Below are 139509 nucleotides of genomic sequence, written 5' to 3' on the forward strand. Positions count from 1 at the left end.
TTCTTGGAATTACGCATAATGGTGGAGAATTTACAGTATCGGATACAATGCTGTACACGACAATTAATACGTTGCATTGTAAAATAACTAATAACTAAATCGAAATGATGACGAAGTGGCAAACCCCTTTCTGATGCAATAAAACAACCAAAGCAATGCTTAACAACTTTTTCAATAGGCGAGTGAAGAGACAATTTAAAACCGGGGGTGTCAAGCCTATTATATTGCTGAATCCGAGTTTTCAGGTCAGCATTTCATCGGCTCTTCGCTAAATCGTGTCCTATCACTAATCAACTCCGATACAATAACTTTCTCCCATTCGCTCCCTTGCTTTTCATTCCATTCAGATTTACGAAGGGCTTTATGCTGGAACACAAAGGACTTTTTGTTTTTCCGATCCGAGGTATTCAGAAGGGCGAAAAAATCGCTCCGTACCACGACATCGTCTTGCCAGACAAAACGCAGCAAGAAAAATGTTTATGTCCTTGAAGAATTTTAAAAGCAGATGTAAAAACTCCCACATAATACTCTCATGTGAACTAAGATTAGATCTGCAATCGACACTTAAAATTGTGTTGTTATATTTTGTTACCAGTAAAGCAGGCACGCTCCCATAGATAAGTGCGTCATGATAAGATGGGGCCAAGATATGAGCAGGTACAAAAAGGCCGGTCAACCGAAATCTGCCAAAATACTGCGATTTGTCTACTAGACAACAATGTAAAGCCAGTCTTTGTTATAGTATTTAACAGTTCTTTCATGTTTATCTCTTACACCAATCGCGGTTAAAACGCCCTTTGTTTTCTAATTCTTTTTGCCTAAGGGGGCTCCTACGGTCTTTATAAAACGGAAAATATATGAGTATTATGTATTTAGGCCCTGACAGCTATTGGACTCCCGCATTTAACGGCTTTACTCAGAAATCGCTGCATTGGAAAGCAAAAGCCGAAGATGCGTTTTTTTCTTTTACTTGACTCCTCCTTTGACAGAAGAAATTAGTGGATTTGCCGAGCAGACAGGCGCTAAAAGTAATTTAAATGATTCGCTTGATCCGCCTAAGAAATAATATCTTATTCCGCGCCATCAGCCTTCTAAGGGCACTTCTCCATCAAAGCTCATTACGGACGGCCGCAGCTGGCGCGCCTGGAGCAAACGGCCCTTGCGCGATAACATCGCGGACGCCCTTATGCATTCAGCAGAATTTGAAAGAGATCTCAGATAACATTCTGGGACCGTGTTTTGGCATGACAGTCGCACGATAACGACCTAGCCCTACAATGACTGAGCAGGGCTCCAAAGGGCTCTTCATCCCGGCCATTCATTCCCTCATTCCTGTTTGATCTCTCTTCGGCGTCGTAGTCGGCTGCGTGTTCATCTTTTCAATGAAATTCGCGAACATAAGCTAATCGAATTGACCCCAAAAGGTCAAACTGTCAACTCAGATTAAGTGACAACTTCTGTCTCAAAATGTCTTCTTTACGTGCATGTTACCCCAATTGTCACAAATAGTTTTAACACTAACACGAGAGAAGATTATTTACTGGTCAATTTAATAACGTTATGGACAGACTGGAGAAATATAAGTTCAATAAAAAATCAACCAAGTGTTGACGCTGATGACAAATTACCGCATATACACCCGACAACACTGCAATGATTCTATATAAGACCCACGATATTTAAAGACATTTTCGGAAATGATGATTTGGATAGAATAAGATTGATCCCCGATGTTAACCAGTTAATCCGACTGATTGAAAATCATCTGATGAGGGATCAACCCGATCACACATATGTATGTCATAAATTCAAAAGTAATCAAGTCAGCTTAAACTACATAGTTGGAAATTAAACTCAAATATAGATATGCTCCAAATCTGCCCCCTCCCTATTCAATTTGTAAGAGATCGATCTCCGCTAGCAACGTAATGTGACTCCAAAACGTTCCGAACAAAACTTTTGAAAATTAATTTAGAAAACTCATTTTACTGCGAAATTTCCTGCATTAACAGGAGCTTAATATCAACTCCACGAAACTTTTTAAATTTAAATTGAACGTAATATTCTGAGAAAAAAGGGAACACAAAACTTTTTAATTTCGTAAGTTTGGAACGCTCCTGCATAAATTATTTGACAGGAAAAATTCCTCAGGAAAAGATGTAAGGCATATTCTTATACCTGAAGTTACTTGGAAAAGTTAAAATTAATAAGGTTTTAAGGGATCAATGTTTTAGAAAACCTTAGAGAGGGCCAGTCAAGATACGGTGGTCAGCTGATTGCTACAGCAGCACCCAACTTGACCGCTGTCTACTTTCAAACGCAAATCACTTTAATTAGTACTGGATAATTCAGTACGATTTTCACCTCATCACCAAAACTTAAGAAACATTCAAATATTAAATATACAGCAGCCGCATTAAGTTGACAGGGGATCAATTCCAGTGACGGAGCGACGAGACGGGTATAATTATCTGTTGGTTCTTGGCTAATGCAGAGGCGTACCGGGCCACACCCTTCCACGCGCTTTAGTGTCATTTTTAGGGCAGCAGTAGCAAGTCACGTAGTGCTTTTTCGAAAATTACTTAGTCAGTTTTTGGCTATAATTAAGAGCAAAGTGATGTGATGACTGGCCGGTTAGCCTCTTCGCCTATTAAGTCGTTAATACGTGCTTCCAAAACGAAACCGTAGGCCAGTGGCGCCACAAATTGGGGAAGGAGCTTTGCTTAGATTTTAGATATTAATTTGAATCAGATATCCAATGCATATTTGAAGGCAGAAGAGGCGAATTGACACTGTAAATTTAAACTGCAATAATTAGCTATTTATGACACCACATAGGAAACGTATAATTTTGCAAAAAGGACGATTTTAAGGGAAGAATGATGCAAGTTATAACAAATAGCGTGCCTTACTATAACCATTTAAAATAGCTGTTCATTTACCATGTTAAATAAAACATTTTTTTTCTAATGTTGATATTAAAAAAAAAGAAATATCCAAGAGGCTGCCCCCCCCCCCCCTTATCTGCCATCGGAAAATATAAGTTAAGACAGACAAATGTATACGAATTCCTGAAAAATTAATTTACAGGTTGCCCCCATATCTTTCAAGATGAATAAGCGATAAAAAATTTTATCACATACCGGGTGGCTCGAATCTCAGTTATTATTACTGATAAAGCATCGTATATTTTTCAAGTCAAATTTTTACTTACTTTTTTGATAATTTTTTAATACATGGTAAACTAAATGTAAAAATCTGTCCAGCAAATCGATCGTTTATTAATTCGGCTAGTGCCCCTATACAATTTTAATTTACTCTTCCCAAGCAATATAAGGAAATATCCAGCAAAACGTCCGAATAAATCAGACAGATAAAATCAGAAACGAAAAGTAGGGTTGTCCGCTTTAGACGGCAAACAAGGGTCAGCAGAACGCGGACAATCCAAAAATTGTACATTTTTGCAGTCAATTGGAAAGACTTTTAAAAGCCTAAACACACATAAACAGAAATTCTTAAGTAGGATTTACATAACCTTAAATAGACATTGACCATCACATGAGAGATTGTACCTCTCTTCATGTCCCCATGATAAATAGATTAACAGAGATGGAAACCTTTGACGTCACGATCAATAGGTATTTCGTAGACTTTGTAAATAATACTCATGAAAACGGATTATTAATACGGAAAAAATGTGCAGCCTGCACTGTGTTTCTCCCGAAGCACCGCAAACACGACGGTATACCAAAAACGAAATAAAACATATATATCCCCCATGGCCCCCCATTTTTCTGCACCCCTGTTTCCAGGACGGCATTTATGTGGACGAATAAATCAGGGGTGCTTCTGCTGAATTTATAGCCGAGATAAAGTCAGCCTGAATCGGGAGCTTTTTATAGTTTGGCTGGGCCGTGAAATGTAGATGCTCGCTACCCCCCAAATACCCCCAGTAAACTCCGTATCCCCCTCCTGGATTCAAGGGACGATATGATTTTAAAGCTGAATATCGCATAAATTTGTTATACTTCTTTCAGATTATGAATGCAAACCAGTGCAAACAGGCTCGATCCCAGAAGGAGAGAAAAAACGGGATGACACTATCTATAATCGCAATATTTAAAATTCCATCCGTGTAGAAATTAGTTTATTGGCCTTTATTGTTCGAGATTTGTTCCTCAGTTAGCGCTAATCCCGAGGGTATTCATGACCACACCATAATGAGACACTGTGGTGAAGATGGTTACCCAAGATAATCCAGCGCAATTTTTAAAATCACTTGGTATTTTATGACAGAGGAGACTGTTGCAGAACCTGCATGAAAGTACGACCAAACTCATTTAATGGAAATTTAATCAATACTAATTACACCCTTCCTGTTTTTTTTTTGCAAGTCATTTAATGTTACTCAACCTCCAATGGGTCAAAGATACCTCCCGAAAACGTTTCGGTTTCGATGGCGCCTCATCAATAAACTTGAGACAGGGTCGAAGAGGCATTTTTCATTTCTTTGAAATCTTTAAATACCGAAATATGCGTATGCTGCAACCAGTAGCGTAACAATTTCAAATTTTATAAATAGTGGACATACCAATGCAATAGCTAAACCTGCTCTTGTCTGTTCCTTTAGTGGTTAAAAGGAAAAAGAACATTTTTCAGCTTTCTCTGTTCAGAGCATTTCAGCCGGGTGCACGTTTTGTCAAATATAATCATCGGAGTTATCTAACAGATACATCTGTTTGCTCGTAGATAAGCCAGGATGAAGATGTCAAACGCATGGTTTCGTCTTTCAAAACATGTTGGCCAGACTCATAAAGGGTTTTTTTCAAACGTTTTTTTCCTACAATGCGGGCCACGGAGCATAAAATTTCAAATAAGACTGCTGTGATTGTTGGATATATTTCAGATTTTAGGTTTGTGCATAAAGTGTCAAGGTCGAGTTCATTGATAGTGGTTAAAGATCACAATTACATAAAAAAAAATGCATCAACTGTGTATTTATAGTGTATTGTCATGTTTTAATAATAAGTTCATGTAGTAAAATATGAATGCAGAGAGGCAAATGGCCACAGATAAAAATATTTTTTTTTAACGATGTATAGGAGTTCAAGTGTTAAATTTTCAATTCCTTGTTAGGAGCCTTTCCCCAGTAACAATCCATCTGAATTCTAAAATGGCTAAGGGAGGACCTGCACGGCCGAAATCCCTTAGTAGAACCTCCACGTCTGAAATCCCCCAATCGAACCTGTACGGCTGGGATCGTCTGGTCGGCCTTAGATGACCGAAGTCCGTGCGTCGTCTAAGCTTTATCTAGATTCGCAAATAATTTCCTCAGTTAGCACCTATTAAAACATGTAAACTGTTGAGTATTTGCTCAACATAAAAATTTGACATTTGCGAAATTTCATCACTCATTTGTCAAATTCGGTAACTGTCGCTCTCTTTTATAAAAGGTGAATCGGAAAGAATGAGCCAACACTAAACAGGAGATATTAGACACCAAAACATTACGATTGAGCTTAACATCGCTTATACTAATGCCTCTGGTTTAAAAGATACGTGTTCAAAATTTAAATTTTGTTCTGAAATTTCTCAATAATTAAAAAAGTTTTGATAGTATAAATCTGAAAAATGGTAATTTTATGTTTTTTGGCGTGAGAATTAGGAATTTTAAGCTTATTTTGATGTTACTTCTAGAGGGTGCGAGTTTCACTGTATTATTTGAGTCATTTAAAACATATTTCTTATCTGAAAAGCTATGCTTAAAACAAATCAAACATTTAAAAAAACGCTCAATTCTACAAAAAAAAATGTCCTCCTCTTCAGGTTAGTTCAAGTTAGTCTAAATCTATCAGTTTTTAAATTATTTGCATTTAAAAAGTTTAATGTATTTTGTTTTATTTTTTTTAATTTCCATTCCCTTCAACAGTTACGACAGAGAGTACAAGAAGCCACGAATATGTTTAAAAATAATAATGAAATTTTGTTTAACTTTTGTAAATATTTAAGAAAGTGTATTTTAAAATGCCTGGAGGTAGACGGGGGACACTTCCAACATTTGATTTGAAGTTTGTCATTGTCACTATTACTAACAATTGTAATTGTTTTTTATTGTAGCTTTGATTACTTCTACGTATTTTTTCATCGTTTGAGAATAAAAAAATCATAACAAAATACATTGAACCTTTTAAATGCAAATAATTTAAAAAACAATAGATTTAGACTATCTAGACAAGTGTACATTTTCTTTGTAGAATTGTGCGTTTTTTTTCATTTTCGACTTGTTTTAAGCATGGCTCAACAGATAAAAAAATTACTTAAATAATACGGTAAAACTAATGCCCTCTAGAAGTAACGTCAAAATAACTTTAAAATTCTCACACCAAAAAACACAAAACTACCAATTCTCGAATTTATACTATCAAAACTTTCTTAATTATTGAGATATTTTAGAACAAAATTTAAGCTTTGAACACACTATCTCTAAAACCAGTGATATTGGTATAAGCCGTGTTAAGCTCAATCACAATATTTCGGTGTCTAGTTTATCCAGTTTAGCGTTGGCCATTCTTTCTGACTCACCTTGTATATACAGGGGAAAATATCTGCACTCCATGGCCAGCCAACCAAAATTTTTATAAGTTAGAATAACGTATACCAGTATTTTATTTAACCAGCTCTGAAATAATTAGTGTTGAAAATATTGTGCATAATTTCACGGATCTTGTTCTGAATTGAGTCCTTTGTAGAAATGTTATAAGAACTCATTGGCTCTAAAGATGGCAAACTGGAAGTGACCATGTATCAAAAGCAAAAATATATTATGGGAAAATAAATGCAGGAAAAACTAAAACTGTGGGTGAAAAATATTGTATGATGACATCAAATTTGGAAATTTGCCAAGTAAACATTAACCAAAATTTGAGTGTGGTGTAATAATTTTTTATGTAATTATCTATTGGTGCAAAATGTGCATCGACATTAGTTTCGTCTTGGCTTTAGTCGAAAGCTGAACCCATCAACAAAGTCCATCAGTCGCATAAAAAGAGGAATAAATACACGTATTTTATTAGTCAGATTATAAAAGCAAATGACTTTTTAACCTCCGAGCGTCACATATACATATTATCCCCATTATATCTGGTGTGGGGAATGGGAAAATAAAAATTCCACGGCACGATAATATTTTTCTGCATATGAGTTATCTCGACCCGTCTCTAAAGTGTATGCCGTATACCGATGCCACCGCCGCGCCACCAAACGGCAGTCTCTTTTATCGGGCCGATATTATTTTCGCCCCTGTTTAGATAAGGCTCCCCGATGTTGGAAAAATAAATTGCCCTCCACGGAAAATAGCGAAACTTTTCCCAAGAATGAAAACGCCGCCGCTCTATTGTGGCCAAAAACACACTCCGCGACATAAATTTGTTTTTGTGATTTATTCTGGCAGAGATTGCGAATGAATATGTAATTAGCGATGTTTCATTTCGGCTTTTGTCTAACATTTTGTGAGTTTTCAGAAGGGACTACGAGTCTGAAACCTTATAAATCCTCAGATTAAATTCTCTAATTTTGACCCATACATGACAGGCGTACAAATGTTTGAAAGAGGGAGGCCCTGTAACCCCCCTCCCCCGAGGCAACTGGTAACAACATTGAATGTAAATAAGGAAAAATTAAATATGATCTGGTTTTGATCCGCGGTAAGGGTGTTTGGTCTTCAGTCATTCGGTTTTGAAGGGCATAAACCAGTCTCAGCCACTTTATTGTGAAGTTGTTAGCATTATATCAGCACCTACCGAATTTATTCCTGATTTATAGAATAAAAAAATATATTTTGCCTGTACAATGAAAAGAAGGAACTTTTATATGTGGCAAGTTTAGTTGAATCGCTCTATTTTTCTAGGACACTCTAAATCCCTATTCTAATGAATCAACCACCCAAACAAATAGATGAGGAGAACATTTAAGAAATATTCTCATTTTTAGATTAACTACCCTTTATAATTCAATAAACTTTCAAGCATCTGTCGCTGATAAACCTCTGCCAAACCTTTCATCGTCACTTTCGCCCCTCAAAATTTATGATCTGATATTGGTTACGTCCGAGTTATTTCGCCAGTCATTTACCGGCTAATAAAACCCAGTAATAGGAGATTCACTATCTAAATAACAATATAAGTCACATCTGTTAGTGTCGTCGATGTTTGGAGTTGCGTAATCGGAACCGCAAACACACCCTCGGGAATTTTACATCCCCTACTATCCTATTTGGGAAGGCCTTGTTAGACCAATAAAGCCTTGATCAGCCAGGTTTACAACAGGAATTGAGACATGAGGTTGCGAAACATTACGAAGCTTCTGATACCTAATAAATGAGGAATTTGTTGAGAAATTTAGACAACGTCCAGGTATGAAGTCCAAACGTTAATGGTCGGTGGCAGGACCCGACTTATAATTTTTGACAGCTAATTAATGTTCGTAAAAGGAGCAGAAGTTTGCTTTTTCTCCTCATCCGTATTGACATTTTAAAAAGTCGTTATTGAAACGTCAATTAATCTAAGATGCGATGTGACAATGGCGCGGGATGATGGATTTTCAGAAAGAGTGAACCAATTATTTTTTAAGATCCATCCACCTTCGGCTTATCTGATGCCTGAACGTAATCCTTAAACTTAACTACTGAATGCGTTTATAATGATTAAGTAGCGGTCCGATAATATTTCCTTGTCAAGCCACTGCTCGGTTTTATCTTTTTGATAAATTATATTAATTTCTATTTGCGTAAACGATAAGAAATGATATCCGATTCTTGCCGTCCGCATTATGCTTCAGTAAAGAGAAAACTTGTTCATTTAAGTACGCCCGTCCACCAAGTAAGACTCATCGATGAGTCGATCACTTTGATGATAAACAAAAACTGTCTTTGAGGGTTTTATTAATTTTCTGGAACGAACATTTGGGGACCACCTAGTCGAGACGGGGTCGGATTTAAAAATATAATTGCCGAAAGGTCTTTAAAGGGTTACAGATAATTTTAAGGTTAATTGGCCATAACTCATAACAGCGGCACACAGATTTCGGTGTTAAACGCAGGATGTCATTAACGATACGTAGTTATGCCAAATGGGGAAAAATAAAGAAACATAACACTGGTCCTGTTAAGCTTCTTCTGTTCGGGTAATGGTTTGTACTAAGTAATTGATGTTGTTTGTGGGCGCTTCACTGTTATACCTGATTTTACGGCAACCAAAAGTACATACGTGATGACTACGCCACGTATTAACCCGTAATTCGTCCCAAATTTAAAAGAAATACTTTTAAAATTTTTATTCCAAAAGCATAATCTCCCGAAGATTTTTGATTTTTCCGATAGATCAATCAAATATGAGAAAAAGACAGTAGTCGAAATTACACCATTCCTGAACACCTCGAACAATTCCCCAAACCATCTTAACTGCTTATCGAGATGATCGTAAATTACATCGAAACTTAGAAGTCACTGACGGAGGACAGTGTATAAACATTTTCGATCTCCCAAGAGTCCTGGAGGCCGTATCAGGGAATCACGACCCCCCTTTTAGCGACTGGCCGGGGCGCCGGGACGCCAGGGACGCACTTAATCTGTGCTTCTGGTCGCTTAGATAAGGCAATCGCCTGGGATCGCACCCTCGCCCTTTTGAATCGCACTATATTTAGGGTTGACACCATCAATTAAAGCTTTATCGGACACTAGTTATAAAATAATGTCGCAGATTTCGGGGAAGACGAATATTTTTAATGGGCTTAGGGATGAGACAACGATAATTAATTTGGTTGGGGAAAATTTAAACTCTGACTAATACTTCTACGTGGAGGTGTCCCTTATGTTTCATAAAGGACATGATAACTACTTAGTTCCGCAATAAGTCTCGAGCACCACTCAAAATCCAAATAGTGAGGGGTAATGAAATGTATATCGGCATTCGCGTGCCGTATCTCTTGCACAAAAACATTGGCAGCTGCCTGCACGGTGGTCTCATTGGCAATTTATTCGATCCTCTACACCGAAAACCCTTGAAACAATGTGTCGCCATTGTCTTTTCGTCCCGGCAGCGTGTGCAGCCGATTTATACCTTTTTGTTTTTAAAGTGTCGACCCCCCTGAATCGACCGACGAGTGGATCGGATTGATTTTCAATGTGTTTTTGTGGCAGCTCGTGTGTAGTTGGAGTAATCGGGGCTTACCTTTATTGGGAGTTTGGAAATCCTTTCCTCTAGATTTGAGACCATACAAAAGATCATGCATGAAGATGCAGTACCACACTTTAGTTGCGCGTCAGTTTCTGAACAATTACCCTAACTGTTCGATAGGGAGAGCACATGGTATGCATTGTCTCCTAGATCATCCTATTTGAATCCTTTAGATTATTTTTTGTGTTATTACAAGTTGTGTCAATTTCATGCTCCAATAACCCCTACTGGTTATTCCCAAAAAAAAATTAAAGAAAAAATGAATAATCCGCCTCAAAAGTATAAAATATATTTACAACAATAAATGCGTATTCGGAAGGGGAAGATTAATTTTTCATAATCCGCTGTGGGAACTTGATCAAAGTCAAGACCTTCCCCTTATTGTAATTGTATACCGAAACTAAACATACGTCCCTGACTAATTTTATTTAATCCTGTTATTTGGGGCATACGAATGGCTGTTCTTTGTACTTTTCTCCCGAATGGGCACGTGGCTATGTTCGTAAATGTGCGTACCTTATTCTCTTTCTAGTTAGTTCAGGTTAGTATTGGTTCAGGCTCCCCGAGTTCACGTAACAAAAATCTGGGTAACAATTCGTAGGTTTCAACATTTTCTCGTTTTCAAATCAGTAATGAAAACTATTATGTTCTTAGATGCGCTTTTTTATTTCCACACCACAATCAGCTTATATTGTTTCGCTTTGGAGAATTGTCAAGACAGGAACGCAATATCATGTTTCAGCACGAGGCCGGAAAACAACCCCCTTCCTTAACGGAACTAGCAGCGTGTGGTTTACCAAGTTTCAATCACTCATAATTACAAAATTCAGGGGTGTTTTTTTTTTATATTAGACCACTTTTATTTAGAACGCTTTGGAAATTATTTTATTCTTATTTAAGTAAATGCATCTAGGTTTTCGCATGCCCCTAGGGGCATGCCCAAACCCTTATGTCGCCTTATCAGGATAAATATTAGAAATTCAATTACATCCCCCGAGACGGAATCTTATCTGCGCAGGATAGATTGGCACAAACTGTGATTGCGGTTGGGGCAATCTGAGGGCCCATATCATCTTCCCCGACTCCAACGTTGCCAGCTCAATTTATGAATAACCTCTGTACTTAGTCGCTACACAAAAACCTGCAAAAATATGGGTTAGACTTGCATCGGAAAATGAAGCGTTTTTGCCATAAAATTAAAACCCTTCATAAAGTGACTTCAATGGATGATGACAATCAGACATTAAGATGTCTTTCATAAATATTCAGTTATCATAAGAAAATTCACATGAGTAGCGATTAGAACGTAATTGAGTCATCGCATTTTCAGCTCTAGAGGCTCTTGCTAACCAGGTTAAAAAGACATAATAAGAATTTCAATCATAAATGTCCAAAACCAAAGAACGCTTTTTGCAGCCATTGCTCAAATAAATTGAACGTTCGAGAGGGGTTTTGACTATCACTGGCAACGCTGTGAAAAAAGGGGATAGCAGAACGTCCCCCAAAATACACCAGGAGGGGAACGATTTCAGGATGTTTCAGCGCGGTGCTGAAATCTCATCGCATCGCATCTCTGGAATGGAGCCCGATATGACAAGATGGCCGAGATATGACGTCACATCGCCACCCCTCTAGTATTGATCATGAAATGAAACGGGCGGTAGAGGGAGGGGCGGCTGGATGCTGGAGAGATGGGGACGAGGCCTCCTTGGAAGACGCTTCGGGGAATTCTTTACTGGAGTGGACGAGTTTAGAGAGAAAATATTGAACCATAAATCATCGTAGCAGGGCATTATGTAAAAAAATCAATGAAATTGTTTTAGTCGTTTATTCAAGCTATTTCCTCCCTCAAAGCTGCAAAATTGTACGGGTAAATCTTTCAATTTCCATAACAAAATCATGCTCTGGGGTCTCCCACAGTAAAATTTCGTCACAGCTCATATTAATTTAGATACCCGCGCCAAACGATCGGGGAGGAGCATCGTGTCTAATTTTATGGTTTATTTTGAAAACGGCGTTTTACATGTGACGAATCTAAAATTGCTGGGGCCTTTTTAATTGTTTGCTGTGACATCTTCACACCATAAATTGATATTTTTACTCTTTTTTAACGGCGATTAATCTTGAGTTAACCAACATTAAACGAGGCGCTCGTGCCTGAAAGGGTGCCTTATTAAAACGGTTCCGACAGAGGTTCATATAGACATGCGTCCTATTATTTTTAATATGTATTAATCATTTTCTAATAAAGGATTCAAAAAGAACGTAGTTGATATTCCTTCCAGAAGCTAATATCCCAAATTTAACTACCTAATGCTCTAACAGCCCCCTATAAGTCACCCGGAATACTGTTATAATATACATCACGCGCTATTGAGGACTAAACAGCAGCGGCGTCTATATCGTTAAGATAAGGGCTTAATCCGATAAGCGATTACCATCCATCCCTTCGGATAAACAGGCAGGGCGAGTGATATGACGGAAGCCGTGACAATCTCTGTTTAGTGTTGATAAGGGCGATGTCTTATATCCCATTCCGAGGGTGGAACAAGGCAAGTGTCGAAGAAATGCAAATTTTAGGGTTGGCGGCTTAGATTGAATTTGTACTTTTTTGTCAGCACAAGTTGGTGAGAGAGTGGAGTCATATTTAGGTATTGTGTTATATGAGAAAAGAGGACAATAGATAAGTAGAGGAAGAATTTGTCTGAAGAATTTTAAATGTAAAATCTTGAATTAAATGTTTCTCTATGAAATGGTGAATAACACCAATACATTAAGAGTGAAGAGTTAATGATAGTTATTTAACAAACAAATCTATTAATGATCGCGATTAATAATCGGTACTGTTCATATAAAATGAGAATACAATTTTTGACACAATGTTTTTCTATTGGGCCAATTTTTCTTAAGTTTGAGAAGGAACCTCTGTAGAATAACTTATCTTGCCACGAGCGTAATCGAAACCAAAAATCACCCACACACAAAACCAAAATTCGTCGTTTGGTATAGCATTCGTGGCAATGCATATCCGAAGTAAATTATCAACTCTTGCGGGTATGGAGATTCGATTTATCACGAATTCAAAGTCGATTCGGTTACACGCAGGAAGTGTAAATTTAATCCAGGCATTAGTCTTTTTGCGCCCCGACCTCCCGAATCACGTGCCCTCCCCTGAAAAGTCACATAAATAGCAGATTAAGTGACCGACTTGTGGCGGTCACGTGGCGCGCCGTTTGCGAATAATGCGTCCCGGATTTGCACCCGTTCTTTGGTTTATGAGATACATTGATGCGGATTAGATTTTTGTGGAGGGTTGCAAAGAATGATAAATGCCATTTTCGAGACAATTTTTGCCAGAAAAGTTGCCGCGCAGCTTAAAGCTTTCCCGAACACAATGGCGATGAAAAGGAAAATCTCGAATTCGGTGAGTTTATACAGAGTATTCTAGAAATAATGGCACAAATGAGTATGAAGGTAACAAAATTAAGCGATCTAGATAAAGCAGCTTCCGATTTTGAATGAAATGAACCAGTCTCAAGCAATTTATAGTAAAGAAAAAAATTATTTTCATTTGACAGAATTTAAAAAATTACTTTGACATCCTATAGAATGAAAACACCTTATTGTACCATTTTTTTCTGGGACGCCCTGTATAAACGTATTAACAGTTGGTTTAAGAGCTCGTAACGTTACAAATTTGTCGTCATTACGGTGTCATGGCCGGTGATCTATCCTGCCCCTAAAACTCCAGTCCGAAAAAATTGTATTCAATTGAAAACAGCATTTTTATTTCAATGCGGACGAATATCTGTTATATGATGCCCCTGTCCTTTGAAATTCATCTCAAAACACCATTACAAAGGAATAAAAGAGTAAACTCTTTCAATTTCTTGCGACACTTTAAAAAGCCCTTTAGAAATCGCCCACGTAATGTGAAAGATGAATACGTGAAGGTGGAACTGTCTCAAAGAGAATTCGTTGACATCAATTTTACTAATCAAATTCAACAGCGCCGTACTAGTAAATATTCATATTTAATATTTCGCCAAACTAGTATAATGGGTTGAAATCAAGTCCGCCCCATTTATTCCAAATAAATATCGAACCCTCCCAGTAGGGTACCGGTAGCTGAAAATCCTCCCATATAAATCACTCCTTTATTGCCAAGAACCAGGTACGGTTCTATGGTGTTTTAGCCAACACTAGTCCATTAAAAAGTTGAAAAATTAACTAAGACCCTTGTGAAAACTCTGTTGTGGGCTTTGATCGATGTCATTAAGGGACAAAGGACTCTCGAACTGCCAACAAGGTTAAAATATGATGGTACGAAAAATGCGGTCCGTTAAAAAAGTGTTTCGTGCTTGAGGGTGGGTTTACTCATTCGAAGATTTGCGGGCTATAAAAGTCCCAATTTTAAAATATCCCTTTGCTTGTAAATTTCAATGAAACGCGTGTTAGCCACCCATTTAGCACCAGAATGCCCCAGCAGCGCTCTATACACTATTCGTGTGAACTTGCTCGCTAATCGTATTTATTAAACCCGATGCGAGTCAATTACTTGGGGGTTATTTACGCCGCGTACCCAATAAATTCTGCTTGATTTACTTTTGCCACCGGATTATTTACTGCCCGGAGTCACTCAAATCGTAAATTGGTGGTTTTTGTGGGTTATGGCCCGGTGCCAACATTGTAAACTAGCTTTTGAAAGATTTTTATTTTAGATAACCCCCAAAACCACCCTAAACGCTCATAGTTTAGTGATCACAAGGAAAATATGCCTTTATAGGGTCGCTTAAATCGTATGTTGACAGTTGACTCATTTGATCTGACTTCGTACCATTTACACTTTTATATTATTTTATTTTTAAAAAATACGAAATTTCTTGGTCCTGCTTTATCGTTCCTACAGCTACTAGAATTATGCACCTACTTGACTCGGCTTGATGTTCTATACTTGGCGTGACTTGATTTGAAGCCAAGGCAACCTTACCTTACTACAAATCAAATCAACCCAGGAATTCTTAGTTTTAGATTTATAAACAAGTTTATTATGACATAGTACTCTTCGATACACTGTATATGCAGGACCTAAAGTATCAAGATCATCGGAGCGAGAAAATCGGGGGATTAGGGAACATTAGCAGCCACCGGTGCGTATTGTGCGGTTACTGGTGTGAAAGCGAAATTGTATGAGTCTGATCTCTCCCCCAATGCCCTTACGCCCTACGTTAAACGGATTATATAAACTTGATCCCGGGCATATGCTTTTGTTAGAAGTAAATTCCCCATTCCCGCGGGTCAAAGTCAAGAAGTGTCGATTGTTGGTATATTAGAGCTTAAAAGGGCTGAGTCAGCCTGAAAGTGGCGAGAAAATGTCCTCGTATATTTCAGTTTTTACCCTTTTGAAAATATTAAATAATTTGAAATTAACATAAAAATAAAGTTTAAAAGCTCTTAATACGGCATGCACTGTCCGATCAAACGTGCCCCTCTGACTTTTTGGAGCTTTGTATCAAAAACTTTTACTTACGATTTGAGCTCTACTCAGATTTGTTGCTCGGTCATGGCGCATTTTCGGCGACCTGAACACAAACGCACGAGAGTCCCGGAACTATCATACCAAATCGAATTTTGAACGTGCGATTTTTACCTGTTTTTAGCTGTACACAAACTCATATAACTACGTATTACGTTTTTATGAATTTAAACTTTAACTCCGCACCAATTTTTACAAATATTTTCCATATTTTTACTGAAAATTTGATATTTTCCGCAGCAAACAGAGGAAAACTCGCAGGCGCAATTAATACTGACGCCAAAGCGTTATTGTTTTATTTTCAAAGGAAAATCGATGTAAGATGTCTCAGGGTGTCACATTCCTCTGTATCCAACTGAGAAAAAGAATGGCTTTGAAATTCTCTTTTCAGTGTTGTGGTTGGAAAAAGTTATATAAAAAAATAGTCTTTTTACCGGCCTTGGAGTAACTTTTTGGGGTAACGTATGCGAACATCTATTGGACGATTTTAGAGAAATATAGTTCTCAACTTAACCTTAAATTTTGTTTGTAACGCTTCAATTGGTGATTAGATTATGTGAAAAGCGTTTGCCCATAGGATCTTGGTTTGTTTGTTATACCTCCTTTAGTTACTAATTGAAACACTTTTTTAAAGATTCAATAAAAAAGTTCAAGGGGGTGTTCAGTCTCGCGTGTAGAACATGTGCAAAATATATCAAATTTAAACTAAGATCATTTCTCATTCATAAAAAAATTATCACTTTCTCAACTTGATATGGAAAGGAATATCTAAAACTAAATTATGTTAACGGACTTTTTTAAGTATTCAATTGCCACGCTCAAATGATGTTTCTACGCAAGCAGGGATTATCTACGATTTAATTTAAAGTTTAAATCGAACGACCCATAAAAAAATGCGCCATAATTTCTGTGTGTTTCACCAAAAAGTTTCTGGATCAAAACCACACACACACACACATACACAAGAAAGAACTACGCACTAAAATAACTGAAACATGTGCAAATAAAGTCAAGTTTCCTCACTTCTCTCACTGTAGCAGTTTTCTGGTTTCTTTATAACGTTTGAATTGTTACTTAGTTTTAAAAGAGTTAAATGAGAAATATTCGTATAAGAATAACCTGAACTTTCCTGCTAAATATCAACACTTAGTAAGTTGGAATTACTATTTGTAAGAAACAACAAATATACCTACTCATCCGATTTTTTTCCGCACTCGGCTACCTACTCTATTTAGACCAGTTAAGGATTTATAAGCTCAACAAAGCAGAGGAATACAAAAGGCCTGATCAAAAAGTGAGCCGAGGGGGAAATCAGAGGTCCGAAAGTTTCACACAGAGCCGCGCCACACTTCCGATCAATCAAAGTGACACGGAACGCATGCTAAGCCCGATTTTTGACGCCCCCCTTACACTTTTTTACATTTACAATTAGCCTTGTATTGTATGCATTTCAACTGGACTAGAACGATTCAATTTCGCTAAAGAGATGTTTTGATTCGGAAAACAAACTGGGGTGGCAACTGAGAACCTTAATTTAGTGACACCCTCCAAAATTCCATATATGTATCTCAATGAGTGCCACAGTCTATGGCAGGGACACCCATTCGAGTTGTTTTCAGATGAGAGTAGTTCTTCATGCGTTTCACACTTCAAACCTAATTGAAAAATCACCCAATAAGCAAAATGGGATAAGAATGCGGCAAAGACCTTTTTACACATATTAGTTACTGTAACAACTTTGTTACAATTCACTGGTGACATAAATAACTATTGCTTAAAGAACTCATGAGAATTGATCGATTTCTTGTCGAGTTGAGAATTTATAAGCACGCAGTGGCAAAGAATTAGTGTTGGGCCAAAGCGACGCTGTATGGGCGCTGCTCGAAGACGCCGGTCGACGTGGCCGTAGCGCGTCTTCAGGAAATGACGTCATAGTTTCATCTCCGGCCTATTTCCGCTGCAGGCGCGCTAATGTTCCTGCCGCTAACGTTTTCTGCTAAGCCCGAATGCAGCCAGAACTTTTCTTTTGGTTTTAAATGAACGAATTTCCATCCATAAATCTTCAGGAAAATAACGAACGCTTACTGTAGAAGTAGGGTTTCAAATTAGATCTACAGATGAGGCAGTGGCCGCATAAATCCTTACACAGATTCCCTCAATTCTAAACAGGCATTATCATTATGTATTAGCACATCGGGCGTAATGTATTCATGATGCCGATGAGGCACACGGGCGAGGTACCCTTATAAAGTCATTTGCTATTCGAGATTCATAGCCGTTTGATATGAGTTGATGTATTGGCAAGATCATTCCATAAACTACTCCCGAGTAAGTCATTATCCATCAGTCATGAACGGTTCTAAGCCAACGCTAGCCGGGAATAATGGATAAATTATGCAATCAGGCCCATGCCCGTATGCTAATTTGAGAAGTGTCTTTTGATTAATTGCGTTATGATTTCAGATTATCGGCTTACCGTTCGTCGGGTTAAGGCGGCTAAATAAATTTATGAAAGGCATCAGTTACTAATAAGTATGAGGAAAGTGCATATATTTATTTTTCTATTTGCGTGCAGAAAAATGCACTTTCTCGCACGCATTTACGGATACAAAGATGTATTCTACGGCATTAATACAGAAAAGTGGATCAAGTGCTATTTTCTCCTGACAAAAGGCACTTCCCGCACTGGTCACTTGAAGATGAACGTAACATCCATTCATCAAAGTACCGGAAATGATAATAAGCATAATTACAAAATAAATATTATAATATTTTTTGCGTTTACTAGTGTCTTTTTTTGGCAAAAATAAACGGAAAATATAACATTACGCACGAACCGTAAGCGAATGCAGTGAGTTATATGAATAGATTTTATTTGACTGAACTCATTTTGTCTGTGGTACTTTTTCTACAGCTATAACGAGTTGTGAAAAATAAAAGGAATTTGTTGTTTAAAACTTCGAAAGTTTTACATTGTTGCTGTGAATACTGGTACGAAGCCGTGGGAAATCAACTTATTTCCTTATCATTACACGTACAACCCGTAGGAAATTTATCTATAGAGAAATCGAGAATTTTTCGATATAATTTTTGAGTCGGTAACAGTGCAATATACTTATAGTGGTAGAAAAATTTTGTTGCAGTACCAAATGACGACACCTTGTTGGCGGCATAATATTCCAGGTTGTTCAGCTGGATAAGTACTGAGGGAGATAAAAAAAATAATTCGGAACTGTTATGATTATAATTGCACTACTGTGGTGCCACGCAAACCTAAAATTTATGGCTGAGTGGCCCTGTTGTCAGCAATCGCTTTTTATATTTTTATCGCATTTTTACACAAATATAACTATAATCGACTTTTCTCAAATCTCAAATGGTTTGCACATTACGGCCCTAAATTATGAAGAATGATAAATTTTATACTTCATTATTTGAAAAACTGCAAAGGTGATGTTAAACATAATTTAGAATTGCTTCGCTTTTTTTTGAGCACCATTTGAATGTAAAAATATTTTCCTAAATTTAGTCCTTTTGTAGTTTTCGAGCTATCGAGGCCTAATACTTTTTTGTAGAACCGTATCTACATGCCTAGCTTTATCTACAAGCATACATATGCCCTGATACTACTTACTGCTTAGCACTGCTCGTGGACTATTTCATTAAAATTGATTAGTCGAAGAATGTTACGCCATCTATTTCTGAGTACCTAATTTTCCATTGAGACAAATCCTTTAGAAACCTGTATAAATTATGAATGAATTAGGCTTATTGAAAATTGAGAGACGGTAAATTTGCCATGAAACAGTTTTATATGTCATAATTGTTCTAAGAATTAATGAATAATTTGGAATCAATATATTTTTTAAATCCTGGCAGTTTGCTAGTACGTTTCCAAACGCAAACAATAGATGTCAATGCAAACGGAAAACGAAAATGTCAGGTTGACGTTATTGAGGTTTCTGGTTTCTGTGACTCTCTACTTGACAACACGATATACGAAAAAAAAGGAAAATATTTTCATTTCAAAAATAATGAATTAATTTGTAGTATTTAGTGATTGTGCCAAATTATTTCCGAAAGAAACTCGAAAATGTCAGAAGCGACAAGAGGAGCATCACCTAATGACACCAGAGACAAAATTATCCGGGATATGACCTCAGATGTCCGTAATAATCAGGGCCAATACATGCCACTTGGATTTCCATCTCAGCAAAATGTTGCACACCCCATCGGTTGGAGTGCGCCCGCAGCCTCCAGTCCTTTCCTAAATTATGGTCTGCATTACCAAGAAGCCCCCTTAAATCAAGCCTACTTGCATCAAGGCAACTTGATGTTTGAGTCAGGAATGTTTCAAAAAAACATGAATCCGCCTGAATACAATGGGTACCCTAATATAAGACCCAATAGTGTTCCCCAAACACTGTATAACAACTATCCTCAAACAGTGATTACAGATAATATCATTCATGATCCGTTAGTTCAAAACTCGACCCATTCACAAGTTTTTGATAATTTGGTTGGCAATTGGAGTTTGCCAAATAATACTGGCACTTACAGTCCATTTGGTAACACTGACACCTTTAAGCCAACAAGCTTGTTTGAGTTTCAAGCTCAGAATGTTGAAATTCCAGAGAAAGAAAACAAGTTCAAACAGGCCGATTTTGTTGCAGATAAATTTAATTTTAATAATGATTTCAAGAAGACTAGGCCTTTAGCTGAAGTAAAACCTATGAGACCTAGTTATTCAGATGTTCTTACCAAACCAGTTCCTGCAACCAGCAATATAAAACCCATTAAAAGTGAGGTTAAGGATGTGAAAGTAAAAAATAAAGATTCTCGTAAGAATGGAAAGATTGATAAGACTGTTAAGGTTTCAAATACCCTGAATCGAAGCAACACTAATAATGATATTAAAGATCTCCCAATCGACAAACCATTCTCAACATCCAAGCCTGAAAGAAAACCTATTAAGGCTAGTCAGTTAAACAGAAAGTGGAACTCCTTGGACAACATTGCTGAACCATCAGTGAAGATTGAGGAACCTAAGAGAGTCAAGAAGCCAGAAGAAGTTTATAGCACAAAACCGTTAAATAAAGTAAAAAATAAAGCAAACAAAAACTTAAACAACTTCTCAGATGAAGTATCAGATGATGCTGGTAAAAATGAATCGGCAAGTGTCATTAAAAATTTGTCCAAAAAAACCAAGAGTTCAGTAAGGCCAAAGCAAAATGATAACTCTGGTACCTTTTCTGAAAGACCATCCTCAAAAAGGAACCAGAAAGCTAGGAGAAGAGATAATCACCATATAGTTGGTAAGTATAGGTCGAAAATCAATGTTTCTTTTATCATGGTGGTAATGTTTTCATTATCATCAACAATGGTAACATCCTATATATTCTGTATTCATCATTAGTTTTTAACTAATTTCTTTATTGCAATTTCAGAAGTTCTAGTTGAAAAAGCTAAATTATATGTGAAGGGATGGTGGAAAATGTTTACAGTTTTGACATTATGGCTGGTTCACTTGATCTCTGATGTCTGCAGTCTTAGTATTCATTTAGGTCATGATTTGTAAGTATTTGTTTCATAATCAAATGCTAAATATAAAAAAAGATTATGATAATTTCATACTAAACACTGGTGTAAACATAAACATTCTTGAAAGGATAAGGGTGTAATATAATATAAAATTTTTTTACAGTGCACTGAATTCATGGACCCAACTAAAATTTTTTTGGAAGTCATTTACTATTACCAGTGAAACAGTCTTGAAAAGATTTCGTGTGACTGCCTGGATTTGGAACAAATTTGAACAAAATTTTAAGAATAAAGACAGCAAGTCTAAATTTGAAGAAGAGACCAACAGCTTTCTTAATAATGGTTTGGACACTAATATTAGCATGCCTACTACTGGAGACGAAGCCATGAAACGGTATAGATCACATTTTCATTACTATTATAAAAGGCAATCATTAAGAAAAAAACCTTAAAGGACATCTTACGTTTAATCTTTACGGGCTACCACAAAGTTTTTTTTTAACGATCGTCTGTTATTTTTCTACTGTCTGGGGAATGTGTAATACCCTTATATTTTTTTCATCAGGTTGCTTGCCTGCAAAGGCAAAGACCCCTACAGTATATTAGGCGTAACCCCTAAGTGCAGCGATGACGATATTAAAAAATATTACAAAAGACAAGCATTTTTAGTGCATCCAGACAAAAATAATCAGCCCGGAGCTGAAGAAGCCTTCAAAATATTGGTGCATGCATTTGATATGATTGGAACTCCTGAAAGAAGAGCCATCTATGACAGAGGTGTGTTAATTTATAGAGAAGAATTTCTTGTTTTGGGAATTCTTTAGCTTGCTTTTTTTGTTTGCTCGTCATTGATGTTATGCCCTCCTGCTGAAGTTTGATCCACTCAAACTGTGTAACAACATATCAGAAAAAAACAAAAATTGTAATGTTATTTAAATATTTTGCCTGCCTAAATGGACAAGGTACATAAAGTATAAAGTTTTTGTCATAAATATTGACTCTGAGACACTGACATCAGTTTTCGTCTATATTTACTATAAAAAGGATTTTCCCCTTAAATATCTCCAAAAGCATCGAGATTGACCAAATTATGAAAAAATTAAAGCACATAAATGGTTTTATAAAGTTAAGTGGATCAAACTTTTTGTCTAAGAGTGTATAAATATTTTATAATAGCCCCTTGATTTTTAGGAGTAGCAGAATCGGCATTTGTGGTGCAAAATTTCAGCCAAATGGCTGAACTTTTGCAGCAACTTCAGCAGAAAATGGAAATGAATGCAAACACCATAAGATGCAGCGCATGTGGAGATCGACACAAACGAATCAAAATGGATCGACCGAGTTATGCAGCTCGAAATTGCAAAACTTGCAAGATCCATCATGCTGCTAGAGAAGGTAATTTCCTTAATTCCTTCTATGGGCTTCATCATTATTTTAAACATGTCTAGGTGATATATGGGCGGAAGCAAGATGCTTTGGTTTCCTTTGGCACTACTATGCCTGCATGGAAGGTTCAGTCTATGATATCAGTGATTGGGCTAGTTGCCAAAAAGAAACCTTAAAGCATCTGAAGCCTGACACACATCAGGTTCAATACAGGATCGCTTTGGGCAAACAAAATTCCAGTCAGCCCAGGCGGAGCAGCCAAACCGCTCGAATGGATAAGCCCGATTTGGAAAACTTGTTGAATTCTTTATACGGTCATGAAAGCGGTGGATCTTCGCGGCGAAAGAATAAAAACAGAAAATAGGTTTAGAAGCTTGGGTCAGCTTAAAGTTTCTGCTTCGAGTTCACAAAGTAAATTAAAAATTCATATTTCTTTTGTGTTCTTTTTTCGGGTTTATTAAGTAAATCCAATAATGCTTTATGGCTCGGATACTTCCGAGATTCTTTCTTTAACCATGAAAAATTACTCACCCAGTATAAGTTTTTTAACGTTTACTTACGTAACCAAAGAATTTTTTATTCTTTAACTGGAGATGGGCCAAATGAGGTAAAAAGGGTTTTTCTGATATAAATTGCGTCGTTCATAGGCTGACTGAAAGAGAAGTACATAAAACCCTTGCATGTTTAAAATATATTCTGCTAAAAAACCAATTCATTACAATGTTGGTTATTTTGTTGATTAGTTTTTCCCCTAAGATGTATTGTCTTTATCAATTTAATTATTTCATTTTACAATTGTTTATTGATGTTAACTTATGTAGCTAACGTAGATAATTTTACATTCAAAAGGGTATTAATAGGACGCAATTTCGAAAACTTATTTCTGTTATTTGCAATGTGACAATATGCCATACTTGAAATAAATGAAATATTCATATTAATATTCAACATAATTGAATTCAAACCGTGTACTTCGATTTTTTAGAAACGAGTTTCAGCCCAAGAATATACAACCGCCCTAACATACAACGTTTAAGATCTTTCTTGTATTATTACTAGAATCTTTAAGTGTGACCTACAAAGCAAAGAAAAGGCAACAAGTGTCTCCTGTTCGGCATTATGGAGTGTATGAATACGTAACTCGTTTCACACTCTGTTTTGCGTCACTTGTATTTACTTTCATTGATGTGCTGAATTATTATTACTTGATCTGTGCGATTCGAAAACAACTACATATTGAATAAATGTTCGAATGGTCATGTTAAATTATTATTGTTTTATTTTATTATGATTGATGATAACCTGGGTCCTATGTAATAGCAGAGTCCTTAATTATTAATGGATAATTGATAGAGTACAAGGAAACACCCTTTCACCTATGTTTATTAAACCTTTTTTTTTACCTTATCTAACACTAAAAGAACGTGACTAAGAAAGTCTTTAAAAATATTTTTTGGTTATTGTAGTGTGCTAATTCTATTTGAAATCTATAAGATCATAGGAATTTTGAAGGACTCCTCTGCACCTGAAACGCTTTTTGGATACAGTCTTAAATGGTAGAGCAACTTTTTTTATATTAAATTTACCCATAAAATTAGTTATTTTGGAGAAAATTACCTTGAAAAATCAATGTATCATGTTTCAAAAAGCTCTAAAATGTAAACTGTTCTTTTATACTTAATACATACATTCTCACTTACTACATCTGAATTAACCTAACTAAAAAAGTCTTCACTCTAAAGCCCCATCCAAAAAACACAGCTGTGGGATACTTTCTATAGCTAAATCAACATCTCGTTTCATTATAGTTTTTCTTTTATTTACAGGCATCTGTTGTCTGCACTCTTTTGCCATGAATTCTATGAACATTTCCTATAAATGATTATGAATTAAACCAATTCGAGTTTAAATATAGAGTAAACTAAACTTACAGTTGCTTTTGTCACTAAAAATATTGCATCTTGTTGAACTAACTGAACATCAGGATCTATTTTCATGATTTGCTTAATCCTTGCTAAAGGTAAACGTACATGTTTCACAGACTTGTTGGGACTTTCAGTCTCAGTTTCTGAAGCTGTATTGGAAGTTTCTATTTGATTCTCAGTCTGCAATGTTTCATCAGAGTTTTGTCCAACAGCATTCAGAGCACTTTCGTTTTCTGGTTGTTCTGGAATTTCTTCCATCAGTGCATTACCTGAACTTGATTCATCCATTGTATATTTGATAACGTACGATTTATATTAAAAAATAGACTGTAAAATTTAAATTTAAAAAATTTTCGAAACTTTAACCTTAATTTGCTCTTTAATTTGAGTGAATGGCGGGAAAATTAAACGCTAGATATGAGTCAGATAGCGCTGCGCATGATTCAAAATTTAATTTTGAAAAGTGAGCAACATGCCTTAAGGCAATGGCAATATGAGACTTTTATCTTAATTTAGATCAAGAGGAAAATCTGTAGACGTACATCAGGGTGAGTTTAAAGCAAAGCAAAAGAGAAAAAATACAATATAAGCACTCGATTTTCAAATATGCCGCCTTCGTGGATCCATCAATGCCATAAGTCAATAATGTCGCGTAAGTGCCGCCCTCAATGTAATATGGCAGAAAGCTGAAAACAAGGCTCTTTTGGTTTGGTTGGGATTTGGAAAACCATTTTTTGAAAATTTCTAAGTAACGCTACAAATTTTCTCCCATAAATAATTTCTTTGTTACCCCAAAAGCCCTTGTTCGCGTAGGTGTTTAACCCAGTTAAAGAAATAACGTAAAAACGACGATATCGACAGTATCCACTGGACTTGATTCTACAATGGCAGCCAGCGACTCCGCGGGTGACGATTCTTTGTATCCCATTGCGGTACTCATAGACGAACTTAAAAATGAAGATGTCCAGGTAATTTTGTGTATTAAAGTTTTGCCTAGTAATTAGATGAAAGCTCTTAGTCAAGTCCTGTAAATTTAACCACAGCCTATTAGCCTTAATACTCATGCACCCTGAAGCCCCCTTCTCAAGTATTGCTGATTTGAAATACATGCGGACTAGATATCAACCGAGTCACCAGATTTCTTAATAATGAGTATTAATCACTCTTTAACAATATGAGTTTTGTAATTAGTGCATTGTGATAACTTGAGTTCATAACTTAATAAACCACCCTTGTTCCTAGTGTACCTCTCAATGGGCTTCTCTTACAGAATCCACTATAAAATGTCTCAAATTTCATGTAAATCTGGAAAGTCAAAAATATTTGGCCTTCGTCCAAATCTCTATGTTTGATTTCTCCTTCAAGATGAATGCTTTTAGTTAAGTTCTGTAAATTCAACCACAACCTATTAACCTTAATGTCTCTGAACCCCCTGGAATCCCCCTGTTAAGCATTGCTGATTTTAAATTATGTGAACTGAATCACCAAAGTACTTAATAGATAGTATTAACCACTCAATTGCCAATGTGGGTGTTATGATTAGTTCAATATGATAACTTGATAATGTATTAAACCATTGAGAGTTACCTCATCTTATACCACCCTGTTCCTAGTGTATTTCACGATGAACCCCTCCCACAGAATTTACTAAAAATTTCATATAAATCCTGAAAGTTAAAAAATTTGAACTTTTTGTTTAAACATATATGTATGATTTCTCTTTCATGTGGGAGCTTTGTTCCAAAAATCACTACCTGAATTTGAAGTAAATTTATTTTATATTTTTGCTCAATCACTGTCGGTATTGTAAATCAATTTATTCAATATGTTTGAAGGATATTGTATGCAGATATTTAGGTACAGAAAAAAATGAGAAGTATTTTATTAAAAGTTCTGGAGAATGAACATATGACCAAAAATACTTATGCAATTTTTTCAAATTTGGTGCACAGAAATAGTAAATTATGCTCTGGTTACTCTTATCAACAGTCATTTAATATTTCTTGATTGTGACTTGACCATGCTTGCTGATGAGAATAAATAATACAAAATGAATCTTATAAGTGCTAATGTAAATCCTTTAAATTTCAATTCCTTACTTTATTTAGAAAGTTTTCCCTCACTTCCACACTTTTCATACCAATATAACTATTTTATAGCTGCGCTATATAATGTCCCCTTCTATGCTTATAGCTAAAATTATATTAATTTGTACATTTTTCTTCAAACTGTACCGTGCATATTAAAAAATTTCTCATCACGTAGGTCATAAAAATTTTTGTTAGCGAATCCGTATATCTTTGATATGTTCAGCGTAATCTCTAACATAAATGAACCAACCTAACCTCATTAAAAAAATACCACTCTGTTAACCTGTATTATTAGTTGGTTTTTATTAAAAATAGTCTTTTCCAAGACTCCACGGACTTGTGTGTTGCTTAGTTAAAGTTTTCTGGATGCAAAAAATAATGTTTACACTCAAACAAAAAGCCTTCATGATCGAGTCTTATTTTAAGAATGGCGCGTTCATAAACAGAGAATGAGCCTATAAATATCAACCTTGTTTTCAAGAGTTTCATAAAAAATTTCGCCACACTGCAATGCAGGAATCACAGTTTCGTAGCACTTTGAATTATGTTGTCAAATTATTTCGTGAAATTGGCAGTGTTCAAAGAAAACTAGGAAGTGATAGACCAACTAAATGAACCCCAGAAAAAAAGACTCAACCATAAAAACTATTTGTTTGAGTGTAAACAGCATTTCTTGCACTCAGAAAACTTTAACTAACCGACACAAGTCCGTGAAGTCTTAGAAAAGATTATTTTTTTTATAAAAACCAACTTGAATGAGGTTAGGTTAGTTCATTTATGTTCGAGATTACGCAGAACGTATCAAAGACATACGGATCCGCTGTCAAATAATTCCATGGCCTACTTGATCAGAAATTTTTTAATACACACGGTATTATTGTTGACCCTGTACTTACATTGACTTAATTTGTTGGTATTGACGTCTAAAAATATCTGTGTTTTCTGGGAGCTTAAATGTACTGAAGGGCAAATTAATGAATAGAACTTGATTGAGTTATTCTGATTAGCCATTTATGCATTTTGGAGCATATAGTATTCATATATTCTTAATGGTAGTAGTTAGCCGTAATACAGTAACCTATAAACTTCAATAAATAATTACATAAAACTCAGAGACATAAACAGTAAGTGAATACTATCAAATACTGTTATTTTGTTTTGGACTCTATCAATATTGAGAGGACTAGATCTATAAAACAACTGCCAACATTCCACTAAGATTAGACTTATTTTTTTAATGAAAAACAAAAAAAAATTTCATGTGATGTGCTGTCACCAAATATTTCTATAACATAGTAAATCGACTTTTACCAAAAAAGGTTTGATACTTTTTGCAGTATAATTATTTTAAAATTGGCATGTTTCAATTTTTTTCGTGATATTTCAGAAACCATGACATTTAAATCTACTTTCAAGGTAGATTTTTAATGGAAATTTAAATGCACAACATACTTTTTCTCGTTTAACTGACTGATTTTATATTCATCTGTCACAGTTTACTTTGAAGGAAAAAAGCCAACTTTATTCCCTTTTCAGCTTCGCCTAAACTCCATAAAAAAACTTTCAACAATCGCACTGGCGTTAGGAGTGGAACGAACGAGGACGGAACTGATACCTTTTTTGACTGAAACCATATATGATGAAGACGAGGTTCTACTAGCGCTTGCAGAACAGCTTGGTCAATTCATACCACTTGTTGGAGGGCCTGAATTTGCTTATTGTCTTTTGCCGCCATTGGAAAGTTTGGCAACAGTAGAAGAAACCGTAAGTTGTTAAGTTATGGATTTATAAGTTTATATGTAACATTCAATTTGCAACAGGTGGTTCGTGACAAGGCAGTAGAATCATTGAGAGCAATAGCTCAACAGCACAGTCCTTCCGACTTGGAGACGCATTTTGTGCCACTCGTCCAAAGGTTAAGTTCTGGGGATTGGTTCACATCGCGAACATCAGGATGTGGACTTTTTTCGGTAAGAACAGGAATACATTTTGTACAAGACAAGGATGTAGCAAGGAAATTTCATATACAACAAATAAACCCTTGTTATAGCAGATAGTAAATCACTACATTTTCGCAGGAATTGTTTTATAAATTTTACTGTAATGTACTAATTTTGTTCGATGACGTATAATTTTTCTTTAATGGTCTTCAACTTAATTTTTTTAATGCTCAATAATCTTTTTAAAGATCCTGATAATTTATTGAATTTAGGTGTGTTATCAAAGAGTTTCTGCAACCATGAAATCCGATTTGAGGTCGCACTTCAAAGCTCTTTGTCAAGATGATACTCCGATGGTAAGGAGAGCGGCTGCCACGAAACTGGGAGAATTCGCACAAGTTGTTGAACTTGAATATCTGAAGTCAGACTTGATTCCCATGTTTGTCAACTTAGCTCAGGATGAGCAGGTTTGTGCAGCACTACCAGTGTAAGATACGAGGTTAAAGTTTATTTGTTTTTTTTTTTAAGGATTCAGTACGGCTATTGGCCGTGGAAGCATGCGTTAGTATTGCAACTCTGTTAGCCCAAGAGGATGTGGAACAGTTGGTAATGCCCACCTTAAGACAGTGCACTGGGGACACTTCATGGAGAGTTCGATATATGGTAGCCGACAAATTTACCGAGTTACAAAAGGCCGTCGGGCCGGAAATCACAAGAACAGATCTGGTTCCGGCCTTCCAGAGCCTTCTTAAGGACTCCGAAGCCGAAGTTAGAGCTGCAGCTGCCAATAAAGTCAAAGATTTTTGTCAAAATTTGGACAAGGCCCATCAAGAGAGTATTATAATGACAAATATTCTACCATGCGTGAAAGAATTGGTGAGTCTTTATTGCATTTGATAACTGAATTTGTTGAGGATAGTAGTTGAGCTTATTTTTGTTTTAGGTGGCAGATCCGAATCAGCACGTAAAGTCCGCTTTAGCGTCAGTAATAATGGGCCTAAGTCCTATTTTGGGTCGTCACAATACCATTGAGCAATTATTACCATTATTCTTGACTCAATTGAAAGATGAGTGTCCAGAGGTCAGGTTAAACATAATTTCGAATTTGGACTGCGTGAACGAGGTCATCGGAATCCAACAGCTGTCGCAGTCACTATTACCGGCAATCGTGGAATTGGCAGAGGATTCGAAATGGAGAGTGCGGTCGGCTATTATTGAATACATGCCATTGTTGGCAGGACAATTAGGTAAGTTACTCCTCATGATTATTTTTAATAATTATTAGTGGATAAGTGAAGGATATCAAATATAACGTTTATATTAAATTTTGTTGTGTATTGTCAATAAGAAAGATACACATGTTAATATTTTATTAATATGTATTTCTAAACACGTATTAATGTTATAATTAAAAAATAAATAAATAATTTAATATAATATATTTGCGAATATCGCAAATATTAATTAAACTTCGAAATACTAGTAATTTTTTTTGTCATGCATTTTTTCTTATCGCAGGGAGAGAATTTTTCGACGAAAAGCTAAACGCTCTATGTATGACTTGGCTTATGGACCACGTTTTTGCCATTCGTGAAGCTGCCACACTCAATCTCAGAAAACTTGTTGATCAGTTTGGGGCAGAATGGGCCGAAGGCACTATTATTCCTAAAGTTTTGGCCATGGCTAGGGATCAAAATTATCTCTACAGGTATGTATTGCAAACACTTTCACACAATATCCTTCTGTGTATAGCAAAAAATCTATATTTTTTTCTTACATTTCTCCAAATTTTGTAGAATGACCTGTCTGTTTTGCATCAACGTGTTGGCGGAAGCCTGCGGAAGTGACATAACGACAAGACTATTACTTCCCACTGTCCTTAGTATGGCAAATGACAAAGTTGCAAATGTGCGGTTTAACGTTGCGAAAACTCTACAGAAAATCGCTCCACAGCTTGACCAGGCAGTAATTCAACCTCAGGTAAGTATAGTAATTACGAATATTGTGAACATTTATTTTAGCCTAAAAGTTGGCATAACGTTTTCAAATAGTTGTCACCGTTGATTAAATTGTCGCCGATAGGGGCCATCGAAGTTCCACTAGCAAAATTTCGCTTTTTTATTGCTAATCATACAAAGCTTGACCATTTATCCCCATGGCACGTCAAAAAAAAAACAGTTTTGCAACAAAAATCGTCGCCAATCCATCGTAACGCTGCTTAACTATACCATTCATTTCTTTTCGATTGCTGTTTACATTTGAATAATCGATTTCGAACAACTCAAACCTGGCATGGAGTAGTGTGTATATGTGCGGCATTGTGTAGTTTACGACCTGAAAAGACGCAGCATTTTATACAAATTCACAAAGAGCAAGTCCAAAATCCAAAAAAGCCTTGCTCGCCGCTCTGTTACAAATCTTAAGTCGACCAAACAAATTGAACGTCATAATGTGTAATTCTCTTTCACCATTATATTATTACCATAATGTTACCAGGTTGTCACAAAAATTCATTTTATTTTGTCTTTTAGGTTAAGCCAGTATTAGACAAACTGAATCAAGATGGCGACGTGGACGTAAAATATTCAGCTTCCGAGGCGATTTCAGGCATAGCCGGTAAGTGTTAGGCGCCGAGACCCAAATCCCCGTTTTTAATCGTTTATTTGTATGTATTTATTTGCCCTAAGATATGATATTATTAAATCGATTTTACAATTAATACGCCTTTTGTTATTTTATTTTTGAATCTAAGTAAAACATTCTTGAACATATGAATTTCTTTTTAGCTTTGGGCTGAAAATTCGTTGGAATGACTTAAGGCATTAATGTAAGTAAGAAGAATAAATGAGCTGAACACTACCCATTATATTATTAACCTTATAGAATTTGGTAACTGTTACGCCCTCCTATTATTTATATAAAAATGAAACATCAGTGTGTAAAATGATGACTATAGAAACCTTAGCATTAAATATGTTACTATTCGTTTTGAGTGGTATTGAGGTTTCTACTTTTCTTTTCTTCTGTCTTATTTCTCGAATTTTATTTTCTATGATGTGGTGCAAGAATTTTCAAGCGTTTTTTTTTTTCGGTTAATTAACATGCTAGTTTACTTATTATGTTTACTTGTATATATTTAAATGTAACGTTTAATAGTGAAAATAAATTTTATTATCATGAAATCTCATTTTATTACCATTTTATTGCACCATTTTACGCGCTAATTTTTCATAATATTTTTGGGTTTCATACGAATGTAAATAATCATAATGTACAAAGAATACCAGGTTTTAGAAAACCATAGATAGTTTGAAACCTCTTAGAGAGCTTAAATTCAAAAATTCTAAGACAGAAGTAGTTAAGTAAGCTGCAAATTATTTTAAATATGTGGAGTTGTGTCACGGTTAATAATATGCCGGAAATAGCACAAAACCATTTATTTCGAAAACCATATTTAAATTGCACCCGCAAAATGCTTATCGTTGTAGGCCTATTTCTCACAGACTCCGTCGTTGACTTACTTTCCATCTCTCTCCCATAACGATATATTTTATGTTGTTTTTGATACATATTTTATTTTTGACACTAGAGTCACCGAATATTATGTAGTCGGCAACAAATAAATTCGTTTATTATCGTTGTTCTTTTAAATTTTTAGGATATCTTGAATCTCGCAAGAAAATAGCCACTCAATAGTAGTCAGTAGCTCATCAATTAATATTTCTAAGAATTAAAAAAATAGGTAGAATTTTTACTCTTAAAAACAAAAACAAGTTTAATTTGTGAAGATGCAAGTAAGCATTTTATTGCTTTGTGAAAGCTTCACTGCCAACGTCGGTGTCCCGTCCCGTTTCGTCTTCTTCCACCAAGGCATATTCTCATTTTTTAAGGACCCTCAGAAAACAGTTTTGGAGCTAGCGGTCTGTCCATAAAAATCGAATTCCATTGATGTTTCCGAAGTGATCCCTTTTGATCTAGATTTTCCTTTCCGCTTCTGATTCACTATTCTTTTTTCCAAAATTTTACTTGTGATCCCCTAGATTAAATACCAGATTTAAAAAAGTTAAACATGACTAGATACCCACAAACCATTAATTCGGTCAAGGTTTTTCCTCGGGCGTAACCGCAATCGCCTCTCCCAAATATCCATCCGGGAGCCACGCCTTCTGGGTCAAAAAGCAAAATTGCGTTTCTGGCTGAAGTGTATAAAAATCTAGATAATGCGATTATAATAACCTACAAAATTATGATAATATTCAGATCACGCACAAACTCGTGTAACTATTACGAACATGGAGAAATGTAACGGCGCTTACAACCATGACAAACCCGTCGACAAACTGTTCTAAAGGTATTTTCATCTTTTCCACGCACCCTATGGTGTTTAAGGAATCTGTTACGGTATTGGGTTTGTCCACCCACACATTCGTAAACTCGACTTGTTGCAGGGGGTCATGTAAGCATTGCAAAGGGTAGTCAATTTTGCAGCACGAAAACGGAACAATGGGTAAGTTTAATTTCTCGCTACCAAAGCGGATTCTGCAGAAAAAGTTAGTTTATTTCATCATAATTTGCTAATGCTAACATACTCCTGAACTAAAGAGGCCTTGGTATTGATTATATCACTGTTTAGCCACTCAACGTCATACCAATCTTTGTAGGACTCATAACCGCAACACTCAAATCCGTATTGTATTCTGTCTATAGTTTCTTTGGATTCGGGATCACTAAAGTATAATTTCATGTCTCCTATAAGAGGATGGAGTTAATTAACTCCAGAAAAATGTTGTTTAATATACAAAAAGCAATACATAAATCGCCTTTGCGTAAACGGCACGTCGCAAGAGCGTACCAAAACCAAATTGATATCCCTCCTACCTTGGATTGAATTTTTCATGGATTTGGCAATATGTTTATTCGCCTTTGTTGAGAAATTCGCAATTATTATTAACGTAATAACTGTGTTTGTTCCTGCGCAGTACCACAGCAATAATAAATTGTTAGTACTTTTCCTAAAAAAATATCCAGATCTTCTTTATTTACTTTAAAAAAATTCAGATACTTACTTATGCGCTTGGTTAATACATTTATTACATATCTTGAGCCCAATTAACCAATTTATCATGATGTTGATTCCGAATATCGCATACACAATAAAAATTAAATTAATTTCAGCTTTTTCTGATATTATGGTGGGCGAAATGGCTACGCATACATAAATGGACACCCCTGTAATGGTAGCGCCTATTAATACTTCAATAATATTTAAAACTGAAAATTTTAAATTAAGGTTGTAAAACGGAAAATCATATTTGAAACAAATACCACAAAATATGCTCCTTAATGACTTTCGTTGATTTCCGTTAAGTTTACATAGCCCGATCGCCATATTTATAAAAACTTATTCGTCGTGTTTTTTGGCACTGACTTTTATTGTTATGAAGAGGTATTGAAATACAGGTGTAGAAATGTTACGCGGATTCAATAAGGAATTCAGGTGTTATGTGAGAAACATCATTAATTGAGAGACAGACCACACCTCCAATACAGTATACAGGGTGCCTGTTTTTCGAGCTTTTCACCTTGGCGGCCTCCAGAGATGAAAAGCAGAAGTTGTAACAGCGGAAGTTTTTTGCAAACTTACTTATATAGTGATGATTTGTAATCAAAGCCAGAAAGCCAACTGCGTTACATTATTTCGCAAATAAATCAAGGCAAAATATTAACTTATAAATTTATTTTCAATCATTTACATCTTAAATTTTCGGTACTTCCTTTAAATTCACGCACATTTATCTCAGCTATATTATGCATTATAGTACCTACGGGCACTGTTTTCATTCCCAAAGCCTTTCGATAACAGTTATATAATGACAGATCAGTTTCCACTGGGTAAATCAGATCCTCAGAATTTAGCCAGACCTAATAATTAAAAAATAATTAATACACACTGAAATATGTATCAATATATAGAAAAAATATAATACCTCGTCTCTCTTTACCATGAAAGACTCAACAACTCCCATGTATTCTGACCACAAGGTCTTTCTAAATTTAATATTGTGCCTCTTCAGTAAAGGAAACAGTAACACGTTGCCAAACAGATTATTGCCATAACTGACCGCTTGATACTGCTCTAGAAGCTGAACGAAGAAGTCTTTAAAGTTGGTTAAACCGACAATTTCCTGCTCAAAGTTTATTCTACTCTCAGCTTTAACCAAAAACTGATAAATTCGCTCTAATAGAGGTAATAGTTCCCTGTGTAAGAATAAACTGTCGCTACCCAAAAACAAACATCCCAATCTCACATATTTTTCTGTGGGGTTTATTGAATCCGCTAACACTGGGAAGTACGTTTCGTAGAGTAAAATCCATCTCAAACAGTTTAGTATTATAAAAAGGGTTTTAGATTCATCGTTGTTTTTTTTATTAAGTTGTTTTTGTTGGTTTGAGTAAAGTATGACAAGTGGGGTATAAATCCAATCTACTGGAATCATGGTGACGGCGTTTATGTCCAAGCAAGTGTTTGTTTTAAATGAGACTTCCTAAAAACATCATTCACTTAAATTCCCTTAGAACTAAAATGTCTTAAACTAATACTTTAGTGAGACCTAAAACATCGGTATAAACCACTTTAATATCCCCTAAATGCTGCCATGCCTGACTTAACTCATCCGTTCTTTCGTTAAGCTGAGTATTGGACATTGCAATTTCTACTGCATAAAATCTGAAACGAAAGCAGATCGATTCACTCACATTCTTGATCTTATATAGCCGGTGCTCACCTCGGACAAAATACAACGTTATCGATTAGATACTTTAAATCCGATTTTTGCTCAGAGCTAAAGACACACAAGGCCTTCACAGCAACATCGTAATACAATGCAGGCTCGATACTGTCCTGAACACCCTGAGCGATTTTCAGTATGTTCATAATTAAAAAACTTTCGCATCTCGTAAACCAATTACCTATGTTGAAATATGATTCAAAAGACTTCAGTTTGTCTATGTATGCATTTATATGAGGGTGGTTTAGAAACTTTATTTTAACCTGCAATAAAACATATAAATGGAATATTTTGAGATTTAAAATTTGATTTTATTTACTTTTGAAGAGCTGTCGTATAGAACACAAGTAGACAATGTGTACAAAAAAGGAATGCAGCTGTTCCATTGCATTACAGGCACAATGTGATCCATTGAAAACCAAGCAGCAGCTTCTAGTGTTTTTAAATTTACTGTCGTCTTATGCGTCTCATAGTTGTTCAACAGGAGAGAACCGTTGCTAAAATTGTCACACAATTGTTTATTAGTATAAATTGTTCCTCAAAAAGAATCCGTACGGAAGGATTTTAAACCATTCTAAGTGAGGATTCGTCCTCATTTTTTCCTAAACATTCCTATCATAGTACATTTTGAAATTTAACCCTATAAAAGTGGTCTAATCTAGTTAGTCTTTAGCACGAGTGAAGAGTACACGTACTCACTGGTCGAATAAAAATTTTGAATATCTACTAAGAAAAAGATATTGTTTTCTAGACGAAGAGACAAATTAACAAAAATACACATTTCAACACGGCAAATTTTAAAGTTTTTAACACTTTGATTCTCCTTTTATGTGAAAAGCATAAACAGAAGCTTTACTATTGCCCTGAACTCGTTCATTTAATAATGATTCATACTTACATGATGTATTGTGTGGAAATGTTGAATCCACATGACTCAAAAACAGTTTCAAAGTGTTCAGAACTGTAAATTGGGATTGCATATTTGTTACAAATCGCACAGTAATAAAGTAGAGCCGAAGTGATTTGTGACTGGCTACACTAAAGAGTAAAAAACTATGCAGAAGAAAATATAATGAAGATTTGTACTTAATTGTACTGAAACTTACCTTATATGACTCAAAATTTTTATATTGATTAATCCATTTAACAAAGCACTCTTTCATTAAATCTGGAAACAAATTGAATTCCTTTTCCACGGTTTTCGCTAGAAGAATTAATAGAGCCCCTAAATGGCTTTGTCTTATCAACGTTGTAGACGTATTATTATCTGTATGCTTGAAATGATAATCCAAAAACTTCAACAGAATATTGCGATTTTGCCTGCGACAAGAACAATACTAATTTAATCTTTTCACTTATAACAATCATCCTGCATCATTCACCTACTCGACAAATTCCAAGGTTAATCCATAATGTATCAGCAATGTCCAATACCTCAGGCATTCAACTTGCAATTTCATACCAAAGACGTTTTGGGAAAAAAGATCTTCATGTAGATATGAAACAATAACATGAAGTAAATTGTGTTTTCTTAGCAAATGGTCGGCAATAATCCTTTTCTTGGACGACAGAACTCTCATTAACTTTACCACTTGTGGTAAAGGCATGTTGTAGCTGGAGGTTGTTTCCATTTTGTTTGCGGGAGGAAGAAAGTATTTTAGAATACTACTTAATAACCCTTCACAATGAAGAATTTTGTTAACTATAAATTCTGAATCCCTGGCTAAACGAATCAATAGTTCGATGCAGTATATCACAGTTTCAAGTGGTGGTTTTATAATGTTTATAATGTACCTAAAAAAGGATTAATACACTGTTCTTCCGCATTCCTAGGAAAATATCGCATACCTGATTCTAGAAAAAATTTCAGTCCTCGCAAGACATTTAACTAAATTGGTTTCAGCCAGCTGTTGATCGTTTACAGTATTATCATCGTCATTATGATCGACGGCTAACATGGGTTGCACCAAACCTAGGCCAAAACTAGCCACGTTATCTAAACAAGTCTCGTCAATTTGATAGAAAAAAAAATTCCTCAGAGCCTTGACGGCAACATTCAGTACCGAGGGAACATTGTCGTCCATGCTCACTCTTAAAACGAAGAAAACTTGTTCTATAGGTATATCAATCACTTGTTCATAGATCCCGGTTTGGTCTACGCTCAAAATATTGGCTAAAGTATTCAAAGCAACGATTCTTTGCTGGGATATGTTTGATCTGGAGAGTAATAGGAGTTCCTGTAAGCTATAACCTGGACGCTCCGGTTCATCTCCATGATGGTACAAATGGCGATTTACTTCATTAATTTGAGCCACACTATATGGGAGGAGATAACCTTCAAAGTCGAACCTTGCCTCGAAGCCTTCACAATTTTTTAATTTAGGTACAGTCACATCTTTCATCCAAGCTAATTTGCTTGCTTCAAATTTGTTAAAATGCAGCCAACCAGAGGCATCAGGTTTGGAGAGAACTTCTTTCGGCGCTTCTAGTTGCTCAATATTAACCGTTTGTGCGGCCTCGTTTTGCTCTTTGATTGTTCGATTTCTGGTTTCAAATTCAGAGGTATTTTTTGACCTGTTGCAAATAATAAACATGGAAATGCAAGAATGAAATTGAAGAGGAAAATAGCAAATATTGCATATGGTGAGAGTAGGAAGACAAAAGCTGGTAAGGTTTGTGTTTCCTTTTTTTGCAGGGTAATTATGAAGGGTTTGTCTTTTTAAAGAATAGTCAGGATTAGAAAATATTCTCACAATTTTCTGTGCCTCCATACTTTACATACTATATTAATAAAAGTTTCTGGTAACTTGCTTACCTCTGAGATTTTAAAAACTGAATTAACGCTGGATCCAAAGTATTTAAAAGTCTATTTCTTTCACTGAGAATTTCATCTTCACTCATTGCATTTAAAGTTTTCAAGTTATCAAGGTGAATTTGATGTCTATCATTAGTAGTTAAGACTGTTGATCTTTCTGCTGCACTACCTAAAATTTTATTTTTTATTAGCATATATTATGAACTTCAAATTTTGCACTTTACCCAGTACTGTATTTTCTCTTGTAAACTGACTCAAAGAGACATTACCTATTCTTTCCTTAACAACCAGTGATGAGAGGTCCTCATTTTGCATATGATCCACATTCATTTTTAATCTTTTTATGTCTTGTGAAAAAATACTTCCTTTTCTAGGCTTAATATCTAACTAATTTTAAATTAACATAGATAGATTTTGAGCAATCAACTGAGTGGTTAACTTACATTTCGCCTAACTGCCTTTGGAAAGCCTGTGCTATCAAACCTTAATTTAGGAATATCAGCAGAGTCATTTTTCTTTTCAATTATTTGGCTTAGGTTTATGTCAGTTGGTATAGCCTCAAATGTGTTGGCAACTTGATCTTCAATGTTTCCTTCGGTATTACCAATTTGTGCATTGACATCCATTTTCTCAATTTCTGAACAGGAAGCATTATTACCTGAAGATCAGTAATTATTTATAATCTATGACTTAATACTTGCTGAATCTTACTTTCATGTGATGTTAATTTTGCTGAGGGAACTATTTTCTTTTGAGCCTTTTGCTGGAAAAACTCTGCCTGTTGTCTCAAGATTTCATCATCATCATCATGGACACTAGGTCTCTTCAACATTTTGTTTGGAATCAGTTATTGTAATCAGATAAACTGTGTCCTCTGGATGAGGGATGAGAATAAAATTTTTACCCCTATAGAATCTTGCACTAAACAATTTATTCCTTTAGAATAAGCTGGTTCGGTAACCTAATTCTTAGTTTCGAATCAATTTCGATATCTGCTGGTTGTGACACAAACTGCATGATTTTGTTGCCGAAGATATGTGACCACATGAATCTGGCAATGCTGTACGCAATTTGTTAGTTGTAGGATGCGAAAGAATCGTTTTCGACGCTTTTATATATTTCACATTTTAATATATTTCAGTTAAATATATAGCACATTCTAATAAAACGCTTACATAACCTCATGCAATTTGTGTACAAAATATATATGACATGACATTTGCATTCGATTCGATCTTTCAAGAATTGGGTGTAGGTTTGTTTTACGATGCCGTTTGTTTTTAAAGAAGCAATGGTCAGTTAAGTTTGCATAATTTTAAATTATATTTTAAGCATTTTTCTAGTGTTTTTAAACTGTCACAAATGTAAATTAATTAAGAATTAATACTTCTTTAAGTTCATTTTGTACAGCTGCACTTATTGGACGCAATCTACTGAATATTCAACTCAGTAGTAATAAACATTTTCGCAAATTGCTTTGTTTTCAAGAAAGTAAGTTACTTCTTTTCTATAATACTATCTTCTAGACTATTAGCTCTAGTCCCATCATCAAAAAATAACCTCCTATTTTTGAGATCCATAGTACATGTAGGGATTTGATTAAGCTATTTGCTATTTACCAATTGACTAACAGATCTATTGATGCATCTGATTCAACGATCACTGATCTACATATGAACCATATAGTCTTAAGAGGAGGAATGCAATCTTTTTCTTTTTCAGACCTAATCAAAATCAACTGATTTCTTGCTGTTTAAAGAACTTTACAGTGTTATTCAAATTCACTCCTCAACATTGGGATCTTATTCTCTGTAATCTTTATAAATTTTTTAGTAATGGCAAATATAGCAGAAATAAAGTACCAGCTTCAAGAATATGAACCAAATTTGTCAGTACCAACTCAACAAAATATTGAAAACATAATTTCCGGAATTGAAAATGACCAGAAAGCTCTTTATGAGCAGGCTCTAATTAACTTCCTGGTGAAGGAGTATCAAGTTTTTGATATAGAAGAACTTAAAGGTTTGTAACATAATTGCCCTGATTTGTTAAATAGTTATTATGGAATTTCAGAGGAGAACAAAAGAGAGATTTTATGGAATTCCTTAATAAAGCTTGCCACCAAAAGTAAGGACAATGATCTGTTGGCTGTGGTTTTTACAGTATTCCGCATCATTAGTCGGGATAAGGCTTCCGTAAATAAATTAGCAACACAGCCGTGGTTAGATTTATTGATCTTTCATACTGGTATTAGACTCAATTACCTAAATATCTGTGTTTGACGACACGAATATTTACGCAGGCTTGAACGATAAAAACTTTGATTATACTGATGACTCTTTGTGCAAAATAGAAGAAGGACAAAAAGTGCTTTGGAATGTACTGTACAACAGTCCAGAAATAGTCAAAGCTTCCATTGAAAATGGATTCCTTAACAAAATCCTTCATAGAATAAGGTTAGAAATTTGCCAATCTGTATGTTAACTATTTTATCTGATGAGTTTAATTTTTAGCTTATACGATAAGGTCTGGATACCTGATGCAATGAAATTTTATGACATAAAATACACCTTTTACATGACTGCCATATCCAATGAAGTAAGACAAAGAGTTGTAAGTTTAAATGGTTTAAAACTCTTCACATCGGTTTTAAAACTTCTACTCAAGGATACAGCTGAAAGCTTGTCACAGTCTCCTCGTTTTCCTGCAGTTTTCAATGACTTAAGAGCTGATATTGCTTCTGAGGTTTTAAAAGTCCTTTTTAATATCACTATAAACTCTTTCTCAGCAAGCGAGGATGAATTAATTCTATACAGAGATTTAGTCAGAGTATTGCAAGATTATCTTTTGGCCTCAACGCTAACCCTAGACAAAACTTGGCAGCTTCGGAATAATATTGTAAATCTTCTCACAAATGTACCTGCTGCATGTTATACTGAATTGCTGAGTGCAGTGGATGGGTCCCTTCAGACCACACCTATACCCAGAAGCTTGAAATTCGAAAATTTGAATATGATTGTTATTTATGAGATTTTAATGTTTCTGGAGGTCAAATTTAAAGACCAAACAGCAAAGATGGCCGGGGATGCATTTTCTCCGATATTGACTGTTTTATTGAAAGGTGCCACAGCGCATAGGTGACCAAATAGATTTGACTTAAGGACATATTTTTATTAATACGTTTTTCAGGCCAATAAGAAAGTACCTACGAGCTCATATCTTGCCTCCCCTAAAAGATATGGAAAATCGGCCTGAAGAAACTGACACTTTAAGAGGGCATCTCTGCAAGTTTCTTACAAGCCGTATTACTCAAATTCGTGATTTAACTGCTGAGCTATTGTTTGTGCTGTGCAAAGGCAATGTTTCTCGTATGATTAAATACACAGGGTTCGGAAATTCCGCCGGATTACTTGCCCAAAAAGGATTACTGGGTAAGATTTATATTTAAATTTTTGTCATATTTTTACAAAATTTTGTAGGAGGTCAAAAATATGAAGTCGAGGGCGACTACAGCTCTGACAGCGAAAACAGTGAAACGGAAGAATATTCAGAGCAAAAGCATAGAGTAAATCCAATATTAGGGTGTGTGGAAAAGCCCCATGCTAATCCTATGGAAGGTCTGTTTTAAACACTGCACGATCAGAATTTAAATGAATAGTTGAAGTTAATAATAAATTAAATTTTTTTTAAGGAATGACTGACGAGCAGAAAGAATACGAGGCATTGAAATTAGTGCAGCAGATCGACGAATTAACGAAATCGGGTCTCATTCAGCCGTGTGTTGTAGGAAAAGATGGAAAGCCGCAACCGATAAGCCACGTACTTGAACTCCAGGAGGGTCTAAAAGCGCAGAAAATTACCGAAAACGATTCAGACAGTGATTAAAATTTGTGAAACGCAACTTTGTTAGCCATTGTAAAAGACCTCATGTCTTAGTAATATCGTAATTTTAATAAACAAGAATATAATATATAAACCATACTTTTAACACTACTGACTTACTTTTATGTTTATATTAATATTAATTAATTTATATCCGTATTGTTTGTATTAATTGTAATTAAATCTAGTCGTTACATATACAGTATTTACTAAATAATTAAAATCGTTTTTTCTATTCGTAGGCGGGAAGGGCTTTTTGTTGTACTTCTCCATAATTGGGTAAGTGAATCAATTGATTTCCTCCTTGGTTTCTGTACAAAATATACAAGGTTGTCCGCTTCTTTGTATTTAATGGTATGAACCATGAACGAAACACTACAAAAGTTTGTTCTTTTTCCTGTCCCCAATACCCACTGGTGTTAAACTTTCAAGATTTTTGGGGCGACATTTTACTCGTCCAAACCTCACTGTCACTCTTATGTACAGACTCCTCTAAAACTACTCAAATAACTCGCTTACTAGACATGGCGCTTTTCAAGATTTCAAGTTAAGATTTCCATAAAGCTTTATACAAGGTATAGCACAAGAGAGGCTCTTGTCTCACTTGTACAGAGTGGGTATCTAATATCGGAATGCCGGTTTTGTTTCGAAAAGGAGGCCGTAGAGCACCTTTTATGCAAATATTCAACTGCCAGACATGATTCGATTTGTTCAACAGACCAGTAATAAATCGGAAAGGTTTAAGTATGTACAAAGGGGCAATAAGGCCTAATGAACGTGTTGCACTGACGGGGCTAAGATTCTGCAATAGACCTTTCAAATCAATATAATACAACAAAATTCTTAAAGCATAACAAAAGAGACAAGCCCATTTGGCTTGTATCAATTGGAACTACAAAATCAAGCAAAAGTGAAACCAATCGAACAGTTTACTTTACTAAATCCTCCTCTGAAATAAAACTGCTTCACTGGCTCTTCTCATTATACAAAAAGCCCAGTCACACGTCAAAATGTCAGATAGTCTGTTATATAAATCATATGTCAAAATGTCAGGGCGATCTGTCATATGTCATCTTGGCCATTTCTGTCTGTGGTGTTATGGTTTGCGCGTTTGTTTGTGTTAGAAATAATTTATTTTTGTAATAAATTAATGATTATTAATTAAAAGACACTTTCTGGAATTAAGTAATTATGGCTTTAGTCTGTGCCAGTAAGTTTCTGCCCTTTAATATATTCAGATTTTTTCAGCCGGGTTTCTTCACGTTTCTAACCTATCTTTTACTCGTGTTTAGTTTCCAACGAAGTGCCAGAGCACCCTGTGGTTTCTCCTTCCTCTGGAGCTGTTTTCGAGAGGAGAATAATTGAAAAGTACGTACAGGAAAATGGTATCGATCCGATAAGTGGGAAGGAAGTCAGTGTTGATGAGTTAATAGAAATAAAAAGTGAGTATTCCTAAGAGAAGTATGATTATATTTTATAGTAAGCAGACTTGTGTTTTTTACGTTAGTAACCTGGTTAGTAACTCGGCTCTAGTATATTATAAATATAATGTAAAACCAACATATACTTTCACCATATATATTACCAATGACTATTGACACACATTGGTAACTTTGAACTGCAAAAGGGGGAGTGAAAACATGGATGTTGAAGTTACTCATACTAAGCAAATTCTGTATTCTAATTATTAAAAAATTTTAGACAAGAGAAACTTATTCATTCATTAAAAAATCAATCCCATCAGTTTTTGGATCACCTCAACACCTTTTTGAAATAGTCCATAGAATTACAACTATAGTTCACCCAATAAATTTATATTTTTATATAATTTGAAAGAACTGTAATCACCTTTTGTATTTCAGCTCCTCCAGTTGTTAAACCCAAACCCCCAAGTGCAACTAGCATTCCAGCCACATTAAAGCTGCTACAAGATGAGTGGGATGCAGTTATGTTATACAGTTTCACTCAGAGACAACAACTTCAAACTGCTCGGCAAGAACTCAGCCACGCTCTTTATCAACATGATGCTGCTTGTCGTGTAATTGCTAGGTTAAATAAGGAAGTAACAGCTGCCAGAGAGGCTTTGGCCACTTTGAAGCCTCAGGCTGGAATTACTTCTGTTCCTCAACCGGTATAATGGAACATTTTATTAGTTGTAATTTTTAATTGAAATATGAATTTTTAGGCAGTGGCTGCTGAACCATCTGGAGTGGCAGCACAGCCTGCAGAACAAGCAGGTATGAGTGGAGAAGTTATTCAAAAACTGCAAGAGAGGGCCACCATTTTAACCCAAGAACGTAAAAAGCGTGGCAGGACGGTTCCTGAAGAATTGGCAACACAAGATCAAATCAGGGCTTTTAAGACTTTGGCTTCTCTTATTGTAAATCATTTAATCAACTGTGGTTTTGTTTATTAATAATGTAATTTTTCTTAGGGTTTGCATTCAGCAAGTATTCCAGGCATATTGGCCTTAGATGTTCACAGTACAGACACTAGCAAAGTATTGACTGGGGGTAATGATAAAAATGCAACAGTGTTTAATAAAGACACTGAACAAGTTGTGGCCATTTTAAAGGGTCATACTAAAAAAGTTACAAAAGTTATCTATCATAGTAATGAAGATATTGTATTGACTGGTAGGTATGAAAGGAACTTTAGAAGTATGTTATGTGAACATTGATCATAATTTCAGCTTCTCCTGACTCAAGTATTAGAATCTGGCATGTTCCAACATCACAAACAACTCTACTTCTTCATTGCCACGATGGGCCAGTCACAGGGTTATCACTCCATCCTACGGGTGATTATGTTCTGTCTGCTTCAGAAGACCAACATTGGGCATTCTCTGATATCAATACTGGTAGATTGCTCACTAAAGGTGAATGAATATTTTTAAAATGCTATTTTTCACATGATTTGGAAAGGTAACGACTAAAAACTTATCAACCTTAATAAGTAGGCGAATGAAATTTATAAATCATCAAGAGTAGTGTTTTTCTTTACCTTCTTTAGAGCTACAAATTATGTACGTGCGGGTTCATTCCTCTTTAGAGTGTTTACTAAAATAATCAATTATTATGAATAATAAATTTTAGTTTCGGACAATAGCAACATTCCCTTGACTACTGCACAACTTCACCCTGATGGTTTGATTTTTGGCACTGGAACTGCGGACTCGCAAGTGAAAATTTGGGATTTGAAGGAGCAAAGTAATGTGGCAAATTTTACTGGTAAGCAGCTGTAAATCTTGCTTTAAATTAATCGCTATATATTTATGTTTAATTCACAGGACATTCGGGGGCTATCACCACAATTTCCTTCTCAGAGAATGGATATTATTTAGCTACAGCTGCTGATGATGCATGCGTAAAACTATGGGATTTGCGTAAATTAAAGAATTTCAAAACGTTGCAACTAGATGAAGGGTACCAAATTAAGGACTTGTGCTTCGACCAAAACGGTACCTATTTAGCGGTGGCTGGGAGTGATGTCAGGTATGTAGTCTACAAAATTTAATGTTTTTTGGGATAATAGTTTGGATTGTTGATTTTTTCCAGGATTTATCTATGTAAACAATGGCAAGAACTAAAAGTGTTTAATGATCATACGGCTGCGGCGACCGGTGTCCGATTCGGCAAAAATGCCAGATTTATCGCGTCTACTTCAATGGACAGAACTCTCAAGCTCTATGGCCTCGAATAAAGTAACTTTAGGGTTTTCAATTAAGAAAGATAATCAATAAACTTGGTATTAAATGTTTGAAGTGTATCAGATCCTCATTTTAAAGTTTTACTACTAAGTGACCGCTGTATGGGAACACCTGACTAATAAAACTAGGTTAGATTGGATAAAGCCAAGGGGTATGTTTTGATTTTTTTTGAAAAACGAGTAAATAAAAATTTAATGTATATTTAAGTTTACTTCTTTGTTCCTAATTTCCTTCACGTATGGATACTTCGAAAACCATTAATAAAAGGTTGTGTCTTCTACCTTCGTGAGAGCTGTTTTGCCTTTAAACAGTTTCGATATTCCGATTGCCTTTCGAGCCGTCAGTATAAGGACTAAAGTTGCTAATTTTTATTCCTATCGCATACAAAGCACGATAAGCGAAACTTGCTGTCAAGTTTAACTAATAGTTATTTTTTACAGAAACCAAGAATCTGATTAATACCAATTCCAAAAAAAAAACGTTTGTATAGAAATTAGCTTGCAGTTCAAGTTAGTAGTACTTTAACAGCTTCGCCTTAATACCAATAGGTAACGTCAAAGATCTATCTAACAAACAACTAATGGCCTCACTAGAGTAGCCCTACAAAAACTAATAATTTGAACAATTCTAGACCTCTGTTACTATGGTTCTATTGAAATTAACTTACAGTTAACAACACATTAGTAATTTGGTCCTTAATCACTGATCTATGTGACATGAACTCTTTTTTGAAGTATTGAATTTGAAGTCACGCAATTTCAAATTTCGAAAACTTGTTCAAGTTGTCATAATTTTTCTGTAATAAATTTTATAAGTCGGTGTTTGCAGCCCACACATTTCTATTCATATGGGAAAGCTTGTTTCAAAGTAAGTGAAGTAAATTTTTACTTAAGTTTGCTATGTACTAAAACCACCACTACCGCCAGTGATTACGATAACTTACCACCTTCAGTATTTAAAAATTCGATTGCAAACTAACAATATCAACAATTTTTTTAGCAGTTCGGAAACAACCTTCTTCGTTATGCAAAAGTGATCATACAGGGTATATAATTGAAAACTTGCACCCAGCTTATTTTGAATTACATTAATAATGTTAGAAATTGCTGTGACACATCGAATTTGTTTTTGAGAGGGACACATTTTAGTATTAAATGCAGAATCACCAAAACAACTCTCTTCGTAGGGGTGTATTCAACTCTGGAATCTCAAATGATACCCAATAGGTTGACTGACACCTTATTTGAAAGGATTTTTAATTGTGATTGTTAGCATTGTGTACATTTATAATTTTTTGCAAAAAAATCTGATAATACACACTTCTCCCAAAATTTGGTCTTCGCAAAATCGGTGGCATACATCACAATTTTGCCCTAAAAATAAGTAATGAAAATTGAGTGCTCTGACTTTAGCGTGATTGGGTTTCGCAATAGGCGTACATTTAGTCGTTTATAGTTTCTTGTGGCGCCATTTAGGAAAGGTGCCAAACCAAGCATTGTCCCTGTATGTAACCTGTCCCTCATCTAGCAGCTGATGCGGTGCGCGATGCTTAGGCGGCATTATTAGTCAGGACACAACGAATTGACGTCACAAGCGATGAAATGCTAATGCACTTTTTCAGGATCTTTTTACACTTCTAAAAGCAGAGGCTTAATAAAAAACAGTTCATATTTTTAAGATAATCAATAAAAGAGGCTACTCTGAACACGCTCTTGAATTCTTAGATGTCAAAGAAAAGCGTCAGCACAGTGTTACTTATTTTACAGGTTTACTATTCGAACTTGTTTAATTTAATTTCCGATGATGGAAATGGAAATGAAAACACACATTTAAAGCTATTATAAGAAAGTATGTATAAAGTATTGTAAAAAGCTGCTGTTTACTTCCCACTTTTTAAAGCATGTTACTTCTAAAGGTTGAGTAAAAAATAATAAAAACAGGCTTATTAATTCTTTATTTAAATCTTCATTGTACAAAAGTAAAAAATATCTACAAATGCATTAATGTAATATGATTAATTCACTCGAGTTCATTTTCTGTCATCGCCAATTCAGAGCCTCTCATTTGCTGGTTCCACCCTTTGTTAGAGTTCTCGGTTTCCCTCATTTCCTGGACCCATCCTTGCTTCTTTTCATCAGCTTCTCTCATGGTCTGAGCCCACCCCTTTTTGTCAGTGTCAGCTTCACGCATCTCTGCATTCCAACCATTTTGAGACATTTGTATAGCTCCAACTTTTTCAGCGTCAGTTTTCACTGGTTCTTTGATATCAACATTTACTGTATCTGGAGTTGCAGTTGCAACTTCGGAAATTTCGCTTTCAAATTTGTTATTTTCAAGTGAAGAAGCTCGCTCTTTAGCAAGTTCGAGCATCTTTTTTTTGGTTTCTTCTTGCCTTTTTGCTACTGACATGGTATTCTCAGTAGCTCCTTTAGACTCTTCGTCAGCTGACCTGTATGCAGTGCCATAGGTCGCAGGAGCTTTATAGCTTGAAGGAGACACAGCATAAACTGGAGCTGGTGCACTGTAAGTGGATTCTGAAGCACCGTAAGATGGGGATGGCGCTGGAGCACTGTAAGATGGAGCTGGGGCACTATAAGATGGGGCTGGGGCTGGTGCGCTGTAAGATGGAGCAGGGGCTGGTGCGCTGTAAGATGGAGCAGGGGCTGGTGCGCTGTAAGATGGAGCAGGGGCTGGTGCACTGTAAGATGGAGCAGGGGCTGGTGCGCTGTAAGATGGAGCTGGGGCGGGCGCGCTGTAAGATGGAGCTGGGGCGGGCGCGCTATAAGATGGAGCTGGGGCTGGTGCGCTATAAGATGGAGCTGGAGCTGGTGCGCTATACGATGGAGCTGGGGCTGGTGCGCTATACGATGGAGCCGGGGCTGGTGTGCTATACGATGGAGCCGGGGCTGGTGCGCTATACGATGGAGCTGGAGCTGGTGCGCTATACGATGGAGCTGGAGCTGGTGCGCTATATGATGGAGCAGGAGCTGGAGCGTGATAGGCTGGTGCACTGTAAGAGGCAGGAGCAGGAGCACTGTAGGATGGAGCGTGATAAGAAGGGCTACTGTAGGAAGAAGATGCAGAACTATAAGACGGTGCTGGCGCACTGTATGATGGAGCTGGGGCGCTGTAAGAGGGTGCTGGAGCACTGTATGATGGAGCTGGAGCGCTATAAGCTGGAGCTGGAGATGGTGCACTATAAGATGGAGCTGGAGCTGGTGCACTGTAAGATGGAGCTGGAGAGCTATATGATGGAGCTGGTGCACTATAGGAGGGAGCAGGTGCACTGTATGATGGCGCTGGAGCACTATAAGATGGAGCTGGAGCGCTGTATGCCGGAGCTGGAGCGCTGTATGACGGAGCTGGAGCGCTGTATGACGGAGCTGGAGCGCTGTATGAAGGAGCTGGAGCGCTGTATGAAGGAGCTGGAGCGCTATATGATGGAGCTGGAGCACTATAAGATGGAGCTGGAGCGCTGTATGACGGAGCTGGAGCGCTGTATGATGGAGCTGGAGCGCTGTATGATGGAGCTGGAGCGCTATATGATGGAGCTGGAGCGCTGTATGACGGAGCTGGAGCACTGTATGACGGAGCTGGAGCGCTGTATGATGGAGCTGGAGCGCTGTATGAAGGAGCTGGAGCGCTATATGATGGAGCTGGAGCGCTGTACGATGGAGCTGGAGCGCTGTACGATGGAGCTGGAGCACTGTAAGCTGGAGCACTATATGATGGAGCTGGAGCGCTGTATGAGGGAGCTGGAGCACTGTAGGCTGGAGCACTATAACTTGCTAGAGTTTTGTATGATGGAGCTGGAGCAGCATATGTGGGAGCTTTATAGACTGGAGCCATTGGAGCAGCATAACTTGGTGCGGATCCGTAGGTGGCTGGTGCTTTATAAGCTGATGATTGGGAATATGAACCATATGAGTAAGGCCTTTCGTATCCAGAGGCAGATCTGTACGCACCACCATATCCAGAACCACCATATCCAGCACCATTCCCAACGCCATGAGCATATCCTGCCAAATTTGGCTGGCAAGTAATTACAAGACCACTGTGGTGTTTTTTGTTTTCAGCGGGTTCAAAAGTGACGGGAGGACTGTAAGATTGGGCGCCTGTGGCACCATAGGTACTAGCGTGGGATGACGCACCTCCAAAATTACTGTATGGGGCTGAGGCACCATAACTTGGAGCGCCATATCCACCATAACTACCGCCGCCAGCTTTTCTCATCAAACCAGAATCTTCTTCTATTTCTTCATCAGAGGCGGCAAAGTTTGCTCTTGCCATAGGAATTGGGCCCTGCTCCAGGCTTTCTAGATCTTCTTCAGCTCCTCTGTAAGAACTGTAGGATGGAGGTGCCGCATGGGCAGAAGAATAGGACTTTTGAGCTGGAGCTGAACTCGAATATGTAGGTTTGGTTGGTTCATAGGATGAAGATGAAGAGGAAGCTGGTACAGAGTATGAGCTGGGGCTAGGTGTCGCTTGCACTGACGCCTGCCCTTGGTACGATGAAGCTGGTACAGAAGCTGGGTATGGAGCATCATAAGTAGATTTGGTTGTGGGCTCACACACTTGATAGGGCTTGTGATATGGGTCACTGGGTTTTATCTCTACACAGAAGGTGGTTGTTGTTGACTTCTTGGCTCTCTTGTTATCACTTAATTCAGAGTTTGCATCCCCAACTATTAGGTCAGTTGTTGCAGATTCCAACGCCGCCTTCTCTAGAGGAGCTTCAGGTATTGTGGGCCTCTTGATCTCGGCACATAATACCAAGTTTATTGTGAATGTACACAAGACACAAAAAGTTAAGACTTGCATCTTGTGTTCAATATGAGGACTGATGGTGCACTATGAGCTATATTCCGGTATTTCGGGTATTTATAGTGGTCAGCCAAAAATAGCAAACGTAGCTAGGCAATAACGATTTAAATTGGTGACCTGATTTAGTTGTTAGGTGGATGTTTATGTATATTGTTATTTCAATATAAAATGTTACTGATTTGGTTTGATATCGAAATGGGTACTGTAAGGATTTATGTTTATGGATTCTGGCATTCGACAATGTTCTTTGTACATCTTATGTGTCATGCTAACAAAAACACACTATATACTTGTTTTACGAATGATTCTAAGAGGTAGATATTTTGTGATATTAATCTTCAAACTGTTTTCTCCACTTTTATGAAATATCTATAGTCTAGGGTCTTTATAGAGCCGCCTGCCTATAGGCTAAGTGATACAGGGAGTAGTAGGAAAAAGTCTGGAAGTACACATCCCAGAGGTTAAACTTAATATTAAAAATATTTCTTTATTAAAATATAAAGATTTATTAAATTAGTATAAAATGGTTCTACAAAAGTATTCTAAGCGGTAATTCCTAAGGCCAACAACTAACAATCAATTCAGTCTTCATTAGGATCTGCCTTTCTTCCTTTCCCAGTATTCTCGACTTTTTCCTTTTTGATTAGCTTCCTCGTCTTTTTATCCTTATTAGATTTTTCTATCGTATTAGACACTCGTTCAGTAGTTTCAACCATCACCGTTGAAGCAAGTTGGTCAGCAGCTTCAGATAAACTCATCACACTTCCTTCAGTACTAGTTCGAGACATCTGTTTATCATCAAAACTACTATCGCCACTCAATTTTTCCGATTTTATCTCATCTGGTATATCTATAACACTTTCCCGACTTTTTTTATCATTTTCCTTTAATTTCCAAGAGATTTTAACATCCGGCATTAGTTTCGGTTGGACGATTTGATTCGTTGAGGAAGGTTGAGCGGGAAGAACAGCAATTTTCACTGCAGGAATTTCTGCTTCGTAGTCTTCCGCAGGAACAATCCAAAGCTGTTCTGGTAGAATTTCGGTATTCAGCTGACTCCCATATACGCTCCTGCTCTGAATCATGGGGACGTAAAGGCTTTGGCCACAATTACAGTAACTTTCTCTGGCAGCATGCAAAGGACACATTAAGTAGTAGGAATGGCCAAACGATAAGTTTAACATGAAAACTGCTAGTAATAGGGAAATTTCAACTAACATTTTAGATGCGTCGCTAAGTAGCTACATATGGAATTTTCAGTAAATTGATGATTATTTTATATGGTAAATTGAAGGTTTATTTTAGATTTGAAGTGTAATAACCGGGGAGGCAATGGCTGCAATTTATAAATAATTAGATCATGTTGTAGGACGCGTTAGCGTTTTTCAATATTCGGAGTTCCATCCATTTCACGCAATTCCATATTTTGTGTATTAAAAGTGGTTCCAATTAAGTAGTCCAAAAGGTAATACCTGTCGATTGATATTTGCTTATTTTCAAATGTTGTGCGAGCTTGCTAAAACCGATCAGCTCAAAATGAAGCAAATGACTATGTATGTATGTCGCAGTGTTTGCATTTCAATTGTGCAACAAAAAAAAACCAGCAATGACCGAATTAATAGCGGAAAATTTTTCAAATGAGAGTGATTTTATAGTTTTGTAAATTTGCACAGAGCCCTTTAAAAATGTTTTCTTGTCAAAAAGTTTGCATAAAAGCTCGGTCTTATTATTTTTTATGTTTTCTTATCTAAAAGATCAGATGTTTCTATAATTGTCTAAAAATATGTCTTATTGGGAACTGAAATCAGTATTATCAATCCTACTTAAAAGTTCCAAAAAACCAATTCCTAAATTGCCGACGTTTCTTTTTTGTGTAGTGAGATTTTGTCGTTACTGAGTCATTGATCTGCTCGTGGTGCCGAATTTATTGATTGTAGCAAGTAATACACATAAAAAAAATATAAATAATAAAGCTACTTTATTTGGCACTTAAGGAATACCCGACTACGATATACGGGGTGTTTCATAATAGTATCTGAAAAATTCCGGGGTGAATCTCTGATTTTAAGAAAAAATTTTCATATGAACATGGGTCTGTTTTCGCTTTTTGCCTGAACCACAGGGTTTTCTTAATAAGTTCGTTCAAGCATTAAATATTTTTATGAAAATTGGGGAGCGTAAAATAAATGTAGAGGCACATTTTAAAACGGAAAACAATGTTTTTACTTTTACCAGTGGCGTCCTCATTGGTGTTATTCTGAACGAAATTTTAAATGAAAAATATGACACACTACTGGTTTTTTTTTAAATCAAAATGATTTTCTGAATGCTCCCTATTTCTGCAAAAAAATATCTCTTGAATGTTTTTCATAACATTAACTGTTTTCGTGAAATTTGGGGGAAAGACGTGATGTGTTGCGATGTAACTTTTATATTAACAACGCAGTTATTTTCAGCAATTTTTTGTTTTGTCTGAAATGATTTTTAATAATGTAAGCCATGACCGGTACCATTATCAGCTCTGTCCTAAGAACAAAGAGAATTAATTTCGGGAAGTCAGACACAAAAATTTCGTAAACACTCATAAACAATGTCCAAAAATATATATTTTCTTTAAATAAAACTCTCTGCATTTATGTTAGTTTTGATATTTCGAAAAAGAAGGTACCACGGGAAAAGAGTTATTACCATGTAGAAGGAAATCACCAACTTCCAAATCATCTTGTACCAAAATATGAAGATTTTATAACCATTGTCAAACTTATGAATTTTTTATTTCTAGACTAAAATTCACATCATGCATTGGATGCGAACAGAAGGAAATTATAACGGAAAACAGCCTGGAAGCCGTAAGAGAGATAGTGACTTATCTGCGAAGTAACTAATTTTATAGTGAGCCCTCGCTTTTTTACTAATGATTGATTTTTAATTATTTTCTACACTAGAAACCGAACATTTCATCATTAATTAAATTTCTGCTAAATTATACAAGTTGCAAATTCTACGATAATCACAAATACGAAGCATATGGTTCATAAAATTTTCCTGTGAATGTAACGAATGCATCGAAAATTATCAATAACTTCCAATTTAATTGCTATATTATACCGGGTGTCCTATTTCAATGGAAACAGTTTGATATCTCCTGAATTATTCAACTTAAAAAAATAAAAAATAAAAAAATTGTAGAATACCGGGAAGCAAGAAAAATAGCAATGCTCATTTTTTTGCAGCGAATCGCTGTTAAGGTTATTTGAAGGTCAACTTTAACATTTCAAATAGCAATCTATATATTTTTTTATAGATTTATTCCTAGTGTAATTCTGGATATTTTTTGTTGGAAACATTTATTTAAATAATGTCTAGTTTGTTTGTTATAAAATAAGAGCTATGTTTTAATGTTGTAATACAGTTTTTTTGAATGCAATGTAATACTAATTGCTCTATCGAGTGTTGAAATGTTCTGCCATTTTTTTGAAGACAACGTTGTATTCTTTAGTGAAAATATATTGTTTGCAGTAATACTTGTTGCGGCATATTTGCATATGCATTAATAATTCTTTGTCGTAAATCTTCGCATGTTGTAGGTTGCTGGCGATAAACAACAATTTTCAGATAACCCCACAGAAAAAAATTTGGCGAAGTCAAGTTGACATCTCTGATTTTATAACAAAGAAACTAGGAATAAAATTAATAAAAATATAAATTGCCATTTGAAATATTAAAGTTGACCTTCAAATAACCTTGACGGCAATTCGCTGCAAAAAATGAGCATTGTCACCTTTCTTGCCCCCCGCTATTATACAACTTTTTTTAGAAGCCGAATAATTCAGTATATCGAGTCGAATCATTCAGGAGATAAGCTGTTTCCATTAAAATGGGACACCTGGTATATGATTATTGTATGCATTCAAGTCAATATCAACAAAATCATTATTAATTATTAGATTTATAATGATAAGTTAGGAGCTATGTCTTATGAAAACCAAGCCAACGTGGCAACCGTCCTATCCGTCGTGAGGCGTTATGTATTTGCCGTCATATATACATTCTTTTTTAGTACTTAGGTGACACCACATTTTTACTCATATTGATATTTTTCTAGCACATCAATCATTAGTTTTTACCAATAAATCAGCTAGTTCAAACGAAAAGCACAACAATGAGAGTGATGCATTAGTACATATATGTCTGACTTACTCATACCATCGAATGGCGAATTTTAAAATACTCAATTTAATTTTATTTTTGCACAAAAAAGGCAAAACGTTGTATAAAGCAATAAAATAATAAAACGATATTTCTTTAAACTCATTTATAGGTAACTTTTGGCAACTTCTAGAACTCATTCAAATTTATATCTCGAATTTCATCCCTATAAATGGCTCAAGCAAAATGAGAGTTATCTATGCACCTAAATGAAAATCTAATAGAATTTTAAAGGCATTCCGAAAATTTAAAGAACCTTTTTGATACATTATAGATATCAGAGTAATAAGAAATGCCTGGTTATTTAGAGAAGAAGGCATTGCTCACCAAGGTATAGTAAGTGAAATAGTAGCAGCTATTGTTAACGGCAAGTAACATTACTTAAGAAATGAAAAATGGTACTTAATCTTAATTCAGGATCTTCAAGAACGGTTCGTAGTATACTGGAGGCGGGCTGGAGATTAGAAGCGTCCCAAGCCCTGTACAATTTTCTTAGCAGACTCAAGCAGCCACTAATTCCGATTTCAATTCAGTCGTTGGTGTTAGGTAACTAAGTTAAATAACAATTGCTAAAACATTACAAATAAAATTTGAGATCAGTTACGAAATTAGATTTTTTTAAAACGGATTCAGATAACAACAATGATAACGTAACCCCGGAGGTGGTGGCAGCCGACGTTCTAGGCTTAATTAGAGAAGACCTGTCCGAGAGACATATAAAACTAATAGGACTAATCTTGCACTTATTGGATTGCAGTATGAAATTGTCTCCAGCTGACGAGTTGCGGGGACATATGTTGCCGATTTCCATGTTGCCGATATTTTTTAACATTGAGGTTGTTAATTTTTTTCCATTGCGTTTTAATTCTTTTTCAAAAATAAGTTAACGTAAAAAATTATTTTCAGAACTACCATTTTATGCACGAGTGGAGACGAATTTTGTCAATCTTCGTCGAACTGATACGGCAAGCACCGAATGTACTGGAAACTGGAGATCTCGACATTGTCTTCTAAAAATGTTTATTTTGTTTAATAATACTTATTTTGTCTGCAATTATATTTCTATAATTCACCTGTACACTTAAAAAGCGTTATGTCAAATACGTGCAACATTCCAATATTAATCTCTTTCGAGGCCAAAGAAACAATATAATTAGATTGCATATTTTCTAGGCCACACGAATTTCACTGAACTTAAATAACCTTTTATTAATACTGCCTTCGGTGTGTCAATACACAAGGAACGTTTTTATAATAATAACAGATATCTAATTGCATCTTCAGCAACCTTGTTACTAACCCACTGGGGAATTAAGTAGGTATATCGAGACTAAAATATTTATTGACTTTGTATTAGGTATACGTACAAATGGAAATTACAACATGACATGTACTGGATTTAATACTTTGCAAAGTTTAACTCAACTCAACTTACATAAAAACACTACTAACTTTCGTTAGCTCCGCCTGAATTATCCGATCTGTCTCTATCTTTATTGCCTTTATCATCTCGACTGTGCCTTCGTTTCTTTACTTTGAATTTTTCCCAGTGTTTGTGATTTACTGTAGAAAAATCACTGCAGTGATCTGCTAAGTCTTTCAGATATTTTGATAGCCTAAGCAATTCATCATCTTTACACCTGTAAGCAATTATTAAAACGTATAGTTTTCAGTTTGATTTAGGCACCTCCTATAGCTTTGGCGATAAAATATTTAAAAAATCTTTAAATAATAATAATCTGCAATTTGACCACGCTACATACTGGGATATTTATTTGAACTAAATGGTGAATTTGAAGAAATTGAAAGCCATTGGGTCTGCAATTAGTATTAACTTTTGAGGGGTATTTGAGATATTCTTACCTATTTATGTGTGCTTCCCTGAACGGTCGTATTCTTAATCCGTTTTTAGGATTCATTATAAAGTTTCTACGAATATCATCAAACATAATTGTGTTTTTTGAACTAAACTGCTCAAACTTGCCCCATATAACACCTAGTGGTTTAACCTGTAAAGATGCAGATAATGGTTAAGAATGAATACAAAGTAAGATGTGTTTTCAAACTTCTATTAGTTATCAATTAATATGTCCTCCAAATTTTAAAAGAAACCCTAATTTCCACTGAATTTAGATCACCCTGTACAGGTTAGTCCAAATTGCTTCATAGAGGCCTACTCTAGTATAAACGGTATTATTAAATAAACTTTAATAAAATTGCTTACACGTCTGAAAGAAACCAGCATAGCCAGCAGTTGTAATTTTGCATATTAGGCATTACAAAATTTCCCTTAAGGAATTTATTTTCATGGGACAGTAACTACCTAATTAAAAGCTGAGGGCAACAAATTAATAGTTACTTACATCAATTATACCATATTTGGGAATGTGGACAGAAATCATAGCCAGAGAATCTAAATAAAATGCAATTTTGTAATTAGGGTGCCTATCTACACCCAGAAGCTTCATTTTTTCAATTATCCATTTCATATTTGTAGCTGACCAAATTACAATGTCATAATCTGCATATGCACTAGTTAAAAATTCATGTAAATATGGCCTCATAAGTTCCACTCCTGTAAAAAATGTTATAATAATTACTTCTTAATTTTAATATTATTGAAGTTGGGCACACCAGATTGGGCAGTTGTTCTGTGATCAAACAATGTATAATCAATATCCAAAACAAGAAGCTTTTTATCAGGCCTCAATTCATTTAGAATCTTAACTTCATAATCTTTAACTCTTTTGGAAACTTTGTTAAGATAAATCTCTTGATTCTCTATTGCTATTTCTTCATCTACAAAGAAATACTAATTATGAGATATTCTGCACATCACCAAAGAAATTCATTGACCTTCAATATCAAAGTCATTTACAACTTCAGGTAAATCAGTAGGGGCTGTCTTAGCTTCCTCAATGTCTTGTTCCAAGGAACCCATCATCATTATTTTGAAGTTTGGTTTCAGCTTTAATGTTGCTATTCTGCATTCTTCATCTGATACTTTTCCTTTATTGAGAATGAATAATAAAAATCATTTAAATGGCTGAGTAATTCTAGATCGTATAAGGGTAGTGGTTATCGTCAAGGTAGTGTAAGTTCAAATTTCAGTCATAAATATCTCTCAATTTGAGAAGCACAAAATAAAATATTGGACTAAATTATTTGGTACAAGAAAAATGTATGAAATCAGGAACCTTTTATTTTGAGATTCAACAGCTTCTGCCGCTCTGGTCGAACTGCGGTTTTATACAAGATTTCCCGCTTCAAATCCGCAACAGTATCATTTTCGGACACATATACTTCGTATTCTTTTCCACTCCATTTGATTATGAGAGGAATTTTGCCTTCCATTGCTGAAAATATAATATTTTCTCATAAATTTGAAGAGTTTAAGAGCGAACGTTTGATCTGCAAACAAAAATTTGTGGTTATGAAGAAGAGATGAGATGAAATCTGTCACTGTCAAAAATATGGTTCACCTGACGAAGAATTGACCAATAATAAAACAGAAATATTTCTTTTCTCTAATGAGAAGTAGGCATTTGTGTGACCTTGACCTAAAATATCTAACCTAACCTCAAAAAAATCTAAACAAAAAACTGCTCTAAAAGGAGGAAAGGGATCTTTAAAAAATATAGTGTATTTCTATATTTTTTCAGTTCTTTTAATTATTGTGTTATTTACTATGGATCAAATGGAAGATTTAACGGAGTCTAGTGGAGATGAATATACCGGCATTTTAAAGAAATTTGTAGATGTACAAATCCCAGATGATTTTGATCCAAATTCTGTACCTCAAACAGGTACTTAAATAGAAAATTAGTTCACCTTCAACCTGTTTAAACAATATATGAACAGATTTTCTTGCATCTCTCATCCAAATTTTGATTTATTTATTATTATTCATGGAATTTATCTTATTTTACAAATAAATTTAGCATTTTCCAATGTATGCAACCATTTTGCATTGTATTTTAGGAGAGGAATATCTTCAACATGTAATTTATGAAAGGAACAAGAAATGCCCAAAATGTGTAAAAGCAGATATTGATATTTCCAAGTACAGGAGTAACCAAACAGTTTTCTCGTATCAGGTATGATTAGATGTGTTCCATTCAGTTTGATTATAAAATTCTTTATTTCAGTACCCTGGACTGCCAGTAGCCTTAGAGAAATTTTATCCTACTAAAACATGGCGAGACAAAGCTCTGTATGATTTTAATCAATTCAGGAATTTTCTAGCCAACACAGTAACAAGAGATGAGGCAGATCAAGTTTTTTCAGCTGAAACTTTTCGCCAGAGACTTAAAGACCTGTCACATCCAACTTTCTCTGAGCTCACATCATATTCACAAGCATCCAAAATTTTTATGCTAGATTTAATTAACAACCATCTGCAAGATTTTGATGCAGCTACTGGGATAACAGAAGCATTAGGAGTCTGGATATATGGAATATTAGCTTTACTTGAGATGCCTTTAACACCAGATTGTTATGTAAAGATTAGAAATTTTGCAATAACATGTGGGAATATACGGTCTACATTCTCAGAAGATGTTTCTAAGCATATTGCCACACCATTAAATCTTTATATTGCAATTATAACTACTGTTTACAATCAGCAAGATATTGCTGATAATATATAAGTACCTAAGTGGTATTTCAATGTTATGGGACATTAAGTGGATATAATAAGGGCAAACTTAGGTAGTGTGAATGGGGGAACTGATTTAAATTAATACCTAGACGTAGCATATTGGCAATAATTCTTTTTGAAGAAATTGAAATTGAAAAAGTGTATATGTAGGTGCTATTCATATGGAATTATCCACAGGAAATTATACATAAAAAACAAAAATTCGCATTTTCACTACAAATCCATCATTTCTGAAGCATTCTTTACTTTAAGCTAGGACAAAGGCAGGTGCGAAGCACAGGTAACAAAATATTTTACATTAGTACTTCAGTAACGGGTACATTTATTGGGATTTAGACGTCAAACTCACGTTTGCAGCACGAAAATAACTTCATTGATTTATTACGTATTAAGCGTCTTTATTAATTAAAATTAAAACATGAAATGTACTAAATTTGATTATCCTATGACCGCATGTGCAAATTAATCAATATTGCAAATAAAGCGAGGAAGGGTGATTCATGTTTCCGCCTTCTAGCATTGCCAATAGGCTCTTGAGAGCTTGCTTCAGAACGATCAGATTGTCTCATCTCTTATATTCACACTTAACCGAAAATAAGAACGAATATAACGCTGTCCTGGTCGTCACATTATATGAAGACCCAAAATCTAATTACATTAAAAGATTCTGTTCTCGAACTCTTCCGATCGTGTTCTGTCTCTTTTGAACCACAAAAAATGAGGATATTCTGCCTTTATCTTCTGTTAGTCCCGCTGTGTTTGTTCGATAATAACCTCAATTTAGGGTTGTTGTCATTAATGTTTTGAGTGTTTTGACTTTAACTTTTCGAAGGGCACAAGGAAGAATTTCGTGAAGATTTTGTAATTTTCTAAATAAAATAATGGAATTGTTTCGTACTAATGAATTTTATATCTTTGTGAAGGGTGAATATTCATTGTGGTGGGATAGAAACACTGGGGCGTACATTCCCAAAACGGGTAAGTTGCATTTGCCTGAAAGTTTTATTCATAGTTTCAAATGATATGCCTGAACACTGTTTTGTTTAAGTGGTGTATTCATAATATTTCATTAACTACAGCGAACATAAGCTTCAATGTTTAGTTACAGCAGGGTATATGTATCTATTTTATTATTTAAGTTTTTTAGCTGCTGTGTATGCATATTTCAAGACAAATTTGCAAATTATGTAAAGGCTTTACTGATTTCTAAAACAACTCAATAATCAGTACACATGGGTGTTAAGCGCATCTGATCTGTAGGAAAAAAGTTCAGGAATAAATATAGTTACTAGATTACATATTACATATTTCAGGGTGGGATTTACCAGATGCTGAAGATCCCATTTGCCTCGGAATATGTGATGGAATAATAGGAAAAGTAGAACATGTGCCCCTTTTTAGTCCACGCCTTTTACTTATAAAAGAAAGTGGTCTTGTTGGAAAGTTACATGGACATCATGAAGTTTACAAAGTGAAATCCGTTGTTTTCCTCCCTCTCAACAATGAAAATACTGATTTAAATTTGCGCTGTTGTTCCAAACATCAATCTATAAGTCTCAAAAAGCCTATTACTAACAAAAATTCCCTGTTAGAGCTCCAAAAAAACACCCTTAGCAAAACTTGGGGCACTTTGAAAGTTGCTGGTAATACTATCAAAAACACTACACAACAGGCAGCCGCGATGGCTTCAGGAACACCTAAGAAAGATTTTAAGGACAAAGATAAATTTGAAAAGCAAATAATTGAGGAGTTTTACAAGATTTTTACGGATGCCAATTCTTTTTATTATTCACACTCAACTGACCTTACAAACTCCTTGCAGAGATTGTGTCATTTAGAGAAAGAGAACCTGATCGATACAAAATGTCTTTGGAAAACTGCAGATGATAAATTTTTCTGGAATAAATATATGCTGGAGTGCCTGCGGAAAAGTCAGGTATGTGGGTTGTGAATTTCTTTATGGAACTTACTTGGTGTTTTACATAGAACTCCTTATGCGACCCATGGATATTACCAATAATTCAAGGCTATGTTCAAATTGAGGATTGTAGGGTGGAGGTAGGGCCTTATATGGGTGAGGACGATAAAGCCAAACATTACGAAATATTCACTTTATGCATTTTATCAAGGAGAAGTCGATTCAGGGCGGGCACAAGGTGTTAAAAATTGATTTTTTAAAGTTATATTAGCGTTGTCAACATTAATTTAAAGGTATAAGCGGCGTGGCGTTGATGAAGAGGGGGAAGTGGCAAATTACGTAGAAACCGAACAAATTATTTCCTACAGATCGCATGAGGTCTCATTTTTGCAAGTCAGAGGTTCCATCCCTGTGTATTGGTCTCAGCCTGGCTATAAGTACCGACCTCCTCCCCGATTAGATAAGGGTACGCTGTTTGTTTCAGGCTTATTACTTACATTATTGGATATCTTTTAAAGGAGAGGGTGATACCAAAATAGCCTTTGAAAACCACTTTACCAAAGAAATTAAAAAATATGGTCCAGTTTGTGCGGTCAATTTGGTCGACCAAAGCGGCAAGGAGAAGGTCATATTTGATGCCTATTCTCATCACATGGTTTTGCTTGATAATCCATTCATCACATATGTCACTTTTGATTTTCATGAGTATTGGTAAGACCTCCGGATCAGGCTTTCATCAGGAATTATGCTTTGCAACTAAAACGTTTTAGTAAAGGAATGCATTTTGAAAATGTTTCAATTCTTATAAACGCCGTAGCAGATATTTTAAAGGACATGAATTACTGCTGGCGAGACAAACAGGGACACATCTGTTCCCAAAATGGTATATTCAGAGTCAATTGCATCGACTGTTTGGACAGGACGAATGTTGTCCAAGTAAGTCCTATGAGTCTACAAAAATTCCTTTTATTATTTGGCGATTTTTAGACAGCTCTAGGGAAAGCTGTAATGGAGATTCAATTCTGTAAATTGGGACTGGTTTCGCCTGAGGGCGAGATCCCTCCAAATATCAAAAATACGTTCCAGCTTTTATGGGCTAATAACGGGGACGCGATTAGTAAGCAATATGCTGGAACTAATGCGCTAAAAGTATTGTATTATTAAAAAACCACTCAAATGTCTTAAATGTGAAGTAAACTTACATTTTAAGGGTGATTACACTAGAACCGGTGAGAGGAAGTTTACAGGAATAATGAAAGATGGAATGAACTCAGCTAATCGGTAAGATTTAGGCGAGTTGCTGTAATGATTTTGGGAAGACTGTGCACGATCTAGGAGAAAGCTTTTCAGTTCATATACAGGGTATGTCAAATTCGACCCTCACCATTAAGATTCCGGAAACTAGAGGAGATACGAAGAAGTTTAAATGGGGTCAAAATTGCGTAATTTAGGACTTGGCCAAATGGCATTTTTAAAATTTGAATTTTTCAAGTACTTCCGAAGATATCTACTAAATACTAAATACTAATACTACTAAAAAAAACTAAAAATTAGAGATTTCGTTTTTATTTATTTTTAGCGTTATTTGACAAGGAAATCCTAAACCTCAAGCACATTTTCATTGCCACTTTTTCTCAGCTACACGATGACATTTTCAAATTTGCATTTCGACGTTTCGCCTTTCGTCTACCATCATCTTAATTCATTATCAACTTAATTTTTTTTATGGGCACCATATTGGGTTTTTCGACAGAAAAATAGTACGTTTTATTCCGATTTTATCGATATACAATGTCCTATTTTATTGCTATATATTGCTATTTATTGCTATATTATTGCTATTTTAAACGCATAAATATTTAAATATAAAGAAGTATTATCTTAGTTTAACTTGACTCCATCGAAGGATTTTCTTATATACGCATTACATGACAGAACTTGTCGAACTAGATCGGCGCGCGTAGATTTTCAATGAAAATGAATTTCACAAATAAAAAACGAGATATGTTAAGACTATTACAAATTTGATAGGAACAGTACGAAAACAGCTCAAATGTATTTTGAGTTATATCCGGAAAGGCAATAGCGCATAAAACTTTATTTAAAACTTTGGATGAACAATTAGCTGAATTTAGTGCTTTTCAAAAACCTAGGATGAAGTATGGAGGCAGAATGAAAGAATATATTAGAAATAACTTATTGGCAGAGGTAAAACTAAATTTCATATTACAAAAAGGTAACATTTCCTTGATTTTTTTAGATAAGTGCTAATCCTTCACAATCAACTTATCAAATTTCATCAGATATGGATGTGCCACATACTAGCGTCTGGAGGGCATTTAAAGGAAATTATTTAAAATGTTATAAAATACACATTTACTCTAAATTACATCCCGACGATTCTCAGAGAAGAATGATTATTCTCCAGATTTTTTAACAATCATTATTTGGATCGACGAAAGTACTTTTTCAAACTATGGTCTGTCCAATAGAAATAATGAACATATTTGGAATAAAAATAACCTTAGACGCTTTCGGGAAGTTATGCCGCAAGTTCGCTTTCGTTTAAATGTATGAGCTGGAATTTGTAACAATCAAATACTCGGACCTTGTTTTTTCAACGAGACACTAAATGGTGAAACATATATTCAGTTCTTGATTACCCAATTTGAAGATATGTTGATACGTTGCTCCAGAATGACGAGGCCCCTCCATATAATACTAAAGCTGTTTGTGACTACTTAAATCAAAGATTTCCACATAGGTGGATAAAAAATTCAGGGCCGATAAGGTGGCCGCCAAGGTTCCCCGATCTTACAGTTTAGGATAATTTTTTTATGGGGCACTTTGACAAAGAGACTATATAGGAAACAAGAGTATAACACAATAGAAGAACTTAGAGAAAACACAATTCAGATTAATTAGAATAAGAGATATTATTAGAGCTATCGCTATTTTAAAACGACGTACTCGTTTATACAGGGTGTCCTGAAAATCAATGTCAAAAATGGTATCACGAGATTATTTGGGTCAAACATTAAGATTTAGGTCAAAAGTTATTTGAAGAAAGTTTCTCGTTTAGATGTTATTGGCGGTCAAAGTTTTTGAAAAAAAACATACTTTTTGCTATATCTCGAGAATGCTTCAATGGATTCTAATGAATCCCATTGTGCATTTATTCATTAGTATAGGGATTATTTTTATGGAACATTTATGTCTTTTCGCAATGTAAAAGTGGTAAATTTTTAGCCATCTTCGTACAAAAATTATCAGAACTTTTTGTCGGGTAGCTGTATCGTATCGGTTCTTTTTTTCTGATGATACATTAGCCTTTCTCCAACTTTTCTATCTCTTGGAAATTTCTCGTACAGTTAACATTTCACGTTGAAAAAAATTATTTTCTTTTCTCATGCAGAACACCAACTTGCCATTCCTTCGATAATTATCGACACTTGTCGATGTGAACGCTGACGTCACTTATGGAAAATGTCATAAAAATTAATCAAAAGACTGAATTCATAAACAAAATTTTAAAATAAAAAAACAATTTAAATGAACTATAAAAAGCGATAAATATGAAAAATTCAATAATTAAAAAAATCATAGCAGATGTTCAAAGTAACCCAAAAGAAACGTCAAAAAATTTTGATTAATTTTTATGAAATTTTCGATAAGTGACGTCAGCGTTCACATCGACAAACGTCGATAATTATCGAAGGAATGGCAAGTTGTTGTTCTGCATGAGAAAAGAAAATAATTTTTTTCGACGTGAAATGTTAACCGTACGAGAAATTTCCAAGAGATAGAAAAGTTAGAAAAAGGGCTAATGTATCATCAGAAAAAAAAACGACACGATGCAGCTACTCAATGAAAAGTTCTGATAATTTTTGTACGAAGATGGCTAAGAATTTACCACTTTCACATTGCGAAAAGACATGAATGTTCCATAAAAATAATCCCTGTACTAATGAATAAATGCACAATGGGATTCATTAGAATCCATTGAAGCATTCTCGAGATATAGCAAAAAGTATGTTTTTTTTCAAGAACTTTGACTGCCAATAGCATCTAAACGAGAAACTTTCTTCAAATAACTTTTGACTTAAATCTTAATGTTTTGATCCAAATAATTTCGTGATACCATTTTTGACACTGATTTTCAGGGCACCCTGTATGTCCAACAGGAAGGTCCCCAATTTGAGTACTTCTTGTAATATTTAATAATAATTTGAATATAATAATAAATGTTCATTCAAAGTTTTAAATAAAGTTCTATGCGGCTGTTGTCTTTCCAGATATAATTCAAAATACATTTGAGCTGTTTTTGTACTGTTCCTATCAAATTTGTAATTAAAAAAATCTCGTTTTTCTTCATTTATGAAATTCATTTTCATTGGAAATCTGGTCGCGCCAATCTAGTTCGACAAATTCTGTCGTGTAATGCGTATAAAAGAAAATCCTTCGATGGAGTCAAGGTCAACTAAAGCAATATTTCTTTTTATTTAAATATTTGGGTATTTAAAATAACAAATTATAGGAAATTGTATATCAATGAAATCGAAATAAAACGCACTATTTTTCTGTCGAAAAACTCAATATGGTGCCCATAAAAAAAATTAAGTTGATGGTGGTAATCGAAAGACGAAACGTCGGATGGCAAATTTGAAAATGTCATCGTATAGCTGAGAAAAAGTGACAATGAAAATGTGCTTGTGGTTTTGGACTTCCTTGTTAAATAACACTAAAAATAAATAAAAACGAAATCTCCAATTTTTAGGTTTTTTTAGATATTTTAGGAAGTACTCGGAAAATTAACATTTTGAAAATGCCATTGATCAAGTCCTAAATTACACAACTTTCCCCCATTTAAACTTCTTCGAATCTCGTCTAGGTTCCCAGATCCTAATGGAAAGGGTCGAATTTGAAATATTCTGTATACATAATGTCGTACATGAATAATTTAAATGACGGAAAGTTTTCTCCAAGAACGCATTATTCCAATAATTATCAAAAAATGGCATGCTTGGTGTGATAGTCTTATGGTATTTATTATTAAATAGAAGTTGGAATGGCTTGACTTAATGGCTATACAGGGTGTCTCCAAAAGGTCTTTACAACGCTCTACCAAAGGTAGCTGAGATCAAAATAAAACGATTTAACCACATTTGCCTTAGTCCAAAAGTTGATAATAACCGAGCTACAGGGTAGCACACAGCAACAGAACAACAGGGGTTAATTTTATTCGCCGCATTAATTTTTGTGTGCGTGTAAATGGTGGGCATTTTGAACAGTTACTTAAGTAATTTTTTAATGTTATTTTTAATATTAAAAAATAAAAATTTAGAAAATTACATTCCTTTCCATTTACTTTACAAGCGTTTCTCTCGAAAATGATTGCAGTTAGCGACTTGATTAAGATATACCTTTTTAAGCAAAAATATCGCGCAAATACGTTTTTTCATCCAAAACTGGTTTACTGTTAAAAACAAAAAAATTTGAAGGACCTAAATAAGTACCTAATGCGTATACGTGGGGCCCTCTGCGATTTACCGAAATTTTGTTTGTAGATATGAATTCCTCATCCCGAAAAATCCCCTTGTAGAAAATTTCATGAGTTTTCGTTTTGCCATTTAATAATTATGGTTAAAAATTAAATTTTGCATTTCAACTTTGCCACCCTGTAACTCGGTTATTTTTAACTTTTGGACTAAGGCAAATGTGGTTAAATCGTTTTATTTTGATCTCAGCTACCTATGGTAGAGCGTTGTAAAGACCTTTTAGAGACACCCTGTATGAGTGTAGCCTATTAAGCGTTTTTTTTTTTGTTAAAATAATTGTGAAATGAATAAATAAATACACCCTAATTCTCTGGCCTAGCAAGTGTTTGACACTAGGTGTGTTACCGATTAAATTTACCTAAGGTAGATAAAGTCGTGGGATTATTTTTTTCGTTCATTGAGTCGCATCTTTATAAGATTTGTAGACAAAATGTGTTTCTAATTCTTATCGATTTCCACTCTTTTGTAACGCTCCGTTACATTACTCTTCGACAGTTTTATAGTTGCATTTTTATCGCGAATGAATGTTAAAAATTTTATTTATAAAAAATGGCTTATGAGGATTATCATGTGTTCACTTTGTAGATACCTTACAAATCATTTTAAGGATTCAGTTCGCCAATGCGCTTTAAACATAATGCAAGGTGTGGAGTTACGTGAATACGAAATTCAAGATTTCTGGACTTATTTGCGTGTAGCAAGTTGCATTGCGAACGAGTACCTCCCCAAAGAGACCCCGAATTTAATCCCTCATCTAGCATTGCAACAGGAGTTTGCTCTAATCGATTTAATTTATCAAATCTCTAGGTCAGTCCCGAAGAGTTCTTATCGAATTCACGTCGCCATTAAACTTAAAAAAAAAGCTGCATTTTATTATTCGTGCTTGTAGTTATGTTATTTTATTGGTGCTTCTGATAAATTAATATAAATGATATTTCACGACGAGTTGACGCGATTTTGCAAGCGGATTAACGTAATTTTATGATATTTTAAATGGTTTTTATCAATAGGTTTAGATAGTGAACAGGTTACAACGGCTTTGAAGTTATGGATCGCGTAAACTCGTCGTTTCAATCCTCACGTTTCATTAGTAGATGTTCAAGCTGTGTGGTAATACTTATGTTGTGACGTGAAGTTGGATTTCGTTTGAGTCTTTTTTTAATATAAAATATATGAGTTTCCTTAATTATTAGTTCCACTAAAAGTGTAATATCAGAGGAAATAGTTAAATTAAAATTCTGGTTATTTACTTCTCATTTTAAACAGCATTTATACAAAATGCGTTTCAATAGTTAAAGAAACTCCTATTTGTTGTACATATTAAACGAATGTATAGAAATGTGTGGAGCTTTTTATTTTGTCTGTTGTTAATTACCCAAGCTAAAAGTGCTAGGATTGCACAAAGTACATTTTAGCAGGATTTCACGTCATCAGTTTTCTTTTAGGTACTACTTAAGCCGATTCAAAGATTCGGCCCGACAGGGAACAATCGACATAATGTTAGGTAAAGTCAAACTAATATAGACATTTCGTATTAAATTTTTTAATACTCTATTCTGTCCATTTTACATTTGCCCACCCCCTGCACAAGTACATTTTATGGTAATTGTTTCTTTGTCCCAGGAAACTATGTCTCAGAAGACCTTTTTAATGATTCAAAATCCAATTACGAAGAAGACAATTTGGCCACCGCTGAACACGTCAAATTGTTAATTGAAGATTGCAAGAAAATGTTAATTAATCAACCCGAATATGTAGTCGGTGCTTGGGGTTTAATAAACGCCGACCCCGTTACGGGAGATCCAAACGAAACTGAAATAGATTCCATCCTGATTCTCACCAGGGATTCCTATTATGTTGCAGATTACGATGATCAAGTCAGTGGTTCATATACATATTATAGGGGTTTGTTACTCAGGTGATAAATTTATATAGGTGGATAAAGTGACAAAATACCAAAGGGTTCCTCTAGAAGACGTGGATTTGCTTGAGTTTGGTATGCCCCAATCTGCAAATACTCTATTTAAAATGGGAAATAAGAATAAGTATTGTGTGAGAATAAATTATAAGGTAAACGGAGTTAGTGGATACTACCACATGTTTCGCTCAACTCACTTGCGTTTTTTCAACAATATGGCGGTGGTAATTAAAAACGTAGAAGAAGAAATAGGTAAAACTGAAGTTGGCACGATAACAAGTAGGAACAAATGACTGATTTATTGTAGAATCATTGAAAACCATTTGCGAAGCATTTTCAGTGGCGATTGAGATAGCCAGTCTACCAGCAGTGCCCTTAAACATGGGACAGCCTTTGGACAGGCGGAAATCCAAAAATTTACAAGAGCAAGCGAGCCGCGGCGGTATTTATTTGGATTTAGTCAATATTCCGCAAATAACGCGCAATGTTTCCGAAACTCAATTGTCAGCAATTAAATCCGCCGGTATAGTCTTTCAGGCAAAGGAGTTAAAAAAATCATTGTCTTTAATTTTCAGGTTCCAAAGCAATTTCTAACATGACCCAACAGTTTTCGAAACTAAATAAAATTGCTTTGAAGTCGAAATTAAAGTCAAAGCCAAATTTTTCAATTGGACAGCCAAGGAGGCCAGAAAGCTCAAGTGAATCTGACGAAGAGTACGAAAATTCTATATTTCAACCTCGCGCTTCTGGTGATAATTCTTCACTGCACTACGCCTCGGACTCTAGTGCTGATTTAAGTCTTGAGCAAGGTAATTTTTAGGTGCTGTAAGGTGGTGACTACTATCAACGTAGATTTTCCAAAAGTCAATATTGATATAAGATCGTTTTATGACGAATACAGAACACAAATAAGTTTTTTATGTACGTTCATGTCGAAGCTAAATTCGATCTTATACTCGACTTTGACTCTGACACATTTCAGCTGTAAATAGTGAATTAAGTTACAACATGCAAGTCTTATCTACAAATATTTCCATCGTACTCTTCATCAGAATTTTTTGATACACCTATTATTTGCAACTTTTTCTTAGGCATAGAATGCACAGAAAATCCTTTAGCATCGGGTGACGATGTGTTTCTTCCAAGCGTAGGGATAGTTATGGGTCAAACTAACAACTCTGCTGACACGAGTGAATGCACTTTAGAGCAAAAACGAAACCTGCTCAGCCGAGTAGATTCTGCTCAGCTGGATGAAATGCAACTTTCCAGCATCATGCAGAACGTCATGATGGCCACCATGCCCGAGATACAGGTAAAATTATTGAAATTCGACAGAATCAGCAGATGATAAATATTTTCTTCATGTGTGTAAGTTACCTCAATATAACGTCACTTTGGTAAATGGTTTGCTAAAATACCCATGACATACCCCTTCGCAAAATAAAAAAAATATATATATTGGAACAGTTATTACTTGTTTTACCATTTTGGAAACATGGTTATTCAGGTAAATTCAGAGCACGTGGGGTCGGATCAGAAGCCGGAGCCTCCAAAGACGTTGAAGCTGGAACAAAAACATCTGAGTCACTCGTCAAGTGAAATTGACGATCCCAATTCTCTTGTCGAGCACAAGGAGATGGATCGATCCGCTTCGGATTATGAAATTCAGAAGAACATAACACAAAGCCAGAGTGATTCGGGATTAAAGCATAGGTTGGCGTCTGTTGCCAGTCCGGTAAGTACACGATGATGAATTTTTCTATTATTGAAAAATAATTTTTTGATTTCTTATAACTGTTTTCAATATACATATGCAGGATGTTACAAATTAACTGGCCGTTATGGGATTGGAAATTATAAGAGATACAAAATCCACTAAATTAAGATAATAATGTGTAATTTAATGCTTATTTAAAATTTGTTTTAAGATTGGGAAAATTTTTAAATTGTAGATTTACTCCCCGAAGTATATCAGCAAAAGTGTTATTAATGAATTCTTGTTATAAAAAAATAAAAAATCTTTTTTAGGTTTCCACAGCTAAAGAGTTGTTTTCTCCATTGAGCAAACTGGCAAAAGGTGTTCAAACCTTTGGAGCTAATTTAGATCCAAGGAAATTGAGTGGGCATGTGCGACAAGTGACCGCCAGAGATATGGGCGAACACAGAAAATTGCAAGAAAAATGGGTTACCAGCAAATGTAGATTAATTGCTCTCTAAAGGTTTTTATATACAATGAGTGTGTTAAATATTTGCATTAAGGTTTTTCTTTAAAATCGCAGGATTCCGATTTCTACAAGTGCACAGTTCGAAGTTCACTTTTTAATATTAAGTTAAGGCCTAATTTCGTTTAAAAACGCAAAACGTGTAGGCAATTAAGTAGTAACTACACGCTTATAGAGCATGTCAATTATTAAAAAAGTTAAAATTAAAAGGATGTAATAAGGTCAATAAAAAGTAGTGAGTTAGCAATTTATATGCAAATAGACAATAGTGAAGCATTATTGGTCGCAGTAATAAGGTAACTGGCCACATATTTTAGGATTTTTTTATAAGAAAATATATTTGAGTTTTAACGCTGGGTCCCAAAGTCAGCCAGACATGCTTGATGATCGTGAAACATGAGAAATTAAAAACTAAACTAAACGTTTTAGATTTGTTTAGAGGATCAAAATGTGTGAAGAGAAATCGTCAAAGGGTTTTGCAGTTTGTCATTACATATTAAAATTGTTCGTAGTAATACCAAATTAATCTATTAAGTGGGTATTGTAAGTGATGTGTATAAATTCGTATTTGTATGTCAGCATAAGATGTCGATGTTTTAAAATCAACCAATCAGTCTCGTTTGGATTTCAGGTGTTTGCCTTTGAATCACATTTTTTTCTATTAATTCCAATTTTTTTACTATTACTTTAGTGCAATTTATATAGCTTTATGCCATCATATCTATTTATAAAGCGATCATAGCTTACTTCCAGCGGTTGAACTTAGACAACTTTTTATAAATCACCTAATACTAAAATAATTTACTTCGCCTAAAAACAATTATTCAACCAAAGTTTTACCACATTTACATTATTAACGTTCCTATTTTAAGGCTATTTGATTAGATTACTAAAGGTCTCAAACTATGTTCTCTAAATGCTAAAAGATCATCAGATAAGTAATTTTAATTTATTGCACCTGTAAATAGAGTGTAAGTACTTAATAATATTAATACCAGCGCTCACCAATAATAGTTAGTTAATTATATTATAATGTTTTTAGCCGAAAATAATTAGGAAACGCTTTTTACCAAGTGGTATATTAATAATGTTAGGAACTATAAATTGTGAAAATAAAGAACTGAACTAATCTGAAAATATTTAAAACTATAATTAACGACTATTATTAATGAGCCACTCAGTATAGGATAGTTTTTTCGTTCGTTTTACGGGGTACAAGGCGGTACAAGTGTTTAAAAAAAAGTGAGATAGATCTATTGGTCTAGAGGATGGAGCTATCTTCATTTCTATCCGATAATTAGGAGATTTTTCAAAATTAGTCATTTTATATTACTTAAGTTAACGAAAAATTTAAAACAGTCTCTTAGAAATTTGTTTACGCCGAACCCATAGGCGTAAGTATCAAATTTTTGTCAGCAAAAATGAATTTTCGTAAGGGTTTCTTTATCGAATTCTGACTATACTGATAGACATTGTTGTCTTTGCCCCATTAAACTAACGAAAATTTACGCATTTTGATAGTATACACAACATTAGGATGTGATATTAATTTATAGTTGGCCGTTGAATTTAGATTAAAATAAATCAAATTATACACATTTAATCTTTTATCATTAACCACCGAAAGAATAAAAAACAACGTACAGAAAAAAATCAAATATTATCTGTAATAGCGCAATAGCAGAGTATGTCCAAACTTTTCCATTTTTAATTCAAGAGGAACAGATAGAAGGCTCTAAATATTTTATTGTATTAATAAATTATAACTTGGCATCTCTTGGCTGATCCCGTAAGGGTTCGACACGTTATAGAAAACAATACATTTCCTCACTAGTTCAGTTCACAAATTAAAAGGTCAGGCACCCATTAATTTTTTTCAAACGAATGGAATTGGTTCAAAATATTTAATCAAGATATTGAAGATATTTGTTTAAATTTAATATAAGAAATCAATTAATAAGTTTTCTTACGTGACTAAAATCTACGTAACATAACGAAAACATTACGAAGACAATGAAATAATGAGACAGTTATCTTTAGAAGTCAAAATTCCTTTTTTTGACTCCACTGGTCAATTTCACTGACCTCCAATCTGTCATCAACACGTCTAGAACATTACGTGGCTGAAATAAAGGGATTTTTCCTGACAACTTAAAAATAATGTTTGTTTCTTACGCTTTTTGACCCTTCTTCGATAGATTTTGAACCTTCAAGTGATGACGAATCTGTGGATGGAACACCATGGAAAGTAACTCGTTTGGGAGTTTGTTGTTGGGGTTTAGCGGATAGTTGTGATTTTAGGATACCTTGATTTTTTTCTTCGATTTCGATCTCTTGTACGTTGGTTTGCATTGCAATAGGTGTTATTTGCTGTTAAATGTTCCGAAGTAACTATTGGATTGATTATAAATTAATTTATGGATTGATTAAAAACCGACCATGTCAACATCCTGTTCCAACGTTCTTTCTTCTGAACCATTCGTCTCAACTGTGCTTGGTTTCTGAATCAACTTTTTAATTCTTTCAAATCTTTTCTTCACTGATTTCCATTGCAATTTGTGGCCTCTTAGTTCACATTCGAATTCTAAAAAACACTTAATGTTTTTTCTAAAATTATAGGTGTAAGTTTCAACTCTGCCTTCAATTTGCTTTTCATAATCTTGGGTTCTGATCAGCTTCTCGTTCAATCTGACTTGTTGAAATTCAATTAAAGCGTTTTGATACTGTATTTGTTCTTGTAACTCTTTAACCTTCATTGTAGATGCTTGCTCCATCTTCGCACGTTTTACCTCAAACTCTAAAGAAAGTTTTTCCTGCTGCATTGTCATCTCTTCGAGGCTCTTAGCAAGGGATTCATTGACTTTATGATGCTCTTCCAACTGACTTTTTAGTGCCACACGTTTCTGAGCAACAACGAAAGTTTTATGTTGTTGATCGGATATTTTATCTTGCTTTGCAGTCAGTTGGGTTTTTTTATCGAAAAGTTTGCGTAGAAGCTCTGCTTTTTTGTCTTTATTCTTATGTAAAAGATCAGATGTTTCTATGATTGCCTAAAAATATGTTTCATTGGAAACTGAATTCAGTTTTATCGATTCAATAAAAAGTTGTTTAGTAGTTTTTTTTTGTGTTGAGTCACTAATATTCTACTGGTAAAACTGCTTTGTGATCTTTTAATGAAATTTTATAACTGTCAATACCTATTTATGGCGAATATTTTGCAAAACATATCTTTAACTTCATGATTGGTGCTTGTACCAACATCTCATTGGATAACTCTAAAAACAAAAATTGTTACCTTATGGTATTTCGGAAAATAAAAACCGCTTTTGAATTGCATGTTCTTGAGTGAGTAGAAAACCATTGGTGTAGGAAACTTCGATGTAATCCATTTACTTTTAAATCATAATACATATACATATTTATATTGACAACCAGATATCACAACAAAAATTATTGAGGATTTTTAGTACCTTAATTATCAGAACTTACCTTAACACAGTTATTATTCTCCTTCAATCTGTCTTGAAGTCGTTGTTTTATCAATTTTAACTGCTCTACCTCACTTTCGATAGCCACCTTCCACTTTGACGATTCTTCTTCAATATTTTTTTGTACTTGTTCTACTTTTTCTTTGAAAGCTTGAAATTGAATGTCCTTTTCCGACACTCTGCCTTTCATTTCTTCTACTTTTTTCGCCACTCCTTCGTCATTTTCAAGTAAGCCCGTAAGTTCTTCGGTTAGTTGATTTATCTGGGAAAGTTTCCTGGATTCTCTATAATAATTGAGGTATAATTAATTAGCGTATGCGCTTTTCAATTTGCATTACACACATATCTTGCATTGTGGAAAAGGTTTCTTGAAAAGTGTCATCTTTAGTTTTCAATAACTTTTTTTTTGTATTGAATTTTTCTGAGGCAGCACAGATTTTCAAATGCACCTCATGCATTTCTCGAAATGTTTTAAATATTAGTTTTTTTATATTGTTCACTTGAATTTTCCTAGCTCTTAGGTTCTTTAGTGCATTGACTTTCAGTTGATAACTGCTATTCAATTCTTGGCTTTTCTGAAAAGAAAACTTTTGGAAGACCAGTCGCAGAGATTTGAATATTAACTGACTAATGCCAATTGTTGATTCAGTTGTGGGTCATGCGAATTTGACAATATTTCGATATTTTCTTCAAGTCCTTTAATTTTTGCTTTGGATTTGAACAATTTTGCATTTTGTGCTTTCGCATATTTCATTCTATCTTCGATTGCCTTCTGCTTGAATTTAACATCCTGGGAAATTTGCAAAATTTTTTCAACCTCGTTTTTCAAAGAAAGTACCTTTTCCCCAGCTCTTTCGAAAGATTCCTTAATATTGAACAAACATTTCCTTAGAATTCCGTTTTATTTTTGAGTTAATTTATTACCAGAACTTGCTTTCTACACTCAGTAGCATAATACAACTTTTTATCGTATTCTCCCTTTTCTATTCCTAATTTTTCAGTTTGTTTTTGTGCCTCGGCGATTTGTACGTCTTGCTCCGAATGTTGAAAATCCAAATAGTTTTGTTTTAGTTCCACATTCACCTATTGAGATTTACAAATAAAATCATTATTACTTAATATACACTGCGCGTTACATTAAGTGCACCTGCATTATTGGTAATTTTTTAATATTTCTAGATAATAAAAAAAAAAGGTGCACAATTCGGTTGAAATAATTGAGATGTTTATTTTAAAATATTGGGACAAAAAATACAAAAATGTATTTTGATGATTAAATAATCGTAACTACCTTATTTGTTACTGATCCTTGCTGGATAGTTTTTATGAATATAGCGGTCATATCATGTCTGTAGAATACTTTGGAAGCTTGTTCCAACGAAGTAATGGTATCATTTTCTGAAATTCAGATAGTAGTGTAACTCAAAAATACCTACACATTGCGTTACTTAATTATATTGATTTATCGAATTATACATTCTGTTTAATATATTCTGTGGTGATCATCGAATAATATATGCGAACCGAATAAAAACAAGATCGTTTTTAATCCGCAGCTTACCTCCCCGTATTCTCCATAAGCCCACAAGCTGGCTTCAGTCTCAAGCCTGACTTGTGAAAATTAACTGATCGTTATCCTTAGTTAAGTTACCTACATATAACGATACTTTTTATTGGTAATATCGATTGAAATACCTATCTACAGAACGAAAAATTTTTGAGTATAACTATGTAAATATGCACTAAACTTGGAATAAAGGCAAATACTTCATTAGAGCTCCCATATAATATTAAGGTACATATTACATATGTTGTATGCACATATGTATATTGGAAATGATTTGTGTGCGTAGATGAAATTTATATGCATTGTATATACATCCCGTGCGTTGTATTATATGCATTGTATAACACTATTATTAACAAATTTCTAAAGCAAAACTTACCCACATCCATATTTTTCAAATAATTAAAGGGCTTTTAAAAGAATATCAAACGATTGACCTCCGAAGAAATTAAAAATGGCCGAAATTAAATAAACGTCAAGAAGCGGAAGTGGAAGCTTCTAGGTAATTATCAATTGTTTCCAGAAGCTACTGGATATATTGCACGTAATTAGTATTTGCCCAGTTCCGGAAAGAGACTTTTTTACTTTATCTACTCAATAAATTCATAGTCATGTGATTAACTATATAATATTTTATACGCTGTCATATGGTTTTGATTGACCAGAAACATTGACAAAAGTAAATAGGCTTCGCGCCATAATTGGAAAATAGAGCATATAGACAAGTGAATAAAAATTGTTTGTTTTCTTTCACTGGATGTTAAAGCTATTTACAGTATATTTGGCGTAAGTATTGTAGCATGAGATTTTCATGCAAACCCATTTGAAATCATTTCGGAAAATCCTTAAATGTGGAAGATAACTTTGTCCTGAAAAATCGATGATGAAAATTCGTGATATCTCTATATTTCGATGTCCAGTGCAGTCTGCGATCTCTTCAGCGTAATTGTGCAATGTGTGGGAATCTCGGGCTTCACTCGTTCTTCAGTCACGATCTAGCCGCTCTTCGGTGATACACCGCGTCCTATCTTCCATAAATATGTATAAGCAGCGTGCTTTATGGTTTTGACTTTTTACCGCCTTTTGCTGACTTTATTTAACATTCCTCCAAGTGTTTGAAGCTGAGTTTGTTCATTTACATGTAGATACAAATGGGCAAGTATTTTGATTTTTTATATAGTAGCGAATGATGTGTTAAATAAACCGTTTGGTGGTTTTTCTGTTTTAAAAGAAAAATTTTCGAAATCTATACGCAATTAACAAGAGGCAATATCGCGCGAATCAAGTATTATAGCAGGTTTTAAGGAAACAACTTAACTGCCCACATTGCCGATGATACATTAATCACTTTAACGTGTAAACAAAAGTGTGGTAATAACTGACCTGGAAATTATTGAGAATTGTGGAATGAAAATAAGTAATAAAAATGGCGATTATCAGTTATTAGTATTCAGGTAAACAGCTATTAAGCAATAAAAACCACTTCTGGTTTTCAGAGTGGAAGCCCATTTTTATACGAGTGGAAGACAGATTAACTAACGAAGCTTAATTAGAACGAGAAGCAGTGAATGTCTCTATGCGATATTAAGAGTTTGCCATATGTAGATTTTTGTTTGGGAAAATGATGATAATTACAGCTCAGCAGCGAACTGACTTTCTTATAAATACAGTTTGATAAATTATAACGATTTGTAACGGACGCTCATCCAGTCCTATATAATTACTATATTTCATATTACACTACAACGTCTATAACACCAGATTCGGTAAAGGCAAAAGAAGATTTCCATTTAGAGGCATCACTGCAATTACCTTATCCTATGTTGGGCATAAAAATGTAGCCACCGGATAAGTTTTTATGCGCCAAGCTATTCAAACATGAAAGTGGAACTAATAAAATTACCAATGCCTTTAACACATTAATACACTGATGTAACACACCTAAAAATTCCTTTTTTTCCGTCGCCGCGCGTAAGTGTCCATCTTGAGACGTTTTATGGGTGTATGGTCAGAGATACGAGATTCTTTTAAGTCGATCGACAAACAAATCGATATCCAGGATGTCCTTTTTTAGGCGAGCGATCTGGTAATGTCTCAGTTTGAGCTTTTCGAGCGCTTATTAGGTAACGCCTGGCTGAAATTCTTGCAGTTCTTAAGTCTCCAAATAGCTTTTCTGATCTCACACAGAACACTTTTCGAACCACTTCCACAAATCAACATGTCCCAACTCTCTCACATAAACTGTTAATATAATATATATAAACTCCCTAATAATAGTAACTGTATGTTCTAACGCCGAGTGGTCAGATTTTTAGATCATTAAAATCTGTTCGAATACCCATAATTTTTGTGCGTTAGGAAATGTTAATTTGCCGTCACCTACCGCTGGTTTACGGGAGGTCCTCCTTTCCTTTTTGTCATTCATTTAGTAATTAGTGGCACGCAGCGGTACGTGAAAATTTACGCAATCCAATACAGATATTCCTGAGCCTTCATTATTACTTATCTGAAATAACTTGTCTAATAAAACAGCAATTTTATATGCCTAGTTATAACTAATCTTCCTTTTATGTAACATTAGTGAATTAACCACTTATATCATTTAAAGTGGCTCTAGAACGAGTCGGATTGAAAAGGCCTAAACATTAATTGCCTCGAGTTCTAATGGAAAAAAGTGGTTTTATGACCAGGGAAGTCTGCACGTACACTTGACAGGGCATGCATTTATTGGAATCTCATACGCACAAGCTCACTTTTTGCAAAGCAATTAGTAATACAAATGTACTTACTTTATATCTAATTCAATTGAGGTTGAGTAGTAAAGCCTGGAATAGGTATAGTAGAGCATGTAACTATTCATGATTTTTTCAGAAAATTATAGAGGTTTATTTGCTTTTTAAAAGTGGAAAATAATAAAAAGATATTATGAAAGGTGTCCGGTGAAAGTCAGTTTTATAAAAAATTAGCATATTTCCGAAGAGTTCCCATTGTATATTGGGTATTACTAAATTGATTGAATATTGATCATACCACAATTCTAACAAGTCACCTCGTCTAAAATATATATGGTGGTCAGCAATGTAAACATAGGGCGTTGATTGAGCAACTTACTCTTTCTAATCAAAAGCCTGATAGATAGGTAGGTAATAGATGAAGTTATCCAAAACATGCCTCTTGTATTTTAACACTTACTGAAAGTTTTGTTAAATGATCACTATAATATACCTATAGTAGTTTTTGAGACCTAAACTTTTTGTTACAGTTTTATTATGGCTTCAATTAAGACACACAATACACTGAAAACGTTGCAATTAACTTGGAAAATTCGAACAACAACTATAGGACAACATGGGACAGCACACATCTAAAAGTTCCAAAGGTCTATATCTACCGCTTTTCTTCAATTATAAAAATCACAGCACCTCGCCGAAGCCCCTGGAACCGATAAAATTCCAGTATAATTTAAGTAAGAAGAATAATACATTCATCAGAGTAAAAAATGTGCTGGGAGGAGTAAAAAAGGAGTGCAAAAGCTGCGCCAGCAGTGAACAGACATCGGACAAATTGCCTCAGAAGCTTGTGGTAACAGATGTGCCATTTTACTGGAGCGAGACGTCAAAGTGTAATTATGGGCGAGATAATGGAATCAAGTACCAACAAGGACCTACAAGAACTACTAGTGAGCCGAATTTAAGGGTGCGAAGTGGAGTGAGACGTAGGCGTGAGAGAGAGGAACGTCAGAAGAGGAAATCAGGGCAGTTTGGATATGAAATACAGGATGTTGATGAGTTTCTGTCGAAGGTAACGTGTTCTTTGTCTCACTTATGATTTTTATGAAACAGTAGTTTTGAAACAGTATTTCATAAGATTAGAGAACCGCCATAACAAAAATAAAACTTGATGTTGGTTTCAAAAAACCAAAACGTTGTCTTGAAATTTAACTTACACAAGCATATTTCACTTAAAAAATTTTTCTAGAAAAGTTCTTGCAGATTTCGATTATTTTCTAAAATAAGGTCATATGATGGTTTGTGAAAATATACTATTTTGGATACTTATGTATATTGAATATACAAATTTCTCAAAAATCTGAGCAGCTAAGGCCACGTCGTTTCCGTCATTACGTTACTAACATAATTATCTAGAATTTTTCCAATTTAATTGACCTCGAAACTGTGTATTATATTATTACAATTTACCAATACTCATTTACATTTTCAAATGAGAAGGAAAAATAAGGATATGGGTCATTAAGGTAGCGGACATTAAAATCCCGGAGTTTTATACAAAATATCTTTACTGCAGCTCAAAATGTAACACTGTGGGAAAAATTGTAGCGGTCAGCATGACGTACGAAATTTAAGAAACATCTTAAAATAAGTACAGTTTAAAACCTCTACATGTCTGTTTCTCCGACTGACCAGGGTTGATTGCGGTGAAGCAAATTATAGGGTCATCCCAAAAACTAAACCGCCATATATTTTTCGGAGACGTCCGAATCGGCCCATTTCATTCAAGAACTGTCTTAAGTTACTTATACAACAACTCGAATAGGGCAATATTCACTTGAAAATCTTTCCGACGTTTAAGGCGATTAATCTTGAGAAATTTAGGGAAATCTGGGGACCTCTCGACCTCCGAGTCTGAAAGATATAATTTAGAGATTAATAAATATCGATAAGGAATTCCACAATTGCGGGTCGTGGGTGGGATATCAATATGGACAATTCCGACGGGTGTGTTATTAAGTCTGTTGAACAGGTAGTATTTTGAGCCAATGATGGTAATTTAGTGCTTGTTTTCAACATTCCGGGGTGAGCCGTATGGGAACGCCATTATTCGCTAATTCCTTGTCCAATCTGGTTTTACTGGTACCTCATACAACATTGTAGCCCCGCTTTTGATGTACCTAATTGAAGACTTTCTTAGGCTACGCTCGAAAAACCTGCGAATATTCCAGTGGTATTGGCGTTTCCGAGTATTCTTTATCAAACTCGGGTCACAGGTTACCAAGCAGAAATAGCATTGCCCTTGGGGATGGTCGTTAATGCCATATTTCGCAACCAAAATTGGCTGTATGTACAAACGCCCCATGCCGAGGAAGGATATTTGGCTTATACTGCATGTTTACCTTTAGGTAAGTTAATCGAGGATATTGTTTGAGTTAGTAAAATGGTGATAGGTTAAGTTTTGCGGTATGTTATTATGCTTTGATTACACCCAGTATATATAATTTATATTGTCTTCAAGGTATTATTCCACCGAGAGACAACGAGAAGTGTTCACCATGTTGGGAAAGATCAACGGATGTATTTCCAAAACCATCAGGTAGCGTCACGGATACGGAAAAAACTAGTTACAAATTAGAGAGAGAGGACAATGAGTCATACTGTCCAAACACGCGTTTCAGGGCGGCGTTTAGCACTTGTGGGGAAAAAAGTGTAGACAGACTGTATTTGAGAGCGGCTGCTATGGCCAAAGGTAATAAGAACTAACTTTTTTATCTTGCTGATTGTTATTTCAAGTAACTAAATTTGTTTTATAGAAAAAGGAACTAGACGCACCCTACTCGTTATAAATGAAGACTTCAACTCAATAGAAAACAACTGTCTTTCTGTAACGAAAAACGACGTAGTTTTCCTCCTAAACGCGCAAACAAACGGCTGGTTTTATGTAAAAAATAAGGAGGGTCGGGAGGGTTTCATTCCATCTGTAATTGCAGGCCATGGATTTTTATAGAAAATGTGGCTACAAGTTTATGTATAAATTTATTTTTATCAGAAATCGGTAAAATAAAGAACACGTCAACTGAAGCTAAAAATCTGAGAAATTAAAATTTGAACTAAAGTTCAGTATAAAGACAATTGCTGATCTACGTACATAAAATTTAGGGAAATATCTATTTTAGGACTAGAACCGGCAATACACATGATTTTATGCGGCTCGTCTTCGATAACAACGCTGTACGTTGTCGGTCCACTTGTTGGAATTTCTGTAACAATATCGCCATTGAAACTGGCCTGGTAAAAAAGCTTGGATCGACCTATGAGAGTTTTAACTCATTAACGTACACCAATTTTTAAAAATCATTCGACATACCCCCACCAAACACTTTGTCCTCGTATATTTGGGCCACATGAATACCTTTATCGTCAATGGGGAATATTGTAGAGTTTGTCAGAAAACGATAGTGATACAGAGTAAGGCGTGGACCTCCACCACAAACCTGAATAATGTAATTATTAGATATTCTAACCTTTGTAGAGAAAAATCACTTTTAAATTTACTAAGATTAAAGTGAATTGAGTTATGTCGACTCAAATACTAAAATTTTAAATCCAAAAAACTTACTATATAATCATCATTGCAATCAATAGCTCCAATCCACTTCCCCACTTCGGTTCTACCGACTTTACTATTTAAATGCGGTTCAATTTTTTCAGTCACCTTGTTTATTCTGGTATCCCAAATATTAACTATACCATCTTCACCGCCAGAAAGTAAATTGTTGTTGCTGCTGCAATCAACCCACGTCAGAGTAAATGATTCAAAATATGCAAATTCTTAAAATAACTTGCTTTTTACATAAGCAGTAGATGTAATCTGAATGACCACTAAGAGTTTTCAAAGTTTTTCTGTTCTCTATATTAATGGCATATATATTCTGGTCCCCACAACCTGCGTAAATCACGCCTGATTCCTGATCAAAAACCATTGCATTAACTTCTGCTTTATTGAAGTCATCTTGGCCTGAGGAAAGTTCTATTGACCAGGCAGGATTAATGGTCTTATTCAAGCCTAATGAAAAAAATCCAGTTTGATACAATACAGGGTACTTCACATAACTGTTTCATTAGAAACTTTTGGACTGGTAACTATTTTTAATTTTTTAAATTTTGGGGTTAAACTAATATAGATGCACTATATTTAAAAAATATTTTGAAGGTCATATTACTTCTGGTTGTACTGGAAGTCAAAGTCAACTTCCTTATTTTAATTGAAATACCTGGTGTATTTTTTGAATTTAGGGATTGACCTGATTAAATTCTTATTAGATGTCTCTATACCTAAACATAACTGTTTCGAAGATATTTTGATTTAAAAGAAAAATCTTTCTAAAACACCATTTCTTCAAAATGTAAAATTCTTAGCTATTATTAAAATTGGCTATATGAAAAAATGTTAACATCTTAACCATGTTAACATAGTAGATTAGGTTAACGAGAAAAGTTTTTAGAAATGTTATACAAGGTCTCCAAAAAATAATTTTGAAACTTTAAACTTTGAAAGCAAAAAAGTTGCTTATTTTAAATGGAACAATCCATATATTTTTACATTTCTAGATTCTAAATTCAATTCTGAATAGATTTCTACTAAATATCCCTATACCTAAAATTAATGCTTTTGTACTAATTTGTGATTTTTTAATATTAGACAATAATAATTTGAAATATCTTAGTTGTTATCTTAGTTGGCTTTTAAAAGAATATGGCTGCTTTTTGATAAAATGCGTTAATGCAATTGTTAGTTTAATAAATTCGCTCATCAGTTTAGAATCATGACCTTTAATAGTAATCATTCAAATAGTAATATTTTTAATTTATTCTTTATTCATGCAGAGTGTAACAAAATTTTGGGGAGAACTTGCCGTAAATGGAACGAAAGATATCCGCATCTTTCGAAAATCACAAAGAACAAATTTAGGAAATTGGAATAAAATTTTTCAAGACACAAAAAAGTGGAAACTAAAAAGTCTTACTCTAGACCTGTCGTCAATAACGAAGATAATGAAATCTCCAATTTAGGATATTTTAATGGAAATCCGAATTTTTCTGTTTGAGCTGTTTTCTAATGATTTAGACTCGTACTTTTATTGCTATTAATGATAGCAATTGTTTATCTTCAATTAATGATTTTTACAAATTTATCATATTCATTAATTCAGAGGATTATAAAAAAACATAGAATGTATCCTTATTCTTATAAAATTTTAGATATTTAGGCCGGAAGACGAAGTTAAAAGAATTGAATTTTGGGAATTTATGCTTGTTCATATTCAGGAAGATCCCTCATTTTTCCAAATATAATATGGATAGATGACGCAAAATTCTCAAAAGAGGGATTTATAAATAGAAGAAATCTTCATTATTGGGCAGAAGAAACTCCTGGAATATTCAAAGAGGCCCGTTATCAAAATAGTTTTAGCGTCAATATGTTTGCAATGATTATGAACAATGAAGCGAAATATTTTATATATAACGAAAACTTAAACACTTTAATAACTTAATAATAAACTTAATATTTAAATTTATTAAGAGGTATTGTCTCCGACTTTTTGGACACTTTATCTCTTAATATGCCATAAACTGTTTAGTATCAAATGGACGGTGCACCGGCTCACTCTTCCCGTGGTGTTTATGAAGGGATGAATCGGACGTAACGGATCATGAAAATGGCCACCAAGATCATTCGACTTGACGCCCCTAGATGTCTTTTTATGGAGTCATGTAAAATTTCGTGTTTATAACGTTTCCATAAAAAGCAAAGCATATCTTTGTGATGAAATTTGAGGAGCTTTTGAAGAACTTTACCTCGTTCAATTAATAAAGTGGCCCAACATGGAGTTAAAAAAAGAATTCTGAAGTGTTTAGAAGTGAATGGGGGTTATATTGAAAATTTATTTTAATTTAATTTTATTTCAATTTCATGGTGTATTTGTTACACTTTGCATGAATAAAGAATAAATTTAAAATATTACTATTAAAGTTCATGATTTTATAAGGTGTACAAATAAATTTCCGACGTTTGACAAAACATGGCCCCACCAGAAGATTACTTTGAAATTGCCAGATGTAAAATGAACTATCGCAAATTTGGTTATCTAGTAACAACAAAACCTTAAAATATTAGTGACTCCTTATCAGCATCACATAATTTGTTTCGTTTAATAATGTCAAGTTTTGCGCCGAATAAGCGTTTGAAGAGATTTGCACCTGAGGCACATCAATTGCTTGTAGAAGCATATGGTAAAGCTGCCTTAAGTAAGAGAAGTTGTCGTGAGTAGTTTCACAAATTTAAAAACGGTGAATTTCTCGTGGAAGATAAAGAACACAGTGGAAGACCTAGAGTGTACGAAGATACGGAACTGGAAGTATCCTTGGCGGAAGATTCATCCCAAACCCAAAAAGAACTTGCACTTACATTAGAAGTGACTCAACAAGCAATTTCGCATTGTTTAAAAGTGTTGGGAATTATTCAAAGACAGGGAAATTGGGTTCCTTACGAATTGAAGTCGAGAGACGTTGAACGCCAATTTTGCATGAGTGAAATGTTGCTTGCCAAGCATAAAAAAAGGTCTTTTTTGCATCGAGTAGTCACTGACGATGAAAAATAGTTCCACTATGATAACCCAAAGAAGAGAAAATTATGGGGACCACCTGGCCATGCTTCAACATTGACGGCCAAATCAAATATTCATAGAAAAAACCTCATGATGTGTAGTTGGTGAGATCTGCTTGGTTTCGTATATTAAAAATTGCTCAAACCGAACACATCCATTACTGGAACTCTCTACCGAACACAATTAATGAGATTGAGCCGAGTATTCAAGGAAAAAACGCGCCCATTACTATTCCAGACAACAAAAAAAATGCTTGTCTGCATGTTGCAGTATCGGTCAAAACCTATTTGGAAACACTTAATTGGGAAGTTCTACTCCACCCGCCATATTCATCAGACTTTGCCCCGTGAGATTATCACTTATTCCAGTCGATAGCACATACTTTGTCTGAGCAGTGCTTTACATCATATGAAGATACTAAAGATTGGGTTGATTCATGGATAGTCTCAAAAGATGAAGAATTCTTCCAACATGGTATTTGAATGCTGCCAGAAAGATGGGAAAAAGTAGTGGCTAGCAATAAACAATACTTTGAATAAAACATAATACACCATTCTTTCTCAATAAATTCCTAATTTTTTATATCAAACGGCGGAAACTTATTTGTACCCCTTATAAACTGATGAGTGCACTTGTTAAACTGACAATTTCATTAACGCATTTTAACAAGAAGCAGTCATACTCTTTTCAAAGCCTACTAAGATATTTCAAATTATTATTGTCTAATATTAAAAAATCACAAATTACTGCAAAAGCATTAATTTTAGGTATAAGGATATCTAATAAGAATTTAATCAGGTCAATCCCTAAATTCAAAAAATACACCAGGTGTTTCATTTAAAATAAGGAAGTTGACTTTGACTTCCAGTATAACCAGAAGTAATATGACCTTCAAAATATTTTTTAAATATAGTGCATCTATATTAGTTTAACCCCAAAATATGAAAAATTAAAAATAGTTACCAGTCCAAAAGTTTCTAATGAAACAGTTATGTAAAGCTTCCTATATAAAGATTCAGAGTAACATTTTCCTTTATCTGGTCTAAAACTGCTTTATTTTTTACCTACCTTTAATGTTTTTCCACAAATAGGCATGGATTTCTCCATAAGCACCAACTAGTAAATGATTAGGAGTTGAGATTAAGCTATTTATTTGATGCCCTCGCTTAACAATAATTCGATTCCTTGGAATAAGTTCATCTTTAGTAATATTACCTTCTGGATTACCTATAATCAAGAGGCTGAAAATGACATCAAAAGTCTTTGACTCATCGTACAGCTCTATGTATGCCAGGCATATATGAATGTGCATTAATAGTTATCTTATTTATGGGGTACGTAATTAAAATTTTTTATATATCGATGCCATTGATGGCAGTACTTCTTAGCACCTATTTAAATCTGTATAGAGATAACCGATACTCACTTAAACACAGAAAGAGTTCCATAAATATCTCCGACTATAAGGAAATTTCCACATGGACTGAAGACTTGTGAGAGCACTGTGTTATAATAATCCTTGTTCAGTTTATTTACCATCGTTAAAGATTAGTTCTAAAAAGCACTTAATTCGGAATCGGGAACACGAATATGTGAATTAATATTTGAATTATGAAAATCCCTAACCTCAAATAACAAAGCAGTAAACAGTTTGGATTTTGATAGTTGACAGTTATTGGGACTGTCGGGTTTATAGGTGTTTGCGTTTACCGATGGGGATTCGGGGTAACGCGGCGTACTGTTGCTGCTAACGGGGTAATCTATGTTTCCGTTACGAGGTGAGCACGCTAAAGGGACCAGTATTCTAACCCGGCCAATATACTAGTCCTTGATACAAAATACGCGCTGATACTGCTCGACTATCTTTATTTACACAAAACTATTGCTACGTTTATTATCACAGTCTGTATGTACTATACGGAGGGTGATAATCGTGGTACCTTTTTCGAGAGAGCTAAGAGTAAAAGTAAAAAGTGAGAGAGCTTTTAAGGGTCGTTTTGAGTTTATATAGCTAACCAACCCTTTCGCTATTTCCGCCCCTGCTACTCGTCAACTGTCACTCCTGTGAGTGTCACTTGTCGGTGCAGGTTTTCGGAGTGAACTACTCTCGAGTGTACAATGCACCACAGGACCTTGTTGGCATTGATGACCTAGAAAAATTCGGCAGATGGCGCTGCTAAATATTTTCTTGCCATAGTTGTAGCTAGTTAAACACAAAGTTGGCGTGAGCTATAGAGTCGTAATAGACTTTAACCTTTTTCAGATGTATCCTACGAGTATTTGCATTCATCTTCATTAGAACTTTTTAGTTCAGAGACTGTCAGTTTATTTAAAATATATCAAAATATAATATCATTTAGGTATAAAGAAGAAATTGTGTAATTGCGATTGACGACACAACATAGACACATTCAAGGCACATTAATTACAATAGTTCCTAAGGTATAGTAATATATGGCAGCAAAAGATTCTTATTATAGAGGCGTATGATTCTACTAAATAATAAATAAACATAAAAATACATAAAAGTAACACTTATAATCTAGTTGTATGACAAATATGTAGATACGTCTAATTTCGTGTTATTTATAATAAATATCTTCCAATTTGGTAAATTTTTAAGCAATGTTTTTAAAAGCTCGCGGTAAAGTGACTTAAATGCACGCATTTGCGAGCTGAGGGTGGTAGCGTTTCGCCGCACACGTGCATTAAAAAAAATTCCACAAACAAAACAAAGTGGAATCTGTCAGTGTCAAAACTCCTTGAACATCAATCAAGCCGTGGCGCACTCGAGGCAAAACTGCTCACCACTCGTGTGCACGTAAAAAGTTTTCCGCCCTTTCAAGGCCTCACCGATGATGAATTAAGAGAACTCTCAGCAGATAAATACTTGTTATGCATAATTCACGCAAGTGTAAGGAAACATCTAATTTTGTATAAAATTCGTGAAAAGAATTCTGAACTGACGTACCTACTTGCGTATATCTGTAAAATGTTCCAATAATAAATTATTAATAACAATGTTAAATTCTTAAAAGCTAAATATAAAATTAAAGTACATCGAATAGGTAAGTCCAATGGTAAATCAAACAGGGTCCATGTTGCTCTCATCAAGTTCAAATTGAACGTTATAGTTCAGGCTTTAGAGATCCACGAATTTCATTTAAGTTAGTAGTCATAAGTGGAATAATTTCCATAATAACTGCATAAACAGGTTTAAATAGGTCTATTGAGGTTTGTTGTAAGCCACAAGGCGTCCCTGATTGACTTAATTTTAACTATTACATAGTCACCTATAATTTTGGTATAACGGACGATTTACAATCCCCTGTAACTTCTTTGTGCAAAAATGGTGCTTAGGAGGTAAACGGCGGAGTTGACAAGTCCAATGATCTAAACACAATATTTTGATTGAAAATATGATAATGGAAATATGTAAACTTCTTACCGCTGCGGCAAAATATGGCTCATAGTCATTGGAATATGATCGCTTTTTATGGTTGACTTCGATAATAAAGGTTAGGCTGGCAGCTAAGAGGAGGATGAAGGCAAAACCATGATACACAACTTCCTAAAATGGGTATAATTTCATCTTTACTTGCATTGCAAGACAATTTTCATAAACGCTTCGTTAGACATATACAGGGTGTACTATATCATCATGGAGAAATTTCAGAGGGGATAGTACTTTGAAAAATAATAAAAAATACTAATAGATTCATGGCCAAAAACGCACCATTTTCGATATACAGGGTGGTATAGTTTCACTTTTTTTTCATTTTTTGCGTTTTTCTCATGTATACCTTGAGTTAAATTTTTTAGATTTCGTACACTTATTTTCTTTAAGACCTTTTATACCAAAATGTCAAAATCGTCTGTAGTCAGACATATACAGGGTGTTATGTTTTTTTGGGTTATATACTATTTTTGCTTTGTATCTTTTCTTGGAACACCCTGTATCAATTCTAATACAAAATTTAAATATCTTCTTCAATCCTTTAGATTTTCGGTCTCTTGCAGTATTTTTGTATTTTCCACCGTCTTCGTAGAATTTGCAAAAATATCCATCACTGCAAATTCAAAATGCAAAAATAGGAAAAAAATAACCATGCAGCTTAGTTATCGATTATCTGAAGCAATTTATAATATTTCATCAAATTTCTTAAAACAAAAATAAGTCTGAACAAAAACTAAATTATAAAAACTGTTGAAAATGTCCTTGAAAAATATGACAGTGTGCTACTCTGTACATCGAAAATGGTGCGTTTTTACCATGGGACTATTAGAATTTTTTTATTATTTTGAAGAATACTATTGCTCGCTGAAATATTCCCATGATGATATGTTACACCCTGTATAAAACACAGCGAAGGTCGAAGTGTTATATCTGATTACTAATTCCCTTGTAGCAAACATTAGATTCAAATTATGATAATTGGTTTTGTAGGAAAATATGTTATTTATATCGTTAACCTTGCACTTAGGAATTTAAACATTTTCTTATTTGTTTTTAAAAATGTGTATAGGTAAATATACAATGCGATTTAGTTTTAATGTGCGTTCTTCAAGAGAAAGAAAATCAGCAATGGTAGGAAAGTGCAAAGTAGCAAGTATTTTTGTAAGAAAACTTTTTTAAAAAAACAAGTCAGGCCTTCTTTTGCCGCTGCAATGTTTTTTGTGGTCTGCCCTAGATCTACCTTAGACATTCGCCACCACTGACATTCATTAACTAAAATTGCCAATTTTTCGTTATATTAAGTTAAACAAGTTAGACGTGAAGAAGGCCATGAAAGAATTCAAGAGACAGAAAAGTTCCTGAATTGAATTTGAAATGAATGAATGAATTGAATAACAAATTTGAAATTTTAACCAGTAAAAATTAGTAGCGTACTGCATAAATATTAGGGCAGTAAAATTTTTTTTAACTAAATGCTACACAGCAAGGTAATTCTGCCAAGAAAAAATAATTCCTTTTTTTAGAGTTCGTTCGCAAGCTTGCTGGGCTACAAATTGACTCCTCTTCTAAAAAATTACTAATTATACTTACATATATCGTCTTAGAGATTATCGAAGAGGTGGAAATTGAAATAAGACAGGACAACAATAGCAAAAATGTCCCAACCAGGAAAGTCACGGCCATCAGCAGGAAGAAAGTTTCGGGTGTTTGGGTAAAATTGCTGTACCTTTGGTAGTAGTACGATACCAGCCCTACAGTGACGATACCCAAAATCTGAAAAAGACATAATTTTATGACTCAAGTTCTGAGCATAACAACTGATATGTCTGAAACCCATTTACATGTATCGCTTTAATAAAGGTCACTGAATTTCCTTGCAGTTTTCGGTCAGGGCTATCAATATCTCGTTTCTCAAATGGACATGACCAAATGCGGTTGTGTAATGCGAAATTTTTCAATGCAAGGTTGTAGGTTGATGATTTATTTCAATGGTTCATCAATCGTGAATTTTTTCTTCTTACCAATTCGGCAAATTTCAGAATGCCAGGCCACGTTTTGATATATCCAGTGTTTATAATAATAGCGGAAGTGGTTGTGGTTGTGGTGGTCCTGGTCACTGTTACGCTGTGCGACATGGTGTCGGTTTATCTGAAATTATTGAATTATTTAGTTTTGCATGTTGAAATTAAGAAAGTCGTTGTATTTAGGAGAATATTTTGAGTTGAATTTAGGAACGTAGGAAAGATGTAACTCTACACCTTTTCGCTGTCTCGCCAACAACAAAAATGGTCATCAAAATTGGGGTTATCTGGAAGCTTCAACGCAGTATCTGATTTGGTTTAAAATATACAGGGTGTCCCGTAAACCTTCGACAATACTTCGCCTGATGAAAGGCCCATCCTTGAGAAGTCAGAAAATGAAAAAATAGCATTAATGAAAATAACATAGATGTCAAGATATTTACACTTTTTTCAAAATCGACAAAAACTGACATAACTTGATATTTCGTATTATCACTGTTACATCACTCCATATAGAAAAGCAAAATTTCCGTATTAGTTTCGTCAATGATCATAGGTCAAAAGCGTATCAAAAGATTTTACATGTATGCTCCGGATTTTTAAAAAACATCCTTATTTTAACGTAGTCCTTAGAACTCCACTTCTGTTATGTAACTTTTGCTCTCTACTGTAGCAAAGGATGTACAACTGTCTTGAAGCCCATAGACTCAAAAAGTAGCGCCATTCTTCTAGATTCTGAAATAGTATAATAAGTACGTATTCCTTAAACAGTAAACATTTGTTAGACCTGTTAGATGAAATAAGTACAATTTTTCCAATACATTACAATATCGTTTATTTACGCTACTAATGAAAATTAAAACGAAGTAATACTAATTAATGCCAAAAAAACTTAAAGCAAGTGTTCAAAATGTCCCCCATTGGCTCTTATGCACGCTCGGCATCTTTGTATAAACGATCTTTTTATTGAGCGATATTGAGTTTCGTTAATTTCCTGCGCTGCTCTAAAGACCTTTTGTCTTAGCTCTTTGCGTGTGTTGGCTAGCCGTGTGTAAACTTTTTCTTTCAAACAACCCCAATAAAAAAAATCCATTGGATTTAAATCCGGCGAGCGTGATGGCAACAAAATAGGTCCTTGACGTCCAATCCATCTATCAGGAAAAACGTTATTTAGGTGTTCTCTCACAACCAGTGCATAGTGGGCAGGACAGCCGTCATGTTGGAACCACATTTGTCTTCTTATTAACAGAGAAACGTCTTCAAGTAACACTGGTAACTGATTCTGCAAGAACTGCAAATAATTTTCAGCATTTAAATTTTCAGGTAATTCTACTGGTCCTATAATTTTGTTGTTGATTATCCCTGTCCAAACGTTGATTTTAAATTGATGCTGAAAATTATTTTTCCTAAAGGCATGGGGATTCTCTATTTGTCAACTGTGAAAGTTATGAATGTTGAAAATACCACCTCGCTTGCAAGAAGACTCATCTGTTCAAAGAATGTCGAAAAAATCGAAAAAAGTTGGATCTAGACGCATTTTACGTAAAATTCGTCTACTAAAATCCACTCTGTGTTTGAAGTCTCTTGGAAGAAGAGCCTGCACTCTTTGGACATGATATGGGTGCATTTGATTCCGCTTTAAAATTCGATGTACAATCGATTTTGGAATAGCTGGCCGACGTTCGATGTCTCGTACTGACATGGTTGGATCCCGATGTATTTCTCCCAACACCTGTTCATCATCAACCACGTGAGGTCTTCCTTCTCCAGCACGTCTTCCTGGCAATCTTCCTTCAGAATAGACGTTGTGCACAGTGAAAACGCGTGGTCCAGGATGATTTCGAAATGGAAATCGTTCTCGATAATGTATTGAAGCATTACTCGCACTACCTCCACATTCTCCATAGATAAAATGAATTTCTGCATATTCGCGAGAGGTGTACTGCACAAAGGGCATGATAAGGATAAAGAGTAATCCTATACTAGGATAAACTCTAAAAATTACAAAATAATTAACAATAAAAATTGATAGATGTCAAAATTTGTAGTTGCGTAAATAATGCAATAAAAACAATCGAGATGCGCTGCATGAAGGTGATGTGATGTGCTTTGCAAGTTAATAAATTGCCATTAACCGGTATTGTAATGTATTGGAAAAATTGTACTTGTTTCATCTAACAGGCTCAAGAAATATTTACTTTTTAAGGAACAAGTACTTATTATATCATTTCAGAATCTAGAAGAATGGCGTTACTTTTTGAGCCTATGGGCTTCAAGACAGTTGTACATCCTTTACTATAGAAGAGAGCAAAAGTTACATAACAGAAATGAAGTTCTAAGGACTACGTTAAAATAAAGATGTTTTTTAAAAATCCGAAGCATACATGTAAAATTTTTTGATATGCTTTTGAACTATGACCATTGACGAAACTAATACGGAAATTTTGCTTTTCTATATGGAGTGGTGTAACAGTGATAATACAAAATATCAAGTTATGTCAGTTTTTGTCGATTTTGAAATAAGTGTAAATATCTCGACATCTATGATATTTTCATTAATGCTATTTTTTCATTTTCTGACTTCTCAAGGATGGGCCTTTCATCAAGCGAAGTATTGTCGAAGGTTTACGGGACACCCTGTATAATAAATTTTGCAAAATTACAGCATTAAACTCTATTTTTAACAATTAATTATTGTTTTTTCTCCAATCGATTACACAACTGTGCAGAAGACAGAATATACAGGATTGTTTATTTAATTTGAATAACTAAATAAATGCACCATTGACGTGCGCAAAAAAAGGTTTGGGGGGAAAACGTGTACACGACCCCCCATTTTCCCCATTGTTTCTCTAAATTTCTTTACTCAGATCATAGGAAATGTGTGCCGAATTGAATTATACATCACTGCAAAGTTTCATTAAAATACATTAAGAAACACCCAAGTTATTAACAAAAGTATTTTTTTACTAACTTCAACACCCTGTACAATGAGTATGAAGCGCCAAAGAAAAAAGTGCCATAAGGAAAGTCTAATTATTTTCGCATAAGGAATCTCAGGTGAGCGGATTGGTGTAGACACCCTGTATATATTACTCGCTCATTAATTGAATTGGAGTATAGTTTATTACTATTCCTCTATGGAATAATAGTAATTGACAGTTACCCATTTTTAAATTGATAAAATGTATTTCAGTCTGGCCAAGCGAACAGTTTAACATTATATTAAGGCACAAGTTCAGTGACTATGTGCCTATCTACCTAAGGGTTTTTCTGTCCGCATAAGTCCACTTCTCTAAATTTCACTACTAGTGATGTCACCGAGTGCACTGCTCTCACTAGAAATTTTTACCATAATTTTTTATATGTTCGGAAATTCAAATGGGAACACCCATAAAGCGTAAATGAGATTCTTAAAGGAAAATTATGTGCAGTCAAAATCTGGGTCACCCCTTCCCCAATTTTTCACACCCTGCTTTTCGGTACTTAAGCGTTTTTCAACAGAATTTATGTAGCAAAATTGCGCTTTTTTTGGTGTAAAATATGTGATTATCAGACGCATTATTTGCATTTCATAATCGGCCCATTATTAGATTTGTTGACTCATAATAAGTCATTGATCGACCTACTTATAAATTTAAATGATAATTTATTAAAATTAATTATTTCTGAAAAACATAGATCAAGAAACTAAATTTTTCCTACGGCAACGCTTAAATGGTTTCAAAACATGAGCGGATTCGTATAAATTTAGAACGATGACTTCAGCTTGAGCCTTATCAAGGATATATTCAATCAATCATAAAATTTTACTATTAGGTAGTATTTGTTGCAAAAGCCTTTTGTAGATGATACGATTAGCTGCCTCGTAACGATCATTAAAGATGAGATCATAAAGGCCGAGATGAATGATTTTTTTGGAAACAATTTAGCTCAGACTCTTCTCAAAATCACCCTCCTTTTGGCCTGAAATTTGACTGGACAAATCCGCTGACTGAGGAAAATATAAAATATCTCTCATTTTCAGAGCATACTTCCATTGCTTCACGAATTCATCTGACCAACACCCACTTCAAGCGGTTGCATCTTAAGGCTAAAAATAACGCAAATGTGATTTCGGCAAACAACATGATGCTCCATTATGTCATCCTCTAAAAACAGGGAATACTGTAAACATGAAAATATGAACAGCACTTTAATAAAGACAATTGGATGTGCTAATTAGTCGACTATATATGTTGTAAGATGCTATTTCAGTGATTCAATAACACGGCGTCACGGATTTTATCGTTTATTTACGCTATGAGCGATTGTTATGTTGTATTTTGCTCTTTTGTAAAAATTTGTGTATTATACTTCCACATATTTTGCTCAACTCTGGGGCATTTGATTGCACGCTTTCTATTTCTGGCGCCCATAATCGGAGTTATAGAAATTCAATGGTGACGCCTTAGAACTTTGGGCGGCGTCGCCATTCCGCTTAAGCTCATTTTTAAATCTGTTTATCAATAATTAACACTTACATTATAAAATTTAGATCAAAATCACACACACACACACACACACACACCCGCGTCACCTTCGCCGTTTCCAAAAGAAATGAACTGTCCTGTCCGAAAATAAACCCGCGAATTTCTGTGATTCAACGCTCGGTTCAGATCGATATAACGTCCCAGACTAGCTTTCCCTCAATTCATCGAATTAAAGCTTTTATAAGTTCCAGTTTTTTAACCGGGAGATAAGCAAATCTCACAAATAAACACATATGTAAAAAAAACCACGGACTGGTGTAGGTATATGTGTGATGCAACGTGAGATCGTGTGGTATGAAATGGTATAGGTAGTAAGTTCACATACCTAGTCGTTGGAAATTATGCTTTGATGGTCTCTCTCGGAGAGGAAGGAGTGGGTGGTCGACTAACTATACAATAGGTCTCGCACTCTGGCCCAATGTAGGCCAACGAAATCATCGCAATATGTTGTGGAGTTGGCCTATTTTTGTTTTATTGTTTTGTGCGTTTGGTAAATTGAGTTGAAAATTTATTTTCTAAAATCAATTTGGATGGTGTTTAGTATTTTAAAGTCCAATAGACGGGTGTCTAATTCCAGAACCATGGACAATGCAAAAAAAAATCAAATTTGGAGGGTATGTTATACATTATGTGAATCTACAGGGTGTTGCTTTTTCTAGGGACTGCCCTTTTTTGAGCAAAAATTTCGCTTGTATTTCGCCATTGGCAGTTTATTATTCTTGAATTTTCATTTCTTTTTTGTTAATTTTTTAAACTCCTGGATTCCTCATATTTTCCACTATCTTCGACCTTCTCCAATAATTAGCAGAAATATTAATAGATACATTTTCAAAAATTACTTCTACATTTCGCGTACACTTACTTGTCCGGCAAGCTTATAGCCAGTATTTCAGCGTTTGCTCCTTTTTCGCTGATAAAAGGGTACTATTTCTTCCACTTGCCTCTACTACCACTACTCATCGTTTTACTCTTCATTGTCTCTGTGACTACTGATTCCGGATTAAGTTTTCCAGTTCCTTTCTTGAGCAAAACATCCAAAAATTTATCCAGAGGTATCAAAGTCTCTGATCTTCAGTAAAAATGAAGCAGGGGACCTAACACCGGAAAAGTGATTCATTAAAAATTCAGAATTGTTGTAGAGATCTGTATGTCCCTAAACCATGGGAATATGACATATCTACTGTGTAACGCACATTTCAAATGTAATTTAATATCTGAAAAAGTGTATTTAGGAACTACCGAGCGAAGAAGTCTAACCTTCTAGGTCTTTCTTTAATGAAACTTCGGTGACAAGTTCAGGTTAATTCAGGTTATCAATAATTCATGTTCAGAGCAAGCGAACTTCTCTTACGCTGATTAAAAATAATTAAAATTAAAAGAACTTGAAGGCAGGTACTAAATGTCTTTTCTGGATTCTCAAGTTTCATTTTCTGATTCATATTTTCGGAACGAAACTATAAACATGGAGTATAAATATATTAGATCCAGATTTACCCAAGGAGCACTATTTTCGTCTAATTACGTCATTTAATTGAGAAATAACAATCATAATTTAGAGAAGTGGAACTGTTTCATGCAAAGCACATTTTATATATCTTGTCGGTGGTAAAAAAGGACTGAAATGCATTGTATTATAAACATCCCTCACTCTAAGAAAATTCTTAGCCTCTGGCTCCACTCTCATGAATGAAAAAATCAATAAATTAAAAAATAAAAATATATTATTACTGGATAATTATACTTAATAACAAAGTTTAAACTGTAGTATCTTTTAAAAATAACAATATTCAAAGTGGATTCTATAAAAATGAAACTGTATAACGTACAAACCATACATACAACTAAGATAATAAAATTAACAAATTATATTTTTAAAATATTATAACAAAGCAATTTTACAGCATCGATCAACGCACCCTTATACGGATATTTGATACAAAAACACATGAAACTAACGCCTTTTCGCCTCTTCTACAGTTTTAATTCATAAAAATACTTAAGGCACATTATAAGGGGTGAATTGACGCATGCTCGACAGACACCCAGGTACTTTACTTAAACTACCACACTAACAAATTTAAAGTGTTAGACATGCGCAAAAAAGTATTAGTACATAACGTTAATAAAATTCACGAAAGTAATGCTTAAAATCCTCAAATACATCAAGGGAAATGTATTTTACAAAAGTTGCCACTGGACGGGTATGAAATGCAGAGTATAAAACTGAGTTAACTCCGCCCTTAATAAATGTACAGATCAAATCATCCTATCAAATCCGAATAAACAAACAGTGTTACGTTCCTTTTCGTACGTCCTAATCATTACAAATAATATTATACAGTCCTAATTCACTGGTGATCCTGGTTCGAAAACCTCAATTATTCATGATGATCACTGGTTCGTCCTGCTGCCTCTCCATTCCACGTTAAGCAGATACGTAGCAAAGGCGTAAACCACAGTGTTAATAATGCCGAATACCTGCAAAGTGAAAAAAAATTACTTAATTGAGCTTTTAATTTAACATTTTAAAGTTGTGAATTATTTTGTAGGTACGTCTAGGGATTTCAGGGATATAGTATAAAGTTTTAAAAATAATAGTGTCCTTAATGATATTTACAAATGTTCAAAATCTGTTACGTTAGTACCTATTTCTTGCGATTTGGAAGGTACTGCTGTTCAAGGCTATACAAGTGATTGTAGAGTTGGCCTTTAAATCCCCTGGTGTTATTGATTTTCTTTATTTTTCGTTAACCTGTTATACGATATGCAGATATTTAATACCTATACAAATGGCGGAAATCGGGTAAAGCCAGGTTCAGGAATTGCTAATTACCAACTAAGTCTCCACAAAAAATTCACTTTACCACGACAACCAATAATCTGCCATTATGTGTTTGGCAAAAAATGTTTGCTGGTTGAATCTATTACTTATACGGATATATGCCAATTGTCCATGGAAAAAAGAGCTTGACAAAGCTCACACCCGTAACCACTATCTCCCAATTCTTTAATTCCACTTGAAATGTATATTAATGGGGATTACTAGGAAACTCTACTCAACAAAAGGCCTCGTTAACTTTTGAAATTTGACTTTAACATTTTTAGGTATTTCCTCAATACCCGTAAAAGAGAGATGGATAAATGTATTTATCAGAACTAACGAGGTATGTTTAATGCTTGTAGAGGGTATACTCATCAGCGCTATAATTTATTTACTTCAAGAGTAATTCGTAATGCTGGGAAATAATTTTACAAAGGTAGATCATTTTTAATTTTATCAGGTTATATCTTACAGCGTAACGGTATAATAACGGTGTAGTTGCACATGTACAAAAATAAATAGCCGGAAAGGAGGCAACTCATTAACTCGGTCTTCTCACATTTAGTTTTGGTTTTTTTTATGAGATTCGGCATTTTTTGGTTGAAAAAATATTACTGGCTCAACAGTTCTGTAAAATCAGGTAGGTACATGCAGGCAAGTGAAAAAATCTCACTTTAAATTATTACCGCGTAAGTACCCACATTAACCACTGTGTGGCTATCTTGCAAGCCAGACTTGCATCCGATGGATTACTTTTTTGAGATCGCTTGGCGAAAATGGATTATTAAAATTGATTACTCTATAATCTTGGATAATAATCATTATCTGGCGTAACATAAGCCCAAACTTAAACTAGCTTATGTGCTTTGCATTAGTGAACATAAACAACACAATGGATACCTTACTTTTGATGAAGCTGACATGACTTGATTTATTGGACCATCCAGTAAAAGCAGATTAATTCAATACGATTTCAAAGAACTCGTTGCAATTAGAACCAAAACAACAAATTTTACAGTTAATAGGTAACGACCGACCATAAATATCACATTGCGTATAGTCCAGCTTTCCTACACCACTGAACTTAATTAATACCGTTATCTCTGTATTATCAACCTCCGTGCTACGTTTATATACTCGCCATGGACAAGTACATATATTTTCCGTGTTAGAAGTAAAATGGTTCTACGAAAATAGCATTGATGATGTAACACCCATCTCAAAAGAATGCATAAAATGATCTAAGCCACTTCGTTCTGGCAGTCGCAGGCGTCAGATGGCCTTAAATGTAAATATGTTACACCTAACTGTTGTTAATCGGGGACTGATCTAACTGGACTGATCGCTTAATAAATAAACTACATGTTCGTTCTGATTACAGGCAGGTTGTTACGGTATTTGAGCCATATTCTTCATATTGAAGCTAAGTAGCTTATAAGTGCATGAAATCACCGACGAACACACCAGCGCCATGAGGTAATAATTATTGTTGCACGCGCATATGCATACATATGCAATTCGTCATCAGAACTTAATTTATATTCATACAGTGTGGCTAGTCTAATGTTTTGTCTCCTTTCTCTTATTGGAATGTCGTTTGATCATTTCACACTAAGATATTGTAATATTTACATATAACCTTCTTTAGATGCATGAACAAAGCGTACGTACCCCAGCCGTAATTTGAGCCCCCCGTCTAGGATGGCCTGGATGGAGTGACGAAGACACGATCAACTGAAGAATAAATGCGATGAAGTAGAATACTGTGCAGATACCCGTATTAACTAGTTCCTAAACAAGAAAAAATCATATATTGGATTACATATACGCGTTACAACCTGGTGCGAATATTTAGAGGTGAAACTGCTCGATTTACATGCGCTTAATAAACGCGGTATGCCAGCAGTTGTTAATTGCTAAGACTAAAATTCATACTTACAGTCAATATCCAATTAATGGGGAACGTGAGGGCTTCTCTGATGCCCAACAAATAGATGAAGATCCAGATTATCGTCCCGATAAAGCTGACGGTGACGACGAACAAGAAGAAATGCGAACCTCCATAATATGCTGGAGAACCTAAAGCCATGCAGAAGATGCCCAAAACCTGCAAGAACAGCCTGTTTACTAATTGTTTTGTATTTGTAGGAAATGAGGGTCTCATAGTTAATGTGACCACGCTGTTACAGTGGTGTCGGGACCTTGATATGTATTGAGAGGGGCATATTTCCTATGCGTGAGCGGTAAAGTGGCCTTAATAGCCGCATTTGCGGCCTGGAAACAGCACATTAGCCAATGGGCTTAAAAATGTAATTAATGTCGCGTTGCAATATTCTCTGGCAATTAAACTCTGCAACTTTAATTTCGAAGTCTAATAATACAGAAAATTTCACGTTTGTATTACTTAGGAATATAATACCGTTTAGTAAAATATGTTTTCCGTTACAGTCATCTGGCATTCAGAACTAAAATACTAGATGGTACTATAAATAATTCTATACTAAAAATGCGAGCAATGGAGCTTTTAATTCCACTGGTCTCTCGTTTTTCGAAAAAAAAACTTTAAAATAGATCACTTGGCACTGGCTCAAGGAATCAGGCCAAGCAATAAAATCAAAATGTAAATAGAACAGGAAGTAATTGATAATGATCACGGTGGTCTATCTACTCACTTATGGGAATTCCAAGGAATATTCAAATTCTAGAATATTTCGAAATATCAGTTAATTTTCAAAATGATAAATATCTAAGTAGATTGCTATAAATTTGCTAAAGAACAGTGTCTGGAACTTATATGTTAAACAATTCTGAAGTTTTTGTCGTAGAAAGTGTAAAAAACTCTGAAACTGCAATAATCTTTCCAGCGAAATATCTCAAAAACGGTTGAAAATGAACGTGGTTTCTTAATATTCACTGTCTCCAGAGGTTTTAGGGACAAAAAAAGTTCAGTCACCTCCTCATGATTGACTTAGTTACGTTAGTACGTAACTGCATCCATGAAAATTCTTCAGGAGCTCTTTGAGGAGATTCTATCCTCAAAGAGCCTCAATAAACTAGTGTAGTAAAAATTCATAGTAAATCCTCTAAAGCCTTTAGAAAGCTCAAAAACTCTGGAGTGGGAAGTCTAGATCGTTAAATCATTATCAATATCTCAGACATTCTTTTGGGAATATTGGGAATATCTCTATCTTGAAGTTCTAACCCAAAGTAACCAAAAATAGTTAAAAGAAAACGTATGTTTTCATCAAGTCACGAGCGAATCTGAACAGGGAAGAGCCACTTCAGTAGAACCGCAATACCAACCATATCTTGGTTAAAGTCAAGGCTCTTTACATTAAAAGAAGAAAGTTTGGTGGTATAAAAATGAAATTTCCTTCACGAAGGTTGCGTGACGAGATTTATAAACACCGTTAAAAGTTCAGCGACTTTTACTATTTGGGCAGGTACCTGCAGCTCTGTCTTCTATTCGTTTATATATCGTCTATATAGAATTATACTGTCGTAAGTGTCAAAATTTTGAAAACTGATATTTCTTTTTTTCTTGAAGAGTTTAACACTAAAGCTTCATAAAAAATATCGTATGTAATAAGTTTTTTCTTTGTTAATGTAAAAAATTTGGAATTACGTAGTCGTTAAATAATAATAATAATCGTAATAGTACAGTTAAATATTTGGACCTCATTGTTTCTGATACAGGTTAAATGTACATACGACAGTATAATTCTATATAGACGATATGTATTTACTTTCGGTTTACAAAATGAAGAGTACCGTTTAATACTCATCGTTTGTTCGAGCAGTCTACGCTTGTCTGCAGGTGAATTGGAACAATAATGCACATAATGTAACCTATTGAACTAGATTCAGTTTAGTCAAATGTAATAGTAAATTTCGAGTTAGTACTCAACATAGCAGACTTATGCGGCTTTCTTTGATCTTGGGCACTTGAAGAATATTCAGTATGTCTTATGAGGAAGGACTTCTAATCAAATAAGACTTTCGCTGAAATATGTTATAAAATGTTATCAAAATTGGATGTTATTAAAACATTATATTTTGCGACATAACAATAACATATTTTTGAACATGCAGTCATTTAACACATCAGTGAGATACCTACAGTCAGAATTAAGAATCCTGATCCTTGGCCCCTTACTCAATGAAAACACAATTTAAGAAAATGATGTGTAATTACGACTTATCTAAGTAATTACGCCCCGTGACTAATTGATGTTACAAGGTGATGAACTGTGGAAATTGCTCGAGTACAATTGCAGTATAATTTTCTTATTATCTGTAACCGAGATGATGGATTTTAAGCTCAAAACTCGGTTTCGAGGTTTAAAACTTGTTAAAATTAAGATGAGTTTTGCATCCAATAAACTTTTTATTGACTTAACTGGTATGGAAATTTACATAAGTATCTGATGAAGCGATCCGATGGTATTTGAGAGGCTAAAATTAGAACTGGAATGGAAGGAACTGTATTTCAAAGAGGAACTGACTAAACAGGTATTTTTGAAAATCTTGCTGTGATATTAGCTTCAAAGGAACGTTACCACATTCCTTCCTTTGAACGTATCTACCTTCAATGTTTGCTATGTAAAAATAGGTAATTGCGACATGCAATGCCAAGATAAGTACTGTATTGTAAACACACGAGGTAAATCGGTGTCCTTATATCTGTTTGCATGCCTGAAATTATTGTTTCTTTCCAAATGTATGTTCCTCCCTAATTTGCATTGAAACCTTCTATTATTCATTACTAACTACGACAAATAGTTTCGCCATCTTAATGAAAAATAAATGGGATACAAAGTTGACGAGGAAAGACCATCACTGAATTAAATATTAAGCCATTTCTTAGAATCATCGAATCGATGCTATGAAATTTTAATCACGATTATAGTGTCATTATTTCAAGGCAATGCGGTCGGTAAGGAATTTCTTATAAAACAACTTCATCGTTTTATCAAGGTACTCATAAACTGCTACATAAACAGCTTGAGTTGATATCAAATGTGTCTCAATCTTAATGCACAGCATTAAGGCTTTGACAAATGGGTTCGAATATTCAAGGAAATAATGCAAAATAGATAGTTTTTTTTATTAAATGATAGTTATTGGCTTTACACAAACACATAATTTTTTCTCTGGTTGCGATCTATCGGTCCATTTCTCTCTAATGCAAAATATGCGATTGACCGAAAATTGGCGATAACACAAAACAGAATGCAGTAAAGTCGAAGAAAAACTGAAGTTAAATAGGAGTCATATAGTGTCAGTGTGAATAATGAGCGATCTGCGCGGTATAAAATTTTTATTCCCGCTGCCATTACCATGGCAACCCGTAACGTTGCGACCTCTGTTGGCGTTGGCTTCCGCTTAATTTAAGTGAGTTTATTGTAAATGTATAAAATCTAGTAGTGGTGATAATCGTATATTGCACACTGTGGTTATGAAGTACTTATGACCTTAGCGATTTAAATGTCCCAGTGAGGTGCACTCCGAGATCTCTCCTCTCGCCCTCCCCTTCGTAAATTTTCAAGAAAAAGTAAAACCTTATTTACCTTAATTGAGGTCGTGGGGTTTTGGAAATGCAGCTTAAGATACGTTTAAGATTTCGCGCTATTAGAGCTAGCCTAAGACCATAGTAATAGTAGGAGAGCTATCCTTTCTACCAATGCAGCAACAACCGACATAACAATTCCTTGTTTCTTAATTTCTCAACAATCGACAGAACAAAGATTTTTTCGATGAACCAGAACCCGTAGGCCTGCCACACACCCACTTTTCTGCATTGCTATTTATGTTATTCTGATTGAAACATCCGTGGGTGTGAGGCAAAAGCGAATCGTGTACATAAAAGGATAATTCACGTGTTACGTCAGTTTCCTCAATGGGCTTACGTGGTCATCGAGCAAATATTGTTGGAAATATCAAAGAAAATGTTTGATACACATTTTCAGATTTTGTCCCTATGTCAAAGGTGTATGACCTCGTTAATGGAAACTCATTATGCTGCAGGTGCGGCCTCTTAACGTGTGTGTTACTGTATACCAGAGTCGTGTAGACCTAAAGAGGATTTGTCGGAAGTGACGTTTACTGTATTTAGAGGGAGAGCGCATCCAAAGGAAGTGGATCCAATAAGGGGAATTCCGTTTTTGTTTGACCCACACATATACAGAGTGTCTCAGTTTTAACCTGTATCTTTTCAGCTGGTTGTAGAAAGTCGCAAAATAAGACGACAATGTAAGTAAACATTTAAAAAAAACGCATATTAAAAAATATACAGAGTGTTGAAGTTTAATTTCTTGAGGTATTTAGTTTAGGTCTCGCATTTTCTCTTAAAAGTTCACATCAACTGGCGTCCAAAGCCAATTCGAAAATCTACAACGTTACTTCATTGTTCAAACAGTGTCAATAATAAAATCATTTCTGAATTTTTATTGATGTGGTTCCCAGGAGGAAATCTAGTCACGTAGACAGGTTATGAAGTAATTCAATTTTATCAATTAATGTTAAAGCACAATAAGGTGCTTAAATATTTTATCAAAATGATCATAGGTGTTGTCATTTAAGTACTTCAAAAACTAATCTTAAGTGGTTTTGCAAACGTTCATTTAAGGTATTTTTGTCCAACTCAAAAATATCCATTATGTTGTTATCTGAATTCTGACGTAGTTGTTAGACAACACGTAAATAAAAATATTCCTACTTTGGATAAAGAATCGGGATTTCACTCATTCCAAGATCACAATTTGCATTTATAGGAATGGAAGTAAAGATTTATTATTGTTTGTTGAAATTGTACAGGATGAGGTTTTTTCAATGATTAGTGAAGGGATCTCGGAAACTCGCAGAGTTATGAAGTCTATTAAATGGGAAAAGAATTGTAGCTTTAGGGGACCAATTTAAAGCCACTTTTGGTATCTTGAAAAATCCATGGCTTACTAGATATTAAGCAAAAACCAAATTTTGTCGATTTCTTTTTTCTGACAGTTGTCATTTTTGAGATATGGCATAAATTCACTTTGTTTTTTGAATGGAAAGCAAAGTAGGATATGGCTTATTTAAAAAGATATTTTTTCAAACTTTAAAATGATGCCAGTAAGTAGACAGTTAATTCTCAAAATGGCGGATTCATAGCCTATTTTAATTCGATATTTCCGATTAGATATATGTGATAACTTTAAGATAGTTGGCCATGAAATCGTTCATATTGATTTATTATTTGTTTGACACTGACAGATCGATTATTTTAATCAAGTATAAATTTAAGTTTTTAAATTGCTAAAGATAGGTACCTCCTTTTTTTCAAGGAGACATCCTGATTGAACGTGTAGATAACTTTACTTCACCATCCCTCATCAGCAGGATGTTGGAATGCAAAACAAAGTGGGGCCGCTGCAACAATGCCATTTCTGCGATGGTCAGAAGGGTCAGAAAGAGAATGCATGGAGTGTGCCACTCAAGAGGGACAACAACCCGGGCCTTAATCAAAGAAACAAATGTGCTACGCAATGGGGGTGCAATAATCCTGACTCCTTTGAGACAACGAAAAAAGATGACTACAACAAATAAACGGGACCAGAACAAGGCAACAGCCAAATTTCTAAGCTTCATTGACACTCACACTTTACCTTCCGGGGACAGTTTCGGATCGGTACAGGGTGAAGGAATGAAAACCCGAGGTTTTTAGTGGGAAATCGCCCCGGAGAAACCCACACTATCCGATTGCCAGGACACCAGACCCTCTTTAGAAGATATTCCTTGAGGCAAAAAAGGTACCTCACTTCAAGTAGGAAATATACCTTAAGAAAACTAAAGGTAAATTACCCTTAACTTCAAGTACAGTTGTTAAACTATGGTTCGATGAAAATGACAATTATTACTATTTTAAAAGTTTTCTACAATACCGACTCTATCTACATGCTACAATGGAAACTACAACTGGTTCTGGCGTTTTTGATCGAAATTAGTATTCTGATATAATGGATTCATTGTTAACCATCTGCTAATGTTTTGGTTGATACTGAAGAAAATATAGACGAACAAGGATTCGATTCACGTGTTACTTGGTAGTTGGTTAGTTGAATTCAGTTCAGGTTTTAATAACCGATTCAGAGGCGTTAGTGACTCGATTCAGGTATTAGTGATGAAGATGCGAAAGGCTAACATTTATTTTTCATAGAAACCAAAAATCACAATGTTTTTCAAGACTGATTAGCTCTCACATAAAAATAGAAAACGATAATGGACTCAAAGTCAATTAAAGTGTCAGAATACCTACTTAAAATGAAAACATTTCGAACGAAAACGTGGCAATTAATTAATATTTTAGATTAACTAAATATTTATATGATTCACTAAGTAAAAAGAGATAGACGAAAATAAATTCGATGAAAAAAAATCGAAATAACCGAATAACCCTGAACACAGTCAAACTACTTCCTTGAATGAACACCTTTTCCTCCATTTAACTAAGTCTGTATTTGTTACCGTTTACGGGATCCCCACGCTGGACATACTTATCTTGGACACACTGTATAGGTATGTGACCAGTTAGGAAATGCATTGGTTTATGACCGCCGCAATATGACACAAAATAGTGTTTCCTATCGAGTGCAATGAGAATATTCAAGTACATTGAAGCATGAGAAAAAAGTTATAAACCACACGATGGTCAAGCGTTTAGCCCGAGGTCTTTTTCATTGTTTCTTTCCACCTGGTGCAATTAATTGCAAACAATAGAGATGCCACATCACTTTTCATTTTAACGTTATTTCTGTCGTATGTATGATGCAGACGTTATTGGTAAAACGCTGAGACTGCTAGAACACGAGTTAGTTTGCCCAAGCTTTCAATATCCCCCGGTATAGATGCAGGTACATACACGCCGTATTGCAAGGTGTACAAACACAAATTAGTCTCCTCGACTTGCTACTGATAATTGCATTTACTTCGGTAAACACAGTTTCAATGTTATGTGGTAAACAGATTGTATAATAAGGTCACACTCATTAGATCGCCGCCTATTTTAGTACCACCAGCGCCAATGATAAATTGTCCAAAAGTACTGATTTCATACTTACAAATTCGGCTATCTTGAGCAATCCAGGCGTAGTCTTGAAGTAATCCAAGTTAATTTTAATCCAGGCCAGGGGCTGATCGTTGCCCCCTTGGGGCTTATTTGGCGCGGCATTGTTGTTGGGCGCTTCTTGCACGTTCACCACGGTTTCGGTCATCATTAGATTCCGTTTCGTGAATTTTGGACTGAAATTCAAAAATGTTGGCTGCGATACGGTGAATTAACGGAACACCTGTTATGTGTTACCCGAGCGCGCCGACACGGCAATTTCTAGTTAAGAACGAGTTGAAAATGCCGCAGCCTGTTCGGGCTCAGCAAAAGGTGAAACTGCTGCTACGGAGAAGGCCACCAAGTGTCGGCATCGCGATGGGTATCAACTTCGTCGTAGTGGGCAGCAGGACCACACTTTGCAGGACTAGACCGTCGCAGAGGAAATGAGGACGATCAAGCCCCCATTTTCGATGAGCTTGATTTTTTCATCAATGGAAATGGAGAGATGGAATTCATTGGAGATTTGTTAAACGTAGAATCGGAATCAGTAAGCTGCTAATTAGCCAATGCCCAGGGTTGCGCTTGTAGATTTGACCATTTTTGATGATAGGAAATTGTACTTATTAAGAATAGGATTTGCGGAGTTAGAGACAGCTGATTGCTTTGGCAGTCAAAACCGCTACTCTGTATAATGACTACATATAAGTTGCTAATCCGCATTGATTGCTTTACTACATATACTGCCACAAGGCAAATGAGCTATCAGTAAAAAATAAACAGTAAATACACTATATTTATACTAGATAGACGATTTACTTAATTTATTTAAGTAATTAGTTTATTAAATCTCTGTAAACATACATATTCCCTTTGTCCCAAAATAAGGTATACTCTGTGCAAAAATCGAGAATTATTGATATTGCTTAAAAAGAGGCAGTTTCGATTATTTATTTCTCATTTATAAATCAAATTATATAGAAAAACAAAAGCTAAGCATTTTTTTATACGGTATGATTTTTTAAAATTATAGTTCAAAATTTCTCAGAAGTTAATCCAATTTTGAATGTATCCGCTAATACTATAGAAGTTGATTTTTTACCATGGAAACTGAGTTGTTGCCCAGAAGAAATATCAAATAAAAATTTGGCGAAAGATGAAAGAAATGGTGTTATACAAAGTTTGCTAAAAAACGCGGTACGTTAAATAAAATTGCGAAGAAATTTGACGTTACACGTCTAACCATATCAAAAATGTGGCAAAAAGCAAAACAGCAATATTCTAATGGTAAAATATCTGCAAATGTTTCGTCATATAAAAAGAATTGTGGTTTAAAATGCAAACATTTTTCGGAAAACACGAAAAACATCAAAACCGTGCTTTTGAATTAGAGGGGCACTTTTCGCAGCATAGAATGAGCAATAGAGATACCAAGATTAGCTTTATTCGAAGATTTAAAGAGGTAATGATTTTAAAAGTATTTCATTGATAGTCAAACCTTTCTTGACTGATCAAAATAAACTTGCTCACTTAGAATATTGCATTTCGATGATTAAACTCAATGGATATTTTGAAACCTTTTTTGACCATGCTAATATAGATGAAAAATAGTTTTATCTCATCCAAGAAAAACGTTCCTATTAGTCAGTCTGTATGGAGAATTACATGAAAGAAGTTTTAAAAGTAAGCGATTCATAATAAGTGATGTTCATGGCTGTCGTGGCAAGACGTTGATACAATATCCATAGAAAATAATATTTTGACAGAAAATTGGGAATTTGGCCGTTCGTTTTTACTAAAGAAGCAAACCGAAAGTGTAAAAACCGTCCAAATGGCACTCTTGTCATTAAAAATATTGAATGTGTCAATACTGCGAAATGCAAAAAAATTATTTTGAAAAATGTTATATCTGCAATTAAAATCAAGTTTCCGACATCTGAGTGAAAAAAAAGACAAGTTATATGCAGCAAGATAATACTAAACCTCATTCGTATAATAGTGGTCAAGAAGTTCTTCCTGAAGGATCTAGGAATGATTGGAATATTAGAATCAGATTTCAACAACCAAATAGTCCAGATTTGAATCTTTTAAATCTTGTTTTTCTTTTTTAACTCAATTCAATCGCTTCAATATGAATTATCTCTGAAAAACAGTGAAAAGTTGATTAATTGTGTGCAACTGGTGTTCGATTCATTAGGAAAAGATAAACTGAAAAATATTTTCCTAACTTTACAAGGTTGTATGGAACAAATTATGACGATTGGAGGTGGAAACAATTATTCAATTCCTCATATGAGCAAACTTCACTGTGAAGACACGGTTTTTATATCGTCATATAGCGCTGATAATGTTTTGGTAGACGTCCAAAATGTTGTCAGTAATGTTATTATAATAATTAGTCTAATTTAAAAAATAATTTTAATTGGTTCATAATTCTTTCAAAACTCTAAAGTTGTTTGTTTAGACTTTTGTATATCTTATTTCAGGACAAATTTGAATCTGAAATGCATACCTTATTTTGGGACAGAGGGAGTAATATATGTATGCAGGGTGTCCGTAAGAGTCATATGTTAGTACTTAATATAAAAAGAATTTTAGCGGCCCTCGTTACCAAATTATGCGCTCTCAAAGTAAGAAATAAAAAAAGTTTTTTGCTATAATTTTCAAACAATTTTCATGGTAACAATGAAAGTTGGGCAGTTTAAATAACACACAGTTATGCTTATTATCATATGTAAACAGAGTTTTCATATGTCTTTCTTATGCAGGGGAAGTCAAAATTTCTCATTTAAACTCATTCATTTTTTTAATGAGTTGATGAAATCAGTATTTTTTTATAATTTTATTTTTTCATAACGTTTCTACAATACAAAAAACGTATACCTCACTAATCGATATCTTATATCGCTTTTGAGAAAATCTCATTTTATTATCAACATACACCATACATGTCAACAATTTGAAAAATAATATAGAAATTTATTATAAAAATGGTATATATTACAGCTAAAATTATCAATATATGTGAAATATGAGCACTTTGGACTGCAAGACAGCAGCTTAAACAGCATTACTTTCTGCAAGTCCGAACATTAGATGCATATCTGCGTACTTCTCGTTGCTAAACTCCATGATATTATTAACTAACTAATGTTGATAACATTGAATATTGACATGAACATTTTTGATAACTTTAATACATACCATTTTTATAATAAACTCCGATTTTATTTGATTTCAAATTGTTGGTACATATGGTGCATGTTGATGATAAAATTTCATTTTCTCTAAAACGATATAAGATGTCGATTAAAGCAAGGTATGTATGTCTTTTTTGTAGGAAAATTATGATGTGTGTGAATGAGTTTAAATGAGAAATTTTGATTTTCCTTCTATGAGGAAGACATAAAACACCTGTATACATATGAAAATAAGCACGATTGTGAGTTTTTTAAACCGTTCAACTTTCATTGTTACTATGAAAATTGTTTGAAATTTACAGCAAAAATACTTTTTTCAACTTCTTATTTTAAGAACGAATAACTTGGTAACGAGGGACGCTAAGATTTTTTAAAATATGAAGTACTAACATTATTTTAACCTTCTCTACAACCCCTAGAATTTACGATATGACCTTTCCGGACATCCTGTACTTATACAGGGTATCCCAAAAACTATAGAATAAAGAGTAATTGTAGATTCCTGCCATCAAAATATTAAGATCCAGCGCGATTGTTTTATTCCGAATGATGATATTAACAAAGATACAGGGTGTTAAACTTAAATTTTTTTTGTTTGTATTTCATATCTTCACAATCTTTTGACCTATGGTAGTGAAATTTGGTATATAGGGGTTTTCGGACGTGGGAAATAAACTAATGCTGTTGGTTTTATTATAGCTAATGAGGGGCGTCACTTGAAACCGTCTTGTATAGTTAAAAGGGTTTTAATTTTTTCTATACAGTTCCAGTTGCCCTATTAATAAAAAATATGATTCTATTTAATATTCTAGATATATACCTATATACGAGGAAGAGTCAAATGAAAATCTTAAAAGTGCTCCAAAAATAATCACATATGGAATTACATGTTATAAATTGGTAGAAATATTATTTTTGAGTTGTAGAAGGCCTGGAAAGAATCATAACACAGCAACAAATAGAGTTGTTGATAAAATGGCATCTCCACTAGAGTATTACACTAGGGAGGAACAGTGTTCTGTTATTCGTTTTTTGCGAAGTGAAAGGGTGAAACCTATTAATATTCACCGTAGAATGAAGTTACAATATGGAAATTTATGTCTATCGCTCCAGCAAGAGTATGAATGGAGCAACAAATTCAAAAACGGGGTGATTTCCGTAGCTGATTTTGACTGACCTGGTCAAGCAAATCGTGTTGTTACGTCTGAGTCGATTTCAGTAATTGAAATGTTAGTGAAAGAAAATTGTCGTGTTATTCTTGATGAAATCGTTAAAATTTTACACATGAGCCATGGTTCCGTACATCAAATTATGCATGACATTTTCAAGTTCCATAAAGTGTCAGCAAGGTGGGTCCCAAAGCAATTGATCCCAGAATTGAAACAATAACGTGTTGAAACTTGTGAGAAACTCTTACATCGGTATGAAATGAAGAAGAATTGGTATAAAAAGAAGAAGATGCCTTTCTCGCAAGGATTGTCACTGGAGATGAGCCCTGGGTCCATTATTATCAACCTGAAACCAAACGAGAAAGTCAAGAATGGCGTCATGAATCTTCACCAAAATCGAATAAATTTCGCACCCAGCCTTCGACAGGAAAGGTTATGTTGACACTGTTTTGGGATGCTAAAAAAGTAATTTTAGAAGACTACACGCCTAATAGTTACAGTTACTAGTGCTATATATTAAGAATTTTTGAAGAACTGTCTCAAGCCTGCTATCAGAACAAAAAGACGAGGATCTCTAAGTAATGGCGTCCTGCAGCACAACAATGCGCATCACGTTCGGTCCATACAACGGCAGTTATCCAAGATTTTAAGTTTGAATGTCTACTACATATTCCATATTCGCCTGACCTCGCCCCAAGTGATTATCACCTTTTTGGTCCTCTTAAAGAGGTTTTAGGTGGGAAGAAATTTCAGACTAATGAAGTGATTCAGGTGGTGCATGAGTGGCTGTGCACACTACTAAAAGATTTTTTTTTCCTTGGGTATTCAAGCACTTCCAAAACGATGGAAGAGGTGTATTGAACATAATGGGGACTATGTTGAAAAATTACATATCCGTATTTGACATTGTTTCAGTAAATTAAATTTAATAACGTTTTTAAGGATTTCATTTGACTGATATATACAGGGTGTCCCTAAAGTCGAGGTCAATCGTACGGGAAGTGAATGGGAAAGCAAAAACAAGAAAAAAAGTTCATAGAAACATAGATCCAAAAGTTCTTTGTTTTTGAGATACCGGGTATTGAAATTAAACAAAAAACAGTTTTTATTTTTTTATTTCCAAACGGCTTAAGATTTTTTAACCAAATTTTATATATGAGTTTAGCATATTGGTAGGTATAATTCAAAAAATTAGCAGCTTTAATTATTCACCAGCGGCAGACGTATGTGTGTTATGTGTCCTCAGTGATACAAAGTTGTAACACTCAGTATAATATTTCGTTTAAAGTAGTCCATCATATTTGCCAATATATTCTGCAAATTTTTTGTCTCTTCTTAATTTATTATATTTCAAGGAGTTTAGCCATAAAACATATTTTTTTGATTAAGGGCATTTTTATGTCAGAATTTGAAATTGCTTTTCCTTCGATTTTTTTTTGCAGAAATTCAAACTTAAGATGGTTTTTATAAATTTTAGAACACAATTAAAATCAGATATAAGAATGATACCCATACCTCCGCCACTGGTGAATGATTAAAGCTGCTAATTTTTTGGATTATACCTACCAATATGCTAAATCCATGTATAAAAAATATATACCTGTGAGTAGCTTCAAAACTTGATCGTTTTCCAGATGTTTGCTAATTTAATGCTTCATGAATGTTCGTATGTATGTATTCTCGAATAAAACCGAGAGCTGGTGAAGTCAAAAGAAGTAAATAGGCATTTGATTTGTTTACATGAGCGCCATTTTTAAAGTGAATAACCATTTGTTAGTAACAGAGTAGTAGTTTGTAAAAATCGCTATTAATTTTTTCTTTGAAATTGGCTAAAATTGAGTTTTTCTGTGTTATACGTATTGTACATCATGTGGCTGTTTTCAAATGCAGAGATGTGAGATATGGTGTGTTGTGCCACTCAAACAAATTTCAATAAGCGAAAAACTTGTCGCAGGTATTTTGAAATTTATCCACATAGAACGCAGCTCAACTATAAATTATTTAAAAGTATTTATTATCGGTTGCTCGAAATTGAATTATTGCCACCCAAGCCAAATAATATGGGTCGACCAAAAGTTATTACTTCAGAACAAATGGAAGAAGTTTTGGTTCGAGTAGCGGAAAACTCTAAAATAAGTTCGAGTTACTAAAGCAAAAACCGAAGTTAGCAAATCATCGATAATTTGAGTATTTCCTGACAATGGTCTCTATCCATATTATTTTACACTCGTACAGAATTTGTTATCAGCTGATCTTGAGTGAGATCTTGAGAAATGTGATAACTCAAGCGTGCGTGAGTTATCAAATTCTTTCGGAACCAATAATATACAAATCCCTTCTTTTTAAAAAAATGTCTTTTTACCGATGAAGCCACTTTTAACCGACATGATATCGTCAACTTCTGAAAAATACACGTTTAGGATACCGCAAACACAAATTTGATCATCGAACAACATTTCCAATACGAATTTAAAATAAATGTTTAGTGTGAAGTTATTAGAGACCATGTCATGGGTTCCTATAAATTACTACCTAATTTTAATGGAAACTCTTACTTAAAATTGCTGCAAAATGAGCTCGGTGGTCTTTTAGAAGACGTGTTTTTGAATGTGCTGCAAAATATGTATTTCATACAGGACGGTCCAAGTAAGAAATTACCTTAACGCGCGCTTTCTAAAACAATGAATAGGATGGGATGGCTCGGTTCTATGGCCTCTTTGAAACCCAGATTTTAATCCGCTGGATTTACATGTTTGAGGCTACATGAAATAAATGATTTGCAATGAAATAATCAATAACCATGATCAATTATGGACAAAAATGTTCATGCAACTAACTTAGTAAGAAATAAAGGACTTCTTTATAAAATCAGGTAGTCTTTCATGAAACGCATCTCAAAATGCATTAGAGTTAACGGTAGCTATATGTATAGAGCACTTGTTACCTCAAAGACGGTATTTTAATTATTAGTATTTTTATTTTAAACAATCGATTGTAGTAATTACCTGTAATATAAAACTGATCTTTAAATTATCTACTATATGTTACTATATCATCTACTATATGTATAGGTATTATTATTTGTTGTTTATCTTTCAATGGTCATATAGGTCTACTGATTTAATTATATTGTATGAACCACTAATGTTGATTTTGGTGAATTTTTTTTCTAAATTCTAATTTACAGAAGGTCGTGCACCATGATTTTTTTGTCATACCATTATTACATATCAGCGTCACTAAAATGACAACTATCTTGAAAACAGTCACGTTTTGAGGCTACTAACAGGTATACTTTTTTTTACCTCGAATGTTATATCAATGAATTATGTTTGTATTATAAAACAAAATAATATTTTTTATTAATAGGACTACTGGAGCTGTGTAGAAAAAAATGAGAGTCCTTTTAACTAGCCAAGATGGTTTCAAGTGTCGTCCCCTATTAACTACAATAAAATCGCCAGAACTAGCTTGTTTTCCACGTCCAAAAAAAACCGTATACCAAATTTGAGTACCATAAATCAAAAGACTATGAAGATTTTAAATAAAATTTAAACTTTAACATCCTGTATCTTTGCAAATATCAACTTTCAGAATACAATAATTGTGCCGGATTTTAATATTTTGATGACGGGAATCCGCTGTTGCTCTTTGTCCCATTACTTTTAGGACGCTCTGTATAATACTCACCTTGAGATCAGCTAAAGGGAAAGGAAGTACTGAATAGACATACGTTATAGTGAGCAGAAAAAAAAATTGGAAATGTGCAGTCTCGAATAGGAAACATCAGGAACTGATGGTAGAAGGAAGCAATCCTTGAAAATCAAAGTAATGGGAAAAATGTAGATTTTTTTCATAAGGTACTGGAGATAGAAAAGAAATAGCAAAAATCCCAAATTGATGATGACATTAGCTCATCTGCACATCAATGTGAAGAAGATCGCGCCATTAACAATGTCGAATACTGAAGAAAAATTGAGGTCTTACCAAATTTAACATGTCGAACCTCGAAAGATTTATGGAACATTTCAAAGAGAAGTTGGTATTTGAGGGCTAGTCTGGAATGAGTGATCGAATAAAGTCTGGCGAATTCCCGAAATTACCAGGAGGATGATTTGGCGTAGCTGTACTACCCACGGGAGAAGGTGGTGACATCGTGTAAAACTTGAGGAATTCCAGCGGACTCTTAGAGAAAACGTGAAAATTCATTTGAGCCAGCAGACGAAATACTATGGCAATCCCTTTATTCGGAACGAAAATCTTTAAGAAGAGTGCAGATTCAAAAAGAGCACCAACTTCCTCCAGGAGGGTGTCTTAGTGATTTGTACTGAGCAAAACAAATCGTTCGATAAGTTTTGGAATGTTTTGGGAATTGAATTCTTACCTACATGCATAAGAGAGGGTATTGTTGGGTAGATATAGAAGAGATAAAAAGTTGTAAACGCTTTAAAGTGTTAATAGTGAATTGCTAAATGGAAGTTAATGGAAATTATCAATTATCGAAAACGGGACTGTAGGTAATACGTTTTTGTGTATTACGAGTTTGTATGATAAACATATATTCCCTCACCGTTAAGTCGATAGGGAAACATTTAACTCTTGCTCTCTTTATTTTTGTCTATTAGGAGATCGGCAATTTTCCTATAATTCGTTTCACTCCCGAATACTTGAAGAAATTGCATTTTTTCATCTTTACTTATAAGTTCAAGTGGAGTTTTTCCGTTTATATTGGGAGACATTTGAGCACCATTTTCCAACAAAACTGATACAATTTCCGAGTAACCTTTCCGAGCGGCATAGTGAAGTGGCGTATTTGAATCCTTATCGGCAGCATTGACATCAGCTTTATAGTGAATTAATAATTCAACTATTGATTTGTGGTTGCAATCGCTCGCAATGTGAAGAGGCGTCTCCTCGTTTGGTCCTTTTTCACCTATAACCGCCTCATGACTCAACAGAGTTTTCACAATTTTATAATTTCCATTTTTCGTCGCTGTATGAAGAGGTGAATACTTTTCTAGATTTGGGATGCATAGGGGGGCATGAAAACTTAACAACAAAGTTAGAATCGAGTGATGTCTATGTTTTACAGAGTAGTGAAGAGGTGTCATGCCCTTGTTGTCTTTTCCATTCATTTTGGCACCTTTCTCTAGTAATATTTTAGCGATGTCCCTGTAGCCACTGTAACAGGCAATATGAAGTGCCGTTTGATGCAGCCCATTAATAACATTATACTGTGCGTTATGATTTAAAAGCAGGGTTACAATTTTTTTCTTATTCTGAATGACAGCGGTATGTAGGGGTGTAACTTGTGAACCGTCTTGTGAGAATTTATTTACTTCAGCCCCATTATCTAATAAAACTTTACAACATTCCTCGTTACTATATTCTATTGCCCAATGAAGAAGTGTCTTGTTTGTAAAGTAATCATTAACATAGTTTTTCCTATAGTTTACTAACAGTTCTACTATTTTTATAGTAGAATTGTTAGCTAAATTGAAAATCGCATACAACAATAATTTTTTACTTTTATCCTTATCTATTTCAACCGTTGCTCCATGGTCTAAAAGTACCTTAACAGTATCTTCATGACCATTGTGTATAGCCCATATTAATGGCGTAACGCCAGTATCTGTAACAATATCTATGAATGCACCCATGTGAAGCAACTCTTTTACTACTAATTTGTGACCACAAATCGCAGCCGTATGGAGTGGTGTAAGTGAATGATGATTTAAGATATTAATGTTGTATTTCGATAGTAACAGCTTGATGACACCTATATGACCATATTTAGCAGCTTCGTGAAGAGGTGTTAAACCATAAATTCCGACAATTTCATCATTTTTATACTTTGGCATTAATAATTTCACAGATTTCTCGTTGCCACATCTAGCTGCGAAATGAAGGGCAGTATAGCATATGTTAGCACATTTGACATAAACGTCGGCATTGAATTTCAATAGCACGTCAAGAGTTGTATCATGGCCGTTTTGTGCCGCAAAGTGCAATGCCGAACATCCTTCAATATTGAGCGAATTGACATTTGCTTTGTGGATTAATAATGTTCGTACTATTTCATTATGGCCCGCTTCTGCAGCAATGTGAAGAGGTGTAGTTTTATTTTGATCCATGCAATTAACATCAGCGCCGTGTCTTAGTAACAAATTTACTATATTGTTGTTTCCATTAGTAGCAGCTCTATGCAGTGGTACCTGAAAATTTGAATTAGCGATGTTCGTATTGCAACCTTTTGATAGTAATAATTCAACTGCTTCATCATTGTCAGAAAAAACAGCCAAATGGAGAGCAGAATTTTTATTTTTTGTAAGTTTGTTAATGTCAGCACCGCTTTCTAGAAGAATCTCTAGGATATCTACTCTTCTTTGCGAGGAAGCCATGAGCAGGGGAGTTAATCCTAGGCAAAGTTCAGGTTCATCAATATAACGATTATTTTTTAATAAGAGTTTGACGGCCACACAATTACCATTCTCCACAGCAAATAAAAGGGGACTAAAATTATTGGAATTAAAAACATTAACTTTGGCGCCATACTGTAAAAGAACTTCGATAACCTTGTCATGGTCTCTTAATGCGGCAATATGGAGGGCAGTATTTTTATTGTTTTCAGTGTAGTTAATATCTGTTACTACCTCAGCTTTCAATAGTTCTTTGCATATATCTGCATGCCCGTGAGACGCTGAAATAAGTAAACTTTCATTGTCAGAGATGAAAATCTTATTGTTTTTCAGCCAATCTAATAATAATCTCAGGACATTCCAATGGCCGTTCGCAACGACTAAACGTACAATGTTCACATACTCTTTCAATATATTTTCAGATATCATTTTCATTTTCCTTTTTTTAATATTTTGATCCTTGTTCAGTATTGCCTCAACAAGGTTTTGGTTTCCACTTGATACAGCAATAAATAACGTAAAACTAGAGTTTACGTATTTGTTATCATAATATTCAAAAAGTAATCTGAAAATATCGATAAAACCCTTTTCAATTGCCAATTTTAGAATTACTGCACGAAACGTGTTCATTTTTTCATCGGGTGACATTACAGGACTCATTATTCTATTTCCGATATAGATATTCCTACATTCGACTGACACTAACGTATTTTCCATCAGACGATCAATCAATTTCTGATATTTAGAAGATGGCTTCTGCACAAAATCGGAATTTGCATACTTAGTAATAACTTGAAGAATTCCTACAGAGTTAGATGCCGAAGCGCATATAATTACGGGTAAAAAAATATCTGTATGTAAAGTCAATCCACAAAGTATTTCCTTTAATATATGTTTAAAGATGTTAACTGCGTTTGTTGCTACTGCGATAATGCAACAATTGTACATGCATGGAAACTTGCTTATTACTTTCAGCTTTTTAAATTGTTTAACATCATCCATTATCATAACATCGATCAATGTTTTGTTAATCTCCTTTATCGATAGATCACTGAAGATATTTTTTTCAAATTCGGGTAATTTTAATTCCGATTTACTGGCGTCAACAGGAGATTCTTGAACAAAAGGTTTTGAATTGTCAGATTTCTCAAATAAAACCGAACAATTAGCATTGTAGAATCTAATAGCCGAAACCATTGATCTTCTTGGGTCAAAGGGTAAAGTGTCTATAAGTATGCTACCATGAGCTAAATAGTTTCGAAGGGTTCTATTGATCAAAATAGGGATCGAATCGTCAAAAGATGATGAATAGTTAGGCAACACATGCTTGGCTATGAGTGCATCTGAGACATCTAAAAGCAGCACTTCTGCTGTTAGACGTAAAGATGGATTTTTAAAGATACTATTTTCATCAATTTCTATAACTTTTTGTAAGATTGAATATTTTTCACGTTCAATTTTCCTAAACTCTTCCTCTTCATTTTTTAGGTACTGCTGAACAATGACTTTAATACTCTTTTTCTTTATTCTCTCAAAGAACTCTTTCAATTTTTTGTAAAAACAATTACGTTCAATACTTTTTTGCAGTTGACCAAATGAATCTATTTTTCCGACAAAACTGTTAAATTTTTGTTTATCGTTTACGCATTTTAACAGGCAATTCTTGGTACTACTGTCAATTTTCGATAATTCCAAAATTTCTTTACCTCGTTCTGTATCCGGTGGAATTTGTAGAATCGTATCGTATATTAGTTTCTTGTCGTCAATAAAATTTTGAAAAGTTGTTTTGTCCTCGCTTCCTAACATTTTCTTTATTGTATTGAAAGAGGATTCTATAACATTAAGTTTGTTTTTCGTCGAACTATCATGCAGATAGCTTTGCAGGTCTTCTAACTTTTTTACTTTGTTTGTTTCTAAATTCATTAGACAACGTAACTTCATGCAAATCATTACGAGTTGATGATAATTCTTATTAGCTTTAAACATAACTTCCAATTTTTCTAAAAACATTAATGCGTTGATGTATTTTGTGACCTTCCTTTTTACAAAGGAGTCCTTAGGCAAGTTAATAGAGGATCTTTGACCATTCAAATTTGGAAACATATTGAAGAACGCACTATAAATCATTTGATATAAATTCACTTGTCCAAACATATTTTGTTCAATTATGTTGATTTCTCGTTCAAGACCATTTACTAGCTTTGTTCCGTTTTCATCACAATACAATATTTTTCGTAGCTTTTCTATTAAAACCTTAATTTCTTTTACTTCGTCAAATTGATGGTAAGGCTCTATATTCAACTCTTTACCTTCCCACCAGTTAATATGCCGCAAAATATTATCAACCGGACACTGCTTCCTTTGATACTCTCTATATTTTTCAAGAAATCTGTCTACTGCATCTTTTTTTTTCCTGGAGAGAATAAAATCAATCTCAGGTTTAATTTTCTTTAAATCATTTTGCACGCTACTAAAATACATTTCATCATTTCTCAAACGTTCCTCTAATTTAGCCTTCGCCCTTAGAGTGTGATAATGAGAAAGGGAGTCGCGTAACGAAGTGCAAATAGTTTTCACCCTTTCCGGTGCTGTGTAAAATAGGTATTCATGAATATCATCAGACAAGTTCGGGGAAGCATTTGAATTTTTTAAACTCTCCCCAATGACTTGTAAACATCTTAATAATGCAAATGGTTTTAGGTCTTTAGAAATATCTTTTATGGATAAAGCATTAGACACATAAATAGAAATTCGTGTCAGAAAGTAGATATCACGCACGATCCTATAGTTATCTTTTAATTTCTCAAAAGATGCTGTACCGGGCTCATTGATTTCATTGGCAAAGGCAGATAAACCCTCAATGATTGTGTCTTGATCTAAGATTAATCTATAACAATGATCATTACGCTCCGGTTTTAGAAAAAACCTTATAAACATTGTCAAACTAAATTCGATCTCCTCAAAGGGAATTGCAAGGTTTTTCGAATATTTATGATTTTTTATCATATCTATTTGTTTACAGATGAATACACTTCTGGAGAGGAATTCGCTGTTGTCGATAGTTAGATTAATTTCCGCAAAATTTTCCTTTAAAATCCTAATTTCCTCGCGTATCAATAACAAACGTTTCTGAACTTCTTGTTCCGAAAGACTGTTTAGCTGTCTCCAGCCACGTAAATCTACCAAAGTACTTTCAATAAAAAGTTGCATTTTTTCAGGCAAACATACTGTAGAATTAATAACAAATTCTTGGTAACCTTCTGCTAAGTATACCTCCAGTTCTTTAGCTTTTTCCTTATTATAAAGTTCCTTTTGTCGAATGAATAAATCAATAAGAGTCTCATTGCCTACCTCCATTAGTCTTTTTATTTGGCCCCGCGTATCATTTTTTGATGAAAGTATTGCATCCAGAATTTGTTTTTGTTCTCCAGAAGTAAGATGGTTCACCTCACCTCCTCGTTCTACCATGAACTGTACCACGTCGATTTTTTGTTTCTTTAATGCAATGCCAATAGGATCAAATCCAGTCTCATGATTTTGTTCAATTTTTGCACCCTCGGAAATTAAATATTTCACCATATCCCATTTGCCAGCTTTTATTGTACGCTCAAGGGGGGTTACGCCATTGAAATCAGGAACGCTTACGTTTATGCTACAAAACGTTAAGTATTTAACAATGTTCCATCTTTGAGCTTTAACAGCGATGTGTACCAAATTCCTTCCATGATGATCCAAAATATCCCAGTCAGCCCCTTGACTTATTAAAAAGGTAACCACTTCAAAGTGGCCAGATTCCACGGCCCATATTAGTGCATTCCGTCCAAATCGATCTCGGTGATTTATGTCGCAACCGCTTTCTAATAAGAAGCGCAGTACATCCATATGTCCCTCCTTGGCAGCATGTTCTAATGGGCTGATACCCTGCCTGTCGCTTATGTTCAATAATTGTTTTGCCTTTTTTATAAAATGTTCTACAATAGTCTTAAAGTCATTTTTTGCACTTAACAGTAGTGCTGTTCTAGAATATTTATCTTTAATAAGTACATCTGCTTTTTTGGCAATTAAAAATTTCACAACTTCAAAGTGGCCCTTTGAAGCGGCATTGAAAAGGGGAGTGGCGCAATCTTTATCCAATAGATCAACTGCTGCAGCATTTTCTTCAATGAGGTACTTGAGCACGTCTATGTGACCTTCCCCTGCTGCAACATGCAGTATGGTCGTAAATGTGGATTTATCACTATGGGGCTTGTTTATGATGAATTGTTTTTCAGACTCATTTTTTACCTTGTTAAAAACCTGTTTTAATTCCTCTAAATTACCATCACGACAAATGTTAAAACAGCTATTACTTAGGGTTTCAAGCCTAAGGATTTTTTCTTTGAATTTAGGGTTGAATTCACTAATTACTCCAAAAATTGGGCAGTTTTGTACTACTAAGTTTTGCTCGTCTCGTAATTGCTGCAAAAGAGTAAGCTCTATGAGTTTTTCTAGGCATTCTCCCCATTTCGAACTCTGCCCATAGTAACTTCCCTCCATAGTAATTTCAAACATTCTTTTGATTAATTCCTCACCATTGTGTTTAATTAATAACGATAAAACTGTTTCTCCTTTTTTATCAGGACGCCTAAATAGTATCCATAGTCTTCTGAGAAATTCCTGGTTTAAGAACATGTTCACCAATTCAAACAAACCTTCTTTTATCAAGATGAATATTGCCCATTCATCTTGAACATTGCGAAATCTATTTTTTTCTTTATTCACTAGTCTTGCTAAATTATCTATGAATCCTTCCGGTAATCTATTGATCTTATCTTTGCACAAATTATTCATAAACAGCCGTATCGTGCTGTAATTCGGCTCTAACAAAACATGTGACATCGTTAAGTCAACGAACTGTTCCATACTTACCTTCACGGATTCTTGGCTGAAAAGTTCTACTATAGTATCTGCAATTATATAGTCAACTAAACCGTTATCAATTGACAATCTTTCTTTATATCTTTGAACGTCCGCACTTCCGATATTAAAATTCATGATTTTCTGAAGAATTTCCGCGTTTTCAGGGAAATATTCAGAAATACTTGTAGTTAACATTACCTTGAATTTTGAACTAGTTCTTTTTTCCTCTCGCTGTGCTAATTTTTTATAGATGTTGGAAATATTTAAAAAATCATCTAGGGCAAAATTTGAGCTATCTGAAAAGTACTTTTTAGGAGGTTTTAAAACATCAGCGAGATTTTCCAAGAGAGTTGGGACACTCACACGTGTGTTCCTATTTTGAAAAGGGGTGATAGATATCAAAACAGAGTCTATGTATTTAAGTAATAAGTCTTTTTCATGACTAGTAAAAGTAGTTCTATCCCACAATTTACATAGAAATTTTTTTTGAACACCAATTTCGAAAGCTAACAATTCGGTGCGACAAGTGCATAACGCGTCTTCTAAATCATAACTGTTCTCAGGCAAGCTCGCTATTATAATTGATGCCTTAGAATTCTTATGTAAATATCTTAACATTTCAATGAATGATTTTAATTTAGCTTTATCGTTTTCAACTGTTTTGTCAAATCCATCAAACAGTAAACATATAGGTTTTAAATCATTTCCAAAAAGAGCATCTTTTAAAAGAGCTTTAGTCAGAGGATTATTTGGAGGATCCTGGCTTGATGAGCCATGAAGAAAATTTACTACGTCGCTCTTGCTAAAGTTAAGATCAGTGGACTCAGAGAGTAGTTCAATTTGGGATTGGCACAACGCTAAATCAATTGAGATAACCCAAGTTGAGGTTAAAGACAAAGAATTACCTATATTGGTCAAGGTTGTAGATTTTCCTACTGTAGGAAGTCCACTTAGAATGACAATTTTGTTTTTGATTAACTCATTTTCGTCAATGGTCAAACCATTAAATTTCGCCATCAGTTCCCTAATATTCTTCAGAGAACCTTTAGATAACATCCAAACTAATGAGCCGTCATCGTAACAACGAATAAGGTGAACTGGGCTTTTAAAGGAATTGGCCTGGAATTTAGTAGTCGCATCTTCAAAGTTTTCAAAAATATATAAATTTTCCAGCGTTTCGATGTTTTTTACATTAAAAATGTTTTTATCTTTGATACCACCAAATAAAAACAAGTCTGGAATTTCGCCTTTTTGAACTAACCCTACTAGTTTCCATAAAGCTTTTGAATTTATTTTAACATTCTTAGAAAATTTACGGTTCAAAGGAATCTTTGATTCAAAATTAAATGAGTTAGTAATGTTATCAATATTTTGTACAAAAATTCCACCATTTTCAATTATTCCTTTCAAAATTTGAGCGTCTACTATGTTGCTAAGCCGGGAGTCTGAAATATTGTCAACGCCCAAAAATTCTTTTAACGAAATAGTTTTGTCTTTGTATGATATAAACTCTGTTTCAAAGAGTTCAATTTGAGTCTGTTCTTCTAAATCTTGAAAACTAAGGCAATTAGAGGATCTCATTACTAAGAAGTTTGTTGGGAAAAAATTAATAAAATTTATGCAATATTCTCTAATATCCAATGGTGACTGCAAGATAATTTTTTTAAAGGGCTCTTCGTTGCTCATAAAAAATAACACTTCCAATAGGTCTGAATAATCAGGTGATGACGAATCAAATGTCTCCCAGACTTCAATTATAGTTAAATTACCAAACTCAATACTCATACTCGTCGTTCCTTGTTTTTTGTGTTTCAGGAAATCTCTTAACTCATCCCATTTAAAAAAAATTGGTTCGTCGCTAAGAAAGAAAGATAGAGACTTACCGGATCCAACTGTGGCATTTGTCAGGCAGATGTTATTTATGGTCTCAATATCTAAATGTTCATGTACTCCTCTAACATTATTATAAGTTAAATCACTTAATTCGCTGGTTGGAACAATTTTAATTTGTTTGATAATATTGTCTAACCTCAATTTAACAAACTCTGAATCATAATCTAAACTTTGAATAGCAAGCACTCTGTTTGACTTTGAACTTAAAAACTCCCTCACTCCATATACATCTTTGAAGTTAACTTCGATGTCTATCTTTGTAGATTTTACGTCTCCCGACATGATGTACTTGTTTGAAATACTAGAAAGTACCCATTACTTACAACATGAAGCGCGAAACACTATGATTGATAAAAGCAAAAGGCCAATTATTTATAATTAATATTACGATATTGATTATGTTTATCTTATCTAAGTATTTGTTAGAGACACGATTTGGTTTTTTATTAATTTTTATGATATTTATGCGAAAAAATAATGCATATAAGGCGATTATAGGCATTGAATACACTGAACTATTAGTTCACAACAAAAACATAGCACCCGCAAAAGACAGAATAAAAAATAACATTCTGATGAACTTAACTCCTAAAGCTCATGAGCACATATTGAATTAACTGAATAATTGTTTTATATACAGGGTATTTCAAATTCGACCCTCACCATTGGGATCTCGGAAACTAGAGGAGACACGAAAAAGTTTAAATAGGGGCAAAGTTGCGCAATCTAGTGCTTGATCGAATACCGTTTTCAAAATTTTAATTTTCCGAGTACTTCCGAAGATATCCGAGAAAAACTAAAAATTGGAGAATTCATTTTTATTTATTTTTAGCGTTATTTGACAAGAAAGGTTAAATCCGTAAGCACATTTTCATTGCCACTTTTTCTCAGCTACACAATGACATATTCAAATTTGCGATCCGACGTTTCGTCTTTCGGCTACCATCATCAACTTTATTTTTTCTTATGGGCGCCATATTGGATTTTTCGACAAAAAAATAGTACGTTTCATTCTGAATTCATTGATATAGAACTTCTTATAATTTACTTTTTTAAAAGCCGAAATATTTAAATAAAAAGAAATATTACATAGTTGGCCTTGACTCCATCGAAAGACTTTCTTTTGTTCGCACTATATGACAGAACTTTTCAAACGAATTTAGAGCGTGTGCAGATTTCCAATGAAAATGAGTTTCCGAAGTGAAGAAAAACGAGATATGTTAAGACTTTATTACAAATTTGATAGGAACAGTACGAAAACAGCTCAAATGTATTTTGAGTTATATCCGGAAAGACAACAGCCGCATAGAACATTATTTAAAACTTTGTACGAACATTTAGCTGAGTTTGGTACTTTTGAAAAACCTAGGATGAACTATGGAAGCAGAATGGAAGAAGATACTAGAAATAACCTACTGGCAGAGACAAAACTAAATTATTATTAAATGTTACAACAAGTGCTCAAATTGACGACCTTCCTCCTGCATACATAAACGAACACGTCTATTTAAATTAGTGACAGCCCTAATAATATTTCTCCTTCTGATTGCTCTACATTGTGTAATGATGTTTTCCCTAAGTTCTTCTATTGTGTTATAATCTCGATTCTCATATATTCTGAGCTGTTTTCGTACTGTTCCTATCAAATTTGTAATAAAGTCTTAACATATCTCGTTTTCTTCACTTCGGAAACTCATTTTCATTGGAAATCTGCACACGCTCTAAATTCGTTTGAAAAGTTCTGTCATATAGTGCGAACAAAAGAAAGTCTTTCGATGGAGTCAAGGCCAACTATGTAATATTTCTTTTTATTTAAATATTTCGGCTTTTAAAAAAGTAAATTATAAGAAGTTCTATATCAATGAATTCAGAATGAAACGTACTATTTTTTTGTCGAAAAATCCAATATGGCGCCCATAAGAAAAAATAAAGTTGATGATGGTAGCCGAAAGACGAAACGTCGGATCGCAAATTTGAATATGTCATTGTGTAGCTGAGAAAAAGTGGCAATGAAAATGTGCTTACGGATTTAACCTTTCTTGTCAAATAACGCTAAAAATAAATAAAAATGAATTCTCCAATTTTTAGTTTTTCTCGGATATCTTCGGAAGTACTCGGAAAATTAAAATTTTGAAAACGGTATTCGATCAAGCACTAGATTGCGCAACTTTGCCCCCATTTAAACTTTTTCGTGTCTCCTCTAGTTTCCGAGATCCCAATGGTGAGGGTCGAATTTAAAATACCCTGTATAACACAATTCCAAGGTGAAGAAAATAGAATATACATGGTGTTTCAGAGTTAACTGTACATACGCTACCAGGGGTTGGACTACTTCACCATGATTCAAATTCACCCATATATCATAGGTAAGTCTCGATTCATTCTCGAGATACAGGGCGTTTTCCTTTTTTTTCAAATGACTTTATAGTTATAACTTTTAACCTATTCGTTATAAGTAATTTAAATTTACTGGGTAGTCATATCTTAACATACACTATAAGATACCATTAACAGAGTTTATAAATTGTAGACTCGGACTAGGAAATAGTCCTTTTAGACATTTTTATGAATTTTAATACCTTGTATATTATTTTCTTTAAAACCATATGGAGTTTTCAATAAAACATTAAAGGCATAAATAAACATTAGTTTCATAATTTTCACACGTGTTATTTTATCTCAATAACAAGATATTTGTTGAAAAAAATTAAATATTAAATAATTATTCGAAATAAATAAAATATTTGTATTGTAATAACGAAAAATTAAATTAAATAATAACAATGACAGCACAACAAAACAAAAACAGTTACTAGAGATGTCCAAAATGACTGCTATTTGCATGTATGCATTTTCTTGCTCTTAGTAAAAGTTTCCTTATTCTCTTTCGTATAATGACGGGATTATCTCCAATTGTCGTACAACAATCATTTATTCTTTGAAGGAGCTTCTATCTTGTGTTTATCTTTCGTTTATAGATCTCAGATTTGAAATTTATACATATGCAAAATATTTCAGAACTGTGGTGACAAATCGATACAGGTAATAGATTATCGGAAAATAAGTATAGTTTACTTAATAAATGATTGTCCTAAGACCCGTCATTTCTGAGATACATGTTTAATACTATACTAATTACAATAAAATAAACACTACTATTACAATAAATGTTCAAAGTCATAACCAGTAATAAATGTTGAAAAATTAACTGAAAGAATTTTCAATGCTTTTGATGTGATACAGAAATCCCAGGAATTTTTCAAAGGGTACAACCAAACTTATTACGATGATGCATTTTATGTACTGACCAACGCGGTTATCACTTTGAACATTTGTTGTAATAACAGTGTTTATTTTATTGTAATTAGGATAGTATCAAAAGCAATGTTAGAAAAATCTCAGACTTTCTTAAAAAAAGCGTTTGAAAACGATATGACAATTTTTTTTTCTGAATAATCGTTTACTTTAGGGTATTTTACTAAGAGTACCTTTTTTATGTAAAATTGATTGTTTTTTTAAATTATTGAACTTTTTTACCGATAAATCTAAATTTAAAAAAGTTTTGGATGGAAATGTGTAATGATACACTTATAACTGGCGCCCTTTATAATGTTATAATGACATAATGTTAATTATGTCCATCAAATTTATCGGGTTAAGAAACAAAGGTACACCGATTTTCATTTCAATAGTTACAGTAGTTTTGAAGTAAACTAAAAAAATAAAAATAAAAAAGTTGAACTTTAACATCCTGTATTTCAGAAATGACGAGTCTTAGGACAATCGTTTATTAAGTAAACTATACTTGTTTTTCGATCATCTATTACCTGTATCGATTTGTCGCCACAGTTCTAAAACACCCTGTATATCTTTAAAAGACTAAACGATAGCTGTATGATAATTAGAAATAATCTCGACATTATATAAAAGGCAATAAGGCAAGTTTCGCTGAAAGCAAGAAAATGAATACTTGCAAATGGCAGTCATTTTAGATCCCTCTTGTAATTGTTTTTTTGTTGTGCCGCAATTGTTATTACACATTTAACGTAATTTTTCGTTATTACAATACAAAGATGGCGTTTAATTCGAAAAATTATTTAATATTTTAATTTTTCAAAAAATGTCTTGTTATAGAGACAAAAATATACGTGTGGGAATTATGAAACTAATATGGTAAAACAACTTTTAATGTTGTATTGAAAGCTCTATATGATTAAAAAAAAATATATACAGGATATTCAAATTCATAAAAATTTCTAAAAAGGCTATTTCCTAGTCCGGACTTACAATTTACAAATTCTGTTAGTGGTATCTTATAGTATATGTTAAGACGTGATTACCCACAAAATTTGAATTAGTTATAACGAATAGGTCAAAAGTTATGACTGTAAAGTCATTGAGTAAAAAAGAAGAATGCCCTATATCTCGAGAATGAATCGAGATTTACCTATGATATATGGGTGAATTTGAATCATGGTGAAGTACTCTAACCCCTGCTAGTGCATGTACAGTTAACTCAGAAACACCCTGTATATTAATACAGCAAAAAATATTAATACAGTAGTTCTGTCGACTTAATTAAGCTATTAAATCCATTAGGATGTAACTCCTTGATCTCAACGGGCAATTGGATTGGTTGTTTTATCTACACGTCTCCAAGATCTCGAGGTCTTTACTACGAGCTCTAACAACTAGACAATCTGTCTTACATAAAAATGAACAGCAAATGGTTTCTATGAGGGAACAGTTTTGCAATTTAAAAAAAATTAATAATCTGTTTTTATATCTGCTAAATTCCGAATAGTTGTGAAGATATCCGAAAAAAAAACGAATTTAGCCGTTTTCGTTTTTTGAAAATAACTCTCTTACAGTTACGGTTAAGGGAATGAAAATTCTGCATTATTAAAACATTTTTTTGATAAGTCGGTTATGATTTTGACTTATAGCAATAGCACACAATAAGTAAATAAATGCTATGTAAACGTCAAAAATATTTTAAAGTTGTAAAAATGTAAAATTTGTTTGACGTGTTCATAATTATGGCTCAAAATTGCTTCTCCAATCATTATCATCATCATAAATCATCGTTATTATGCTACATATTACATCACAGAAGTTGTATAAACGCTGAACATATACAGGGGGTGGACAAAATAATATGAACACTATGCAATAAACTACAACTTGTTTCACGTTGGCAACACTGCTTCCACGCAAATGATGCGATGCATATATATTGTACAATTTACGTGGTACCTTTTATTGGTTATGTTTCGGTATATTACGTGCTTTCTTATGCAGTAGTTACAACAAGGGATCAATAAAATGTGTGATCTTTCAGATTTCGAAAGAGGGCAAATCGTTGGGGCTCGATTAGCAACAACGAGTGTAGAAAAACAGCTAATTGTTTAACGTTTCACGAGGAACAGTATTCACGGTAATGACATCATACACAAAATATGGCGAAACATCATCAGCGAAGAGGAATAGTAGACGAAGCACAAAGTTAATGGACAGAGATCGACGAACATTAAAAAGAATTGTGGCCCGACAACATAAAACTACCGCAATAAAAGTAACAGCAGAACTCAACACTCACTTAAGTAATACTGTTTCGACAAAAACAGTACGGCGAGAACTCTACAAGGCATTCATGGAAACATTCATGGAAGGGTTGCAATTGCGAAACCCTTTATAACGAAAGCCAATGCAAAGTTACGAAACAAGTGGTGTCACGATCATAAAAATTGGACACTTGATGATTGGAAGAATGTGGTATGGTCCGATGAATCATCGTTTACTTTGTTTCCTACAAGCGGCCGTGTTTATGTATGGAGAAGTCCAAAAGAAGCTTATGATCCGGACCGTCTGCTGCCTACTGTGAAGCATGGAGGAGGTTCAGTTATGATTTGGGCGGCTATATCGTGGTATTCAGCTGGTCCTATCATTCACTTGACTGATCAGATTACTGCAAATGATTATCTCCACATCCTCAGTGATGAAGTCCTTACCATGACCAGCATATTGCTGCCAAACACTGCCATATTCCAAGATGATAATGCGCCTATACACACAGCTAAAAAGGTTCAGTCTTGGTTTGAGGAGCATCAAAATATAATCAAACATCTTCCCTGGCCAGTACAATCACCTGACCTCAACATAATTGAACCATTATGAGGAATTTTAGAGCAGCATGTGAGGAACAGATTTCCACCTTCGACCTCACTGAAGCAATTGGCGGATGTTTTGGTAGAAGAATGGGATAATATTCCGTTGGAAACTATTCAGACACTCTATGAATCTATTCCGCGAAAAATTGCAGCTGTTATAAAAGTAAATGGGGGTTCAACACATTATTAGTTCATAAATATTGTGTATATGTCAGGTGTTCATATTATTTTGTCCACCCCCTGTATACAATATTTAAATTATTTCCCAGAAAGAAAGCAACATGGAAAAAATCCACATATCTAGAAGACTGGTGGTGATAGTAGTGTAACAATCCAAATTCTAGCTTAATATCGTTAGCATTGGCGGAGTAGTTACTTTGTTAACGTTATTTTTGCCAGTGCGAAAATTGTGAGATATGCGTTGTGCGCAGGTCATAAAAGGTATTGAATAGTGAATAAAAGAAAAAATACTGTCGATGGAGATCGGAACCTTGTACCGTTGGGTTGCAGGTATGTACGATTTCCGTTGCGACCAGACCATTAGTTTGGGACTTTTGGTTTGGCGTGATATATGTGACGCCTATCTACCCACATCATTAGTCCTAAATTGTGGATTATCTTCAATTAAAAATGCATAGAATATTTTGCTTATCGTGATATACGTAGGTTTCATTTCATTTATGGTTAATCATTATTTTATTTTCGAGTTAAACGTGTGTATGTTTTTGTAATTGTCAATTCAAAGCAAATCATATTGTAAATACAGTGCGTATCGTACAGAAATATTGTAATATATGTATGTACAGTGAGTCTCATGAGTATTCGTACCCTATTGATTCCAGATTTTAAAATAAAAATACTTTTTTATAAGTAATTTTCAACAATTTTTTTTTTAGTAGAAATATTTTATGGGCGTGTAAAAAGCCCAATTCCTATAAACTTTATTGAAGATAAACAGTATTATTAACAAAATATAATTTTAAGTATAATAAGTAACAAAATCACACCCACAAGAGTATTCGTACCTACTAAAACTATACTAAAAGATCAGTTTATTTTCTATTATTTAATATTTTGTTGGACCTCCCCGGGATTTTATAATACTTTTAAGCCGATTAGGCATACTACTAACTAATTTTTTCGTATATGTTGGTTCAATTTTATTCCAAATATCCAAAAGTTTTACTTTTAATGTTTTTTTGCTATCAATTTCGTAGTTTTTTAATCTTCTTTTCATTTCTGACCATAAATGTTCTATAGGATTGATATCGGGACTTTGGGGTGGTGTTGCCAAGGTATGTGGCGTATTATATAAGATCCATTCTTTCACAATATGAGCCGTGTGTTTTGGATCATTATCTTGCTGGAAATAATAATTATGTTGTAACTCTAATTTTGTAGCACTTGATGCCAAGTGATTCCGTAAAATATTTAGGTAATATGTTTTGTCCATGATTCCTTCAATAAAAACCAAATCACCAACGCCATTTGCGGACATACAACCCCACACCATGACGGAACCACCTCCATGCTTTACGGTTCCTTTTAAATTTTTTAATTTGTACTCTGAATTTGATTTTCTCCACACCATTGTTCGTCCATCTGAATTGAACAAATTGAATTTACTTTCGTCAGTAAAAATTACTTGTTCCCAAAAATTAATATCCTTGTCGACATATTTTTTTGCAAATTCTAAACGTTTCATTCGATTCCTTTTATTAATAAATGGCTTCTTTCTGGCAATTCTCCCATTGTAGTCGTTCTTTCTCAAAATTCTTCTACATGTTTTTGCTGATACTTCTTTTTTGAAGTATTTTAAGACGAATACTGCTAACTTGGGTCCACTAATTTGTGGATTCTTCTTTATTTCCTTAATAACTGCTTTTTCCTCGTAAGGAGTAAGTTTCTTCGGGCCTCCTTTACGTTGTTTATTGCAAATATCTCCACTTGACTTAACGTTTTTTATAACATATTGTACCGTAGATTTACTTCTGCCCACTAAATTCGCAATTTCTAAATAACTTTTACCTTCAGTGTGCCATTTAAGAATTAACTTCCTATCACTTAATGAAACTTCACTACTTTTTCTCCCCATTTTTACTAGTATCTCCTAAAGACTAACAAATCGATATGTCTATATTGGTAATCGTTCGTATTATGCCGCAAACAAGTTAAGACAGGCTAAATTTCTTATCATCTTGATTTAACCCATAACAGACAGTTGCAGTACAAATACTCTTGTGAGCCTCATTTTGTTCTTATTTCCTTAAAATTACGTTTTCGCCATATAAACATTTGAATTTGCAAGAAAGTACATATGAGTTTAAAAGCCCTTTAATTGGAAAGTAGGTTTGTGATGGTACCAGTCTCAAATCGTTCATTGTAAATTAATAACAGTAATTTAAAATAGAGAAGCAATAGAGTACGAATACTCATGAGACTAACTGTATGTAGTGTACCCGTCGAATGCTATTAGTAACGCAATATTCTTAGAATAAGCTAAATCGGTTATTAATATTTTTTCATCCAGATTTATTTATCTTTCCCATGGAAAAGCACCATTAGTATAAGCAAACTCAACCTTTAGCTCAATAATAAAGTAATTAAGACAAACCAAAGGTTAACTTGGAAAAATTCAACAGTAATTAAAATATCGACACAAAACAACCATCCTAGTTGGTAACTTTAGATATAAATATAGGTCTAAGTCAGTTATGGGGCACTTCCTATAGAGCAATAAGATCATTGAAACCCTGATTATAATAATAGTAGTACCAAAACCAAGGGACGTTTTTATTAATTTCCTGCATTGAGATACTTTGCATATATTCAGTTAACTAACGGTAGCGACATCAAAGTGTAACTCCCAATATATTGTGTTTCGAGTAGTAGTGAAAAAAACTTAAGTTAAAGTAAGTAGATTTTTCACTCTGTTGTAATATTGCGTTAATAATTTGTTATTTTTGATATAATGTATTAAAAAAAAAGTAATTGTTACAAAAATAATTTTTTTCTTATTAGATGGATTTACAAACTTTAAATGATACCTGTCTTGCAACTATGATAAAAGAAAATGGAAAAAGGGTCATTAAGAAATTAAATGGATTGGTTGAAGGAGTCATCCACCCCATATTTAATGCTAAGACGGTAGTCACAAAATTTGGTCCCAACATTCTTTTCGAATTGAAGGAGTCCGTGGTGTTCCTACCGAAAAGAGTTTTTTATCCTTTCAATCACACCACGACAATTTTACACAAGGGACCTACTCCTTGGTGTACAGAGGGGTTAAGGATATTGGACTTCTGATTGTGATTGTGTGATTTCACAATTTAATATATTAGTTAGCGCTAACAGTAGTTTAACAAAACTGTGAGTTTCAAATAAAAGCCGCTATTAGAAAAAGCTGAAAATATAATTTTAAAATTAAAAAAATTTAGAAGTATTCTTTTCGATGCACCTACATCAAAAGAAAAGGTGAATATTTTAGTGCGGTGTGAAAAAAGGCAAATTGTTTCTTGTAACAAGTTTCTACATGATGGCAGTAAATTATCTCATTTTTCAAAACAACGAAAACTCCAAACAGTCATTCAACAACTAAAAACCATTAAGTTATTAATTCAGAAAAATCGTTTAGGTGAAAAGCTTATAGTATTAAATGGAAATAACATAAAAAAATAGGGTGATGTGGGAGAATGTAAAATCATGTTTTCGAGGGAGAGTAAAAACTGAAGTTATAATCAATTTATTACATAAAGATGTTAATGAATTTTTAAGGGATTGTTATGTTCTGTTTATTAATAAAATAAAGCTAATACTAAAGCAATTTTCAGTAATAAAAGTAAATAATAAAAAGTAAATAATTTTTGAGAAGAATTTATTAAACAGGCACTGAGCTGAAAGTAAATGCATTAACGATTTCAAATATTTTAATATGAAATACGATACAATAGATGGGGGGAAGGGGGTGGCTGATTACAATCATGGTTTTCTGAAAATATTTCAGATACAATCTTGAATAAATTATCTGAATTTCAGGAACGGGATTCTGGTTAGGTTTTGTCAAAAATTATCTATTTGGAAATTGATATTAATACATTTCAAATGGAGAACGGTTCATCTTACATTAAGTTACCAGCTGAAATTTTAAGAAAACGTGCATATACAGGGTGTTTTCTAACTACGTGTAAAAAATTTAAAGGCGTAATTCTCGACTGATTTTGAGTGAAAAAAGTTTAATAAACATATGTCCGCAAATGCCTTGTTTCCAAGATACAGGGTGTTGAAATGTGACAAGAAAAAGAGATTTTATTTCCAAAATGACTCAATTTGGGTGTTTGAATTTTAGAAAAGACAATTTTTTAGGGGAATCCTTTAATGATTAATTATAAGAATTGCTGAAAATGACCACCATTACTCATAATGCACGCTTCCATCCTTCTTGTTAATGATTGTCTCACTCTTTCGAAAACTCCTGGTGTGTTGCGTATCGTTTCATATTCGGTATTATGCGTTCCTGAAGTTGATCTAGAGTGTTTATTGGGACAGCATAGACAAGTCTCTTCAGATCACCCCAAAAGTAGAAGTCCAGAGGATTACAATCCGGGGACCTTGCTGGCCACGACTGATTAGGCTCTGGGACACCTCTGCCTATCCATTTATTTGGAAAAGTTGCATTTAACACTGACTATCTTGTTTATAGTAGTGGAAGTAGCCAAAAAAATAACGATAAATAAGTTAGTAAATACCACCAAACCTTTAGAAACCTTTAAAACCTTTTTCAACGGCTTTCAGTCAACACCCTGTATCCTGGAAACAAGGCATTTGCGGACATATGTTTATTAAACTTTTTTGACTCAAAATCAGTCGAGGATTACGCCTTTAAATTTTTTACACGTAGTTAGGAACCACGCTGTATAAATGTTAAACATACAGATCAGACTTGTTTTTACTGGAGTGTTATAAGTGCACTTTTTCCGGTTAAAAAAATGTAGACCGTATTACATCTTATTCATATTAAAAAAATAATTTAAATACTTAGAACCTAGAAACAACCATATTTTAAAATAAAATTGTAAAATTTGAAAATCTAACAATATTTCGATTAATGTTTATGCTTTAGAATTAACTAAGTGGAATAAAAATTTTCGTATAGTATCAGTCCGCTTAACCAAAAAAAAAATTGGATAAACACGTTAATTTGCTTTTAATTCAAGATAATTATTATCCAAAAATAAGTGATTTTGATACGTTACTAACTAAATATGATGATGATGAATTTGAAAATCGAGATATTAAATATCATTACTGTTGAATCAAAGATTTTTCTCGTTTAGTATCACACCAACTTAGAAAATATAAAAGTAAACTATTCCTTTGTAATAGATGTTTAGGTTACTTTTACAACAAGCAGAAATTAGGTACTCATGAAAAGTTATGTTTAAAATTAAATGGTTATAAAATTTTATTCTCCAAAAACGAATATATTCAATTAAAAAATTACGTGTATAAGATAAAAAAATCCCTTTGTCGTTTATGCAGATTTTGAGGGTCAATTAATATCTGTTAATGATCAAATAAGTAATGTAACTACAAAATATCAAAAACATAAAGTTTATAGTGCTGAATATTATCAATAATTTTCCTTTTTTAAGAGTTATCGCGAGGAGAAGTATATGTTTTTGTATTGTTTAACTTATCGGAAATCATTTTTACAAAAATGACAACTATTGTATCATTAACTGAGGAAAATCTTGATAGATCTAATGTAACACATTGTCATATATGTGAAGCATTTAATTCACATGATATTATTGTACGAGATCATAGTCATTTCACTGTAGAATTTCAAGGATTTACGCATCAAGATTATAATCTTAATTTTCAAAAGTTATTTATTCTCTCTATTGTTTTCCATAATCTATCGGATTACGATAGTCACTTCATTATAAAAGATTTTGGAAAAATTGGAAATGTTAGTTCAGGTTAGCTCTCCCCGTTAGTATAGAAAAATTTATTTCGTTTACATTTTCTTTTCTAAACTCCCATAAAATTTCGGTTCATTGATTTATTTAGATTTTTGGAAACTTTATTACATAATCTACTATTTACTATGGAAACCGACGACTTCAAAATACTAAAAATTTGCTAATATAAATATATGAAGAAAAGTTTAAATTATTAACTCGAAAAGGTGTTTTTTGCTATCTGTTTAATGGATGTCTGAAATATGGTGAATTTTCGAAAATTTGGAAAACAGCGCGTTTTGCATTAATTGAGAAGCCGAGAAAAATACTAAAGAAAGTGGACGCATATAGACCAATTTGTCTTTTGGATACGACAGGGAAACTATTCGAAAGATTAATAGGAAACAGAATATTGGATGAAATTGAAATCGGTTCGAAAATGAGGGAGAACAATATGGGTTTAGAAGGAGAAAGTACACTGTAAACGCATTGAAACAAGTTAAAGGAGTTGTTAAGGATATAAAAAGAAAGGCTACAAAAAATTAGGACTATAGTGCAATGATATTATAGGAGATAGAAAACACATTTAACAGTGCCCCATGAGAAAAAATAATAAGCGCAATGGAGGAAATGGAAATAAGCGGTGAGAATTGTTAGGGCGTACTTGAACAAAAGAATAATCGTCGGAGAAGGGGAATTCCATAGGATTACTTGTGGCGTTCCACAAGGATTTGTCCTGGGACCCGTCCTGTGGAACATATTCTATGACGAAGTGCTCAGAATTACGTTGGAGACAAGAGTGAGAATGATAACTTATGCTGACGACACGAGTGTGATTGTGAGGGCTAGAAACCAAATAGAGTTCAGCGGGCATTTCGGAGGCAATTTGGAAACAATAATAGAGATAATTCACCAACACGTAAAACAATTTCGACATGGGTTCGTCATTGGCGTGAAAATGGCTTTGTGCAAAATATAAAAAAACCTCGAAAAAGTCGAAGATCGGTGCGTACATCTGCAAATGTTGAACGAACGAGAGCTGCTTTCACAAGAAGTCCTAAGAGATTTGTTAATTGGCAATCGCTTGCCCTAGGAATATCGAAGGGAAGCCTCTACAGAATTCTGCACATGGATTTAAAATTTTATCCCTACAAATGCCAAATAGCGCATCACCTTAGCAATTTAGATAACGAAACGAGGTTAACATTTTGTAAAGAATTTTTAAATCGGCATCGAGAAGACACATAATTTGCTAATGAGCGACGAAGTAAATTTTTACTTGGACGGTGTTATTAACAAGCAAAATTTTAAGTGCCCGGGGGCAGAAAATCCTCGCGAACTCTTTACCAAAAAACTCCACAGTCCAAAAGTCGTTGTTTGGTGCGGTGTAGCATCATTTAGTATTATCGATCCTTATTTTTTTGAGGATGAAAATAAACGTTCTGTAACAATTAATTCTGAGCGTTACATAAACATGTTGCAAACGTTTCTCATCCCAGAACTGACTAGACGACGATTACTAAATAGTGCCACGTTATTCCAGCAAGATAGAGCAACAGCTCATACAGCCAGAAACACCATAAGGATTCTTCGAAACTATTTTGACGGCCGTATAATTTCACGATTTGGAAATGTAAATTGGCTCTCGAGATCCCGCGATCTAACGACACCCTCCGATTTTTTTCTGTGGGGATATTTAAAGCGAAAAGTTTTTGCAAGTCGTCCAGCAACAATTCTGGAGCCGAAAGAGCGGATGCAAAATGAAATGGCAAAAATAGACGGAAATTTTCTTCACAACGTAATGCAAAATTTTGAACTTAGAATTCAAAATTATATTGAATGAAGTTTGTGGAAGGCATTTGGATGACATGATTTTTAAAAATTGAATAGTTTCCTAAATTAGTAATAAATCCCATAAAATTAGCTATATCTTAGTCCAATAAAAGATTTTTTATTCTAACTAGAAAGTCTATGTTTGACTTTTAAAGTGGATACTCTAATATGGGAAACCCTGTATTTATAATGAATTAATTCTAATTCATTCGTAAAAAATACTCCCATATTCATGCTTCTAACTTTTTACATATATTTTCAATATGGTCGCGCAATCTTACGGCAAAGATATATACTACATAAGAATTACTTCCCTACGTTACAGTTTCCTGCATCAATCAATAATAAAATTTTGGCCAGAACTACACGTGCTTATTTTGACATTTCACATTAGACAATAGACATTTATTTAGATCACGAACACTACCTGAAGAGACGAGATATT

The 139509-nt window shown here is 34.4% G+C and overlaps 19 protein-coding genes across 28 annotated transcripts in view; 9 read left to right on the forward strand and 10 right to left on the reverse strand.

Moving 5' to 3' along the window:
* Positions 1 to 19740: 19740 nt before the first annotated feature.
* LOC136410021 (dnaJ homolog dnj-5) lies at positions 19741 to 23961 on the forward strand. The gene is made up of 6 exons (XM_066391919.1): positions 19741 to 21083; positions 21216 to 21342; positions 21473 to 21703; positions 21875 to 22086; positions 22501 to 22704; positions 22758 to 23961. The coding sequence occupies exons 1-6, from the start codon at positions 19862 to 19864 to the stop codon at positions 23057 to 23059; spliced, it is 2298 nt and encodes a 765-aa protein (XP_066248016.1). The 5' UTR covers positions 19741 to 19861; the 3' UTR covers positions 23060 to 23961.
* A 105-nt stretch (positions 23962 to 24066) lies between these two features.
* PolE4 (DNA polymerase epsilon subunit 4) lies at positions 24067 to 25095 on the reverse strand. The gene is made up of 2 exons (XM_066391927.1): positions 24627 to 25095; positions 24067 to 24567 (listed from the first exon to the last, which is right to left on the reverse strand). Exons 1-2 carry the CDS (start codon positions 24906 to 24908, stop codon positions 24427 to 24429), a joined length of 423 nt encoding a protein of 140 aa, XP_066248024.1. The 5' UTR covers positions 24909 to 25095; the 3' UTR covers positions 24067 to 24426.
* Positions 25096 to 25282: 187 nt separating this feature from the next.
* On the forward strand, positions 25283 to 32440 carry Pp2A-29B (Protein phosphatase PP2A regulatory subunit A). Of its 3 annotated transcripts, none has more exons than XM_066391922.1 (11): positions 25283 to 25429; positions 25482 to 25588; positions 28247 to 28474; positions 28531 to 28680; positions 28923 to 29117; positions 29179 to 29526; positions 29594 to 29897; positions 30169 to 30358; positions 30447 to 30630; positions 31182 to 31266; positions 31437 to 31832. In XM_066391922.1, exons 2-11 carry the CDS (start codon positions 25505 to 25507, stop codon positions 31445 to 31447), a joined length of 1779 nt encoding a protein of 592 aa, XP_066248019.1. In that variant the 5' UTR covers positions 25283 to 25429; positions 25482 to 25504; the 3' UTR covers positions 31448 to 31832. The 3 variants fall into 3 exon arrangements, with proteins under 3 accessions (XP_066248019.1, XP_066248018.1, XP_066248017.1); XM_066391921.1 differs by adding an exon at positions 32309 to 32440 and having other exon boundaries at positions 25285 to 25588; positions 31437 to 31477; XM_066391920.1 differs by adding an exon at positions 31893 to 31956 and having other exon boundaries at positions 25285 to 25588; positions 31437 to 31477.
* LOC136410024 (photoreceptor outer segment membrane glycoprotein 2-like) lies at positions 32302 to 34039 on the reverse strand. The gene is made up of 7 exons (XM_066391926.1): positions 33976 to 34039; positions 33717 to 33921; positions 33529 to 33662; positions 33240 to 33399; positions 32943 to 33189; positions 32740 to 32886; positions 32302 to 32686 (listed from the first exon to the last, which is right to left on the reverse strand). Exons 1-7 carry the CDS (start codon positions 34037 to 34039, stop codon positions 32546 to 32548), a joined length of 1098 nt encoding a protein of 365 aa, XP_066248023.1. The 3' UTR covers positions 32302 to 32545.
* Positions 33139 to 42379, forward strand: ric8a (ric8 guanine nucleotide exchange factor A). Of its 2 annotated transcripts, none has more exons than XM_066391924.1 (8): positions 33139 to 33157; positions 40087 to 40275; positions 40327 to 40500; positions 40556 to 40709; positions 40767 to 41390; positions 41443 to 41684; positions 41733 to 41870; positions 41945 to 42379. In XM_066391924.1, the coding sequence occupies exons 1-8, from the start codon at positions 33154 to 33156 to the stop codon at positions 42136 to 42138; spliced, it is 1719 nt and encodes a 572-aa protein (XP_066248021.1). In that variant the 5' UTR covers positions 33139 to 33153; the 3' UTR covers positions 42139 to 42379. The 2 variants fall into 2 exon arrangements, with proteins under 2 accessions (XP_066248021.1, XP_066248022.1); XM_066391925.1 differs by lacking the exon at positions 33139 to 33157 and adding an exon at positions 39513 to 39744.
* Positions 34371 to 39187, reverse strand: LOC136410020 (RNA polymerase II-associated protein 1). 2 transcript variants are annotated; one of them, XM_066391917.1, is made up of 13 exons: positions 38965 to 39187; positions 38697 to 38911; positions 38478 to 38640; positions 38254 to 38422; positions 37287 to 38012; positions 36825 to 37232; positions 36545 to 36758; positions 36337 to 36476; positions 35758 to 35935; positions 35436 to 35701; positions 35251 to 35377; positions 34638 to 35195; positions 34371 to 34572 (listed from the first exon to the last, which is right to left on the reverse strand). In XM_066391917.1, exons 1-13 carry the CDS (start codon positions 39083 to 39085, stop codon positions 34396 to 34398), a joined length of 3462 nt encoding a protein of 1153 aa, XP_066248014.1. In that variant the 5' UTR covers positions 39086 to 39187; the 3' UTR covers positions 34371 to 34395. The 2 variants fall into 2 exon arrangements, with proteins under 2 accessions (XP_066248014.1, XP_066248015.1); XM_066391918.1 differs by having other exon boundaries at positions 38523 to 38640; positions 38965 to 39186.
* Positions 42380 to 43210: 831 nt separating the features above from the next.
* Positions 43211 to 45987, forward strand: Prp19 (pre-mRNA processing factor 19). Its single transcript, XM_066391731.1, has 9 exons — positions 43211 to 43345; positions 43428 to 43577; positions 43998 to 44266; positions 44321 to 44515; positions 44570 to 44771; positions 44828 to 45013; positions 45231 to 45365; positions 45425 to 45629; positions 45693 to 45987. The coding sequence occupies exons 1-9, from the start codon at positions 43327 to 43329 to the stop codon at positions 45835 to 45837; spliced, it is 1506 nt and encodes a 501-aa protein (XP_066247828.1). The 5' UTR covers positions 43211 to 43326; the 3' UTR covers positions 45838 to 45987.
* A 1802-nt stretch (positions 45988 to 47789) lies between these two features.
* On the reverse strand, positions 47790 to 50828 carry LOC136410013 (uncharacterized). The gene has a single exon (XM_066391910.1). The coding sequence runs from the start codon at positions 50663 to 50665 to the stop codon at positions 47864 to 47866; it is 2802 nt and encodes a 933-aa protein (XP_066248007.1). The 5' UTR covers positions 50666 to 50828; the 3' UTR covers positions 47790 to 47863.
* A 1446-nt stretch (positions 50829 to 52274) lies between these two features.
* Positions 52275 to 56214, forward strand: LOC136410107 (uncharacterized). Its single transcript, XM_066392073.1, has 6 exons — positions 52275 to 52327; positions 53409 to 53545; positions 55152 to 55244; positions 55295 to 55423; positions 55511 to 55713; positions 55784 to 56214. Exons 1-6 carry the CDS (start codon positions 52275 to 52277, stop codon positions 55889 to 55891), a joined length of 723 nt encoding a protein of 240 aa, XP_066248170.1. The 3' UTR covers positions 55892 to 56214.
* On the reverse strand, positions 56202 to 59983 carry Ublcp1 (Ubiquitin-like domain-containing C-terminal domain phosphatase 1). Its single transcript, XM_066391714.1, has 7 exons — positions 59887 to 59983; positions 58075 to 58233; positions 57734 to 57886; positions 57512 to 57676; positions 57241 to 57452; positions 56741 to 56886; positions 56202 to 56517 (listed from the first exon to the last, which is right to left on the reverse strand). Exons 1-7 carry the CDS (start codon positions 59909 to 59911, stop codon positions 56325 to 56327), a joined length of 1053 nt encoding a protein of 350 aa, XP_066247811.1. The 5' UTR covers positions 59912 to 59983; the 3' UTR covers positions 56202 to 56324.
* Gem2 (Gemin 2) lies at positions 58492 to 59738 on the forward strand. The gene is made up of 3 exons (XM_066391716.1): positions 58492 to 58683; positions 58859 to 58974; positions 59026 to 59738. The coding sequence occupies exons 1-3, from the start codon at positions 58566 to 58568 to the stop codon at positions 59524 to 59526; spliced, it is 735 nt and encodes a 244-aa protein (XP_066247813.1). The 5' UTR covers positions 58492 to 58565; the 3' UTR covers positions 59527 to 59738.
* Positions 59984 to 60208: 225 nt separating the features above from the next.
* sp3 (spermathreecae) lies at positions 60209 to 72751 on the forward strand. Of its 2 annotated transcripts, XM_066391610.1 has the most exons (17): positions 60209 to 60515; positions 60851 to 61473; positions 61524 to 61693; positions 61749 to 61921; positions 61974 to 62166; positions 62226 to 62391; positions 62443 to 62604; positions 62666 to 62736; positions 67599 to 67820; positions 68459 to 68517; positions 68637 to 68890; positions 68949 to 69183; positions 69239 to 69454; positions 69507 to 69740; positions 70023 to 70243; positions 70439 to 70666; positions 70960 to 72751. In XM_066391610.1, exons 1-17 carry the CDS (start codon positions 60419 to 60421, stop codon positions 71146 to 71148), a joined length of 3513 nt encoding a protein of 1170 aa, XP_066247707.1. In that variant the 5' UTR covers positions 60209 to 60418; the 3' UTR covers positions 71149 to 72751. The 2 variants fall into 2 exon arrangements, with proteins under 2 accessions (XP_066247707.1, XP_066247708.1); XM_066391611.1 differs by lacking the exon at positions 67599 to 67820.
* Positions 72752 to 73189: 438 nt separating this feature from the next.
* On the reverse strand, positions 73190 to 74943 carry LOC136410108 (uncharacterized). Its single transcript, XM_066392074.1, has 4 exons — positions 74643 to 74943; positions 73592 to 74203; positions 73329 to 73523; positions 73190 to 73276 (listed from the first exon to the last, which is right to left on the reverse strand). Exons 1-4 carry the CDS (start codon positions 74829 to 74831, stop codon positions 73190 to 73192), a joined length of 1083 nt encoding a protein of 360 aa, XP_066248171.1. The 5' UTR covers positions 74832 to 74943.
* Positions 74943 to 76658, reverse strand: LOC136409911 (uncharacterized). The gene is made up of 5 exons (XM_066391765.1): positions 76588 to 76658; positions 75933 to 76039; positions 75566 to 75724; positions 75270 to 75506; positions 74943 to 75216 (listed from the first exon to the last, which is right to left on the reverse strand). The coding sequence occupies exons 1-5, from the start codon at positions 76595 to 76597 to the stop codon at positions 74950 to 74952; spliced, it is 780 nt and encodes a 259-aa protein (XP_066247862.1). The 5' UTR covers positions 76598 to 76658; the 3' UTR covers positions 74943 to 74949.
* Positions 76659 to 79475: 2817 nt separating this feature from the next.
* LOC136409836 (uncharacterized) lies at positions 79476 to 81947 on the forward strand. Its single transcript, XM_066391642.1, has 4 exons — positions 79476 to 80009; positions 81138 to 81345; positions 81459 to 81689; positions 81754 to 81947. The coding sequence occupies exons 1-4, from the start codon at positions 79557 to 79559 to the stop codon at positions 81945 to 81947; spliced, it is 1086 nt and encodes a 361-aa protein (XP_066247739.1). The 5' UTR covers positions 79476 to 79556.
* A 10-nt stretch (positions 81948 to 81957) lies between these two features.
* On the reverse strand, positions 81958 to 87203 carry thoc6 (THO complex 6). 2 transcript variants are annotated; one of them, XM_066391644.1, is made up of 6 exons: positions 87035 to 87203; positions 86677 to 86849; positions 82787 to 83006; positions 82560 to 82725; positions 82308 to 82434; positions 81958 to 82251 (listed from the first exon to the last, which is right to left on the reverse strand). In XM_066391644.1, the coding sequence occupies exons 1-6, from the start codon at positions 87145 to 87147 to the stop codon at positions 82058 to 82060; spliced, it is 993 nt and encodes a 330-aa protein (XP_066247741.1). In that variant the 5' UTR covers positions 87148 to 87203; the 3' UTR covers positions 81958 to 82057. The 2 variants fall into 2 exon arrangements, with proteins under 2 accessions (XP_066247741.1, XP_066247742.1); XM_066391645.1 differs by having other exon boundaries at positions 86677 to 86835; positions 87035 to 87186.
* Positions 87204 to 87903: 700 nt separating this feature from the next.
* On the reverse strand, positions 87904 to 95873 carry LOC136409997 (CKLF-like MARVEL transmembrane domain-containing protein 8). Of its 2 annotated transcripts, none has more exons than XM_066391887.1 (5): positions 95610 to 95873; positions 91087 to 91213; positions 90656 to 90838; positions 89057 to 89179; positions 87904 to 89001 (listed from the first exon to the last, which is right to left on the reverse strand). In XM_066391887.1, exons 2-5 carry the CDS (start codon positions 91198 to 91200, stop codon positions 88927 to 88929), a joined length of 495 nt encoding a protein of 164 aa, XP_066247984.1. In that variant the 5' UTR covers positions 91201 to 91213; positions 95610 to 95873; the 3' UTR covers positions 87904 to 88926. The 2 variants fall into 2 exon arrangements, with proteins under 2 accessions (XP_066247984.1, XP_066247985.1); XM_066391888.1 differs by lacking the exon at positions 95610 to 95873 and adding an exon at positions 95082 to 95479.
* A 1448-nt stretch (positions 95874 to 97321) lies between these two features.
* Positions 97322 to 107913, reverse strand: LOC136409818 (CKLF-like MARVEL transmembrane domain-containing protein 4). Of its 2 annotated transcripts, XM_066391619.1 has the most exons (5): positions 107777 to 107913; positions 107535 to 107715; positions 100379 to 100546; positions 100111 to 100230; positions 97322 to 98096 (listed from the first exon to the last, which is right to left on the reverse strand). In XM_066391619.1, the coding sequence occupies exons 2-5, from the start codon at positions 107688 to 107690 to the stop codon at positions 98010 to 98012; spliced, it is 531 nt and encodes a 176-aa protein (XP_066247716.1). In that variant the 5' UTR covers positions 107691 to 107715; positions 107777 to 107913; the 3' UTR covers positions 97322 to 98009. The 2 variants fall into 2 exon arrangements, with proteins under 2 accessions (XP_066247716.1, XP_066247715.1); XM_066391618.1 differs by having other exon boundaries at positions 107535 to 107862.
* Positions 107914 to 139470: 31557 nt separating this feature from the next.
* LOC136410029 (uncharacterized) overlaps positions 139471 to 139509 on the forward strand; it is a 2499-nt gene continuing 2460 nt past the window's right edge. For both annotated transcript variants that reach the window (XM_066391931.1, XM_066391930.1), the window contains exon 1: positions 139471 to 139509. This exon is cut by the window's right edge and continues 25 nt beyond it. The gene's annotated coding sequence lies outside the window, so the exon portion shown is untranslated.

This window comes from Euwallacea similis, chromosome 7 (assembly GCF_039881205.1).
Source record: "Euwallacea similis isolate ESF13 chromosome 7, ESF131.1, whole genome shotgun sequence".
Lineage (NCBI taxonomy): Eukaryota > Metazoa > Arthropoda > Insecta > Coleoptera > Curculionidae > Euwallacea > Euwallacea similis.

Excerpts from the sequence above, each read along its gene's own strand:
- ric8a (XM_066391924.1), top strand. Across the intron at positions 40,276-40,326 it reads TGATATAGAAGAACTTAAAG|AGGAGAACAAAAGAGAGATT; the intron begins GTTTGTAACATA and ends ATGGAATTTCAG. Across the intron at positions 40,501-40,555 it reads TTTATTGATCTTTCATACTG|GCTTGAACGATAAAAACTTT; the intron begins GTATTAGACTCA and ends ATATTTACGCAG.
- thoc6 (XM_066391644.1), bottom strand. The coding sequence starts at position 87,147 with ATGGTAAATAAACTGAACAAGGATTATTATAACACAGTGCTCTCACAA. Across the intron at positions 82,726-82,786 it reads ATCTACTGCTTATGTAAAAA|CAGCAACAACAATTTACTTT; the intron begins GCAAGTTATTTT and ends GGTTGATTGCAG. Across the intron at positions 82,252-82,307 it reads GGACAAAGTGTTTGGTGGGG|GTCGATCCAAGCTTTTTTAC; the intron begins GTATGTCGAATG and ends AAACTCTCATAG.
- sp3 (XM_066391610.1), top strand. The coding sequence starts at position 60,419 with ATGGAATTGTTTCGTACTAATGAATTTTATATCTTTGTGAAGGGTGAA. Across the intron at positions 61,474-61,523 it reads AGTGCCTGCGGAAAAGTCAG|AACTCCTTATGCGACCCATG; the intron begins GTATGTGGGTTG and ends TGTTTTACATAG. Across the intron at positions 62,737-67,598 it reads GGAATGAACTCAGCTAATCG|ATACCTTACAAATCATTTTA; the intron begins GTAAGATTTAGG and ends TTCACTTTGTAG.
- LOC136410024 (XM_066391926.1), bottom strand. The coding sequence starts at position 34,039 with ATGGCGATCGGGCTATGTAAACTTAACGGAAATCAACGAAAGTCATTA. Across the intron at positions 33,922-33,975 it reads ATTAAGGAGCATATTTTGTG|TTTTAAATATTATTGAAGTA; the intron begins GTATTTGTTTCA and ends TAAAATTTTCAG. Across the intron at positions 33,190-33,239 it reads AAGGCCTCTTTAGTTCAGGA|AATCCGCTTTGGTAGCGAGA; the intron begins GTATGTTAGCAT and ends CTTTTTCTGCAG.
- Gem2 (XM_066391716.1), top strand. The coding sequence starts at position 58,566 with ATGGATCAAATGGAAGATTTAACGGAGTCTAGTGGAGATGAATATACC. Across the intron at positions 58,684-58,858 it reads AAATTCTGTACCTCAAACAG|GAGAGGAATATCTTCAACAT; the intron begins GTACTTAAATAG and ends ATTGTATTTTAG. Across the intron at positions 58,975-59,025 it reads AAACAGTTTTCTCGTATCAG|TACCCTGGACTGCCAGTAGC; the intron begins GTATGATTAGAT and ends TCTTTATTTCAG.
- LOC136409997 (XM_066391887.1), bottom strand. The coding sequence starts at position 91,200 with ATGTCGCACAGCGTAACAGTGACCAGGACCACCACAACCACAACCACT. Across the intron at positions 89,180-90,655 it reads TAATCTCTAAGACGATATAT|GAAGTTGTGTATCATGGTTT; the intron begins GTAAGTATAATT and ends TACCCATTTTAG. Across the intron at positions 89,002-89,056 it reads AGCCATATTTTGCCGCAGCG|ATCATTGGACTTGTCAACTC; the intron begins GTAAGAAGTTTA and ends TATTGTGTTTAG.
- Pp2A-29B (XM_066391922.1), top strand. The coding sequence starts at position 25,505 with ATGGCAGCCAGCGACTCCGCGGGTGACGATTCTTTGTATCCCATTGCG. Across the intron at positions 25,589-28,246 it reads TTAAAAATGAAGATGTCCAG|CTTCGCCTAAACTCCATAAA; the intron begins GTAATTTTGTGT and ends TTCCCTTTTCAG. Across the intron at positions 28,475-28,530 it reads TGGCAACAGTAGAAGAAACC|GTGGTTCGTGACAAGGCAGT; the intron begins GTAAGTTGTTAA and ends AATTTGCAACAG.
- LOC136410013 (XM_066391910.1), bottom strand. The coding sequence starts at position 50,665 with ATGCAAGTCTTAACTTTTTGTGTCTTGTGTACATTCACAATAAACTTG.
- LOC136410107 (XM_066392073.1), top strand. The coding sequence starts at position 52,275 with ATGACCGAATTAATAGCGGAAAATTTTTCAAATGAGAGTGATTTTATA. Across the intron at positions 55,245-55,294 it reads AGTAGCAGCTATTGTTAACG|GATCTTCAAGAACGGTTCGT; the intron begins GCAAGTAACATT and ends ATCTTAATTCAG. Across the intron at positions 55,714-55,783 it reads CGATATTTTTTAACATTGAG|AACTACCATTTTATGCACGA; the intron begins GTTGTTAATTTT and ends AATTATTTTCAG.
- Prp19 (XM_066391731.1), top strand. Across the intron at positions 43,578-43,997 it reads TGAGTTAATAGAAATAAAAA|CTCCTCCAGTTGTTAAACCC; the intron begins GTGAGTATTCCT and ends TTTGTATTTCAG. Across the intron at positions 44,267-44,320 it reads TTACTTCTGTTCCTCAACCG|GCAGTGGCTGCTGAACCATC; the intron begins GTATAATGGAAC and ends ATGAATTTTTAG.
- LOC136409911 (XM_066391765.1), bottom strand. Across the intron at positions 75,507-75,565 it reads AGTGTAGAAAGCAAGTTCTG|GAATCTTTCGAAAGAGCTGG; the intron begins GTAATAAATTAA and ends TTCAATATTAAG. Across the intron at positions 75,217-75,269 it reads TGAATCAACAATTGGCATTA|AAAAGCCAAGAATTGAATAG; the intron begins GTCAGTTAATAT and ends TTTTCTTTTCAG.
- PolE4 (XM_066391927.1), bottom strand. The coding sequence starts at position 24,908 with ATGGATGAATCAAGTTCAGGTAATGCACTGATGGAAGAAATTCCAGAA. Across the intron at positions 24,568-24,626 it reads TTTTAGTGACAAAAGCAACT|GAAATGTTCATAGAATTCAT; the intron begins GTAAGTTTAGTT and ends AATCATTTATAG.
- LOC136410020 (XM_066391917.1), bottom strand. The coding sequence starts at position 39,085 with ATGTTGAAGAGACCTAGTGTCCATGATGATGATGATGAAATCTTGAGA. Across the intron at positions 37,233-37,286 it reads GAAATTTTTTCTAGAATCAG|GTACATTATAAACATTATAA; the intron begins GTATGCGATATT and ends ATCCTTTTTTAG. Across the intron at positions 35,702-35,757 it reads TATACGACAGCTCTTCAAAA|GTTAAAATAAAGTTTCTAAA; the intron begins GTAAATAAAATC and ends GTTTTATTGCAG.
- LOC136410021 (XM_066391919.1), top strand. The coding sequence starts at position 19,862 with ATGTCAGAAGCGACAAGAGGAGCATCACCTAATGACACCAGAGACAAA. Across the intron at positions 21,084-21,215 it reads AGATAATCACCATATAGTTG|AAGTTCTAGTTGAAAAAGCT; the intron begins GTAAGTATAGGT and ends TTGCAATTTCAG. Across the intron at positions 21,343-21,472 it reads ATTCATTTAGGTCATGATTT|TGCACTGAATTCATGGACCC; the intron begins GTAAGTATTTGT and ends ATTTTTTTACAG.
- Ublcp1 (XM_066391714.1), bottom strand. The coding sequence starts at position 59,911 with ATGAAGTTATTTTCGTGCTGCAAAC. Across the intron at positions 57,677-57,733 it reads AAATGACTTTGATATTGAAG|ATGAAGAAATAGCAATAGAG; the intron begins GTCAATGAATTT and ends ATTTCTTTGTAG. Across the intron at positions 57,453-57,511 it reads CAGAACAACTGCCCAATCTG|GAGTGGAACTTATGAGGCCA; the intron begins GTGTGCCCAACT and ends CATTTTTTACAG.
- LOC136410108 (XM_066392074.1), bottom strand. The coding sequence starts at position 74,831 with ATGAAAGGCAGAGTGTCGGAAAAGGACATTCAATTTCAAGCTTTCAAA. Across the intron at positions 73,524-73,591 it reads TGGAACAGGATGTTGACATG|CAAATAACACCTATTGCAAT; the intron begins GTCGGTTTTTAA and ends AACATTTAACAG. Across the intron at positions 73,277-73,328 it reads TCGAAGAAGGGTCAAAAAGC|CCACGTAATGTTCTAGACGT; the intron begins GTAAGAAACAAA and ends CCTTTATTTCAG.
- LOC136409836 (XM_066391642.1), top strand. The coding sequence starts at position 79,557 with ATGGGACAGCACACATCTAAAAGTTCCAAAGGTCTATATCTACCGCTT. Across the intron at positions 80,010-81,137 it reads TTGATGAGTTTCTGTCGAAG|GCTACGCTCGAAAAACCTGC; the intron begins GTAACGTGTTCT and ends AGACTTTCTTAG. Across the intron at positions 81,346-81,458 it reads TACTGCATGTTTACCTTTAG|GTATTATTCCACCGAGAGAC; the intron begins GTAAGTTAATCG and ends ATTGTCTTCAAG.
- LOC136409818 (XM_066391619.1), bottom strand. The coding sequence starts at position 107,690 with ATGATGACCGAAACCGTGGTGAACGTGCAAGAAGCGCCCAACAACAAT. Across the intron at positions 100,231-100,378 it reads CCATTAATTGGATATTGACT|GAACTAGTTAATACGGGTAT; the intron begins GTAAGTATGAAT and ends TTTCTTGTTTAG. Across the intron at positions 98,097-100,110 it reads GGGCTCAAATTACGGCTGGG|GTATTCGGCATTATTAACAC; the intron begins GTACGTACGCTT and ends TTCACTTTGCAG.